Consider the following 143,221-nt stretch of genomic DNA (forward strand, 5'->3'; position numbering starts at 1 on the left):
GTGGTCAAATTCACTCTGTTGACATAACCTTGTTCCATCACCAGCTTTGTTTATATTGTGGTTTATTGGACTGGGGATATTTCGTCACTCTGGAAAAAAAAACATTTCTAGGCTTTTGTTTCCTTTGTCACAGTGTGTGACAAAGGAAACTTTATTTATGATGGGCTATGTAATGTTCCATCCGCAGATCACTCTATTTGAACTTATCCATTAAATCAATTATGAATTGTATCATTAATTGCATGAAAATGTACCTTATACCTTCATTCATTAGGCCATAGAGAGTATGGTTATTCTCCAATGCAGTTTTTGCTTTATGCAAATACTGTAGATAGCTCAGAGACAGGAAACGTAAGTGCGGAGAGGGGGAAGGGCATGCAACTCTGCAGTGATATGATAAACATACTATCCGGTCAGTTACTGGCACACCCCCTGCCCTAGTGTCACTCACCATGTAGAGAGCCCCCTTCTTCCTGTTGGAGGTGTCCACCTTCTCGTCGTCTGGGGTACCGGGGGCAAGGGTGGGTTTGGGTCCCAGAGCCTAAAGGGACAACATAAATGATTAGCAGTCATCCTCGCTCCTGCTATTGTTTCCTCATGTGTGTCCTCGGTGTATGGACAAAGTCAACGGTGCATACTTACGTGTGTGTGTGTGTGTGTGTGTGTGTGTGTGTGTGTGTGTGTGTGTGTGTGTGTGTGTGTGTGTGTGTGTGTGTGTGTGTGTGTGTGTGTGCGTGCGTGCACACACGCACACGCACACGCAAGCTGATCTGCGATAAATATGTATACATATTACACACACACACATCTCCCCCTCTCTCTCTCATTAGTTCTCTTGGGGCTTGTTTCTCTCTCATTTGGTGCCAGTGTTTACAATGCCACTATGGCAGAGAGTTGGCACACTGACTGGCACACCATAAAGGACAGCATTGTGTCCACACATTCCCACATTACTAGTACTTGAATGGCCCGGAAATGCATCAACAATGTATACGGCTCTGGCTCACAAATAATCACTTCTGGTGTAAATGCTCTAACGTGCAGTAGAAAGGCTAAGACAAAAGCAGAAAGAGCAAGAGCAAATGAGTGGTGTGTGTGTGTGTGTGTGTGTGTGTGTGTGTGTGTGTGTGTGTGTGTGTGTGTGTGTGACGTGTGTGTGTGTGTGTGTGTGTGTGTGTGTGTGTGTGTGTGTGTGTGTGTGTGTGTGTGTGTGTGTGTGTGTGTGTGTGTGTGTGTGTGTGTGTGTGTGTGTGTGTGTGTACATCATCACCTCTATGATCGCCTGTGGCTCTTCTCCATTGTCGACCATGTGCAGTTTGGCTCTTCCATTCCTCTCATTGTCTCTGATGTCAATGGCCACCTGGGAGGCCTTGAGCCTCTCGAAACGGTTACACTCATTGCCACACCACTGGTAGATGTCCTGCAGGAGAGACGAGTAAACAAAAAGATGTATGAGCAGAGAGAATAGCGGAAAGACACTGAGGATATTAAGTTGTGACTCAAATGTAATCGAAATCCATATCTCAACCAACATGTAGTCACTTGACAGGATTTTATTCATGTTTTACCCTTGTGAGGATCATTGCATAATCCCTCGTAACCCCACATAAATCTCTCTTTCTCTCTCTCTCTGTCTCATTCTTCCTGTCTCTCTCCCTCTACCTCTCTCACTCTCACTCTCACTCTCTCTCCTCTCTCTTTCACTGTCTCATTCTCCCATTCTCTCTCTCACTCACACCACACCACACCACACCACACCACACCACACCACACCACACACACCACACACACACTCACACTCACACTCACACTCACACTCTCACACACACACACACACACACACACACACACACACACACACACACACACACACACACACACACACACACACACACACACACACACACACAGCATATAAAGTTTACCTTTCCCAGGTCAACTATGAAGCAGTCTCCCTGGTTGAAGCTGCCCCAGGACAGGTCCACCTCCGTGGCCCTGATGGCCCTCCGTCCCTTGATGTGCAGGAGCCTCTTCACACTCATGTCATTGGTCACCACATGCTGGAAACCAGATGCCACTCCTCCTTTCTATGAAACAAGGATGGTTCAAGAAAAGATAATTGTCTTTTTCCATTCTGATGGGACAAGAAGGGAAGTCTATGAGGACTAACTATATTCACACCCAAAAGGGGTGGGGGGGATTTCAGGCTGCCATACGACATAAGATCTCCATGTGAATATGGCCCAGTGTAGAAATTAATTCACATCTCTACCATTTTAATCATTCTACATTAACTATAAGCCTACACACAGGGCACAAGTGCTGTTATAATAGGAGCCATGCATGGTAATGTAAACACTTAACACACCAGGGATTGGTTTGAGAGGGGATGTCTCAGCAAGTTATGATGCCAGGGGTTGAAAAAGTTCATGACACAAATGAGATGAAAAGTGTTGCACAACAGCGGTCCCACGCTGTACAACCACAAGGAACACAGGGCCATATAAACAGTAAAATCCTCAGTCTTAATTTAACTCTGGGAGTGTAAAGGTTTTTATGCTCCTAAAATTAAATTAACACTGTTTAGGAATCATCACTCATACAGGTACAAGCAGCAAAATGCAAGTATGTGAGGTCTGCACAAATACTGTGCCACAACAAAATAACAATAACAATAGCAATGGATTTTACTCTGCCGGTATCACACTACTAGCTAATAGCACCCATTAATATTTTATAAATCAGAAATTATAGCACCACTACATTTTAGAATGAAATGGAGTAAAGAGAGTTGTAGTATGCAAACTCTATGTACAGTATATATTTTTTAGGATCTATCTCTATATGCACTAAGGTAATAAAAAGCACATGTTGATGGGACCAATGTCCATTTCATGATACACAGCAGCATGGAATGTTGATGTGACCTAGGGCTGGTAACGGTCTGCCCAGTTAATTGTCTGGGATGGTCAGGAGACATGTCAAAGGTCTCTACGATAGTTTGTTATGATTTGTAATCAATACCACATGTTTAGGACCCCAGATGAATACAAAGCTTCTTGTGTTGTGTAACAGGCTGAGTTAACTAATTTTGTGTGAGTGAGGTGTACCTAAATATAAATCCCTGTATGCTCTATGTTTGTTGGAGAACTCCCCGGACCGGTCCGTGAAAATAAACTGACATAGAGAAGGACTTCTTGACTCCTGTCTACATTTCTTTTATCAGTGCCATACCATGAAGGACTCGATTTATCAGAGTGCTAACATGATTTCAACAGAGGGAATCATGTCTGTTCTGCCATCCTTGGTGAGGCCATTGGACATAAGTATTTACAAAGCATGCAAATTAAATTTGGCAAACAAATACTGGCAGTGTTCCCTAGAAAGTCCTGCCCCGTGTAGGATCTTTCCATTTTCATCGACAACAACCTGGTGGCTCCTATTCCAACTGCCAAGAACCTGAGAGGGAGTGGTACTGGACAGCTGTCCTTCAAGGCACACTTCAAGGCATCACTCACTCCTGTAGTTTCACACTTTACAACATCAAGAAGTTCAGGCACTTCCTCTCCAAGGAGTCTACCCAGCTCCTTATCCAAACATGAGTCATGGCCAGGCATGACTATTTCAACTCCCACCTTGCTGGTCTGCCTGCATCCTTATACTCAAGCCCCTCCAAATGATCCAGAATGCCGCAGCACGCCTGGTCCTTCACCCTCTCAAAATGTAATGTCTCTCTCTCTCCCTCTTTTAGTGCTCACTTCACTGGCTTTCAGTTGTTGTCCTATCCAAATGCCCAAGTGATGACCTGCAATCGAGGGCATGGCACCCACTTATCTTCAGGACATGATGCACCCCTACAACCCTTCCCACACTTATATCCCTTCCTACACCCTGACCAATGCTCCAAGTGCTCCTAGACTATTCTACCTCCTACAGCAGACTCACTTTCCATTTTCCTCCAAAGTCTGAAAACTATCCTCTTCAGATTCTACAATAGCTCACCCCATAGCACTCGATTCCTTGTATCCATTCTCGGACCTATTTTTTGATTGATGCTAGTTATGCTATATGCAGATGTATGTTGGTTACATTTCACATACTGTATGTTACCACAAATGTATTTACAGATAGCATGTTATTTAGACAGATGACAGGTTTGATGTTTACCTAGTATTCTAGTTATTTTTTAGTTTATATTCAGCACTTAATTGTCTTGGTTTTTCTCTACTTGGATGACCATTTACCCTGTTGACTGGGGTTAATTCCATTTACTCTGATCTCGCACTTGTAAGTCACTCTGGTAAGAGTGTGTGATAAATTCCTATATTATGAATTGGAGGACACTAAACACTAACACTGAATCAACTTTGTGTATATATTTGAATGTATAACTTGTCATTTCTTCCTCTTCCAATGCAGGGCTTGTTATTTACCCAAAAGGATAAAGAATCTTGTTTGTATGTGGAGGAGTGGCCATACAGTGCTCAAAATGGAAACCACATCTCATGCTGTCTCAGTGCCTTTCTCCAGAGAAAGACAGTTAAACTTTTCCATGGCAGCGAGTGTTTATTTGAATGGAAAGAATGCCTCCAGACCATGAGGTCAGATTATGGCTCCCTCTCTGTGTAAAGAACACTGGAGAGGGAGAGAATCAGAGGTCGAAAGGAAGAGAGAGAATGATAGGATAGAAAGACAGAAGAAGACAAAAATAGAGAAAAAGAGGTTGTGTGTTTGTGCATGTGCGTATGTGCATGCATGTGCACACATGTGCCTGTGTCTGTGCACAAACAGAACAGAAAACAGAGTTTCCACAAAGCATCATTGCAGAGCAGTAAACAGGGATAATTACAGCCCAAACCAAGGAGGTCTGGAGGTCTTTATGGAAATGTGAAGCAGATGGTGAATGTTACCAAACTAGAATGTTACAAAACTTGTTTTTTTGTTGCAAAATGGCTGTACCGTTGAAGTACGGTAGCTGGCTAGCATGGTAACAGTATTTCAGTCAGTCAGTCAGTAAAATGAAGACATTGAAAAGGAAGTGTTTTGGCTTGGACCTGCGTGAACTTCAGACTACTAAGCTTCATTACTTGACAAAGTTCAGCACATGCTGTTAATCATTAAACCCTACGTATATGTTAATTTTTAGTGGGCCTTAAGTGGGCTTCTGAGATAGATTACAGCCTCCACAGTCCACACCCATTGGAACATTTGTTTCAGTAAGTCTATCTCACCGATCTCTGAATTGTATAAATAATTAAAACTTAGGACAAATTGAGAAAATAGCCAATCTACAAGCTCACAAAGTATCGCTTGTAGATTTGCTATTTTTAAAAATGTTTTCCTATGATGATGTCCCGAAAATAGGGACCCCAGGGTTCATGTAGTTAAAAATCTATATATGTATCTGTTCCATGCACATTGTTTATGCAACCCCATCCACCCCAGGATTGCACAATGAAGCTCACCTGGTACTTGATGCCTGATTTGAAGTGCCCCACGAAGGTAATGGATTCATTGTTCTGGACCTCCCTGAACTGCACTGGCCCACCGCCAAGAAAATCATCCAGCTGCATGGCAAATATGGCAGCTGCCCCACTCTCATCCTGAGAACACTCATCCCCTGGAGAACACAACAGAGAACAGAGCTGAGTCTTCCTGTGAGAATGTATTAAAAAACGACTCTACTCAGCACTGCACATGTGTTGTACATAAAAATAATGTAAGTTGCTTTCAAACTGTAGAGAGCATTGGTCCAAAATATACCCATTGGATGACTTTATCTTCACCCTTTGGAACAAGTTGGGTCATTAAACAGTAAATTGTAGCTGCACTGGTCTCAATGACCGGTCGCAAAGTATCTCTGCAATAAAAGCCCATGAGTCACCCTTAATGCACGTTGACACAGAGACCTTGAACAAAAGTCAACAGCAGCTAGGTTGGAGACACGTTAGATCCATCTACCCTACTGAGATGCCACAGAATGTTGACTAAATTGTTCCAGAATGTTCAGTGACTAACATCTGCCCCCGACAGAGGGATTAATTATGTCTGCGCCGTTTCCACAGTAACAACATTTGACAGACAGAGAACAGGGGCCTGTTCGCTTGGTGGCACCGGGGGAGCGGTACTGTAGACGGGAACAATATAAACATGTAGGGACTGATGCCTTTTTCTTGTGGCTTAACAATGCCTTCAGCAGGATTCCAGATGCGTGAAAGCGTGTACTGCCATAATTATGTCACTTTTAAATGAGAGGTTTCAGTGGAAGTGGAAGGAGAGGGGCTGTAAGAGGATCAAAGCTACAGAGAGTGAATTAAATTGGAATGGCAGTATGGTGAGAGAGGCCCAGGGCAAATGAGGACAAGGTGGCATGGAAAAAATTGTTTGCCTGGCCTGGGGAAATAATTTGTCTGATTGATTTAGTAAGGCTTGAGATCAGTGGTTCCCAACTCGTGATACTCGAGACCCAGAATACTGCTAGTTTTTATTCCAGACATCTAATCAGGGACCCATTTAGACGTGGGAATGGGATGCCAGGTGAAAGCAATTAGCTACCTGGTCAAAAAGTAAACCAGATCTGTCTGCAGGATAAGCTTTTCATTGCATTGTCTACAGATCTGAAGTGAGTGAACAGAAAAGTACAGATCACAGGAGAGGATATGGTGTTTCTTCATGGCAGACTGAGGATGTTTTTTTTTAACAAACATCTAACTTTACAACCTTTGTAGTAACACTTTCTTTTTTTTTCACTATGGATCATCATTAAAGAACAATATGTTTTGCATCTGCAAAACCCCTGTGGACATACGTTTTTAGTTAAGTTGGTGTGTGAGCATTCCTTTTGTCTTTGAAGATATGCTGACACACAGAAGAATTTCACACACCGTTGTAACTTTTCTAGCGGAAAGTTACAGCAACCTTAGTTAAGACAGAATCGAAATGTGATGCAAACTGCTAGCCACTTCCTAATCTGAAATGGGCATATGTGGCAAGGAAGTCAACTTCCACTTCTTGGTCTATCCGCATCGCTTGCAGTATGAGCAAATAAATACGGAAAAGATAAAACGATGAAGCAGAAGTTAGCTCCTTTCACCCCAGGTGAGATGCTGACTTCTGAACAAGAGGTGGCAGTCTATCAGGCCTATTTATCTATTTATCTATTCAACACACCAAAAAATCCGTTGGAGTACTTGCATCTGTGTTGTGAATGTGTACATGTCAAATGTCTTACCCAGCCACATGTGGATGTAGTGGGAAGGTGCTGGGGTGGTGTAGAGCAGTACGTATGCATCTCCGGTGTAGAAGTTGCCATACAGAGCCTTAGGAACCGGTTTCAAGTCCATGTTCTCAATACGCCACACCTGCAGACCTGGCTCCTTCCCAGCGCCCGCAAACTCCTTATGGGACACCATGGTGGCTCTGAGAGGCACGGAGGAGAGAGAGAGCGAGGGAGGGAGATAAATTAGGTGGTGTATACTATACACTATTCAAGTATTTTGTCATACTGTATCTAACCTGTGCAATTTTTGTTTACAAATCCTAAAAGGCAAACATTAATGTAATCATCATGTCAATCACACAATTAAATCATTAATCACAATTAACGACAATTAATCATTAATTAAAATGTCATGATCGTGACAGCCTTAAATGAAATATGGAGGGGGAAAAACTAGATGTAGAAAGATGGTGAGCAAACAGAGGGAGACAGGGAGAGAGAGAGGAAGTCGATACTACTACAAGAGGAACAGAGTGGGATATTCTAATGGATTTCCCATGCATCCCATATACAGATCTGTGCTGCAATTGTAATACTGTAATAAGATAAAGCGTAAAGAGAGAGATAAAAAATGAGATGATGTTAGATGGAATGCATGACATAAAAAGACATATTAACACCCCTAGCTGTAAGGAAGTTAACAGCGATAAGAGTCGTAAAGTTTTCTGGACAGGGCTTTTGTTGATGTGGTTGTAGTTACAGATAGGGGGTATAAATACATGTGTTATCTTGACATGGGGAATCCTACCATAGAAGGTAATGAGTGTGTAAGTAATGATTGTCACAACTACACAGGCTGGTTAATTCATTCATTATTTGTCACATACTGTTGCTGTCACATTTCTTATGATCCAAGTCTAAACATTATAACTGTCTTGTTTTACCCACAGAATCAGATTAATTACTTACTCAGATTAGTTAGGGTGATGTTAAGTTGAAGCTGTGCATCTCTAAATACTCGACATTAATTTAAACAGGACTGGACTTTCCATAATTTGCTATTGAATAAAACTTTCGTGGGCAGATTTAAAATCCGTTTTTGTCAGGCATGCACTCACAATTGGAGGAATTTTATATTCAATAAATGTATGGCTTTACCACATTACTTGGAGGTTTGAAATTGTCTTCTTGAGAATACTTAGTCCAATAATAGGTCTTTAATAATTATTTTTCTTATTTCTATTAGTGTATCGCTACATAGACTTTATTTAATAAATATGCCATTGATTGAAATTCTTTATTAGGAATAAACCCTTGAGATGTAGTATCTCCTTTTTGAGGGGGTCCAGTTATGTCCTATTAATAATAATAATAATAATAATAATAATAATAATAATAATAATACATACGCATGCGCTTTTCTAGGTACTCAAAGTCGCCTTATCCAATTTTTTGAATCAATACTGATATGGTAGTTTATGGCTTACGTGGGTGGCTTCCTTCCTTGAAACAATAAATGTAAGTTGGTATGTCAGTGTCTTCAATATTAATAACAATTGAATGGCATCAAGAATATGTGGATATGAGCTAATGCAAAAAAGAAAAAGAAAATATAAGCAGCATTTAATATGAATCTACATCATTTGTATGGCTGTCGAGGAAACCAAGAACTGTTTGTTGTTGATAATTGTAGGTGAGGTACTGCAGATTACACAGTTGAACACTGATACCACATTCTATAATCTACCTTAAATCCCTATTCCCTACATAATCACCACACGCTTACATAGTCACTTGGCACAGTCGATATTTGCAACTTGCACATGGCTGAATAATAGACCGCCGAAGTCTGACGTCATTTACACATCCTTTGTTTGTCTACCTGGTTCGCAGTTTTCCACCCCCGTTCTGAATCCCATAGACGTATTTAATATCGCGTCAAATAAGAACTGTGTTCCAAAAATAAACAAATGACCACGGCGGGTTGACTCTTATGGATATGAAGCATCAACTGACGGTGAGAAAACGCTAATGTTACTTCCGCCAAATTAGTTACATTTTCGCCAGAAACAGACTGTATCAAATATAAGTGACTGACTATCATAAACTATACAGAACCTCCTCCCTGACAATAACGCCGACACGCGGTGTTTATTTTTGGACCACAATTCTTATATGAGACGATTCTAAGATGACCCAATGTTATTCTCCATAGAGAAATTACTTCCGCAAACCTGGGGATGAACGAGTGACGTCAGGACTTCGGTGCTCTATTCACTATTGATACATGGGTAAACACAAATTAATCTAGACATCTAATCTAGACAATTAAGTACAGGTATTAGTAGTAAATCTAACTGTCTAACTGCCACAGTAACTTAGTATCACTGTCACTTAGGGCCAATGTGAAATGGCTGGGCGTTTAATTTCAAGTTCGTGACGAAAGGGGAGTCACAAACTTTTTTTTGGCTGGGGCCGGAGGACAAATGGCCCCTGCCCATGTATGACGAAATGGGACGTCACAAACTTTTTTTTGGCTGGGGCCGGAGGACAAATGACCCCTGCCCATGTATGGACGAAACAGATACAAAGCCTCATGTAAGCCCGACCCCTTGGGTCTGGCAACAAAAATAGGATCTATAGATTCCTATGAGAATCCGGTAAGAGTGTTTCGATGTTCCAAAAGAATCCTATAGGATTCTGAAAATTGCTTATAATTTCTGTCACCTCTATCATAATGTTATGAAATCCAATTAACATGTTCTCCCTACTGGAAATGCTATGTGGGCTATAGAATTAAAAAGCATTTGAGTTTGAGATTTTTTTTAAATTTAAACCAGTGGTTCTGGATGCCCATATATGGGCATATACTGATGACATCAGCGATCTCCATATATGGGCATAAAAGGGACAAGGACTGACAAATAGATACAGAGATCTCCATATATGGGCATATTGGTCGGATCAGCAGTGCAACATATGTGTGAGGGCCTCATAGCAGCAAACTCTACGTGAAGGCCACCAAAACATTGACACTGCTATTTTCATATCATCATATTCATTTGAAAGAGGTGACGCCTGAATATGTGACAGCACAAGTAGGCCTATAGCCCTACATTGTATTTTTAATTCACACGTTTAGGCCTACTCTTGAAATTGTAATTTGGCAAATGCAGCCTAGGTTCTGGGCAGGGCCAACCCATAAAACTAAAATTAATTACATTTGCCTCAGCTGTGGTTTTTGTAGCCGCATGAGTAGAAGAAGCAATTTGTTCAGCTCTAAATTTGTCTTTCAGCTTTGTGGTCGTCCTTGCAACACATAAATAATATCGAAACTGAAATCTGCGGAAAATAGAACAGAGAATGGAATAGAATAGAATAGACGTGCAAGTGCTCTGCTCTACAAGTCTATACTTTGAACTCGTTCGCTCTTCTTTTCTCCCTCCCATGGCTGTTACGTAATAAATCCAAACTAGTGTTGTCGCAATGATTCTCATGTCAGCAGTTACTATGTAGACATAAACAAATGTGTATTTTCCTCCACATCGTATTGTAAAACATTTTAAAGTATTATAAAGATAACGTTTCTTTGCCCTGTTTCCGCTATTCTATGCGAAAGAGCTGCATGCATGAATCAGCGTAATGAATGCAAGGCGGGCACAGCTGGAAATGAAATCATTTGACATTTCTTCAACTTTTACCCAGAATCGTCTATGTGCACAAAACATAGGACTATCAGATATCTTTTCCAACGTTTATTAAAACAAGGAGGTTGCGTATGGTAGGCTATTTGGTGAAGATGTATTTAAGAAATTGCTGCAAGCAAATTTTTCGAGATAAAGTACACTAAAACTGAAAAGTCCCCCAAAAAATGCGTTGAATAAACAGACGTAACTCACAGGTTTAGAAGATGCTTTGCAGAGTGGTGGAGACTGAAGAGTAGATCTGAGGTGGAAGATAGACGGCAGATGTGGAAGTGCTTTCAGGGCTTTGCTGCCTCAGCGTTGGCTGCACAGAGGGGGAGTGTTCAGTCTGTCTAATGGAGGAATATAGAATATTGATTGGTCGATTGTATCTTTGAAGATGCAGCTCTTACCAAGTCCCCAGACAGAAAACGAGAGGCAGAGAAAGAGGCAAAGTGGCTAATGGTTTCAAATATCACCTCATGTCATGCACATCTCAAGGCCAGTGGTGTAAAGTAATTAAGTACATTTACTCAAGTAGCCTACTGTACTTAAGTACAATTATTATGTATTATTTACTTTAGGCTATTTGAGTATTTCCAATTTTCAATAGCTTACTTGTAGACTAATTATACTCCACTCCATCTCAGAAGCAAACATTGTACTTTTTACTCTACTACAATTATTTCAAAACATTAGTTACTAGTTACTTTGCAGATATAAATTATTAGGCTATATTATAAAACATACATTAACCACTTTAGCCCTATTTTATACATAGGCTATTTGAAAATCTACAGATCTACAAGCTCACAACGTGATCTGCTATTTTCAAACATTTTTGTACTTTTACTTTTGGTAGCCTACTTTAAGTATATTTCGATGACAAAACTTTGGTACTTTTAATCAAGTAAGTGACTAAAAGTTAACAGCGAAATTAGATGCACACTGGTGAGAGAAAGTGACAGTGGTGGACAGTAACGGAGTAAATGTACTTGAGTACAGATTCTGAGGATCTGGGCCGTGCTTAGGGATCAGGAGGCCTTAGGCAAACCCCAGTATGAGGCCCCTGGGTCCGGAGTCGGGACCCATATCTGGGTTGCGGACCAATTTCTCCTACATTTTGTTTTTAATTATTTCAAAAGATGAATTTTTTTTTTACAAAAATGAAAAAAAATGTCATGAAACTCAAACGTTTTTCAAAATAATGTTATTATAAAAGAAAAGTAGCGAAAATATTCAATCGAGCTAAAAGTTTGGAATAGGATAGGATCTCACAGAATAGGAAAAAGGATACAGGTCAATAATGGAAGCAATGACAAAAAATACAATGTATTTTCATCCTTCCTCTTCCGTTTTTTTAGCACCGCTGTCGTGGTGTCGTTTCATCACCAAGTAGCTATTAAAAAAGAAAAGGTGATAGTGTAAGTGATACCTACGCAAACAGTTGTCCAAATTGAGGATTTGTTGTGTGTTCTGGAAAAGAAAAAAACAGTGTAAGTATAACATACACAATTCATATTTGTATATATATGTCACAGGGAAATTGGCATTCCAGGGAAATTGAAAGAGTCGAATCAGCGCTGTCCGAGTTGTGAACCGATAGGGGGAGAATAGATATTTTCATGGGTTACAGTCTATGGTTACTATCTAGTGTCCACGACGACACACATGTGTGCGTGTGTGCGTGTGCATGTGTGCGCATGCACACACGCACGCACGCATGTGCATGCGTGTGGCTTGCATTCATTGCCCTCTAGCGTTGGTTATACAGAATTGCCTGGGTGGGTGGTAAAAACAAGCGCTCCTTTTTCAATTTCCCTGGAATGCCAATTTCCCTGTAACATATATATATATATTGAACATAGCTCTATCACTCTATCATTGTTAAAGAGCTTTTGTTAAGTAACAGTAGCAGAAATATTGAAACATATCAATAACAGTGAACATAGTTACATAGCCAATCTGAAAATACTACAATTAACAAATGTCAAACAATGTAAAAACGTACCTTGTAGCTTTGCAAACGCCCAGGAAGGAAGAAGTTGCTCTACAGACAGTAAGACTGTTTGAGTGAACTACAAATTCCAGGTTCTTCTTCGCACACCTTTTAAAGGCTATGTGCAAGGTAGATGGCTGCTCCCATTGGTCGATTCAATCTATCTCTTTCTCTCTGCCAATGGTGGCCCCACCTCGGATTCAGGAGGAAACCCAGCGGAAAACTCGACACCCGTTCCGCTGGTTTTGGTGTCTGGTCGGACTGGCCAGACCTGAATGACCTCTGTGTGATGACCTCTGACCGAGGTCATTAAATACCAACCACTTCTACATACCATCTCAGAGCTGGGCTATAGGTGCAGACTATTTGTTTTTATATTTGGCAGCCTAGGACCTACCCACAGACTGGTTGTTAGAGGGTTCCAACAACTTGGGATGCCCAAAAAGGAGGCAAAAAGGCTGGCAAAGTATTGCTCTATTTCTGCTATAATTGGCAGCCGCCACATATGGCGGAGACGCTGTTACTTATACCCATAGAGTACTGAGTGACATGCTTATTGTATCATGAAGACGTATTCCATGATTTTGTGATGTAATCTTACTGCACCTTTAATATTTGTGTCCTTGTATACTTTCCTTTGTGTGGACATAAATAAATGGTTAAAATGTGTGTGTGTGTGTGTGTGTGTGTGTGTGTGTGTGTGTGTGTGTGTGTGTGTGTGTGTGTGTGTGTGTGTGTGTGTGTGTGTGTGTGTGTGTGTGTGTGTGTGTGTGTAGACAGACAGACAGACAGACAGACAGACAGACAGACAGACAGACAGACAGACAGACAGACAGACAGACAGACAGACAGACAGACAGACAGACAGACAGACTTCACATTGTAATTAGTTACATGCTAAAACCATACACAAAGTTTATTTTTATTTGTACATTCAAAACAGCCCTGAAAATCACCTTTCAGGAGGCCAAAAAAGGAGGTATACTATTTTTCCCGTTAGAGAGACGACCCCCCCCCCCTTTTTGTACTTATGAGCTTTATTATTATTTTTTTCCCTGCTTTTTTATTTTTTGTTTGTACATAGTGCAATCTTTTTCTGTATTTTTGTATTGATATTTGAACTGTGGTGCCACTATACAGGTATATGACTATGAATTGAATACCAAGGACCTCATTGGAAACAAGATCGCAAGCTCTTTTTTTAACGGACCTTTTAGACAAAGTATTTTAAATGTAACTGTGCTGTTTTACATTTTTGCCTAATAAAATATTCAACCAATCAATCAATCAATGACCTGCTACAACAAGTAAGACGCGCGAACGCGGGAAGCGAACGCAGCCCTATTTTTTTTGTTGTGTTTTTTAAATTGTTATGTTGTGTATTTACGGACTTGTAATCCGTGTTATTTCACCGTGATGGGGAGAGCGTAGAGAGAAAGTCACGTGACTACCTCCGCCTCGTATTGAAGTTAATGGGGGGGATATGGTTCTCCTATGCACAGAGTTGCGGAGTTCCTAGTCATCTATGCACGCAATCCGTGGTATTTCACCGTGTTTGGGGGGCGATCGGGTTGGTTTCATAGTAGATCTGTCAGCAGCCAATGAGAGCGCGAGTCACATGGGGGCTCGGCTGCACACAGGCAGTGCACACAGAGGCTCACACAGAGACACAGAGCCAGCACGGTTTGATAGTAAGCTGCACTTGGGCGGAGCCCAGCAGGACCCTAAGGTCAGAAAATGTATGGAATGTCCTTCCACAGGTCTTGAGAGCTGGAACGAAAAAAGGTCAGCCTCTGTGGAATCTTTTAGAGCCACTTACAAACATTACTGTTTAAAAAAGCATTTGTGGAATGTCTTAGATTTTTTGTTTTTTTGTTGTTTTTAAGCTGGAGGAGGCGGAGGAGGCGGAGGAGGAGTTCCCCCGCGGGACGAAAAAAGGTCAAAAACTAAAATGTATGGAATGCCCTTCCACAGGTCTTGAGAGTTTCAGCCTCTTAAATTATGTGTTTGATGGCCTGATTATGGCCTGATGATTCTGGTTTTACTTGGATCTAGGCTGGCATCTATCCACAAGTTTCCTAGGGCGTTGTGGGCATCACTTCCTGTCGATTTCATTGGATATCATTGGATTTCATTGGATCAAATCGACAGGAAGTGATGCCCACAACGCCCTAGGAAACTTGTGGATACACAACTGTCCATATAGGTCCAAATTAATCACATGCACAGAATTACTTCAAATGATTCTGAATATCCAGTTATAAATTGGTCATTGTAACCTACCTGGTGTATGTAATTCTATGAGCAACAAAAACACACTTGAAAGAGGATATCTCTGTGTTGGAAATTGGGATAATGCATCTCTCCAATATGCCTAATGCCTGTTGAAGTTTTGCTTAATTGTTCAACCACCATCGTTAAGACACTGAATAGATTTGACTGAGTTTTGCTTTGGCCTTTAGGTTGGCTGTTTTTTTTCTTCCCTAAAATGCAACTGGCCTAACTTCTGCTCTCATACTAGTCGTGTTTCTGGCTTTCCCCTCTGCTCGCCTCTTTGTTACATCTTTTATGGGTGTGTAGGAGTAAAAGTATTTAGTTCTGGTTCCTCAGTCATTTCTATGTTTTTATAGGCGTTTCTGAAGGCTTTGTATAACGTCTACAAGCAAGCACATCAGTGCATGCAGTGCAGGTGGTTTCAGAGAGTTACTGTACTTCTCTGAAACCAGAGTTACGAGGTCCTATAAATTCATTGTGAAAACAATACAGCAATTCATTGATATCAAAATTAAGAAATGTACTTCTACTTTTACTTTTACTTGTACTTGTACTAGTTTTTTACTACTACTTAAGTATATTTAAAAGCAATTACTTTTTTACTCTTACTTGAGTAAGATTTTGACTGAGTTTCTTTTACTTATAGTGGAGTAAATTTGACCAAGGAGTATCTGTACTCTTACTCAAGTACTGGGGTCGAGTACTTCATCCACCTCTGGAAAGTGAGTTTATAGCTCAATAGTAGGATAGTCTAGTCTATAGTTCAAAAACTATTTGGACACCCATGCTGAGAACCATTTTCAGTGTGTGTTTGTGTTTTCAGCCCGGACAGCTGAACTATCTAATAGAAGAGATGCAAAACATAGAGTACAGTAATATCTAATTACTCAGACCAAACACATAATTTAAATGGCTAATAGTAGCATGGGCCCAACATCACTCTTTGTTGAATTTACAGCTTGACGCACACCTTATTATACACAGAGTAGAGTAATCCCTTACACAAACCTAAAGGCAAGCTTGTACAAGCTACGCCCTCTCTAACCTTTCCACCATGGGACTTGGAGAGATTGTTTGCATAGAACACGTACGTACTTGCAAGTTATGTGAATACAGTGTGCTGTCCTGATTATCACTGCCATCTCACTCACACACACACACACACACACACACACACACACACACACACACACACACACACACACACACACACACACACACACACACACACACACACACACACACACACACACACACACACACACAATTAGATGTGTTTATTCATGAAATACTTGTTGTAGGTATAGAAGTCTATGGAATTGCTAAGTTGTTTCATTGCAATACATATTGGTATTACACATACTGCAATACGTACCAAAGATACCTGTATCATACCTGCCATTCTACTTTAACATAATTTTTATCTAATCATTACATCCAGCATTATTATTTTATTATTTTCTCCACTGAGTATGTCGGTTGCGCCCAGGAAAAAAATGGACAAATATCAAATGCAAAACAGCTTATTCTGCTGTTGCTATTGACTCTTGTTTTTTTTAGCTTCCTACCCCAGGTACATGGAGTGGAGTACCAAGCGGGGCTCTGATAGGATCCCATTCTAACAGTCTGTTAGAATGACATCCTATGGGAGACAGAGAGCCCAGGAGGTCCTGGGCTGTTCCCCTCTCTGGGGAAAAACCTCCATAAAAACAGGGACTCAGGGCAGCAGTTGTATGGGAAAAAGGCCTGTCCCTTGGATAAGATGAGTGGAACAGCCATGGCCTAGAGATGTGTGTGTGTGTGTGTGTGTGTGTGTGTGTGTGTGTGTGTGTGTGTGTGTGTGTGTGTGTGTGTGTGTGTGTGTGTGTGTGTGTGTGTGTGTGTGTGTGTGTGTGTGTGTGTGTGTGTGCGCGCGTGTGCGCGTGTGTGTGTGTGTATATACATATGTATATATATACACACGTGTATATATATATATATATACACACACACAAGACAGACAGACAGACAGACAGACAGGCAGGCAGGCAGCCATTTAGATAGATAAAATGCTGTATACGCAGCAATTATTAATGTATTGAACTGTAGCCAGAAACAGACGGAATAAGATAGAATGAAACCAAATAAAATCGATACTGAAGCATAATAGAAACAGAGTATAGCCATAATGACTGAAAACTAATTTAACTATCTCACATCGTTGTTTTGCAAAAAGTTGTTTTGCATAATGTATATAAAAACTATATTATTATATTATTATTATATAAAAGAATAAGTAATAAAAGAATAAGTAAAAATCATGTCTAATTCATGGTGTTCACTGTTCACATGACCGAATAGCAGAGGTGGACGAAGTACTCGACCCCAGTACTTGAGTAAGAGTACAGATACTCCTCGGTCAAATTTACTCCACTATAAGTAAAAGTAGCTCAGTCAAAATGTTACTCAAGTAAGAGTAAAAAAGTCGTTGCTTTTAAATATACTTAAGTATTCCAAAGTACATGCTTTGAAAAATACTTAAAGTACAAGTAAAAGTACATTTCTTAATTTTTAGATCATTGAATTGCTGTAATGTTTTCACAATTAATGTATAGGACCTTGTAACTCTTGTTTCAGAGAAGTACTGTAACTCAGCACTGAAACCAGCTCTGCATGTACTGATGTGCTTGTAGAACCACTACGTTATACAAAGCCTGCAGAAACACCTATAAAAACATAGAAATGACTGAGGAACTAAATACTTTTACTCCTATACACCATACAAGATGTAACAAAGAGGCGAGCGGAGGGGGAAGCCAGAAACACGGCCAGTGTGAGAGCAGAAGTTAGGCCAATTGCATTTTAGGGAAGACAAGAAAACAGACAACCTAAAGGCCAAACCGCACCAAGGCAATTAGTCGCAACTCCTTGCAACAAAACCGTTTTAAGGTCAACCGCACCAATGCAACTCCTTGCAACTGCCATTGGGGTAATGGTTGCAAGTAGTTGCAAGTAGTTCCATGTTGCAAGGAGTTGCATGGCGAATCAATGGTGTGGATGTGGAGTGGGCATAAAAGTACTCAGTACTTTACAGCCTTCCTAGACATGTACTTGAGTAAAAGTAAAATATTTTTCTTGGAAATGTACTCAAGTAAGAATAATAAGTATCAAAAAAATCTAATACTCAAGTAAAGTACAGATCCTCAGAATCTGTACTCAAGTACAGTACTCAAGTACATTTACTCTGTTACTGTCCACCACTGCCGAATAGTAATTATACATGTACATAGTAACGTCAGGGGGGAGGGCAGGGGGCCATGTGGGTAGTAGGGGTGGGGTGTGTGAGGTGCTCATGTGATGGATACAGACAGGTGTTTAGAGGTCTAACAGCCTGGGGGGAAAAGCTAATACAGAAACTCACAGAGCTGATTCTGATGTTGTGATCCATTCTGCCTGATGGCAGAGGGTCAAACAGTCTGTGTGAGGAGAGGGAGCGGTCCTTCACCATGGAAGAGGCCCTATACACAGCACCTCTGGAAGATGTCCTGGATAGAGGGGAGAGAGACCTCTATGACTATTTTGTCCGTCCTCACTATTTGTTGCAGGGTCTTGCGTTCAGATGCCTTGCAGTTTTCAAACCATGGTTTGATGTTTACCTGGCATCTTAGTTACATTGTAGCACTTAATTTCCATGGCACTTCTTTTATGTGACCATTTACCCTGTCATTTGTTGACTAGGGATCATGCCATTTACTCTGATCTTGCCCTTTGTAAGTCGCTATGGATCAGAGCATCTGCTAAATGCATAAATTGTATTGTAAATTGTAAACACATAGGAGAAAGTAGCCTAAGTCCAAAACAGAACTCAAATGATGTTCTAAGCGTGCAGACAATCCAAGCTGTAGGGCAGGAAACTCTTTGCCCACTGATCTGAAACTCAAGACTGATGGCAATGTTTTAACAAAGGACTCAATTATGGTTGAACTCAAAACAACAGTGCTCACATGAATAGATTTTTGACTGGCTTATTGCGATGAGAGAGTGCGGCCTAGCCAAGACCAACTCGGGACTCCTGAATCGCTGCCCTCCACACCCTCCTGTCTAGCATCAGGGTCTTGAGCTCTGCAGTGTTGTTAGCTCCACTATCGTGCTGCGAGACACACTACTTATGTAGCGTGTCTGTCTACATAAGTGGTGCGCCTCTTTACCCTCCTATAACTGTGCCTTGGCTTGGCTCCCAGTCCCACAGTGTCAGTTTGCTCGCCAACAGTTCCAGGTAACTGACGCAGTGCACAGCCCATATGGATTAAATTCAATCGGCTAGAATCATATATTACATTATAGACCAAATCTAGCCCGGCAAATTTTGGTCTATACATAAACCAGACATTGAATATCCGACTATGGCTCACTGGGATGGGAGGCCTCGGTAGAGGTCAACGTTTCTGATGTGGTCCTAAAACCTTTATTAGCATGGTTGACTGGACTGAAAAGCCATGTTTGAACTGTGAACCAGTCTTCATCAGGGCATATACTGTACAAATGGCAAACAGGTGAGGCCTCGCCTCACCCATTTACAATGTAGCAGCAATAAACCATAGATCACTCAGTATTTCCCCTCTACTCCTTTATTGGACTAGTCTACTTTAAAATATCTCTTCTCTGGTTGTTGAAAAGAGCAGAACTAAATACAGTAGAAAAACACAGAAGTAGTAATGTGTTGGATACTGATAAGCAGATAAGATACTGGATACCCTCCAGCTCACAGCACAAACGGAAGTTAACATCACCATGTCATTGTGTGAAGCTTCTAAAAAACAACTTTACACAAAGCCTTTACCAAATGTCATCTGCCTCATATACAGTAGTATCCATTTTGAAGTTGAAACATCAAACACACATAGATGACATAAGATATCATCTGGTTATCACATTTATTTTGTTTATTTTTTCTTCAGTTCATCACGCATCACAAATACATGTCTTTATTTATGACCTCACACACACACACCTAAATTACTGGACATGTGAGAATCTAATTCCATCAACGACTACCTAATGCAAACCCTATGCTTAAAATTGTCCCCTGAAAAGTGATGCCCAGTAAAACATCCTCTTTCCAGGATATTATGCGTCATCATCTTCTTGTCGGGATCCCTGGCTTGGACATCTCACAGTGTGCATATGTGCATGCACATGCATGTGACATACATGTTAACACATTTCAACTAAAAATATATCCAGTGGAGGGCTGGCTGTGCAGCAGAAAGCAGAGTATAAGTAGACTGGGGAAACATCTGTGGTGCAGAAGGTGTGCTACATCCGGCTGGCTTGGTAGGAAGCCAAAATATCTATTTGGTCACAGCTGTGTCATTGTAGATTGACTGGAGCTGTCTGAGAGGTAAACATAGTGTCTGATGGTGCACGCATCAAATAGGATGTGGCCTCCATACAGCCATTGAACTGGGCTTCCTGGGAGCCAAAGGGATGCGTCTGGAGAACACTTTCTCCAGGAACAATTATGTCTCACTTTTGGTTGGTCCTTCACCATTCAAGACCTCACACAGGGACCTTGGGAAGTTATGCGCGGGTTCAATCGATCAGATCAGCATCCGACAGCTTCAGCTCATGCATGCAATTGCATGCCCAAAATAGGAATGCCAGGTTGGAAGTGGTTTTAAACCATGACATGTTCACTGTTTCCAAATAAATAAATAAACTTTATCCACAGAACATGGTCCCTGGCATTTGAAACCAGGGACCCTAAAGTTTGGAACTTTTGAAACTGCAATTAAGGAAACCCTAATTAAATATTTTCATCATAACATGATTCAAAACATATTTTCACTCTATTGCACAAATATTAAATGGTTTGTTGGAAAGTTGGCCCGGTTGCTTCCCCCCCCCTCTCCAGCACATTGTGCTTTAAAAAATAAATAAAACAGAAACTGCCCGTGCCAGTGAGGTAGCGTCATAAACTCTGCCAGCATAAGCCCTCTGAAGTAACGCATTTTGCTCAGTTGAAGCTCACCGTATCTGGGGCCCGATTGAGAGAAAGGGGTGACATCATTCACACCAACACAACAGGGTGAGGAATGCCAGTCTTCTGCCACTCTGGAACCCAGTGATACTGACCCAGAGGGGACAATACAGCTAGCACACAATGGATCCAACTTTAATCACTACAGGCTCACAGTGTGAAAACCAGGGGCATCAGCAGGCTATATTCACAGGAGAAAATGAGGCGGAAAGCTTTAGTTCAGTTACATTTGACATGGTACATGATAAGAGAAGTTGTAAAACTAACAAAATGAAAGGTACAACCAAGTGCCTTACAGTTTTGAATAGGAACTAGCCTACTTCTCATGCATACCTATTAGCTATGCACCCAAGTAAATAATACCTGGTAAGAAATACTACAATATCCAGTATGACATACTGAGATTTGCCGTATGTGTCTCCATTTACAAACCTAAGAACAAACTCTGCCGCAAGCATTCTCAGCCACTATAACATAGTTGTTGAACTTGAAAAGCAGCAAAGAATCAGAGGTAAATTATATATTATTATATATTCTTCTCAGGCATCCCTTTAAATACAGCAATGTGGTTGCACCAGATCCATCTAACCCAATCTGGGAACCCATTCTAAAAAAACAAATGCAGCATGCAAACAAGGCAGGCTAGGCAAGGCAAATTTATTTCTATAGCACATTTCAACAAGGCAACTCAAGTGCTTTTCACAGACGTTAAGCATTAAGACATTGAAATACAGAGCATTAAGAAGAAACACATGATAAAAAGATATTTCAATTGAAAAATACAAAGTACTAAGTAAAAAAAAATCACAAAAGATAACCAATACTACTTCAAGCCAGGGGAACAATACTGTATCTCTCCTCCAGGCAGAGGGCAAACTCACTACTGTGAGCTGTCATAGAAACTGTTGCTGGGATGCAGGCGTGAAACCTTTTCCATACAAAAGGTCAGTTTAACAAGGGAAAGGTTGGCACTCATGAGCTGAAGCTTGGCGATTGTAGAGTGGAATGGGAGGAGATAACAATGAACTTGTCAAACATTAAAGGTTGTTCTCCATTTGTGTGTTTAAACAACTTTCAACTTCAAAATCTCCTGGCATATCCTGTATGTGCAGTATGTGCACATACTGTACAGCCAAACTGTTCAACCAAACTGTTCATTTATGGCTCTCATCAGCGTTGAACTGGTACTGATTGGCGTGGAGCTGTGAAAGGATATAGGTTTTCCACTGAGGCTATGTCATAGGCAGTGTTAGGGCCCCATGGGTGCATGTCCAGTGATACGACCTCAGAGTGACCATTGTCATTGCACTCAGTTGGAGATAACATGGCTCCATGATGACTATGACCTACCTCTCCATATCACAGAGACATGACACCTCAGCAACACCCTTCAGAAAGAAGATACATTTGGTGTATTGACAATAAGGCACCCATAGGTCTAGATTTCTACGTGACATACTGCAGGCTGCGAAAGTAAACCACATCCTCTATACTGATGAAAGCATGCACACACCCACACGCACACACACCACAAAAGAGAAGATGGAGGTCTTGTGAAATAAATTTCATTCGGCTGTTTCTCTTTCACTCATATGGATGTACATTGCTTTGGCTTCCTGTCTCCTGTTTTTTGTCATGTGTTTGTGTGTTTGTGTGTGTGTATGCATGCTTGTATTACTATAATTGTGAAGGCCAAATGTCCCTACAAGTATAGTCAAATTTGAGAAATAGATATTGAGAGGATAATTTTCCTGGTCCTCAAAAGATACATTGTTGTTTTATGGTTAAAGCTGGTAAAATGATATTTTTTGGTTAAAACCAGAAACGTTTTAGTTAGAAAAGTCTATTATATCTGATAGTGATCATTGCAATAGTGTTTGTTCAGTTACAGGGGTCTCTCCAGCTCTTTACCCTTTTATCCATAATTTTATAATATTCCAATTCCAATTTTGTCTGCTAATTTATTTATTTAATCACTTCCAAATTAACTTGTTTATCCTGTATCATGTATGAGATTTCTCTCCTGATTAGATGAAATGGTATCCCGAACTGAACATTTATTTTCCGTTTACTACAGAGCTGTTACTGAACAAACACACATAGCCACGTTTACAATCAGAATACAGAGCTATTGAACACATAATGTTAACAAATAGAACTTATACCACCTAGGCTTACAATTAGGAAAATATTCAAGTTGCGGTTAGGATTGGATTTGGCATAAAGTGGTTCGTTTTAGGGGTTGCCATTAGGATTAGTTAATAACAGATCTACAAGCTTCCAATGCGTCATGATCCATCCATGAGTGAAAGAGAAACAGCTGAATGAAAAGGACAAGACTTCTAACATGCTACATTTTCCAAAACAGAAACACTGAGTGAAGTGTTTGACATTCGTCATGGAGGGATTCCCCCTCCCTCCTACACCTACAGGACAAAGTTAAGCAGTCTAGTCGGTTGCTAACAGCAAAGTATGCAGGGTAGACACAAGAGGGAGGAATTGTGAATGGGCCTTTGTCTCAAGTGTCAACAGAAAATACACACACAATTTACTACGACCACTAAAGCCACCTCTGCGCACAAGTGAGCTTGTAGGTAGCCAGGCATACACAAATACAAAAATACAAACACAGACATAATGTGTTTTCAGTATGTAGCTGACACATAGTTTTGTATTGTGTCTGTCTGTTCCAGACTGTTCACTACAGGTTTTGCAGACAAAACAGAGCCTTGCTCTAAAACACTGGATGGGATATTGTATAATCAGAATGTGACCAAATTTCATCCACGACCATAAACTGATCCAACTGAACATATCTGACTGTGAGAATAAAGAGATGAATTAAACCGTTAGTACTAATTTGTGAGAGAATTGTTCATTGCATCACAGTTAATAAGGCTACAGCAACATTGCATGATGCTGCACCACATCCTTTCTCTCCTTCCATTATTCTCTCCTTCCATCTTTATTTCCCAGTTTAAGCATGGATTTACTGTCAGCTAGCTAAGGGATGTTTTCAAGCCGGGTGCATCCATATGAATTACTAAGAGCTCAGTGCAGATATGAAATAAATAAATCCATATCATATTACACTATCAAAATTGTATCAGTAGCTGCAATGTAAAATGTTGGCGGAGATATAGAGAAGACAATCTAGCCATATACCCTTGTTGAAAATCACATGCTCACATGTTCACTCTCCCTAGCTACAGAAATGTCCTCTATGGTGTCTTTATCACCACAACACCATCCATTTTTAGAATTAGCACAAGATGCTAAATGAATGCATGAAAGCATTTAAGAACCACTGATCTAGACTGTTGTGGTTATGTTAACCAGGCATGGATAAAAGCAAAATAAAATCTCACGACTGATAAAAATGTTTGTTTCCAGGCCATTTCCTAATATGCAATTTGTGAAACAGCATGAAAGGAACACACACGCACACGCTCGTTGTGTTTCATAAACAATTAGCACAATATGTATAATTATGATGTTTTGGTAGCTATACAACCAACCAGTTGAAGAAATTGCAGATTGATGCTAAAGTCAGCCATATTAGCCCTGACAAAAAAAGGTCATTTAAAACAAAATGCCAGACGCCAGAGGGTTAACCTTTGCTTTTAAGAGATATCTGAGATCATTAGGATTTTCTGGAGGATTGAACCACTTGTTTGACCAGTTTGACCACTTCAAGTACTCTTTAAGCTGACAAAAAAAGGTAATTTAAAACAAAATGCCAGACGCCAGAGGGTTAACCTTTGCTTTTAAGAAATATCTGAGATCATTAGGATTTTCTGGAGGATTGAACCACTTGTTTGACCAGTTTGACCACTTCAAGTACTCTTTAAGCTTAAAATGTTGAATAACCGGAAATAGACAATCTACAAGCTTACAACACATGCAGTGCAATGCGTGGTAAGCTTGTAGATAGTCTATTTTCGGTGCATGACATGCTTCCATAGAAGACATGCTGACTTCTATGGAATCCAAATGACTGAAATCAGTCGTGGCGACTGAGAACTTGAATCCATGTCCATCCTCAGTGTGTCAAAATCCAACTGAGTCAGCTTGGCTGTCATAATAGATTCCACTTGACCTCATCTAGAGCTTTGACCACAAATTCCTTTTCTCAGATTGGAAAAATACCGGTTGCTCTGGTAACACAACTCCCACAGTCCCCAACAGACCAGGCAACATGAAAAACCCACATTGGTTCTGAATCATCCTCCAACCATCCTCTGGAGAATAAGTACAGTAGTAACCATGATGGACCAAACAACACAACAAATACAAACATTGTTATAAAAACAAATTTTATTCTATTAAAAAAACATTAACTTAGCTTAAAATCATGTACATTACTTACAAATATATAAAAACAAAACAACATAAAATGCTACAAAATGCTAACGACTAGGTCATTCATAGACTGATAGTGAGTCTGAGTGACAGGTAATGCAACCAAACCCTGACAGATAACAATGTTTGGACTCCTCTTTGGGAGGACCCCCTGACTCCCCGCTTGGGGGTTGTGGTCAGTGCATGCAATCATACAGAGATATTCACTTTTAAGTAATGAATGGTTATTATTAAAGATGGGTCTTACATTCAGTCATCAAATCAATTTCTGTAGGCCTACTTTAAGCGGTTTAATGGGTGAAATTGTACCTATCATTGTCCAATGCTAGTACAGCAAGCCTGATAAAAGTATCAAACTCACACAAAAAGCTTTGTTGTAAACCCTTTCCAGTGAAAGTGTATAATGTTTATTTTGCAATGTTGACATCGACATTGACAATGCAATGTTGGCAGCCCTGCAAAAAGTGTATTTTGGACGTGAGGTGGGGGGCTCTGAGTGTGGGGGGCTCGAACAAACAAGGTTTGGTTTGAAAGAAAACAGATCTTCAGTTCAGATCCATTTCCACAGAGCCAGGTGTCCAGGTCAACACAAGCAGTAAATACCTTTAACATAAATACCTTGCCCTCAAATCTCATGAACCTTCCCACAACTGCTTATGGAGAGAGGATAATGTTTAGCATATTTTAGTTAATTTAAATGTTCATATCTCAGAATTATTCTTGCCCTTGATAGTCCACGGTCATAGTAAGTGTGTGAACGCATGCCCTTGTGTAATTTATAAATAGTATTTTTGTGTTAAACTTTGGGGCATATTTCTTACAAAGATGACTACTCAATGTATACATTTCCTTATAACTTGTATGCCTAATTAAGAGGAGGCAATATCAATAATAGTCTTTGATTGTGTTTATTGCACAATCTGTCTTCACAGTCTTCATATGCAGATCTATTGTGATAATAATACCAACATTCTCTCTCTGTCTGTCTGTCTGGCAGGGCTGCCAACATTGCATTGCATTTTCAACATTGCAAATTAAACATTATACACTTTCACTGGAAAGGGTTTACAACAAAGCTTTTTGTGTGAGTTTGATACTTTTATCTTTATCTACTTTTTTTGCTGTACTAGCATTGGACAATGATAGGTACAATTTCACCCATTAAACCACTTAAAGTAGGCCTACAGAAATTGATTTGATAACTGAATGTAAGACCCATCTTTAATAATAACCATTCATTACTTAAAAGTGAATATCTCTGTATGATATACAGACAGACAGACACAGACACACACACGAGAAAGACTACTACTATGTAAACAGCTTGAGTGGACACAGTATTTGATGGTCCTTTGGTAGTAAAGTAAGTCCTTTTGCACACCTACATAGGACAGATGGTACCTTGGTACAGCTTCATGTCTCCTTGAGGTTCTTCTGAAATTGAAACAAATGTACAGCAGTGAGACAGGAAGTTGTACGTCGTTTCCACCAATGCTCTCCTCTGCTGTAATCAGCATACAATCATTACATATGGCTGTGGTCCATGCAAAATGACATTTCTCAGCAAATACCTTGAAAGCAACCAGTATCCTTTCCCCTAAAAACTATCTTCTAAAGCCATTACTATCAATCACAATATATTTGTAAAGCTGCTGCACTACACTGAGAGGGGTTATCACTGGGTGTACCCAGTCTCTGATCTTATGGCCCACACCCGTTGAAGTCTATAAGAACAACATGAGTTAATGATATATATATATATATATATATATATATATATATATATATATATATATATATATATATATATATATATATATATATATATATATATATATATATATATATATATATATATATATATATATATATATATATATATATATATATATATATGTGATATGAACAGTTTCGGCTCAGTTTCTTTGGTGCTGTTTTTGTCCTGTAGCCTAGAGTCAAGATGTGCTTGAATCTTAAAAATAACCACTTTATTCTTCCATTTTCAGGTTTGGGTTCAGGATATGTGTAATAAACTGTTAAAAATAAACTCCATGGGACATTATTTCAGCCTGTTACCTGGCAGAATCTTAAGATACACACTTCAAGGATGAAGAAAAAACAGGTGGCGGAAAAAAAATCACCCTATGCGCATGGACCCCACTTTCCATCTAGACTAATGTATCTATGTAGGACTCCAAATCTGGGCACAGTTTCAGTCCTATCACAGACACAGCCCCATTGAATTCCATTATAAAATGAAAGTAAAATATTTCATAAAGTATAAAACATATTTTGGTGCTGATCGATCCAGCAGTTTTGCAAGGCTAGCCTCCGCTGTAAAAGCCGCGGGTAGTCCCACCTAAAAGGTCTTCTAGCCTCATTGTGATCATCTTACCTGTAGTGTGAGGTTGTCTGTGGTTTGTGACTGCCCTGTGGAGCTCCACAGAGATGCGTTCTCCTGCATGGCCAGGGTGTGGTTAACAAACCTCAGCATCCCCGCCAGAGAGCCCACATCCACCTCAGACCCCTTCTCCCCCTCGCGTGATCTTCGCCCTAACACAGCCTCACGCTCAGGGTTCCATTCCTCTTCCTCCTCCTGGTCGTCCGGTTTCTCCACCATGTAGGTGAGGGGGTTGAAGGAGGAGTCGGTGGTCACGCTGGCGTCCAGGGCGCTTAGCCCCTGCCAGCCGTTGTCCGCCGTGTGTGGGAAGGGTGAGATGGAGAGGGACGAGGACTCCCAGGGCTGCTGGTCCAGGGATTCCCTCAGGGTGGCCTTCAGGTTCTCTGGGAGATCCAGGGAGGAGTCAGTGCTGCTGGACTGCAGCCACCCAAGAGAGCGACGGGCCTGGCTTGACGGCTGAGGGCCGAGGTCGGAGAGGAGAGGAGGCTGGAGGTGCACGCAAGCGGTCGGCGAGGGGAGAGGTCGCTGGCCGAGAGAGCGCGTCGGAGAGCGGAGGTGTGTCGAGGGGAAGTGTGTGGTGGGGGACGGGCTGGATCCAGGGGAGCGAGTTGGCGAGTGGGCAGGGGAGCGGGCGTGCGAGTGCTGGGCAGGGAATGAGTTTGTGTGCACATACGGGGGCAGAGGGGTGGTGGGAAGGGTGGAGTTGTGACGGTCTGAGGCTCTCTCCAGACTGGAGATCCTGGCCTGGAGACGGGTCACCTCAGACTCCTGCAGGGAGAGATAAACATTGCAAAAAAAGCAATATATAGAGCACTGCAATCAGGTAAAACAGACAACTAGGAACTTAAAAAGCTATGTGGATGTTCTCTTAATTCAGTGCATAGCAGAGTCCTTGTCATGTCTGTCTGTCTATCAGTCCCTCCTGGTACACACAACACCTCTGACCACTTTCTTAACTCACTGAGGAAGGCTTGACGCTATTAATTAAAAAGTACCAGAAGGTTTGTTTTTTTAACTGGCAGTCTTGACTTAGGGGGTGAGATGGTCCAGTTGAGGGGGCGTCGCCCCCTCACACTCCCCTGTGATGCCGGGCCTGAATTAGTGGGTTGTTAAAATCATACAGTGGGCTTTGAATTGGTTTCATGGGCCACAGGGTCATGAAACCTTATAAGGTAACAGGATGTACTGTGCAAGTATGAAAACAGCCACAAAAATTCTAAGGGTTTCCCCCTTTATGCTCCTACTAATCAAAGGACACCTGGTGGTCAGAAGCTGCTACTGCAGTCATGGCTACCTGGCTTTGTGGTGTCACTTTCTCTCTCTTTTCACAGTCTCATTTTCAAGTTTCCGTGAGAGAAACTTTCTACATCTTGCTTACATTTTTTACAGTATTTTATTGCTAAATCCTGTTCCTTCCATTATGTCTCAATGATCCATCTGTACCAAAACTGTCTGCTGTAGCAACCAATTTTCCGTTCAGGGATCATTCAAGCGCCTGGAAATGTGTCTTGCAGTAGTAAAAATGCATATCATCACTGTCAGGCAGAAACTTTATTTATCTCCATAGTCCATGTTTTTTCATAAATGATTGCCCTAACCCTAACCCTATTTCATACTTGGTCGTATGACAGTGTTGCGCAAAAGTACCGAAAAGAGACAATCTACAAGCTCAGCCATTGCTACAGTACGTATTGTAAACTTGTCAGAAGATCTGCTATTTTTGGAAAAAGAAATGTCATCTAAAATGACATGCCCATAATTGAAAATTGAGAGATTATATTGCACCTGTTTGGGTGAGACAACTGACATTATTGCTTCCTTTATTGGTTTGCAGAATTAATTGCAGAATTTTCAGAATACATTACCAACCATAACCACGCTCAATTCAAACCCAATATAAGGAACGTTTACAAAACATAAATGACAATATTTTGTTTTAGATATTTCTTAGTAGCTATTATTACATTACATTACATTACAGTCATTATGTGGTTTGCACTGTCTTGTCCTGTCTTGCACCAGTCCTGTTGTAAACTGCGCTCCACTGCATCAAACCAAATTCCTAACATGTCTACATGTCATGGCAATAAAGTCTTCTGATTCTGATTCTGATTCATTTAGCAGACGCTTTTATCCAAAGCGACTTACAATAAGTGCATTCAACATAGGTAGGGAACGAAAACTACTAATCACCAGAAGTCTTAAGTGCATTTTCTGCTAAAACAAGCAACCAAGAGTATACCTAGCGCTAAGGTAAAAGTGCAATATATCAGCTACCTATTTCCTTAAACAGATGAGACAAAATAGCTAAATCAAATGAGCAGGAGCTAAAACAAATAATTGTATCGACTACACAAGATCCAATAAAACAATACAACAATAAAACAAGCGTTCGTACAACTAGTTAACAACAAGTAGGTCAGGCAAAGAGGAAGGGTAGTGTTTCCTGAAGAGGAAATGTACATAATACCCTGAAATGCATAGTTAGAAGACTAACTATGCAGAAGTTACATTAGTAGATTTAGGTTCCAATCCCTTCCAGACAGTTCCTGCGTCATTGTGGATACTCCCTATGTTCTTGACCTAAACAGTACTCCTATTTCACAATACGAGGCATTTACAGTGGCAAAACCATATCCAGTGTTTTATCAGAACTGTACCTTGATGAGCAGGGTCTCATTGGCCGTCTCCAGGACTTTCTCTGTGCCATGCAGCTGGCTCTGGAGATGAGACAGCTGGGCTCTGCTCTGATCAAACTGGGCCCGACACATCTCTAGCTGGGCCTGGAGATGACCATTCTGGGTCCTGGCCTGCTCATACAGAGTCACGCTCTGCTCCAGCTGACTTCTGGTCTGAAGGAGCTGGGCTTGGCTCTGATCCAGCTCTGTTTGGAGTTCAGCGACCTGGGCCTTGGAATGGTCTAACTGCTTCAGGTTCTGGTCTAGGTGGCTCATGGTCTGGTCGACTTGGGCCTGGAGCTGCGTGGCGTGGGTTTTAGCCTGATCGCATTGGGCCTTGGCCTGGTCCAGCTGGGTCTGGCTCTGCTGGAGCTTTGCGGTGAGCTGCTCCTGGGAGGAGCGCATGGTGGAGGAGATCTGCTCGGAGACTTTCAGCAGCTGGCCTCGGGTCTGCTGTAGAGACGCCAGCTGGGGGAAGGAGGAGGGGGGGGGCATGGGTGGTAGAGAAGGAAAAGGTCTGTTCAAAAAGCAAGACCAGCCTTTCAGGAGAGGTCCAGCAAAGAGGGATTGGATCTGTCATTCCACCGACCAGTAAATGACATGCATGGTGCACATGGTACACTACCCTGGTATTGTGTGATAAACCACTTAAGCCCTATATAGACTTTGTTATATATATGATATGAACAGTTTCGGCTCAGTTTCTTTGGTACAAATAGCGAAAATAGCTGAGCTTACGTCACAATGTGAGCTTGTAGATATCAATATTCCACCATTTGGAAATAGTAGGCTATAAGGAAAGAAGAGGAAGAAATAAGATTGGAATTGGAAGTGAATGGGGAATGAAAATAAAGCAAAGAAAAAAAAGAGAAAGAGGGAAGTTAAAATATTAGTCAGGGCCAAGAAAATAGGGAAGTAAAGGGTGCCAGAAGCTGGTATAATATGACTGTAATTTCTTATTCTTTGTATATTCATCTCTAGCCAGTGTTTTTTGCTACGATGTGGCAAGTTAAAACCCTTGAAAAGTAGTCATGACTCTGCACTAATCATCACACACACACACAGAAATTTCATTCTTATTAATGTAAATATAATCCTGACCTGAGTGCCTCATTGCGGCTGCAGAGTTCCCAATGATCTAACTAATAATTTAACTAGGCTATTGTATCAGACAGACCGCTGACAATGTCGCAGTGGCGCAGCCAGAACGCTAGTATAGGCTGGGCCTAGGCAGGAGCGGGTGGGCATGTGCAAAGATTTGCGGTTGTTGGGCGGTTATTGGGCGGTTATTGGGCGGTTATTGGGCGTTTTTGAGCGTTTTTTTGTTACTTTATTTCGGTTTTAGGGTTAGGGTTGGGTTAGGGTTATGTTATTTAAGTCATATTTTTGCCTGATTTTACAGATTTTTTTATCAAAAAAATAATTATAAAAAATAAAAAAAAATTGCTAAATCGATTGGGTTGGCAGGCTTTCTATGTGGGTGGGCCACGGCCCACCCATGGCTGCTCCCCTGCAATGTCGTCAGATGGAGGAGGGGTGCTCTCGCTAAACTGTGTTCTTTAGGCCATTCAATCAACAAAACAAAAACATGTTTCGATTATTGAACCAACTGATGCACATCTCCCTCTTTATGTAGCGCCGGCAGTTGTGACCCCATAGCCTGAGAGGACGTTCGGGTGAATGTGTTGCACTGACTGATTCAGTCACCCAGTCAGTGACGACGCTCTTACGCCCGATTGTGGACACCCCATTGGCATAAAGGACAGCCAATGAGGAGAAAGCGTTGAAAAGGTTACTACAAGCGCATCGACTGAATATAGACCAGCTTGCTTCACAAGCTGGTAATAAAAAGAGACAAGGCATCATCATCATCATCATAGTAGTAAAAAACACTGTCTGATAACATGGCTAGAGATGAATATACAAATAAAGAGAGTAAACTTAACAGAAACTTTAGTCAGGTTTTACAGGTGAACTGTAGTCAATGCTGAAATGAGATCAGCAGTAGGGAACACAGGTTCAAGTAATATACAACACAGTTTCTTCCTCATCTATTGCATTGATGTTTGATTTTGTCTGCCTTGCCCAGGGAATAAAATAAAATAAAATAGATCCAATCCCAGCATTGGTCCTTTGTGACTCCTGACCCCCCTGGGAACAGCCATGTCTAGTGTGTACATGCAGTCATCATACCTCCTTACTGTGTTGCTCTCTCTCCAGCTCCAACTCCTGCTGGAGGGAGGTGACGCTGCCCTGCAGCCTGGCCTCTCCCTGCCGCCAGCGGGCCTCCTTCACAGCCAACTCCTCCTGCACGACACGCAACTGACGCTCCTAGCAGGATGGAGAGAAGGCATCGGGTTTACATGACAATAAGAAACTACTGGTAACGTAAGCCAAAGCATTCTCTGTGTGTGTGATGTATGACTGAGAGAGTGCTTTAGACTAGGGAATTATAGAATAATGTAATTAATATGTGGATGAAGTGTGCAGAGTTGATTTGATTTGATAAATAAGTTAGTTTAAAATAAAATAAAACATTTTTATTTGGGTCTATTTTAGACCAAATGGCTTGTATTCCAAGAGGCCATAGGTAGTGTCCATTAATATAGTGAGAAATTATATATTATATGTACTGTATCTATAGATTGTTTTCAATGTATTGCAAATAATAAATTGCCAATATAATCCCTATCTTTCCCCTGCTTCCCCAGTAACCTTGTCACCTATCAACAGTACAGTCTCTGTTCATAGGATATTGTTGAATCAATAGATCTCTCATATCAGGATGTGGTGTATACAGTAGTTGATATAAGGTTCATATTATATTGTTGACACTATCAGGACGTGTGGTGTATATGTCACAGGGTGAATGGAGAACCAGGTAGATTGAAGACAGAGCGCTCGTTTTTAGGCACGGGGCTTCGGGGCGAGGCGGGGCTTTTCGAGATAGGGTTTATTAGCGAGGCTCGCGAGGAGGAGGAGGAGAAGGAGGACTCGGCACTGCGAGGCGGGGGTTTATTACGTGAGGCGAGGAGGAGCTCCTCCTCGCGAAATAAACCGTCCTCCTTCTGAGAAGGAGGACGGTTTATTTCGCGAGGAGGAGCTCCTCCTCGCGAAATAAACCGTCCTCCTCCTCCGAGGAGGAGAAGGAGAACGCGGAGAGGCGGGGCTGTCTTTTGTTGTTCCCCCCCACATAGCAACCAGGAAGCTACGCTAGGGGAACGCTGAACACGCGTGCACACGCTTGTCCACGACGGAGGCGCGCCGACAAGTGGAGCTTGAGCATAGAGGTATAATATAACTAGAGGGCGGATTGCCCCGCCCCCAGCTATCATTTCAATGAATGTGCTCAGTGGCGTTTTGAAGCACCCGGAAACCTGCCGGAAGTAGAATTATTGGTTTGATTTTGTACCCCCATAGAGTTATGAGCATGCGCACTAGTGTCCTTTTTGCGTTCTACGGCAGCCCGTGTGTCAAGGATTGAACGCGAGATATTTATTAAATACACTCGAGATGCCTATGTATATGTAAATGCATATGTGTTTATGTATAATATGTTTACATATTTATATCTATATATACAAATATCTCTCAGTATGTTTTGCTCGCGCATGTATTTCTCCCCGCCTGCAGTTCCAGCTTTGGCCACTGGGGTGGCAGCTTCAATGTTTCTCAGCAACTCTGGGGGCTTGAGCTTGAGACCGAGGAAGCGCGCCCTCGCGCCTCCAGGCGCGAGTGCCCGCGCTGACCGGCCGATGCTCCACTTGTCGACTCAGCGCCGTTTGAGTTGTAAACCGATAGGGACAGAATAGTTCTTTTCATGGATCACTGTGTGTGTGTGTGTGTGTGTGTGTGTGTGTGTGTGTGTGTGTGTGTGTGTGTGTGTGTGTGTGTGTGTGTGTGTGTGTGTCAGGGAGAAAGTAAAACAAAAGCCAGAACACAATAAAAGTATCTTAACAGTCCTGCTTTCAATAAACCAAAAAAAGCATGAGCGCGTGTGTGTGCGCTTGTGTGTGTGTGTGTGTGTGTGTGTGTGTGTGTGTGTGTGTGTGTGTGACTGTGTGTGTGTGGTCGCAGCCATATGTTTGTGCACAAGCCTGGCTTGTGGCTCCCTCTAGTGTTGCTTCTACAGAATTGCTGGGTGGGTGGTAAAAACGAACGCGCCTTCTTCAATCTACCTGGTTCTCCATTCACCCTGTAACATATACAGTAGTTGATATAACTGTGCATTGGCCACTACCTTCTCCTTGACCAGTTGTTGACTTGTATCCAGGTCTTCAGCCAAAGTCTCACTGTGAAACTGGGCTTCCTGCAGCTCCTCAGACACAAACTGAAGCTTCTCCTGACACACATGCAGCTGCTGGCTCAACTCCTGAGACTGAAACACATGTACCACGCACACGTTTTATGATTTGTTAGCTATTATTTTTGTATGTTCTTATATTTTGGCCGCTGTATGTAATAAGTGTTGTATAAACCAGTGGTTTTCAAAAAAAATTCATGCCAAGGACCCCTAAATAGATATACATTTGGCCGCGACCCCCATCTGAAAATGTTTTGTGCCAGGGACCCACAGAAGCAAAGATTTGAGTTAAAAATGTTCGCTTTAAAAAATACGTATATTCAAAGATATGCACACATTTTCAAGATTTTTCAAAAATAGCAGATCTACAAGCTCATAGCGCGGCACTCGGTGCAGCGCTATGAGCTTGTATATCTGCTATTTTTGAATAGCCAAAGTGGTTAAAACGATTGTGACGCTATGTTAACTAATTTAGCTGGGGACCCCCTGGTACTTCCCCAAGGACCACTGGTGGTCCCCGGACCACTGGTTGAAAACCACTGGTATAAACAACCAGCTTGACTTGGTCTGAATTGTGTGGACGTATCTCCTAACCTTCAGGTTCTTGTCTCTTAGCTCAGCCTCTCTGGCCTCCAGATTCTTCTGTAGACACTCCACCTTCCTCTCCATCTCCTGCTTATGGTCTTTGATGGCCACGTCCAGCTGGCCCAGCTGAGACAGAGAGAAAAGAGGTGGTGTGGAAGAGGATGGTGAGGTGAGGACACCATGTGGAGAGAAGGGAGGAAAAGGTATTTAGCCATTTAGTTATATGCACAGTTTGTGAATATACAAGAGTGTGTGTGTGTGCATTGTACCAGCTTGGCTCTCTCTTGTAGCTCTCCCTGTCTTTCCTTGAGGGCATTGTCCATGTCTAAGACCTCATGGGTCCTTTCCTCCAACTCCCTCTTGCTCTCCCTAGACACACACACACACACACACACACACACACACACACACACACACACACACACACACACACACACACACACACACACACACACACACACACACACACACACACACACACACACACACACACACGTGAATTGCTGACTATAGTGAAACAGTCAAAATGCATTAACTGGCACAAGTAGAGAGGATTTAACAGAGCCCCTCTGCTGTTCATCTGGTGGATACAGCAGTGTGTGGATGGTCTTATTGGTCAAAGCACCTAACACTCAAGAGGGGAATGTTCAGGTCACAGTGTGACCAAAACAGATTAAATGCTTATTGCACTTATACAACTAGTACTTTGTTGTAACTCTGTAGAGTAGACTGTAGACTCATGCTGATGCTCTAGACTGGCGTCTGAGTAGACAGCTGACATGTTCCTAAGCTGCTGGCTGTGTGCCCTGATAGAAAGTCAAAGACAATCCATAACAGGAACTAATAGATAAACTAAAAACGGATTCATAAGTTATATGAGAAATACACCGTAGGTGGTTCTGTTCCACTTAGTTAATCTAACACTGAGGTTTTTGCTGTGTAGAACTCCCCCCTCAGGTGCTTGTTGTACTGTACTTGTACCACAGTGTGACAGTGTTTATGTCTGTGCCAGCATGTTTTGAAACACAAAGACGTTTTGACATGAGAGATGGCAAGGCATTTTATGAAAGAATTCAAGACAAGTCCCCACAAAATTGTAACAAATATAGCACATGATAGAAATGAAAATAAATTATCTGACCATTATAAACGTAGTATATATTATATTATTCCCATCTTGCCAACTCCCCCAATGCCAAAATAAATACAATTAAAAACAAAAAAAAACAAAAGATCAGGAGAAATTGGATGCTTGGCATTGATTTGATCTTCACAAACAGGTAAAACATTAGTTCACAGATACAGTTTCCATTTTGTACATTATGATAACCCATTAACATTCTCTGGCATACTACAGGACAGTCTGGACTAAGTGTAGAACTTGCCGTTAAATGGGTCGCTGAACAATTATCACAATTTAGTATATGTATGCATTTATACTACATGTATGATATACAAGCTTGACCTGTAAGACCACGGACGCCCCTGAGGATATTTGATGTAAATATATAACACGTGCATAGTTTTTTTATGATAAAGAATACTTTAAGAATAGTGTTGAAGTGAGTTTCTCTTCACTGACGCTGAGCCTCTTGTCTTTTTTTCAGTGTCGCCGTGTCCTCACCTAAGCTCCACAGTTAGCTTCTCGAGCGAGGCTTGCCGCTCGTCGGAAGTGACTTGGGTCCTCTGCAGGACGTCCCTCAGTTCCTGGAGGTGTTCCAGAGTGCCAGACAGCTCAATGCGCACTGCCTGCAGTTGCCCATCCAGAACCTGAACCTGCTGGATGGAGTTGCGTCTCTCAGCTTCACTCCGGTGGAGCTTCTCCTCGAGATCTTCCACTTGGGGGGAGGGACAGAGACAGGGAGGGAGAGACAGAGAGAGAGAGAGAGAGAGACAGAGAGAGAGAGAAAGACAGAGTGTGAGCGAGAGAGAGAGACTTTAATCACTTGATTTAAAGCAAGACTGGTGGTGCTTGGCTTGTGCATCAGAGTTCTCTTCTAAACACTTTTCGCTAACTTCACTCCTCCCCGCGTCCTCCTCGTACCTATGCCCTTCTTCTTGTCCAGCAGGCTCTGCGTGTGCTGCAGGCTCCGCTCCATGCAGCTGATCTGAGAGGCTTTGGTGCCCGTCTCGTTCCTGAGACGATGCAGCTCCGACTCCATAGACGACAACTCGCCACGACACTCTGTCAACTCTGATGTCAGCTTGCTGCAGAGGGCACCAAAAGACGTACGTATGACAGAGAACAACAATGCATGTCTGAAATCACTTCAGGTGAAACATGCCGCACAATATGCATACCACTCTGTAGCGTGACAGTACAGGTACAGTATGTGTGACACACACATACACGCACAATATAATCCATGACCACTGGGATATAATACTATACGCCACACTATCTCCAATCCCCACCTAAGACTGAACATGGCTCCCATTGTAGTCTCCCTAGTAGAGAAATGTTGCTGCACAAAGAGAAACCCTGGAGAAGTATTACCTACAGACACAGTGGAATAGGCTAAGAAAACATGCCCTTTAATGGCTTCCCTCACGCAATTTTAAATAAACTATAGTAACACTAAGCCAGGGGTCCTTAAGAATGAAGTATAGCTGCCGCAAACACAGGCTCACTAGTAGTAAATCTGAGAACAAACAGCTGCAAATTTATACACCGCTGTATGGAGTGGAGGGATGGGCTAGTTGAGGAGACACAGGGACCTAAGAACACACATGTGCTAAAACCACACAAAGTGGCGTGCCAGTCATAAGATTGTCTCACGGCCCAGCCCCACAGGGCATCACAGCTTTTAATTGCCTGGGTCACAGGCTGGGAAGTTATATAACATTAAATAGTCATGCAGTGTCCATTAAAAGCCCCTTCCACTCTGTGATGAAATGGTTTCAATAGCACATGGTCAGAAAGCAGGCAATTACAATTTATACTATTCGTTGCTGTCCGGCAGAAACCAGTCCAAAACTCAATTTTGACGCTTTTGCATTTTTTCCCCATAAATCAGTGCTATTGAACACCCTTTACGTATGTGTGTTGCTAAAAAAATATTGATTCAATGAAAAGTATTAAAAAGCTATTCTGACAAAACCAGCTAACTCCATTGGATCCTCAAACTTTCTGCTAAACCAGCTAACTACACCAAAGGGGGTGGAGTTAGCTGGTTTTGCTGACTCCAGGCTCCACACCCTTTTGACCTCATTGTGAGCTTGGAGGTGAAAAATAACATTTTGGAGTTAGCTGGTTCCTGCCAGACAGCAGAGATATTCTGTATCCAGGTGGCACAGTGCTGTTTAAGTATCCGCCCATCACTGATTCCTCCATTGAAGCCGCCAGGAAATTGTGCTCTTTGTCGCTGGAGTAGTAACTCCTGCCGGTTGTTTGGTGCACCTTTTGAGCAGGAAGTGGACGTGTGGGATATATTGTTCCTCCACACACCTTACACTCCAGGACGCTACAGGTGAAACTGATCACTGTCACATGAAAAGAATATCTACACTGTCCCCGGGATAACTGTGGGGCTTAGCAATTACAAGGATCATGTAGTGTAATTGTTTTTTAAATTGAAATGCACTTTTCTGTAATGCACCTGTTTTATGGGCTGCCTGAATTTATTATTTCGTTTTCTTTTTCTTTTAAAGAAAGAAGAGGGAGATTGTTAACTTATGTTGCTCCTCTATTGTAGACCTTACGGTACTACCCACAGTCCCACACAGGGATATACGCATGCGCAGTGAGCACTGTGGTACACATGTGAAATATGGAGGGAACGGTGTTGTTGTTTGTCCCACTGCCTGTTCACTGGAATAAACTGAGTTATAAGAAATAAACGTTGTGTTTATTAAGTCGAAGTCAACATGTAGTTCATTGTTCAAAGGGAATTGACAAAATTATAATAATTGGCATAACTGACAAAATTGTGGAGGACTTGAGAAACCAGTTAAACGATCTACAAATTCAACTGTTTTGTAAACTAATACGGTAAAAACCTTGATGGTAAATGCTGATGCTAAAGCAAAAAATTGCAAATTGGCATTTAGCAGACGCTCTTTATCCAGAGCGACTTACAGTAACTTATTGTGTCTCCTGTCGCCACCTTTCATTACTACAGTAAAATCAATCACCAATACTAAGCACATCAGAAGCCTACAATTCCCTCCACATTGTGTCTACTCTACCGATATCCCTGCGCGCACAGTTGATACTTACGTGACGGACTCAGAGAGCTGTTCGGTCAGCCGTCTCTTCTCCTGAACGTCCCGGTCATTCTCCTGGGCCTCCGTCTCCCTCCTCCTTACCCCCTCCTCCAGGGAGGTCCGCGCACGCTCCAGTTCCTGCTCAAAAGCTGACACCTTCAAAAGAGAAAAACCACACCACTTGTTCACAGACACGTGAAATGAAAGTTTGAAACATATCTAGGTAAAACAACAATACAATATTTAAGCACTGTCACTTGCAGAGACACATCAGCAGCACACATCATGACAGAAATTAAAATCCTAACAGGGTTGTTCTCCGTGCTTACTTCGCCTGCTGTGTTCAGCACACTGAATTGTTGTGATTTCATGGAGAAATTATTTGTATGTCTGAGAGGAAACGTCTGCAATTGTCACATATCAGAGATCCTGATGACGAGAAACATCTTATTTCCAATGCACGTTCTTTGCGTTTCAATCAATGCATAATATAAATAATTAGTGTTACACAATCATCAAACAGTGAAATGCAAACCTCAATAGAGCCTCATTTGTGAGTTCATCAGTCTCCTATCCAAAGCAGATCTTTATAGACAGGTCAGAGAACCTGGCCCCAAGCCACTGTTCTTGCATTGGCCCGAGCCAGTGAATGGAGATTATTGTGCTTTGTTTTTTTGTAAATGGGGCACTTCAGAAATAAAGTGCAACCAGCAGCCAAAAATACCACCCTCCCATATAATTGAAATCACAAGCTACAATTACTCCAGCCCACTATGCAGAACATCACTAAACATTTCTCTTTATTTTTGTTTATTGGTTAATCATGTGTCTTTGCTTATTTGAGAATGATTGACCTTGATCTGACTAATGGACCCCAATCAGATATACACTCTCACTGTGCTCATTGGGGTGCTAAGCTCTGGGCTAAGGTCTTAGTGGGTAGAGAGGCAGTCTGGCAATCAGGTCACCGGTTCACCTCTCGCCCCGGTCTATGTGCTGACGTCTAACTGCTCCCCCGACAAGAACTCATCGTAACCATCTGAGCAGGCATCAGTTGGATGAACCTGAAACTGAATTTTCCCCCGCAGGACTTTAAGGGGCCGTGTCCTGAGCGCAGCAGCGTAAGTTTTGAATTGTTTACAATGTGTGTTTGTGTACAGTATAGGCCTGTCCCCGACTAAGGATTTGTTTAGTCGAATCTAATTGGCGACTAATTGCCAATAGTCGACTGGCAGTCGACTAATGCAAAAAACATAAAAAATAACAATAATAATATATATATTATAATTTTTTGGGGGGGCCAAAATAAATGTTATTTCCAAGTCTACACAGTTTGTTTTGTGTCTCCAGCAGAGTTTCTAGTGTCTCTATCTCTCTCTGGAAGAGGTTGCACATGAACTCTGCAGCCACACTGAGGCGCTCAACACAAACAATACCAATACAAAGATGAGGAATAAGAAGAATAAAGTGGAAGTTACGTGTGGTTGCAGGTGTAGACTTGGCCAAAAAAACAATTTAAAACATTTTTGGCCCTTAAAAAAATAAATAATAATAACCAGTCGACTATTCGACTTAGTCGAGGTCAGGCCTAGTACAGTATGTGTGTGTGTGTGTGTGTGTATTTCTGTTCTCAGACCTGTCTTTGAAGGAGGCTCTGACTCTCCTCCAGCTCAGCGATGCGGGTGCTGCTCTCCGTCAGCATGCTCTGCTGCTCCTGCAGGGACACCTGTAGCTGCAGGTTCTGCTCACTGGAGCTCTGACACACCAGGCTGGCCCCACACAGCTTCTCCTTCAGAGAGGACATCTGGAGAAACAGTGTCACAGAAAGAGAGCGGATGGAGGGTTTGAACAGAGGAGGAAAACATGCCGCACCCTGAAAGTGGAAAGAATCATAGGTGTAAGTAGAAAGTGCATGTGATTGTCCAGTTCTGCACCTTATTTCTCTGTTGTTGCAGCTCAATGTCATAGTTGTGTTTAATTTCTTCCATCTGCTTCAGGTAGGAGCTCAGCTCTTCCCGACATGCTGACAGTGATGCCTCCAAATCACACACCTGACAAAAAAAATTAATAAATCACACCCAGTGTGAAGTGGGCGGTGTGGTCATCACAGTGGTCATCACAGTGATGGAAGCTCACTTAAAAAAAAATATGATTTTTTGAAGTGCATAGTCCTATTTATAGGTTATTAATGTCATCATGTGTCTCGCTAGCCAATCACAGTGCTGAATAGAGTCAGTCAATAGAGTCAGCCAATCACAGTACAGCTAGGGGTGTACTAATGAGCCAATCACAGTACAGAGAATGAGGTGTCCCAACCCCACTTATAGGGGCGGCTACACCGCCCAACAAAAAACAAGAGTAAGAAAGTATAATATATTAATGCAGCTGCATCCGACTTATACTACGGTCACATACCGTTTAAGGTAGAGGAGAGTCAATTCACTTATCTGGGAGTAACAGTTACGCGCAAGTTTAAAGATCTTTTTCCAAAAAACGTTTGTCACGACTGCAGCAGTGGTCGCCTCTCACGATGTCCCTTGCTGGTCGCATAAACTCAATCAAAATGAACGTTCTTCCTAAATTAACTCATCTTTTCCAATGTATTCCAGTGTTCATTCCGAAGTCATTTTTTACATCTCTAGACTCCACTATTTCATCATATATCTGGCAGAATAAGAGACGTGAGTAGGATATTACTGAAAAGGGTAAAGAGGGACGGAAGCATGGGGCTCCCCGACTTTCGCCATTACTACTGGGCTGCCAATATTCGCTGTCTTGGCTTTTGGAATCATTTCTACTGTCAGCCTAATTGCCCAGAGTGGACATCTCTAGAGCTAGAGTCGTGTAGGAATCTGTCGCTTCTGGCTCTCCTCGGTGCACCGCTTGACCGTCCGTTGCCTGACTCTATAGTCAACCTGGTTGTGCGTCATACGCTGAGAGTGTGGGCCCAGTTCAGAAGAACCTATAATTATAGAGACCTCTCCCTGGTGAGTCCTGTTGCCTCTAACCATCTTTTTGTCCCATCACTGGACTTGCCTTTTAACAACTGGCAGGGGAAGGGTATTAAATGGTTTAAGGATTTATTTGTAGATGGGTATTTTGCCTCCTTTGATCAACTTTCAAGAAAATACAACCTACCAAGGTCACACTTCTACAGATATTTGCAGGCCAGACATTACGTGTGCTCTGTGTTACCTCCCTTCCCCGAAGAGCCCAACATTAATCCTATCGATCAATTCCTCTTTTTTGACCCGATGGCCAAAGGCTATATCAACACTATATGACATAATTTCCAATTTGAGGCCTGTGCCCATGGTCAAGATAAAAGCTGACTGGGAACACGATTTGATGATCACGCTGTCCGCTGAAAATTGGGACTTTTTTCCTCCATACATAAGTCCTCACTCTGTGCAAGGCATTGTTTAATTCAGTTTAAAATAGTTCACAGAGCTCACATGTCTAAGGCCAAACTTGCAAGTATATACCCTGACACAACCCCTACCTGCGACAAGTGCAAGAATACTGATGCAACCCTCATTCACCAATACTGGATGTGTGCGCAATTGCAACCATTTTTGGAGGGTGTCTTTAATACCCTATCTACTATTTTACAGCGAACATTGAACATTGTCCTGTCTGTCTGTCTGTCTGTCTGTCTGTCTCTCTCTCTCACACACATGAAGTAAGACACAGACACAAGACAGACATGTGTGCAGATTCTATAAGCAAAAAGAACAATGTTCCTATCAAGATAATATTTCACCGGAAGGAAAAAATTAATTAGTTGCTCCACTGGGCCCTCTACAGATCTGGTCAATGGAATTTTTCTATTGACCAGATTTTTCTAGCCAAAAGGTGTATTTTAGACGTGAGGTGGGGGGCTCCGAGTTTGGGGGGCTCCAGCAAACAAGAACAGACAACAATGATGAGAGTAATAAGCCAAACCCTCTGACCTAAGTGTCATCTGATAACAAGGCGTTTGAAAGAAAACAGAACTTCAGTTCAGATCGCTCCAGCTGTTCAAGTCAACATAAATACCTTCACATAGTGGCCATTTTGCTCTACATCATACTACATGGGCAACTGGGAACCCGGGGGCCACATGCGGTCCCCACCTTCACTTAATGCTTCAGGTTAATGTCAGAATACTGATATATTATTGATTTCAGCTGTTACAATTGCAAAAATGAACCGCTTTAATTACTTCAGTCGTAGTAGCTTAATGACTGGTATTAAAATTCTAAAATTGTCTTTTTTTATGTCCAATGTATTTGTATTTAAGTTCATAAAGTTAACATAAGTATAAGTAAATGCATTTGAAATTAAATACAAATTTTACTTTTCAGGATTCCAATTCAAAATTTGCAAAAAATAATAATCAGAATTCCAATTCAAAAATAGCAAAAATAGCAGATCTACAAGCTTGTAGATCTGCTATTTGTAATACTTTTGTGTGACATAGAATGTATATGCCAATGTGTGGCATATACTGTCATGACAGTATATGCTATGTGGCCCTCTGGAGTGAGTGTGGAAATATAGTGGCCCTCTCCATCAGGAGCTTGGCTAGTGGCCACGCCCCCCAGGCCCCCAGCCTGTTACAATTTATGAAGAAGATGCTATGTATGTACAGTATACTCGCCCCTGGGCCTTGTATTAAAACCTAATAAAAAGATCTTGAAAAGAAAAGAAAGTATAATATATGATCTGATCAAAGGTTATTTTCTGGCTTTTTGTGTGGTTAGCTGAGGAGTTCCATCACTCCATGGGGTGCTGCCCATGGAGTGATGGAATTCCTCAGCTAACATATTGCTAATAAACTGCAAAGAGGCCATGCACCAGAATTCTATTTGGGGATCATCAGTCAAGAACACTTCCCATATTACATGGTTTGAGTACCAAGTACCATCCAAATCAGAAGCCACACCCCTCTGACTAAATATTATATTAGCCTGTAACAACCGTTACAGACACCAAGAGGCCTTGTTTGCACAGAATGTTTGTGTAGTTCTCTTTCTACAAGTATGACTACCTGTAACCATTGTTAACTACTTGAACCCTGGCATCCCAATTTCTGGGGCCAACATTATCTGAAAAAAGCCAAGCTTATAACGCGTTACAACATGACATGCTGTATAGTGTGTGTATGTATACACTATATATACATACACACACACTATATATACATACACACACTGTTTATAGCAACCGTTGTTTCTTCCATTGCCATATACAAAACAATGTTGTGCGTTGTGCAGTCGTGCTGGAAGACAGAACTTTCAGCACGACTGTTGGGACCATGATCTGATGTACTGATGTGTCTAGATAGACTGGTAGTGTTTTATACTGACCTTGGTGGCAGACTCTACTGACTGCTCTTTGAAACTCTGGAGTACCTCCTTGCTGTGTCTTGCTTCAGCCTCCCGCTCCTTTCAAGAAAAACAAACAACATTCAAGGGATGTATGGTATTAATAAAATGTATGACCGTGTTTTAAATACGATTGCTTCAATCCTGCAAAGTTCAGACTTTTTAGATACTAGTGAATTTGCTCATTGTTGCCTGCCTTTCACAAGGCTGCCTGCAGAGGTCACCAGCACTGCAAATTCCTCACATTTCCTCACATTTCTTGGCTAAGAAGGTCAGAGGCAGGGGCAGGGTTTAACAATCTATCAATAATCTATCAACAGTATTCTAGAATTGCTGTCATTTTCTAAGATTATATGTTTTAAAAATAGCCCTTCTCACGATGCATAGTGTTATTATAGGTACCGGTAATATGTATTCTTTGTTTAATACTTAGGTGGACCTCCAGTACATCTTTTCAGCTGCTCGACAAGACCTTTTCAAAACATGGATAGTGCTGTCTATCATGGCAATATTTGATCACGTTACTTATGATCATAGTACATGGAATAACATAAATTACAAGCTCAGCAAACTCACTTTCTGCTGTAGCATCTAAGACCTGCTTTTGGCCATGTATTGTTATGTATGTATTGTTTTGTGTTTGTGGCTACAGACTAAGCACTGTTAAAAAAAAACGAACACAGTAATGATCAGAGAGTGATATGAGACACCGAAACATTATCAGATTCAGTGTTTACTCCTTCTGACACTACCAAAATCAAGGATATGCCATGCTGATGGGTGGTTTCAATTACGCTTAATAAGTTCTGTAATGATTTCAAGTGGATTCATAGTCTTAAAATCAGCAAAGCATCTTGAAGTCAGCACAGTGTAATCCTTTGCACACCTAAATAAAATCTTTGTAACAGGTGCGTTCGTGGAGTATACACACGTACAGATAAGAGAATTAACTAGAAAATGTGCTCCTCGGAGCACAAGTCTCCGCCAGCAGACCCGTACTATTTTAATCAAATGAAATCACTTACCCTATCTTTAACCATAGTTCTCTAGGAATGTTCTAATTCTTACTTAAAATAGAACATGTTACTATATCATAGCAATTATATTATCATAACAATAACTAATGAGATAGAGTAGGGTAAAAGATATGTTCGATGTTCTTTACAGACTCTTGTACTTTTTCTTCCAGAGATTGTAGCAATCTTTGCTGTGTCATGTTGTCAGCATTTGTGGCTCGTCTTCGTTTTTTGTCATTTAGGGATTCTTTGTCTCTGTTTAGTGTTCTTTCTCTCTGTTTCTTAGCTTTGGCCTTCTGCGCCTTTGCTTCTTCATCAGGTTTCAGATGATGATTTGCTGCTTCTTCAGTTTGCGTAATGGGAGTTAGTTGCATTGTGTGATCTCAGCCTCTCCTGTCTAAGCTATTTATATATTTATATTACATATTGTGATGTCACGTGAAACTGACCAATGTTAGGTGTTCTCAGAGGGACACACACACGCACGGACGGGTGATTTGTACTGGAAGGTACTGTTCCAATCAAGACTGATTGATCCTGTCTTACCTCACTTCAAAAACATAATGGCTTTTTGAAGTGACACACCTATTTATAGGATTTATTTCGTCATGCGTCCCTCTAGCCAATCAAAAGCATTGGTGTCAACATATTGTCACGTGTCACGTGGAGCTTGACCAATGTTAGCTTGGCTAAGGGGGGGGGGACACACAGCGGGACGAAGCGAAAACATGCTCTCCGCCTCCGGCGGAGACAAAAATCCACACAACACTGTTTTCACTTGCTCAATTAAGAAGGACTCAATTTGGTGAAGGACCTTCTTCAGGCATCATAAGTGACAGTTTAGATAGTTTAGACTAGAGGACAATAGTTGTATAGATTCTGTTTGTGAACAAAATAACTCAAGAATGTAAAATAAGCGATCACTGCCTTTGATTGCCTTCAAAATGTATAATTGTGAAAGTCAGGATAATGGAGGGGGGGGGGGAATGGACGTATGTTTCCCTCAAAAGCACTCTGATCTTCTTTCAGTGAGATTTGAGTGTTCCAATGTTTCATATTCAATGCAACCAAAACAAAACAAGAAAAATAACTAAATAAAAACATTCTAAGTCCTACAGATAAATCTGAACGGATCTTGCCATCTGAGCCATGCAATGTCAATGTGGAGCAAATGTTTCATCATTAATCTTTAATCTACGGAGCAACTATTGAAGATATCTCACCAATATTTGGGGTTACATCATGGCAGTGTAACTACAGTAACTACCCAACAGAAAAAAACTCTACCAAAGTTTAATTGTGCTTTAAGTCAGGTCCATGGAGGCTGTTCTAACCTGTGTGAGCTGCTCCAGGCAAGTCTGTAGAAGGAGGAAATCATTCTGTGCCACTTCTCTCTCCCTCTGGGTTGAATTGAGCTGTTGCTCTAGCTCAAATACCCGAGATTGGGACTCCTCCACAGACAACTGCAGCTGGAGGGAAGACAACATATTTGTTGTGATATTGTGACAATTCTATCACTGAAAAAACTCCTATCTCTGACATAATTGGTGCCGTTGAGATTGGAGGGTGTACAATTTATATTTACCCTCAAGGTACATACAGTATTTAAGCGTTTTTCCAACAACACCATCCCTTATTAGCACCGATGTGAACCCTGGTTCATAGGTTTAAATAAGGTGGTCACACACACACACACACACACACACACACACACACACACACACACACACACACACACACACACACACACACACACACACACACACACACACACACACACACACACACACACACACACACACACACACACACACACACACACACACACACACACACAGAGAGAGAGAGAGAACGTACCACTTCTGTTCTGTGCTGCAGCTCTGTGCACTGCTGAGAGTAGGATTTCTTACACTTGTCCAGTGCCTGCTGGTACTCTCTCTGCTTCTTGCTCATCATTGACTGGTAATGCTGCAGACTACTGGTCTGCTCCTAGAAGACACAAGGCGTGATGAACAGACAATAGGTCATAACAGACAAGTAAATCTTGTATAAAATGTACCTGTATGAATGTGTCTATGTCTTATATGTAAGTCTGTGTGTGTGTGTGTGTGTGTGTGTGTGTGTGTGTGTGTGTGTGTGTGTGTGTGTGTGTGTGTGTGTGTGTGTCTGTGTGTGTGTACCAGTAGCTGTTTGTCCAGTTCTGTATTCTTCAGTGCAGCCTGACTGTACGCTGATGTCTTCTCCTGTAACTGCTTCTCCAGCGCCGCTACACGTGCACTCTTCCTCTTCACCTGGAGAGCCATGCACACACATACACAGACTTTGATTGCACATGGCAGTTTTCAGACGAGAGTAGAACACATCCCAAGGAAACAGATTTATCACAGGTTGATATTTCAAATAATAAACTGTTCTTAAAATCAACTTCATTCATTAAATCAGGCTGCTTGGTTAAAACCAAACACCTAAAATAATTTGAATGAAGGAAGAGTTGAGGAGAAGAGAATGGCTGGGGATAGCGGCTGCATTATACATGTTTCTAACAACTGTTTCTCCCTCACCTCCTTCTCTGTGTTGGCGGCCTGGCTAACCTTTCCCATCAGCTCGGTGTGGAGGTTCTGGTAGTGGGAGGCTCTCTGGTCCATGGAGCTGTGCAGGGCGGAGATCTCCTCCTGGGCCCGACTCAGACGCTCCTGGAGCCGCTGGGCCAAGCCATTCTGTCTGCACCGCTCCGACTCAATGGACTGCAGCGCAGACAGCAGCAGCTGGTAGCGCTCGCCTGCAGACGGGGGCCACGGTGAGGGGTAGAGATGTGGAGGAGTGGTAAGAGCGAGTGGAGAGGAAGATGGCGAGACAGGGAAGGAAGGATACAAGTGTGAATTTATTTTTTCCTGGTTTCCCTACATAATAATAGTATGATATGTAATGCAGCAACGATCTGTGCGTGTTTTCACAGAGTTTTATTTTATTATATGAGCAGGATTAAGAGTTATTTATTAAACCCACAAAATGAACACCCAAATGAAAGTACCTATTTGGTCTGGCAGTGTTACCTGGCTTAGACATGGCTAGATGTGTAGTTCTGCAACAGTCCACTGGAGGCATGAGGCAGGGTCTGGCACATAATGGCCCCTCAGGACCCTGCAATACAAAACGACTAAATCATGTGTGCTTACAAAGGCATGAAATGAAATGTGTGAGTGCTACAATTGAGGGTATGTGTGCATGTGTTTGTTCACATCTCCCCTCCCACCTCCTTTAGATGCAGCAGGGCCAAAATGGCTTCCAGGCTGGCCAGCTCTGCTTGGCTTTGCTGGGACTCTCTGTGGCTCTGTGCCACCCTCTGTTCCTGGGTCTGGCTCAGAGCCCGCAGCTCATCCAGCTCTTTACGCAGAGAGGCCAGCTCCCTGCCCTCCGCAGACCGCTCATCAAGCTCCCTCTCCACGCGGGAGGCCCGCCGCCTGGCCTCCTCCAGACGGGCCTCGAGGTCGGTTCTATCCGCAGTCAAAGTCTTAGCCTGTCTTACATCCTCCTTCAGCTGGCTAAGTGAGGCAACAAGAGACTATACAGTTATATATGAGAGTGACCCAATCAGAGCAAGTGTATCTGAAAAGATGTAATAAGTGATGAATGAAATCTATACTTTATGTGTCCACAAATAGTATAAGCAGATATATTTTTTATATACACAAAGACTGATTTAATCTTCTTTGATCCTCAAGTGTATTGGGGAATGGGGCTGCGGGGAAATAAAAAAAAACATGGAATACCTAATGACTTGGCTCTGTTCTGCCTGCTGCCTCTCCAATGCAGCACACTTGCTCTCCAACTCCTCTCTCTCTCTGTCACACTCAATCAGACTCTCCTTTAGTTTGCCCTCGCTCTCCGCCACCTACAAAATATATTGTCAGAGCAACATTATCTCCACCACTGCTGAACTCACATTCAGAAGAACTGAAGAGAAGCATGCTATGAGCGTACCTTCTTAAGCTTAACAGATACAGTGGCCTTGTATTCTTTGTAAGCTTCTTTGAGTTTCTCTGCATTTTCAAGGGCTTGGTTCCTTTGCTGCTCAGCCCTGTAAGAGATGAATTGGTACAGCCATTATGATGTTATTGGCTATATTCACATGGCGGACATTTTGTTCTAATGACATAACCTTACCGACATTGTCAACCAGTCAGTGTTCCACCCGGGCACCAGGGTAAAAATTTCTCATTGGAAGAGTAAGGAGACCATACAGTATATAGGAACAAATCTACCATGCTGATTGGTTTCATTCAAGTAAGTTTGTAGTTTTAAAGTAACAGACAGAAATGTTAGCATGTTCAGTGATTTCATGCAGCTAAACACACCCCATTAACAGAACCTTGGTAAGTCAGATTGCAGCAACCAAAGTGGAGGATGCATATCTAACCGTTTTCCCACTGCTGTCCTGTTGTCCAGTTCATCTTTGAGAGCACTCAGCTCCTCAGTCAGTCTGGTCGCCTCAGTGTCGCTCTGGGCTGCGGCCTCCTGGCCCTGCTCTGCTCTCAGCCCTGCTGCCCTGGGACCACCACACAACACACACCACAATCACAGTCTTTCTCTAGAATAAAGATATATCAAGTCCATTAACTGGAACTCTGTAGCTTCTGGAAGGAGACGCATGTTTAGAAGATTTACAACAGCAGTTTGTCAGCTGACAATAATAACAGCAAGTGTGGTTGCGAGGTTACCTAAGTTGTCTGGCCAGAGACTCCAGCTCTGCCTCCAGGTTGAGGATCTGTTCACTCATGACAGCCACATTATTGCTTCGGACCCCTATGCTGGAGCCCAGGACGTGGAGCTGGACAGACACAGATGTACATCTGATCATCTCATCCAAGCATCAAGTTTACATCACAGCTTTTTATGATACAAAAACACAGTTTGGGTCAGATGTGTGTGTGTGTGTGTGTGTGTGTGTGTGTGTGAGACATATTGTACCTGGCTCTTGGATGAGGACAGTCGGTACTGTGTGCCCTCTAGGTCACTGATGAGCTGTTTATTCTGCATGGTCAGACAGGCGTTCTCCTGACGCAGGCAACCCACTTTGTTTCTGACAGGGCCTGAATCCATCTCCAAAGACCTGGCCTTGCGTGATGCAGAACGGTGGAAGGATGGATGGCTAGAGGGGACCTGCAGGAAAGAGATGGGAAAGAAAAAGGAAAAGATGATGAAATAAATGAGGCTGTGTGATTGTAAACAGGGATGTCATTATGTGACCTGAAAAGAGACAAACATTTACTAGTAAAGTGTCCCAGTTGACAAAGACAATAACTTTTTTATACAAAGTATAAGATTGTTGTGATATTAAGTAAGAACTTCAATCTACCGTAAATTTCGGACTATAAGCCGCGACTCTTTTCCCATTTTTCGACCCTGCGGCTTATATAACGGTGCGGCTTATCTATGGATTTTTACAGCTAACGGCCACTAGGGGACCTCCTAAATCTATGGATTTTACACCCGCGGCTTATAGTCCAGTGCGGCTTATATATGTACAAATCATTCAATTTAGCTGCTGCGGCTTATACTCAGGTGCGGCTTATAGTGCGAAATTTACGGTACTTTCACCACTGAATACATCCATAGCAATAATCCAATAATCGTCATCAGGTCCCCCAGCAAAGTAGGTGGCCGTGAACAGGGAAGCAGACGTGTTATGACCCATCTACTGTACACTTTTACATCTACGATCTCACCATAGATTTGGAGGAAGGAGAACTAAGACTGGCGGCAGCTGCACGCCTCTCAGACGTTCCACTGACAGACTTCTCCACACTGTAGCTGCCAGAATGGGACAAAGGGCCATCTGGTTTCTGCAGGTCATCTAAAGTGAGACGACCGGGGAACCCAATGGGTGTACTCTGGTAGGGAGGCTCAGGCTGGTCATGCCCTCTTGATTGACTGCATAAGAGGTCAAGATAAATTAGACATGGAGATCGATGGAAGTGAGTAATTGTATCAGCAAGCACCATTAACAATTTGACAAATAACAGTTTACATTACAGCATTGTTTAAATGTATGTAATTTATTGATACACATTGATACTCCAAGCTTACATAACTTACAGTACATTGTGTACTTACGTACCTAATGTAGAGTAAGTACATATGTGTATTAATAGCCCTGGTCCAGAGCGTTAGAGAGTAGAACTGGCTAACGCTGTGGACCAGGGCTATATTAAGGAATGCTATTTACAACACTTCCAATCAAATATGCATAGATACTCTTCCACCCAAACCACTAGGATACATTCAATTATCTGTACAATCACAGCAAAATAAGTGCATCTGAAGCATAGAAGCCATGTTCTGGGAATAAGTGTACAGTTATACAATTGTTTACATGGAACAACTGCATTATGATTGCACTATATTACAGCGTATATAGATAATTAAAAGGATACTAATGAATACTTAAATGTATAGCGTACTTGCAAATAATACCCTTCTTGACATCTGTCCATTTGAAGCTTTTCGTTGCCTCGTTCAAGTGTAACAAATGCATTAGTACATATCAAAGTACACATAACAACTGCAGTAGCGTATTATAGTTACTAGTAAAATGTATCTGCTGGGTTCTTCATTGCAATTGCAACAACACAGCTGTCCATTTTGAAGCTCTTCAAGCTTCAAAGCTTCAGAGATTCAAGTAGACTATGAGTATGTACTCAATTGTATAATGCTTCACTTATTCCCAAATGTGAACATGGCTTTTAGATTCATCAGATTATGTATCCAGTCAGTGTTTTACTGCACATAAATTGTACTTACTTGGGCAAGTACAGTAGAGTATAAATGTGTTGTTACATTTTATAACTCAATGAATACACTGTAGGCTACCTAATGGCATAGTCACAACAATGTTGTTGGAAGGCAAAGTGTTTCATGATTGTAGGCTCTCTCTTGAAGAGCTGTCAAAGTCACGCATGACTCTCACCCAGTGAGGTGTAAAGTAACTAAGTACATTTACTCAAATACTGTACTTAAGTACAATTTTGAGGTATTTTTTTACTTTACTGGAGTACTTCCAATTGTCAGTACTTTTACTTCTACTCCACTATATCTCAGAGGCAAATGTACTTTTACTCCACTACAATTATTTAAAAACATAAATTACTAGTTACTTTGCAGATTTAGATTATTATTACAAAACATACATTACCCACTTCACCTCTATATACATTTCGGCTATTTTCAAAAGATTTGTATACATTCTACACATTTGAAAACTTTGAAAACGTCTGCATAATAAGTACTTAAACTTTGTACTTTTGATTCCAATACTTTTGTACTTTTTACTCAAGTACATTTTGAATACCGGACTTTTACTTGTAGTAGTGTATCTACAATGCAGTATTGATACTTTTACTTAAGTAAAACATTTGAGTACTTTTTCCCACCACTGCTCTCACCTCAGTTGCTCTCCGACACTCTGTAGACTGAGCTCGGTAAATCGAAGCCGGTTCCTTAAAGTGGCCACATCATCTTCGTTAAGATTCTCCTCGTTTTCAAACATTAGTAGAGGACAACTTCTCCTATCAACTGTGTCTTAACGGTCACTTTCCTGCTAGCAAGTTCAACACGTACAAACCTAACTTTAGCAAACGTGTATACGTGCAGGCTGACATGAGGAATAGGGAAAACAAACGGAATACATTCCCAAGAGACAACTTATAATCAGAAAACATAATAAAATAGCCACCTAGCTGTAAACAAAGCGCCGTATCAACAGGTTGGTATATTTGGAAGGTACCAAATGGCCCGAGCCGCCCGACTAAGGCCAAGTAAACGTAAGAGGCATGCTTTAGAACAATTTACTTGCAACGTTCGTGGTGTCATAAAAACATTAAACCAACGGTAACTTTATCAATCTATTCAGTTATTTATCCACGCTAGCCTCACTGCCACAGTTGTATCTTCGTTCGTATCCCTTCCTACGTCAACAACGTGCTTTCTGATTGGACAATGGATCACGTCTGTAAGGTGATTGGTGCAGAGGTTTGTGATGTTTGTGATGCCCAAGGGCCGCGAATAGTGGCGCGTTCTCATGAACTGTCAACTATACAATCAACTGCAGGTCAGATTACTGTGTAGTGTAGACAGTGGTTCCCAAACTGGGGGTCGGGACCCCTAGGGGGATCCCCAAATTATTTGGGGGAACATAAGAGAAGATTTTTACGGCGTGGCTCTATAGAAGTGATTCTCAACCTTTTGAGGACTTTTAAAGGACCCCACTTTGATATGCATGATTAGACCATGGATGGACCCCCATTTGATAGCATTTTAAATATCTGGAACCCCAACTTACACTGTGAATTCTCAGTGTTCATTTAACTCTGACAGTATACAATTAGAACCAAATGCTGTTACAAAACCCAGAAAGATAGTTACAGTAGCTTTGGGCAAAAGAAAATACTCTTCACTGTGCCTGTCCTTCATTACAGTATCTACACTGTTAAAGAGACAGAAACCAACTGTAGTCAGGCTTGATTACTGAGGAATTGTTTGAATATAATAGGTTTTGTGCATAAAAAGCTAAATACCTTGTATAATCAACAGATTCAGGACAAAACCTTCAAAATATGTTTTTTTATTCATCATTTAACAAAACAGTTTAGGAAGCAATATGTCAACCTATATGGTAATGTATAAAATGTAACACAACTCTAGGAAACATAGTAGACTTTACATGTTTATTCTTTGGCCATAGAAGCCTGCTCAAAGCCAGTAACAAACAATATCTAGCTTCTAACACTGGCAAGATATAAAGGAGAAAAGCTTCAATGTACTGTATGACAACTTTAAAATAAAGAGGTATCCGTGTCAAAAAGGCCCATCCCCTTCACCTCAATGACATTTTCTTCCCAGTAATCAAAACAAAGAAACATCTCCAAAAAGAGATAGTGATTGAATTATTACCTTTTGCATTGTAGTAAAGCACAACATGGGGGGGGGATCCAGTGATTTTGATTGTTTACTGACTCAACATAATAATGGACCAAGACTGACTTTGCTCTAATAAAAAGCAGCTAGTTTGCAGAGAAATCATGGTCTAAATAAATGCTACAGTATTCCGACACAATCGTTGAAAAATTATTTCAATCAATGCCTATTTTCCATACTACACATGCTGGTGTATGTTATACAGTGAAGTTTTTGAGTAATTATCCTGAGTCTGTTCAAGGTGAGCTTGGCAGTAAAAGCAAACTTTAAATCTAAGTGCACAGTTTTAGGATGAAAAATAATAAATAGCACCTCCAATACAGAAAACTGAACGCCTGAGTCAGATATCCATGTAAAGTATTAATAGTCAATGTTGCTGCACTCTTTTTCAAGCTAAACAGAGCTATAATGACAGAAATATATGTATACATTGTTTTAAAGTATTTTTAAGGGCTGATTTGCATAGGCAGCTCAAAAGAAAAACAACAGTACAGGTCCATGACAATTTTCTGATTAAGCTGCACTATACTTATTGGAGTAAAAAAAAACATGTTAACAGTCACTTTAACAATTTCGAATCATAACACTTTAAATGAGATTATATTTGTTCAAAACAAAGACAGACAAGTTACTTGTAAAACAAAACATACAAGAAAATACTTTAGACAAAGTTTATATATTTTTTACCATTTCAAATTAAGCACAAGTTTTGTTAAGTAAAGGTTTTACTCGGAAGCACATGCCCACGAAGAAAAAACTAAATCCCTCCCTCTGACTTTGGACACTTAAGCCAAATTTATACTTGGTTGTGCATTGCTTCTCGCACTGAAAATAGCTCATCTACAAGCTCGTCCGCCATTTTCAATGCGCAAAAAAAATACAACACTGGCACGCAACTAAGTATAAATCAGGTGTTATATGCAGAAGTAACACTGTTCATTAGACACCAATTTTCAGGATATGACACTAATGCTTGGTTTTGGGAGACCAACATCAGGAAATTATGTCATTTGCTAAAGATAAATAAAAACTATGGCCGCTGCTTTAAGTGAACCGGTGAGCTCAGACTAAGCGTCAACGGGTGACAACTTGACAATGTGGGTGACAATGTGCAATCTAGTAAAAAATTATGATCAGAAAAATATGCCTTTCTGTACTAGAGGCATATCAGAAAACAGAAATAGTATTGTTAATAATAGACATAGTAAATGTATATAAAGTAAACAGGTCTGCAGCAGCACAACATTATCTCTTGTTTTGCATTCTACTTGGAAAAAAGCACTTTCAACAAACACAATTGAAAGGCCAGGTCCACTCAAGGCAACAAGAGGCATTCACAGCAAGGACTAGAGAAGATGGGCACACTGATGTGAGAACATGTTAACCCATTTGGTATCATGTTAACAAAGTCGGTGATCTGAGCTTCCTTGATAAAGAATGTCCCATCTGTCTCTAGATTCAAACACCATTCATACTACCAGACCTGTGTTTACATTCTGCCAAAAACGGATGTCTGTCATTTTGTTTTATGTAAAACTGCTTGGGAACATGTAAGAAGAAAACAAAATGTCAGTCATGGAAATTAAAGTTTAGCGGGGCTTGAAATGTTACGCACTGTAACAGTTCACTAAAAGCCCACAGGTAAAAATCAGTCAAAGTCAAAACAAAGACAACATTCAAAAGATACTCTTTACCTTAGACTCCAATGCACTGTAATAACATTGAACTGCTTTAACCCAGGAGGCTTTACAGTAACCATCACTGGTGTAACTCATTCCCATGTAGACTGCACAAAAGTCAATCAATTAATGCTTTCAACAAGGGTAGAGGAAAAATGTCCCTAACAGATTCCTACACCTGTTATAAGAGCTGGTTACAAGTGACGATGATGATAAGAAAGCTAGGAGGCAGTGACTCCTTCCCATTCCACCAGGTACTGGACCTTTCCATCCAGGGTGACCCGGCGGGCCAGGACCCTGTACTTTTCACCACAGGCTAGGCGGCCTGCTGCCCCGAAATAGCTGCTGATGGAGGTCTTAAGGTGGGAGAGCTGCCTGTCAGGGTCAAGGGCATGCACTATGTTGGTGGAGTGGAGCCCAGTAAGGGGGCCCGGGGTGTCCGGGGCTGAGAGGTGAGGATTGTTGGGATCAGTGTGGCTGGGAGGGGGGATCTCAGGGTTGGAGTGCTGCAAGGCCCGTCGTGGCCTTCCACGTTTTTTCTTTATGGGGGGCGCAGCGATGGGCATGATGTGAGCTGTGGCACGTCTCTTACTGGGGCCGCAGAGGCTGAACAAGCATGGAAAAGGGACAATATAGTAGGTTAAATGTACGTCAAAAGTCTCAAAAGTCATTAAACAAAAAATTGATGTTGAAATAAAAAAAATGCTCAAATTTACATACACTAAATTTCTGAAAAATGCCTAAAAGCATAAAAAGGCCTAAATGTTGACAAACAAGTCTGTGCTAAATAAGCATACTTTACCTGGACTGCATTGAAATACTTGTTGAGGTAGTTTCTGTGGTGCTCAGGGCTCCTACTGACTCCGCATCTGAGTTACAAGATGACAGTACAGACCTGTCACTCCTGTTGCTGTGGAGTGGGAAGAACATTACATTAATGTATTTGCTTGAGCAAGTGCGCAGTCTCTCCAGCCAAGTTACTAGCACTGTAGTAGTTTCACTACTAGCCACAGTCACAAGGGTTATGATTACTTAGGAGTTATGCAATGTCTGCTCCATGTACTGCTGACTCACTTGCTAGAGGTGGAGAAATCCAGAGCGTGGGTTTCTACTGGCACAGGCTCCCTTACTTCCTATGGAAGAACATGGAAAGAAACAACATTTCCCAGTTGCTTTCCCTCCCACACTCCATACAGTCACACTATGCAAATACAGTCAGTATACCCACTTACAGTTGTAAACCCCCCCCCCCCCCCTCCGCACCACCATACACACACACACACACACACACACCTGGGAGAGGAGTTCACTGGAACGTCGTAGTTTAGCCAAAGTCTCCGGAGAATGTGCTCCTTGCTTTCTCTTTCTTCTTGTTGCTGTGCCGAAGCTGGAAGTTCTGAAATGAAGACAAACAAACAAACAAAAAGCAGTGACCTTCTTTTCAGTCAACTATACTGTAGTGCATTCAAATGGATCGCTGACATTTCTACCTGAAGAGCCACAGTTTCAACTAAGTGCGTGTCAATACCAAGAGATTAAAGCACAGTATCAAAACACTGCAAAGCGATTGCGAAACTATTGTAACGAGGCTGGCTGTGTGTGAACTCTGTGAACTCTGTCTGCAATGACATTGCATTATCATCAAATAAACACTAAACACTTGCTTACAGTTGAAAATTAGGCACATAGCGAACACTGGCATACTTAGTCCAAAAAAAAGAAAAGAAAACAAGGCCATGAACAGTCATATAATATTAGATATCTAACTCTAGATGACATATGGAGGAATTTGGTGGTCAAAAGTCAAGGTCGAGAGACTCAACTCACAACCCCCACAGCGCCCGAGAGAAATGGACTTGTTGGTGATAACGCCCCCATACACACACAATTATCTTTAACTGTGATGTATATATTATCATCTTGTCTGTACTAACCCAGGAAAATGTATTTCCCTTCTGGACGATAAAGGACATCTAAACTAATATATAAAATCAGAGATGTGGCATGCAGCTCAACTATGCACATACCTCAGTTCTCCTTATTACGACTTATCTTTCTCAAATTTCAGGCTTGGTTTCACAAAACAAGCCCTTATCACTCCCCAAAAGACGGGCACAACAGCAGCAAAGCCTTGAGAAGCCGATGACTTTGCACATTGATGAGTGTACCATCTGAGTTGGCCAGCCATAGTGAACGGAATAGGTTATCTCCAGTTTCCAAATTGCACATAATACATGACAATGACGTGCACATTAGGCTAGCTAACATTAGCTAGCAAGCTTCAGTACATAATGTAAACAGAGTGGCTGCAAGCGGGCGCATGTCACTTCCACCCAGCCAAAGTGAGGACAGCATAACCAACTAACCCATTCAATCCGTGTCATTTTCGATAGCTATATATATATATTGCAACATAAATTCATCAGAAAACTGTTGGGATTTAGAAAGCATTTTTAGAATTGGCCTCAGGTCTAAATGGATTAAAGCGATGGGGATGTGGCTTGCGAGATTTGCTGGCGCAAAAGACATACACAAGTCTTAGGTAGTGACTATGTACAATTTGATAAAGAAAGCTCCTGAGACCTGTCCTACCTGGTGTTAGGCAGGGATTTGGAGGACTTGTGTCCCTTCAAGGTGATCTTGTGCGAGCCCCTCCATGGCTCTCGGCTGGTGTGCCCCTCAGAACTCGGGGGAGCGGGGGGGTATCGGACCCTCAAGCCAAACAGATGCTTCTTCTTCTTTACCTCCTTCCCCGACATGAACCTGAATCAGAAAGAATTAACGTTATCACATCACACGATTACAGGGGTAAAACAATGGGAGAAATATTTTTTGCACCAGCTTTCAACATTGCAGTTACGGGATTTGTTAGAATAGGGAAGAGAGAATAGAGAGGAAGGGAACTGGTCAAGTAACAGGAAGGCATAGTCAAATCAAATGTACAAAGTCCAATAAACATGAGGTGAATGATTGAGAAATTAGCAATGGATAGGTGGCACTACGGAACGCAGAAATGCTTATCGAGCAAGTGGAAAACGTAACCAGCATTTACAAAAAGCAATAGCGGCTTGCGGATAAATAAATGAAAAAGAGAGCAAAGGAAAACGTTGCAGTATAAGCAGCGGGTACTGAGTCACCATCAGCTGTACAATACAAGTACAAATATAACAGATAGTGTTGGTACTGCAGTAATAGACGTGTACCAAGTGATATGCCTGATTGGCAGAATGTGTCTGCAATACAACATGGTGACAGGCCTCAGCCCTTGTTCGGCAGTCTGATGGTTGCCAGGTGAAAACTGTTCTGGACAGTTTTGGGAGAGGAAGGTGAAGAAAGAGATGGGAAATGACGGCCAGCAGGAAGAGAGGAAATTAGATCAGCGGGGAAAAGAGAAAAAGAGGAGGGCAAGTTGAGTGACAAGGGGTGAGAATAGCAGGAGGGGATAGGTAACTATTTTTACATTATCAAGTAATTGTCAACATAATACCAATGGTTTGAAATAAAATAAAAAAACAACTCACAAGTTGCTATTGTTGGTTAGTGCTTTAAGAACACGTTCATATCGCACTGGTATTGGAGTGTCAGCAAGCTGTAGAGAGGAGACAGCATACAGGAGATGGCTAAATATGCCAAATATTTGAGAAGTTAACTGTATTGCTTCGAAGCTGTAACAAACTTACATGTTATCACACTGAAAATAAATGAAAGAATAATAGAAATAAAAAAGCAGAATTCCAGGCCTACAATACAGGCTGACCACATTATAATCTAATAGGATGTGTACAGGGTTTCAAAAGTCACTATCACGGTCTCAAATTGCATCTGCAAAAGGATTTTCCAGTACGGATTCCAATTCAATGAACACCTCCTCAGATATAACAATGCTACAGCATGTAGCATTGCATGTTTGGTGATAATGACTTACACAGAATTAACAATTTCATGCAACACTTCATTCCAATTCAAACATAGTTCTCCAACACCTGCCTGATCCCTGAAAGTGGTAGTCAGATGTTCAACAATGAATGGATTTTAGTTGCTACTAGAAGCCTGACCTCTCCCAGCTGCAGCAGGTCCCAGTTATCCTTGATGTAGTTCATGAGTTCTGTCTCAGAGTCAAAGTATTTCTTCTTGTGGATGACACTCAGGTTGTACAAACTCAGGTGGACCACATCCTCCCTGTACAAAGATTGAATTAGTGCCAAATATTGTAGCAAACAAAGTGTCATAAACTTGAAGTGTTTATATTTAATAGGCCCAGCACTCACCAACTAAGAGGCAATCGGCTGAGGTACTCTGGTCCACAGTTGCAAACTGAACAAATAAACAGATAGAACCTGAGGACATAAGTAGGAAATATGTTAACCCTTCACAATATTCCTTTCGTAGTTATTCTAGCATATTTTCTAAAGCCAATACATATTTAAGGCATATTAACAACTTTAACCTTGGTGTCCCGATTTTGGGCATGAAAATGTTAAAATGGTTAAGGGGATTTATTTATTTTCTTGGGAAGAGGGGTTGTGCCTATGAGAAAAGAAACTGGTGTGAAGGTATGGTATCTGTACCTGTCTCCATAGAACAAGGGCATTTGTAGGCACTGGAGACATTCCTCATGAAACCACTGCTGACACCTGCTGCACTGCAGCATCTTCTGAAACCACCTACAGGTAGACAGAGAGAGCGTAAGGGTTTTGGTGTGTGGAAATTCAAATGTTTCCCATATGATTAGTGTCTACATGCATATACATAAATGTCTTCATGCAAAGGTGTGATCACATTATTGAGCGTGTACAGGGGGACAGGTATTTTACTCACTCTCCTACCACCCCGCAGTAGCAGTAGCACTCCTGCATATTAGTCTTGTGACCCTGATCCCAGTCCAGCTCCTCCAGGGAGTATGGCAGAGACAACTGCCACTCCTGCTGCTGCTGACGGACTTCGGTCCTCGGTGTACGGCCCCTCTAGAAACCACACACACACACACACTATATTTTAACAAGAGGTAACCCCATTAATCGGTTTAGCCAGAGGCACTCGCTTTGATCCCCAATGATAAAATGGCCTGCTTGAGTCATTTTAGCAACACACAGAGTTTCAATTGATAAAATCTATTAAAAGGTGATTCCACAGATGAATAAAATGAGTGCATTGGTTTGCCACCAAACTCCCAACATGTTTTGCAGCAATGTGTGCCGACAGTCAAAGCTTTCTTTGAGTTTGATTAAGATTCTGCCTGGAATCATCCTTCAACAGCATACATTCTGAAGATCAATCTGTTAGGGATGCACACGAATATGAACATTTAAAAATATTTGTCTCCAAATTTGATTTTCATATTTTATTTGCTGTTTGATAATAAATTTAGGAGTAGAAGAGGCTCAAATTATTTCTGAGGATTAGAGCAAACTGCAAGAACTGCAGAAAGCACTGCAATGTGTCAGACACACTTTCACATGAGAGAGCAATACACAGTGACAGCATTATGAAACATTACCAAGGTCAAATGTACATCCAACTGTCCATTACTAGTTCACACAGTGGGGCCACATCATTGTGTTGACAAGCGTGCATGTGAAACCACTGAGTGTTAATTTTGTCGACTAAGACTAAGGATTTGATATTTAGTCGACTAATCCATTTCAGAAGACTAAAATAGGACTTTTTTCGGAGGGTATATGATAATTATTCCCTGCACGACATGCGCGATACGCTATTGTGTTTTCAATGGATGAAATGGTTATTAGACTGTATACGCTTTTTTCCAAAATAATCTGCACTGTATACGGCGTATACAGCATAACATGGTAGAACACACCACTGTGTGAAACCACAGTGCTACTGCTAATCACAAACATGGATACATGGAATACATTGCCTGGTCCCATAAAACGTAGCCTCGATCTCCAGGCTTTTATGGTTTCGTTTTGCTAAAAAATAAAAGCCTGGCCCAGCGTGTCGGTGTACTCGGTATGAGGAAGTGTTTCATTTCCCAACCAACCAGAGTGCAGTGGGCGTCGCTCGTAATGTTGTCTTAACGGGGCGGGGGTTGACGGACAGATCAGTGAACCAATGGGATCAGGCGCAATCTCTCGCCGGCTCTATACACCCGCCCCTCTATACACGAAATCAGGAGCGTTGGGGCAGCCTACAAAAAACGTTACCACTCAAATTGAAAAATTCTAGGAGGAGACAATACAAGATCTCAACTGTCACAACGCTTTAACCACAGATGAATGGACATTGGACAGCACTCGCTACTTAGTTTATTGCCAGCTAACTGATCATAATGATGAAGCATTATGAAGCATTACTCTGAACTGCCTATTTTGTTCTATTCCATTAACAGTATTCTGTTAAGGTAGGGTAAGTGATTTGCAATTATTCAAATAATTGCGAAATGGGTCTATGTTCTGATAGTGCTCGTTACTATAGAGTGTCCTGTCCATATAAGGAGTCTCCATGTCTCTCCAGCTCTTTATAAAAACAGAAAATGCATTTTCGTTTCAGTTTCAGTTTCATTTCCAATTTTATCCAATCAGGATAGAGAACTCAATCAGGATATAGATTAAACAAGTGAAATTGGAAGTGATGACACTAAGGAATGAGCATGAAAAATTGGAACTGGAACACTATAAAAATTAAGCTTAAAAATGGGTACTTTCTCCTGATTGGCTGAGATTTTGACACCTACCAGAAAATGTATTTTCTGTTTATTAAAGAGCTGGAGAGACGGGGAGACTCCTGTTACTGAAAAAACACTCTATAGCAATGATTACTATCAGAATATAGTGCTTTAACCTTTTAACAAAATACTTTTTGTTTTAACCCAAAAATATCACTTACCCTACCTTTAACTGGAATGGATGGATAAATAATACAAATTCAGGTTGGTAGTTTATCCATACCTTAGGTACAGCAGCAAGCTCACACTTCCTGCAGAGCCACTTGTCATCTGAGTCAATGACGGTGGCATCAATGATGGGGGAGTGACAGAGCTGATGATAGCCTAAAGAAAACAAGTACAGTTTACCATTGAAACTGTGCAATGGAGTCAGGACCCTGAATGTGGTCGCAACATGTTCTGACTGTGTTGAAAAAAAAAAATAATCCTCAGTGATAGGCTACATTACCTTGGCCACACTTATCACAAATGACAATCTCATTGGGTTCCTCTGAAGTCTCATCCTGGCATATGGAGCAGACTATGTCATCGTCTTCATCCTCATCATCACCCTCATCACCTGAAACAAACATGAAGATTTTTTTGAAAACTAAAATACATTATGTTAAAATTCTTAAATTGTACTGATAGATGATGGAAGGGTTCCCCCTTGTGATCCTTCCGTTTGTTTTCCCCTCCAAGGGTATTTTCTTGGAGTTTTTCCCTTGCTCAAATGAGGTCTAGAATGGACACAGGGTGTCATTCATTTCCTTTGTTGCATTTGAACCTGTAAAAACCTCTACACACCGCGTCAGGAGATCAGTCGGGTCAGAAAAGAATATTGAAAAGTAAATGTGTGCCCGGTGCACGCCGAGTAGACACCACACACAGTCGGCTGATGGTGCTGTTATGAGCCAGCCTGAGGAAATAAGTAGACACACACACACACACACACACACACACACGCACACTTTCTGCCTAGCTCTTGACATTAAACCTGCATGTTCCTACGTCTCTTTTTCTCACTCTGTCTCTCACATACGTACAGACACACAAACCAGAGTGTTCGGCCCCCCTCTCCGCCCATCCACTGTTATCGACGGGTGACGCCGACTGAGATGGCGGGTTGGGTAAGCAACGCCTCACTACCACTGAGGAGGGTCATTTTGCAGATAATGCCATGGATGGCCCACTATATCCACAATGATGTAATTGGTGCAGTACCAAAGCCAGCCTTTCTGTGGACCGTTAACTGTCAAGGCAAAGGAAGAGAGATAACTCTGGGCTGAGAAAGGCAGATAGAGGACAGCAGAGAACCACTCACTCAACCCGAAATAAAGCCAACAGAAAACAATGAATGAATGAAAGATGGCAAGCATGCTGCACTGCAGATTAAAAAACGTTTAGAAAAAGTAATCACAGGGTTTCCACTTTTCTTTTAAATCTATACACCATCAGCAGCATTAAACTTGAAGTCAATTTAATGTAGAAAACACTTTTTTTAATACAAAAAACGTTGTTTGTTGTTCTTCCCTCTGGTAGTTGGCATAGATGTTTTGTGTGCCAATTTTCCCGTGGGGAAATGTTTTGTTGTTACACCGACAGATCTGTGGATGATTTGTTGTCATGTTCTTATTTTACTAAGGGGGTTTTCAAGGATATTTATGTGGCTTTCTACTTTTCCTTATGTATTCATTTGGCCTTTTGGGAGATTTTTTTCCCCCACTACTGGCAATAAAATCACCAGGACATGTTGCGATTAAGAACTATCAAGAGATAACACTTTTATTTGTATAGCAATCATATATTGTATAAATAGTACTTACGTTTCTAAATTGATAATTGCTATGACACAAGGTGCGAATGCATGCCATATCTGGTTATGCAATACCCGTTGGACTTGTTGCCGTTGTACCCGAGTGCGGTACCCATTATCAAAGTACTCAGAATCTAGTTCATACCATCCAGCACAGGGATCTCCATAAATGAATAAAATAATAATATAACTACAAATGGCACAGCCAGTGGCACAAACATGGTGCAAAGCTTGGCTGATCTGTGAAACCGATGGGTTGGGTTTGCCAATAAGGGAAGCCGGTGCCTGTGGACACAGACAGACAGACCCACAGACAGACAGTTTGGACAACTGCTGGTCTGACCAAATTCCCACTCTGTACAACACGTCATCCCTGGGTCATAAGCGACACACATGGCCAAGTCAATTGGTCAGACGATGCCTGAGTTATGTTCAGGACAGATACTAGGTATACTCTTGGTTGCTTGTTTTTGCAGAAAATGCACTTAAGACTTCTGGTGATTAGTAGTTTTCGTTCCCTTCCTATGTTGAATGCACTTATTGTAAGTCGCTTTGGATAAAAGCGTCTGCTAAATGACTGTAATGTAATATAATACACACACAGAGACAGAGATTCCGTTAATGTATAGATATAAGACGATGGGAGCAGGGGAGGTTGATGGTACTTGCCTGTCTCGATATCCTTCCAGAGAACCCATGACTTAGACTGGTCTTCAAAAACCACAAAGCAGCGCTGTTTGTCACTATCAATCTGGAAAGGAGAACAAAAACATGCAGATTCTGAAACAGTTAGCTCCCCATGAACTGTTTATTGGATAAACATTGTGGACTAGTAACACAACATCATTTCTTCATTCTTCAAATAACTTGATTGGATTAAAAAACACCAAAACTTCACATCAGGCTTCTTTTACCCTAACCAGCCAGTTCACATTTTCTGAAACAAATCATCATAAAGCCGACTACTGTCTTCCAGGCTTGCGTGCCCTGGGAAGACTTACTGGGAACATCTCTGTCTCCACCTACCTTGGTGATAGTACCCAGGTAGAACAGACCGTCCGACCACCGGGCCAAGACATCTTGTCCCTCTTCGAAACTGTCAGACAACATGGTCTCGTCTCCATACTCTTCCCTGGCAGAGAAGCCAGTAGGGGACAGGGGCGCCGTGTGCGGCTGCCGCTGTGGGTGGGCTCTTTGATGGACAGATAAGGGGTCCACAGTTTCTCTGGATGTATGAAATGATAAAGTTGTTTTAATTAACTCAATTTAAACCACATGTAGAGGCTATGCTTTTTTCTCCCATCTTTCTAAGTCACTTAGATTGATAATATCGCCTCATGCTTGGCTTCATGTGGCATTTTTGAATAACTGAAATCAATGTGCAACATTTTCCTGTACTATAATGGTATTAAAATTGACCAAGTACAGTATATGTTACAGAATCATTATGTGGCTACAATTAGGCCATTCATATAATATCTTACAGTTGAAATACAGACCCAGGCACCACAGTTTACTATCATCCCCATAACATTTTGATGCATTCATGTAATATCTTACAGTTGAAATACAGACCCAGGCACCACAGTTTACTATCATCCCCATAACATTTTGATGGTCTAAGTACAGCTGATTTATCATGTAGCTGACACTTTTGTAATGAAATGACAACCACATTAAATAAGCCCCTCATTGCCATGCACATTTAGAGAATGAAACTCATTGTTGTTTGGGGGGAGATTAGGAGGAACAATTAGGAGCTCCAGTGACATCTGTCTGTCGTGGTGGCGTTGCAAGTGAACTTAATTAGGTTGCACAGAACACGTTCTATATGAAGTGTGTAAATCAAAACATGACGCTATTGTTTGACAAAAGCACGGGAATAATGCCTTTTTCCTGCACTGTCCATGAGTCACAGTGCTTCCCTTTGTTCGTACGCTGGTTGAACATGGTCAAGAAGATTATGGCCACACACAAGAAACGTAATGATGGACTAACTTTGAAAAAAAAATGTTATAAGCTAAAAAATATATATAGATATTTAATGTGTGGAATAATCCAAACGTGGTACGGCTAGAGTTAGTCATTATCATGCAAAGTACAACTGTCAGACAGGATTTGACCAAAGACCCCCGAGAACCCACACCTCCCAAAAGGAGAGAAAAACATGGTGATGGAGATGATGACAACAATAATAACGTTACCTCATTCGGTCACTTCAGCTGCCACAAAACGAATGGTGCAATAAAACAGCAGAATAGAACCTAGCGCCACTATGTCGGCCCCGAACCGTCCACGGGGTCCAGAGTCACTTTGAACGTGCAATGCAACAATACGCGACCCTCACGCGCGCTTCAAAAAATAACAAACGGATCATTTTCTCCTTGCGTGTTGTTCGCCATTTTGGTTTCCCGCTGATGATCCGCGAGGTGCATTGTGGGGATCGTAGTAGAACGACGGCATCTCTAGCCAAGATCTACAAGCTCATGCCAACTCGCCTGTTTTCACAAGGAGACTCCTGTTCTACCATTTCTCCAGTTTTTCTCCTGTTTTGGGAGAATACTGGAAATTACATCTACTCTGTTAAAAATGTCCTCCTGTTATCTGACGGTCTGAGGTTGGCAGGTATGCTGAAGCAGTTTGACAGGTACATGCAGGGCCGGATTACCCATAGGCCGTTGGGGGCGAGTGCCCTGGGGCACCAGCCAATGGGTGCACCCCAAAAAAAAAAAAAAAAAAAAAAAAAAAAAGGGGGGGGGTTTAAATAAGAATTAAATAACATAACCATAACATAACCCTAACCCAAAAACCGAAAATAAAGTAACAAAATCCGCAAATTTTTCGCGCGAGTGCACAATTTCGGCGCCCGCGCGGGCGCGCGGTGGGCACCTCAACTTCAGTTCGCCCTGGGGCACCACATAGTGCTAATCCGGCCCTGGGTACATGGGTGTGTTTGTGGTGTAGTGTATCTTGTAGACCAGGCCCATTGCAAGTTGCTGTACTCTGTCCTCTCTTAGAAGTACTCACATTTTGTACTCAAGTAAAAGTACCAATACCACCATGTAAAAATAGTCTGCTCTGTTATAAATAAAAGTCAGGTATTCAAAATTGACTTGAGTAAAAGTACAAAAGTATTTGCATTAAAATATATTAGTACTGAAAGTAAAAGTACTCATTTTGCAGAATGTCCCATTTCACAAGTGAGTGGGCTCACTCACTCACACCTTCTAAAATTTAAATTTTTATCCCGCGATTTTGTAACCCTATTTTTTACACCCAGTGCCAATTGTCTATGTAATCCTGGGCACTACCTTCCCTCTGCCAACCTAGGGAGGCCAGGGCCGAGCTCATGCCTCCTTCAATGCATGAGAGCCAACTGACCTTCTTGTCACCTGACAGGGGAGAGTTTCCCTGGTTGGACGTAGCGCGTGGAAGGAACACGTTATTCCAACCAGTTCCCTTCCCCTCCATCAGGCGCCCCGGCTGGCCAGGGGGAGGCGGTATAGTGACCAGGATTACTGCATGTTTTTGTGAGGGTACCTACCCTAGGAGACACGGGGAGAACATACAAACTCCACACAGAAAGGCCCTTTCGCCAACCCCACCTAGGGTATGGGCACACCTTCTAACAAAGCCTCTCTCTCTCTCTCTCTCAAACCTTCTAACAAAGTCTCTCTCTCTCACACACACACACACACACACACACACACACTGCATCTCTCACTGCCCCTCTCTCTCTCTCTCTCACTGCCCCTCTCTCTCTCTCTCTCTCTCTCTCTCTCTCTCTCTCTCACACACATACTGCCTCTCTCACTGCCTCTCTCACTGTCTCTCTCTCTCTCTCTCTCTCTCTCTCTCTCTCTCTCTCATTAGTGGTTATTATTAAATTTGGCTCTTTTATTGCTACTTTTAACTTGGATCCGATGAGTTAGGCCTGATAAAAGTGTCAAACTCCCAAAATCCACCAGAATACTGGAAATTACATCTACTCTGTTAAAAATGTCCTCCAGGTATGCTGAAGCAGTGAAGAAGTTTGACAGGTACCTCGGTACATGGGTGTGTTTGTGGTGTAGTGTATCTTGTAGACCAGGCCCATTGCAAGTTGCTGTACTCTGTCCTCTCTTAGAAGTACTCACATTTTGTACTCAAGTAAAGGTACCAATACCACCATGTAGAAATAGTCTGCTCTGTTATAAATAAAAGTCAGGTATTCAAAATGGACTTGAGTAAAAGTACAAAAGTATTTGCATTAAAATATATTCAAGTACTGAAAGTAAAAGTACTCATTTTGCAGAATGTCCCATTTCACAAGTTTCCAAAAAGGCATATAAAAATGCTTTGAAAATAGCATTGTGAGCATGTAGATCGGCTATGAAGTGGTTAATGCATGTTTTGTAATAATAATCCAAATCTACAAAGTAACTAGTAACTAAAGTTGTCAAATAATTGTAGTGCAGTAAAAAGTACAATATGTTCCTCTGAGATGTATTGGAGTAGAAGTAAAAGTATTAAATTGGAAACACTCCAGTAAAGTAAAACATCCTCAAGTGTACTACAGTACTTGAGTAAATAAATGTACTTAGTTACTTTACAGTGGTGTACAGTGTACAGTACACCACTGTCTTCAAGCTTACTTACCAACGCACTCACTGGTTGTGAGCTTGTAGATCGGCTATTTTCAGCTCGCGCATCACTGTAGTGCAACTTGTCTGCACCCATGGAACAACCAACGAAAGATATTGAGTTTTATATTCATTGAAACGTATCAACTTGACGGCCACTTGTCGGCGCTAGAATGTCATTTATGCTTTTTAACTTCATTGTGATGTGGTCACATCCGATCCGAGTAATAATCACTTTCAAATATAATGAAATTGTCACAGCTAAAAGCTCACTATGGTAGCAGGATTTTTAGGATTAAACAAGAAATCAATTCATCAAATGTAATCAAACTCCTATTTCCAAACGGCTGCAATGAAGACAATTGATGGGGTTTGAGGCAGACAGAGCAGGGGAGGCATTATTTATTTATCTTCTCATAATTGTAGTCAGCTGAACACATTGCGCCTGCGCTCTAGAGCCTGTGTTTAGCAGTGAGTAGCGTTGCCATATTTTGTGATAGAAATAAGAAACCAGGGGCCAGTTGCACCACCACCTCACACACTAAGTTCAAACTTAGCCTAGTTATAGCTTAAACACATTCAATCCGGGAAAGTATCTCTGTCATTTTAGATTTCTTTGGCTATTCAAAAATAGCAGATATACTGAGCTTGTATAGTATATCTGCAATTTTTTGAATAGCCAAAGAAATCTAAAAATGACACAGATACTTTCCCGGCTAAATGGGTTAAATGGCTTTTTTAAAAGCCATTTAAGCTATAACTAGGCTAAGTTTGAACTTAGTGTGAGGTGGTGCAACTGGCCCCAGAGGTCTAGGAAAACAAGCCCAAAAGAAGCAACCACAGGCGCTTATAATAAGCGGACATGGCAACGCTGGCAGTGAGGTATGTGTTGCTTGTGATCCTCCGCTACAAGTCACCAACAACACGAGAGAAAGTGACATGCCAGCGTTGTCTGCGGGTCATAATACACAACCCGCCCGGGAAACGGGGACAACGTTACACTCTGTCGACCGTTTGTTTTTTGTAATCAAAGGTTAGAAGAACCTGCACGGAGCCGCATTCTTCTGGGACGGCGATCGACGTGTATTTTTGGATGAAATCTCGCAGCAGCCAGCCAGGGGGTCCACACACACTGAGATGATCTATTTCTGTGATGGCGAAGGGTCTGCTTCCACGGGCCTGGGTGAAGAAGTCCTTCTATTTCCAGGTAACAAACATTGCATGTTTTTGTTGACTCTCTGTTTATGTAGCGCCATATAAATGGACAGAAGAACACACACACACACACACACACACACACACACACACACACACACACACACACACACACACCACACACTGCGAATCTGAAAGGGTGTCGTTGTCTCTTGTCTTCAGATTGACTGACAGCTGCTGACAGTGCGTCAAGATCCAGTTACTATAACGTTACTAACGTGGCCGTTTCTTTGTGGTCAGTGCGTTCTGTGTTCAGAGATGTAGCCTATTGGATTACTTTGAAAACCACAGATCCGAAATTGCAGTATTACACTAAATAGTTTGACTACTAATCTCTAGGTTAAACTGTGTGTGTGTGTGTGTGTGTGTGTGTGTGTGTGTGTGTGTGTGTGTGTGTGTTGCTCTCACGTGTACCAGCTGAGTATAAAAAACAGATGGCAAATTAATAAATTAGGGCATGTAATTAATCATGGAGACACTTTGAAAGACTCAAGTAGGCATAGAAATCCATCACAGGAACCCAATGGCTAGTGGCTGCATGGCTCCCTGATTAGTAGGCCTGTTGGGTCATCAAGGACTCCTAAAGTTTTCCATGTTAGCAGCATCATCAGATCCACCGTTTACCACATCTATTATCATCATTGCTGGATGGATAATAGCAGTGATGGTAGAAGTACTCACATGTTTTACTTAAGTAAAAGTATCAATACTGCAATTCAAAATTGACTTGAGTAAAAGTACAAAATGTACTTGAAGTACCAAAAGTAGAGAAAGTACTCATTATGCAGAATGTCCCATTTCACAAGTTTTCAAATGTGTAGAATCTTTTGAAATACCTCAAAATACCTAAAAACTTAAGTCCAGTACTTGAGTAAATCTACTTAGTTACCTTACACCCCTGGATAATAGGGCTCAAGCCACTCTTTGGCACTGGTAGCATACAGTCAGAACTACTCCAAACACAGTAAGGAGAAGTTGGAAGTGAGATCCCTGACCCTGAGTAGTTAAAAGTGAATTTGTAGTGAGACGAAGGGAATGGACTCAATAGAGGGCTGCATTTGAACTTGAGATGTACTGTATTTAATACAGTACAATCAAATCCCAAATTCGGAGACAAGACTAGTAGTAATAATGTCAACCGAGTTGTTGCGCTTGATCAGATATGTGGAATGTTGAAAGAGAGAGTGAGAGACAGAATGATGAAATTCTATTTGGCTTTTGCACAACAACTCCTTACTTTACACAAGCCACTGTTTTCTCAGCAATGCTATGACCAACTACTGTATTATCCTCATGAAACATAAAGATACAGTATACTGTAGGCAAAAGGACAACCTTCACGCTTACAACTGTTGGAGAGTGACTCTTCTTCTCTGTGGTTGGTGGGTGCCGAAGTCTAGATTCAAGTATCCTACTAATTAACCCATTAAACCTGAGGTGATTCTTAAAAATGTTTTCTAAATCCTAACAGTTATTTAAAAAAAAAAAAAAAAATGTTTTCACGATTTTTCAAAAATAGCAGATCTACAAGCTCATAGCGCGGCACTCAAAGAAATCTAAAGTGACACAGATGCGTTCCAGGTCTTAATGGGTTAAAACCATATGAAAAATAAGGAACCAAAAATGTTAGTCTGTATAAGTCTTCTTTTCGGCCGGGGCACAGGCATTCTAAGACACTATTGGCCAAACCACCTGAGGCATCTCATTTCATAGAAGAAAATGTGTTCAAGTTAACTTCCACATGTTTAAGACTTAAACAGTAGACAGAACACCTGTTTAAGACAAGACCTTGAACAATGAAAGAGCTCCTGTTCACAAAGGAGGATAACTGTGTTTCCAGATGATTTGACTTTTTAATGAACAGAATGTCACAGGCATTTATATCTGCACCTGTGATAGCCTATCTAATTACATGCACAGTACACAATGTCACACAGATATTTATTTATTACGTTTTATAGCAATATGTTATAATATATACTATATATTATTATGAAAAAACAATATTCTTAGTTAAGTGATTTGTTGATAGGAGAGATGTGCCCCACACACACACACACACACACACACACACACACACACACACACACACACACACACACACGTTTGAATTATTTTATTTGGATCTGCACAAAAAGCGCAATACATGATAGATCCAAACACTGATCAGAAGAAGGTTACATTACGGTCCAGATACCAGATACAACTGCTGCACATGCTTACACACATAGGAAAAAAGATAACGCATTGATGACATACTACTATATACAGAAATTTGACAGATGATTTCTTTTTAAAGCTACTCAAGGATAAATGAAACATCGTCTTCTCCAGATGGACTGCCCATGATAGCTGAGACAGAACAGTATTTGGCCAACTCTTTTGCATTTGTTTTTTGCAATCCTCCCAATTACAGGCCACGGAGCACAAGTTTGTGAATGTGGCCCAGACTCCCAACACAAGGACAATAAGTTGACAGTTATATCCCAAGGCCATAATACATTCCTTTTGCTTTTTTGGGGCGAAATCTTAAACTTAAACACACACACACACACACACACACACACACACACACACACACACACACACACACACACACACACACACACACACACACACACACACACACACTGCTCTCTAAAAAAAAATAGAGAGCAAGACAAGCCAGCAAGTTAGTTACACCCTCAACAAATATGAAATATTAATAAGTAATAGAGTTAATTAACTCTTACCCAGGGCATGTCTCCTGCTTAGGTTATCTGAGGTTATCTCCAGGTGGGTGATCATAAGCCAAGCCTTTCCGCGTAATTTGTCCACATTGGTATTGTTTGTGTTGTGTAATTGTTTATATTTGATATTATTTAATCATGGCAAGGTGGTTTATCGTGTTGCTATATTTAGAATGGGCAGTAGATTACATTTTATCACCACAAACTTAAGCACATCTGGATGGCTATCCTAAGTAGTATACCCAGCAGCCTAAGTGTCTGTTGGCTGGTTAGGAATAGGGAATGCTCTCCCGTCCCGTCCCATAATCGTGGGCCCGGCTAATGAATGGCTACCACCGTACAGGCCTTAAGGCCTATATCTTTAATAAAAAGAAAAGAAAATGTATTCAAAGAGTAAAGAACCATTTACACATTACATTCAAATCACATAAAACAACAACTCTTTGGTTTTATATAATCTCCCATTTCCACAACTCCCTTCCGCACCACCACCCCTCCCCACCTTTAGGCCTGTATCGTAGCCTATAATAGCCGGACACTGATCTGACAAATAAATGAACTGAAACTTCTAAACTGAGGTCCACAAGCCATCACAGCAACAGAAACTGCATGAATGTAGTACAGTGCCTCAGGGAAGGGAATTGGCTCTCATCGTACCTGTTTTACCTGAATGGTAACCTCTGGGGTACATGGTGTGGAGCCTGAGTTGGGGCATTAATGTTCTGGAAGACATGCTCCTGACTTAAATAATACCTGTAGGTTGTTCCTTCCTGACGAGAGGTAGGTTTGCTGTGCCTTGGTTTAACCACTTTCAACCTGGTGTGTCCCTATTTTGGACATGTCGTCCAAACTTTTGAAAAGGGCAAAAAGAGCAGGTCTTCGAGATCAAAATCTGGCACGATGCAGCACATTGTGAGCTTGTAGATCTCCTATTTTCGCTATGCATTGTAGGACAAAGTACATAGGGCTTAAGTTAGCCATGGTTCACATGACGCTCGGCTTAAGTCAGCCATTATTTCACTTTTTTGACAACATTGGGATCAGCAGTTATGCAGCCGATGTGTCCCAATTTTAACCACTTTCAATCTGGCGTCCCTAAAAAGATTTACAACCTCACAACGCATCATGATGTGATGCGTTGGCTATTTTGGACAAAGTTTCAATAGGACATAAAATATGTAATTGCTGGGCTAGACTCTCAAAACGGGACCCCCAGATCTGGCACCGGTCGGGCTCTACTAAAGTGGTTAAACAAAACAGCAGCTAATAAGTGTTACAAACCATGATGGAGTCACTCACATATGTTGGGCTTTTATCTGGCTGTGCGATCTCTGTATGCCTATTTACAGCCTACACACACACACACACACACACACACACACACACACACACACACACACACACACACACACACACACACACACACACACACACACACACACACACACACACACACACACACACACACACACACACACACACACACACACACACACACACACACACACACACACACACACACACACACACACACACACACACACACACACACTAAAGGGGTCAGATCTGATAGCAGTGTGTGACAGCTTTGTGCTCTGATATCTATAGCTAGTGGGCCTTCTGGGAGGGGTGGAGCCTTATCTGTATGTCCATCTCTCTGGGATTCTGAAGAGAACACTGGAAGGTTAAGCTTAATTACACTCTATTGCAGTTTCCCAAACACTGTGTCGGCACCCATTTCTGCGTCATAGGACAATTTTTATGGGTCGTGAGCATCCCATGTTTGAACAGGTTTCCTACAATTAATTTTGTATTATTACTTCAAAAGATTTTCAGACATTTTCATTTTTCAAAAAATTGCCTACATTTTTTTAAAGTGAAAATAGCCAATCTATGAGCTCACAATGTGTTACGATGCAACTTGTGAGTTTATTGGCTATTTTCACTATTTTAGAAATAGGGTTTCATAATGTATTTTTGTGAGTTTGCGACACCAAATGTATCTTTTGAGTCACATGCTGAAAAGTCTGGGAACCCCTGCTCTATTGTACAATGGTGTTGCTTACCAAAAATAACAGATTTTCAGTCTAAAGGTCCTTACACACCGGGGCGAATTCTTCATGCAAATAAATACGTTTTTTTTAAAAACCTTATAAAGTCAATGCAAGCGTCCACATCAGTTTCGCGAAGCGAAAAAGCGGCTTTTAATTATTCGGAACGAGTCCGAATTTTGCGTATATTCGCATATTCGCCGGTGTGTAAGGACCTTAACAATGCAGAGCCGATGGCTCACCTCGTAGAACGCATACGCTCAGTCCTTGAGTGGCTGGCCCGGGTTCGAATTCAACCTGAGGCTCTTTGCTGCATGTCCTTCCCCATCTCTCTCTCCTTGTTTCCTGTTTCTCTCTCACTGTAACTAGGTGAATAAAGCATGAAAATGCCCCAAAAAAATTCTAAAACAAAAAAAAATGCATAGCTTGAAAATATGTTAGATTTTTTAGTCATACTACTGAGTATAATAGGCTTCATGCAGCTGTACAGTAGAGTCGTCTGTCCTGCTGTGTACCCCAAACCAGCTCTAATTCAAATATAAAGAACTGAAGAATTTGGCTGGTGCCTAGACTAAAGGCCAGTCCACACCAATGATTTGCGACTTAACTCCTTGCAACCATTATCCCCGATGGCATTTGCAAGGAGTTGCATTGGTGTAGACTGGCCCTAAGGACACTCGCCTTTGAACCATGTATACCCTAATTGGCCTCGACTCCGATCCTGCCAGAGATCTTACTCCTCCTATTCTTTATTCACACACACACACACACACACACACACACACACACACACACACACACACACACACACACACACACACACACACACATATACAGTATATACTGTAACGAGACGTTGGGGTGGAGTTGTCCCCTTTAAAGCCAAAAACAGGAGACACCTGATTACGGAGCATTATGACAACAGTGTAACACATCAAAGTCAAAAGCATTTTTGTCCCGTCGCTTTCATATACCAGTGGGATTTAGTAACAGGCAACAGCAGCTGTTGGGCCGAAGTACTGCAGATAAGTTGTGCCAAGGGATTTGTCATTGTCAACTTACACATTAACGTAGCACGTGCCTGTGTTTGTAATGATCCACACTTTACCTCCCAGTCCCGTCAGTGCCAGACACGTGACATCTGAATCCTGTGACAAAGATTACTGTAATTTAATTTCTTTTTACCAGCTCTCTACCGTCTTGAATCACATGTCATGTCAGTCTGAATAGAATCTCCTTGGTTTACCTCAAAACTCCGCTCCTAAATAAAAGGGCCATTGTTGACTAGTAGCTGTTCAGTCACTACATTGTTATGGGACTCCCCCCCCCCCCCCCCGCTGTACTGCATGTGATCAGGGTTGATGAAGTTAATTCCTTATGCCATTAATAAATAAAATGAATGTGTGTATACAGTGAATGTATATGTAATGTATGTAAGAAATGCCTTTGTGCACCCGATAAATAGCACATGGGATTTATCTTGTCTTTCACAAATTCATGGTACAGAAACTTGTGGTTTGTGGTCCATCCTTTTTTTAAATTGTGCTTGGTTTTGCAGGCTCGTATCTCCTTTGTACGGGTAAAGTACCTGTTCTTGACGTGGCTGACCGTTTTAGTTGGAAGCTGGGTGCTCTATGTCCAGTACTCAACCTACACAGAACTCTGCAGGGGACATGAGTGCAAGAACACCATAGTGAGTGATTTCTCATCTCAAGCCTCATTTATACTAAATTTGCTTAACTCTGTTTGCTACATATTCATGCTTTTATTCTGGATTTATTTAGATGAATGTGATAAAAGAGTATTACTTTTCTGTCACTAATGTCTATTAGGACAGTCTACTAATATTCTCAGCTACCATAATTTAAAGCCCAGTCCACACCAATGCAACTAGTCGCAACTTGAATCCAGTTGCAAGAAATTGCAGCGGTCTGGACTGACCAGTTGCAGACCAGCGTCATTTGGGGATAATGGTTACAAGGAGTTGCAGTTGCAAGGAGTTGCATTATGGTGGACTGGCCTTTATTTAAGTTCTTATTAAATAACATAATACTCATGAAAAAGTAATGAAAATGGCTTTATTGCTGCAGGTAATAATTGTGACATGGTCTCACAAAACATGGCATATTGCACAGTAGCGTTTGATTTGAATTGTACAGCAGCTTATTGAAACTGCAAGGTGCTGAAAAAAGATGATTTGGCCCTGAAATTTCTTCTTGCACTAAAACATGACTTTTGGAAACCTGTAGAATCCTGCTAGAATCTGTAATCAGAATATTAATTGAATGAAATAACAGAAGCCACAAACTAACCAAGACCCCCCCCCCCCCCTGTGTATCTCTTAAAGTGTGACAAGTACAGAAAAGGAATCATCGATGGGTCAGCCTGTAGCAGCCTATGTGATAAAGAGGTTATGTACATGAGCCGGTGCCTTTCCACTTCGCCTAACAACCAGGTGGGAATATGCTTTGAAATTAGCTTAATTATTTTCATGTATACAAAGTTGGTTTATTTTGAACCTGTTGAAATGTAAAATAACTATTACACAGCAAATATCCAACAAGGTCAACAAGGTGTACATGGCTGTACAGGCTTTTAAAATGGTGTCCTTCGTTGTGGGGAGTGTGCTTGGAGTTCGCCCATCGGGCTTCCTGGATTATTGTTTGGATTTTTGCTGGCTGAGGTTGCTTATTCTGAGGTTTTCACTTCCCAGGTGTACACAGGAAGCTGGGGAGACTCTGACGGTATCATCCGCTGTCAAATCGGAGAGGTTCTGCACGAGCTGGGAGAAGAGTTGGAGCCACGGAGAGAAGTGCCCATTTTCGACAAGCCCACCAGAGGCACATCTGTGGAAAAGTTCAGAGAAATGGTCTTCAATCACCTCAAGGTTTGGAATAGAGATTAAAGAGCCCCCTTTCAGAAATATTCAGACACAACCAAATGTATGTTTTGTGACACATATGAAAAAATATGTGTGGAGTATGTAGTATTACTGTGTGCACTAATGGAATCACTGCATTGCAGAGGCATTGTGTTCTGCCTTTGTTACATATTTCTATTCTACCTAAGTGATGACAATGCATGTGTGAGCTAAATAAGTGCTGGTTACATCTTCTTTTTTTTTGCTTGCTTGCTCTCTGACGTTTCTGTGATGAAATCTGATCACCGAATCAAAGTTGCAATGAACTTACATGTAGCAATACTAGAATCATTATGCACATCTGATCAGTTTCGTAGAAATCAGTGGTGTCGTGGTGATTTTTTTACTGGCAGGACGGTATTTTAATGACGTCACGTATTTTACCTTAAATTAGGAAAGTTTGTATAGGAAATGATTTTTAGCTTAGTTTTAGTCTTTTTAAATGAATACAAATTCAGGGAATGCCATGAATTATAGAGCTGAAACTAAAAGTTTGCTTTGAACGAGTGTCTTTCTCTTCTTTGGCGGTGGCTGAGGCATTGCTGCGTGTAGATAGGACACTGACAGCAGCAGCTACTGAAGCCAACATGCTGTGTTGCTTGCTTACCGTGTAGCCTATAGATGGGAGGTGTGAGGAATCTGAGGAAACACTCACTTGTAAACCTGTTATACAAAGTAGCCATTTGGGTACTTGGCGCAGGGGGGGGGGGCACGTTCTAGCGTGCCCCCCCCCCCCCCCCGCGTGCACTGTACCGTGCCGTAACTTGCGCGTGAAACAATTACTGGCCACACGCCGTCCTACCCCGTGTGGCCTCCTCGACACCACTGGTAGAAATACCTTTGAGTCAGTGGATCTTTGTGTTGAACACAGTGTGTGGAAATATTAATCCATAATGTATCAGGCCACACTACGTAATACAATCCGTTTCTAGAAGGAGTGGCTGACCTGTTACAGTACAAATACAGAGTAGCAGATTGAGTGACACAGTCGAAATTCCTTCTTGAAACCTTATCTGTTGGAAAGTAGTATAAAACTGAAGGAAGGTATTGAGTTTTCCCTCACCTCTGTTTCTCTTTCTCCATCCATGCATCCATCCTCAGTCCAAACTGGGAGAGCAGGCTAACCTGGCCAGCCTAGTCAGCCAGATCCTGTCTGTGGCTGACGGTAACAAGGATGGACGGGTGTCACTGCCAGAAGCCCGCTCTGCCTGGGCACTCCTCCAGATGGATGAGGTATAATAATAGTACATTGAAGTGATTTAACAAGTAGATAATTACTTCAACAACTTGCTACTTGCAAGAAAATGTTACACAGTTATGCAAATAACTGTACTTGCATTTACAGAGGATCTTACGCAAGACTTGTTACTCCAGAGAAAGTAGAAGTGCAAGAAGGAAATTGGAAATGCAGAATTCATTCTGACTCCGTGGTCTCACAGATTTGTATGCCTTTTTCTTTGTCATTATTTGAGGTGTTACTGGGCCTGTTGCTCCAGGACCGGGGACACGCTCCACGACTTCTAGGGTACTGTGGGGACTTATACATGACAGAACGTGTTCCATATGGGCCCTTGTATGGCCTGGCCTTGCCCTGGCCCCTGGTGTCCTGGGTCCCCAGTGGAGTGCAGCGCAGCATGGACCAGTGGTTCACCCCGTCCTGGCCCCGCAAAGCCAAGATCTCTATGGGTTTGCTGGAACTGGTGGAGGACATTTTCCACGGCACCTATGGCAGCTTCCTCATCTGTGATGTCGCAGCCGCGCACTTCGGCTACACTGAACATCATGAGCTCCGGCTCACAGACACACGAATAGTCATTGCAGAGGACGAGTTCAGGCGTGCAATGCGGGCACTGAAATGTGAGACAGACGCGGACTGTGTGTATGGAGTCGACTGTAAGACGTCGTGCAACATGGCAGAGAAACGATGCCGGGAGGAGCCGGCACTGCCGAACCTGGCCAAGGCATGTGGTACACTGAAGGACTACCTCCTGCGGGGGGTGCCATCAGGGCTGAGCGAGGAGCTAGAGAGGCAGTTGTATGCCTGCATGGCCCTGAAGGGCAACGCTGGCCAGATGAATATGGAGCATTCGCTCATCCTGAACAACCTCAAAGCTCTGCTGTGGAAACAGATCTCTCACACCAAGGACTCATAAGGCAAGCGAGATCGAAGATATTTATGTTCATGCTCGCTAGTTATCTACGAGAGGTGTAAATTATGAAGATCCTGTTGTACAGTTGAAAAATACAAGCCGACACTTAGATAAAGCAATTTGTCGATTATTTGGTTTTAGCAGAAAGTTGACAGACTGGCAGACAGATCCTACCTCCTCTGCCTGAAATTGGGTCACTCCCCACAAAGCTTTGGGATTAGGACATACATATGTCATGTGTGCAGTGAGATATTCACACTCAAAGATGAACTAAATAATTGCATGTTTTTTTTGGGGGGGAGGGTAGAAGAGGGCAGGGAATAACAATAATAGGTAATAGGAATCACATTCAGAACCATTGATACATCCATATCATCTTAACACATTTTCTACCACACTGGATCAGAGAAACGATATGATGAACAAAGTGATTATACTAAGTTCAATGGTAGGAAACTAAACTGCTGTTTTGACCTAGTCATGCTGTTGCAGTAAGTCTGAGATTCATGTCATTATATGGGCTTTGTTCCCTCACAAGAGTTTATTCCATGAAGGAACATGGAAGTTGATAGACTTAAAAGTGATTGTAGCTGTATGAACTAGTGCTGGGTGATGAGACGTAAAAGTAATGTAACAAGATTTGTGGGCCAATGGTCCATGTCAATCAATATTTAAAACGGTGCAATTCAGCTGATCCATGTCAATCAATATTTACAACTGTGTAATTCAGCTTAATGTTATGTATATATTTACAGAAATCGGATTAAACGTAAACAAGAAATATAGATTAAAATCTCTAATAGAAATGGCCACTGATAGACTCAACAATAGATTAGAAGCCAAGAAGGAAGGAGACTCGCAAATTGGTGAAATCAAGGCTAAATAAAGGGGAAGTAGCAGAGACAGTGATTGGGGAACATTATTCACTTTCACTGCATAGAAAAATACACCCGAAATGGTAATATTGTATTTGTGTTGAATTTGTAACATTTGTAACATAAAATTGTGTAGAACTCAGTATATCACCCAGCACTGGACCACTTTGAGAGATAATTACATCATAGTTAAAGTATGGTGAAAGTGAAGCCGTTTTGAAGCTTCATATTGGATCATCACAATGATTCATGTGAATGTTTTGATTTTCAGTATTCCATAGGGATCGTATCTTTAGTCAGTATAATTGACTGTGCTGGATATTTCACAACCTCAACTTGACGTTGACAATGCTGCACCAAGAGTGAAACGAGAAATACAGTATATAAAACTATTTCTTAAAGTTGCTGAAGAATGACAATGAAAAAAAGTCACATTTGTATTATTTCACTAACTTCAATTTATCTATGGTGCCATGAAAAAAAATATGCTGAAAATAGACTTGGATGAATGTTTACCACTGAAGGTACATTTGAGTCTGCAGAAGTTTGGACAGAATTATTTTCTATGAGGGGGTGAGCTTCTGTCCACAATTAAGGAAATGTTGGATGACAACTGATTTAATTGATCAATCCAGACACTTATGCATACCAAGGTCTTTAACCACTCTAAATGTTACTTAGGTAGTCACACTAACAAGAGAGGGATGAATGTGTCAGAAAATAGATTTCACCTATAAAGCATGTCACAGAAAATGGATGGTCATGACCAATGTGGCTGTTGAAGTTTGCAATATTGTGAACGTGTTTACTATTTTGTTAAAACCAGCATGATTTTGCACAATAAAATCCAACTAATGTCTTTTCAATGATTCATATTTCCTAATGAAAACCTGAATGAATGCGTGTGCCAATAAGTCATAGGCAGTCATTTTTCAAAAATCTACGAGCTCACGACGCAACATGAGCTACAGTTAGATTTTAATATTGGTGAAAATAAAGTTTAACTACATTTTCCTTAATATATTTTAGATTTGCTTATAAGCTTAATGTGGGCCAAATAACATTTTTACTTTTACTCATATGTAAAAATAAGGATTAAAGATTTTTTTAAAGGTCAAAATCCAAACTTGGTAGGGTAAGTGATATTATTTTGTTAAAAGGTTAAAGCACTATATTCTGATAGTAATCATTGCTATAGTGTTAGTTCAGTAACAGGAGTCTCCCTGTCTCTCCAGCTCTTTAAACAGAAAATACATTTTCCGGTAGGTGTCAATCTCAGCCGATCAGGATAAAGTACCCATTTTTATATTGTTCCAGTTCCAATTTTGCCTGCTCATTTCTTAGTGTCCTTGCTTAATCTATATCCTGATTGGATAAAACTGTTTTATAAAGAGCCTGAGACAAGGAGACTCCTTTTACTGAACAAACACTCTAGCAATAGCATCAGAATATAGAGCCATTTAACACTTATTTTAACCAAAGAAAATCACTTACCCTACCTTTAAGTACATTATACAGAATGCTTCAGAGAGAAATTCAATCATGAATTAGGAGACAAAATATTTGCATTTGAGATAAATTTATTTGTCTGATGTGTGCGTGTCTGTGGTTTTGGAGCAGCATCACTATCCGTCCCCTTCCTCTTGTTCTTGCGCTCGTAAGAAGCTGGCCTTTTTCTGGGCAACGCGGTCTTTCCTCTGTGCCAAGGATAACTTGGCACGGTTCCACCTGCCACGGGAAGAGGAAAAACAATGAGTCCATTAACATTCAGTAGAGCAGAGGAAGGAGATGCCAATTCATTCTGCATTTTGATGCCCTCCCAGTCCCCATTATTCACTTCTTTTAACATGCACTTTGGAGGAACTGTTATTTTTCCTCTGTATTAATATTTAATGCAGGAATCTGGTCCAGTCAGTATTGAACCCATAAAGCCCTGATTCTACAAATGCCTTTTAAATCCTAACAGTTTATTTATATATAGATGAGATAGAGAGCCAAGAATGTAAAACCATATTCCCAAAGAAATCACACCATGCAATATAGTCTCTTATGTACAAACACCTTCCAAGACATGTTTGATTTTGTTTTAACCAAGTCTATGGAGCTCAGAAACCCACCTCTTCTTTTTGACGTCTTTTTGGGGTTTCTTTTCGTGTACAGGATTCTCTCTGATTTGAGAGTGTGCTTTTTTGTACATCCCTTCTACCTGAAAAAGATCAAATGAACACGGTTATTAAATACGGTGCAAAGATATCATGCAGCACTGGATCCCCACAGCATCATGCTTCTCTCAGCCCCGTCTTGAAAGGACAGTAAACATCAACCAATGCAAATGAAGGACCAACTACATTTTGCTCAGCATGCTTTGTATAATCATTAAGAGGCAGATTAACCAACAACACATACACTGTTGTGAGTGACAAACTGACAACTCAACACTGGGTTATGTGGGCTACATTTGAAAAACCATGCCAAAGATGTCCATTTTCACAGGTGAAAGGTGTCTTACAGAGTCTGGTGTGACGCCGCTTTTGATGAAACGTGAAAACTGCTTCTTGTAGGCCTCCTCGTCCTCCTCCATCAGGTACGACATGTAGTCAGAGATGTTCATGCCCATGATGTGTTTGCGATGCAGGTCTGCATTGAACTCTTTGCTCTCTGCATCATAACCAGGGAAACGCTTGAGGCTGAAATAAAGGACAGGAGTCAATATTTGTTTATACTGTATGTTTTGCGATTATTTCTAACGACTGAAACTATTCTCCTGCCATGCTTTGGTTCATGCAGCTTCTCTCAGCCCCGTCTTGAAAGGACAGTAAACATCAGCCAATGCAAATGAAGGACCAACTACATTTTGCTCAGTGTGCTTCGTATCATCATCAAGAAGTATAGAACCAGCACCACAGTATTGTCATTAATAACGGGGTGATTACAATGCTTCACCGTGTTCAGTTCAAGGCATTTTCTGATTAGAATTAAATGAGACCAGTTTCATAAGTGGAAAAGTGTATTAGTAAAAGCATTTATTAGTATAATATAGGCTACTATTAGTATTAGTGTGTGTGCGTCTGTCTGAATACTTAGAAATTCCATGCATCAAAAAACACATTTTTAAGACCCAACTAAGAAAATGTTGAAGTCTGTGCAAGTAGAATATGTTACCATATCAGTGGCTTACTTGGAAACCAAAGAATTTAAGGTATGCTTTCGGAAATGGTGGGCAGTAATGTCAAGTAAACCATTAGTCAAAGTCAATGGCCCAGACCACCAATATGATTCTTTAAACTTTTCACTGACCTGTGAGGGATAGCAAGCCCCCCATCAACAGCTCCCTTCAGTGCTCCAAACACCTTGTTGCCTGTACTGGTTCTGGCTAGGCCTGCATCCAGGAAGCAGGTAAAGGCACCCGGCTGTCCATCAATGCTCTCCACATTGAATTCATCACCTGTCACCTCCACCTGGCCCTCGTACACCTGATCTAGGCCAAACTTATTGAGCAGCTGATGAGAAATAAAGAGAAAACAAAACAAAAAAAGTGTAAGGATCCCAGCAAAAGAAACTGGTTACAGAACCTCAGGTGACTTTACTTACTGAAGGGAGAATTCAAAAGGAGTTAATGTTGTGTGCCTATTGTATTAAAATCACATAATTGGCATAACACCTCACAGCCTCCTTTTGGCAGCCCAAATCACTGGTTTGAAAAATCTGCTTAACATTCAAAACTATCCGAAAGCAACATCTGCTGTGCTCCATCAGCGCAAAACCAGTAGCCTAATACTGGGCATGGGGTGGCTGATCAAAGGCACCGAACTGCTGACATCAGCAAATGTCACTTGTGTGGTGTGCTTGTGCGTATATGCGTGTCATCTCTTACCCTCCGAGCCAGCAGCAAGCCAGTACAGTATGCTGCAGCGTAGTTTGTTAGGCCTACAGGAATCCCATATTTGGGCAGTTCGTGAGAGTACGCCGCAGACACTATGTGGTCTCCCTCAATCTTGGCATAGGCAACCTGAAATGGACACAAAAAGGGTTGGGTATGATTGTACGGTGAACACTTTACACCAAAACACGTTATTTTGCAAACAAATCAGCTCAGGCTGCTAGGCCTGTTATCCTATACATAGGAAACTTTCACAGGAAGTCACAACAGTTGGCAAAACTGCCTATTAGCTGAGCATACAATGACGTTCAGTACCAACTAAGACATGAATTACTTAGGCCACTGGTTTGGTGTTTCAACCACAGCAGTCACTGACCTGGCAGCAGATATCTCTGTTGGAGAACCTAACGATGATGCGGTACTTGGGTGTGTTGTACTTGTTCTTCTCCTGAATGACCAGGCGCTTCCGGGCGAAGTAGTCCGTCTTCCCCTCTGTCAAAATGGTAACATTAAGTTATTTCAGTACCGTCTTAACAATTAAGAAAATAACATAAAAAAAAGGTGCCACAATGTGTATGCAGTTTCTAAAACATGAATTGGGTCATTCATTTACCTCTCCTCCTCCTGAACTTCACCTGGTACCTCTTGAAATATTGCTTGCTCTTCACCACTTTAACAAACCCCTGCAGACACACAAGCATATCACGTTAGAAATCTGTCCACTACAGTCTTTAAAGGTGGGCAAGTTATATTTTTGTAGGTTAAAACAAAATGTTAAAAAGTGAAAGCACTATATTCTGATTGACAGTGATCATTCATTGCCATCGAGCTTGAGGACACTATACAAAGTAATAGGGTGACAGAAAAGAACAAGGCGGCCGTGTCCATTGAGTTCAAGGGATAAGTGGCGCCATGTTCTATTCGGTTCCTCAAGCTAATGGGAGTGTTTGTTCAGCAACTCTCCTGTTCTTTAGTTAAGAGAAAATACATTTTCAGGTGGGTTGCCAATTTCAGGCAACCACACAAGAGTAACCATATAGTGTTCCAGTTCCAATTTTGTCTGCTCACTTATTTGTCATAACTTCCAATTGAACTTGTTTTATCATGCATCTCGTGTGAATTTCCATCAAATTGGTATCCCGAAATGAGAATGCATTTTCCAGCTGGAGAGACAGGGAAGACACGTCACCTGGTACTGAACAAACCCTATACTATTTTTCGAAAATAGCAGATATACAAGCCTGCGTTGTGAGCTTGTAGATTTTCGTTATGCATTTGAAAATAGCTACGTCTTAACTGGTCAAAAACTAGCCAAAACAGAAATAACATCCGATATCAAACCTAAGACACTTGCTCAATCTGCAGTTTACAGGCATAGTGGTCAGCATCAGCAGTGTCATGTAATCTTGTTGTAGTGTTTTTTATTAAAAGATCATATAATCATCATTTATCTCTGAACAGGCAGACATGACGGCCATTTGCGCCACGCTGGAAGTTTTCGCAGAACCGGCTAAAAGTAATGCAGCCAGGATCCGACACCATCTGACCACCAAACCACTATTAACGTGCATGTGCATTTGAAGTACTTGTTTTACACACCATGTTGACTTGTTTTAAAAGTATATTGATCTTATTTACTTACCATTTTCTAAGGTATATCGGGTCCTCCTGCGTCGACAGGATTTCAATGCGGAAGCCGCTGACGTGACCAAGCGATATTTGAGCGATTCCGTCAGCTGTTAAAAGACCATTTCCTGTCTCTTTAGCGCCCGCTACTGCACGGGCTGACCTGAAGCTACAAAAATCAATAGGGGGCAGCAGTGTATTACTAAAAGAATTCATTAGTATTTAGTCTAATATACTATTTGTGTGTGTGTGTGTGTGTGTGTGTGTGTGTGTGTGTGTGTGTGTGTGTGTGTGTGTGTGTGTGTGTGTGTGTGTGTGTGTGTGTGTGTGTGTGTGTGTGTGTGTGTGTGTGTGTGTTAGTTATTTGCGTTTTTTTGGTGTTTTATTTACACAAGAGACTGAGGTATACTCTGTCATAATTTACACACTTTATGTATATTTGATATTTCTATAATTATAAAAGCTATATTTTTATTATATAAAACATAACTGCACCTTGTGGTTAGCTTGCACCAAAACATCACTTCACCAACTCTTTATTATACCAGTAAACTTGTAATGTGACAATAAAATGTAAAGATAAGTTGAGTTGGAAATAACATGCAACAAACTGCATAATACGTACCTATTTACTGTCATTCGGTCCCATATATGGGCACGCCCATACACTGTATGAGCATAGTGGTCAGCAGCTCTTCTGGACAACTAGATCTCCATATGCCTATGGCCGACGCCGGGCATGACACTCCCTGAAATTTGAAGTTGGTCGGTCGGACGGTTCTCGAGATACGTGAACTACAGACACACGACACGGACAGACCATTTCTAGTAGGATTATTATTGTCTCTGCCAGGCCCGGATGGCTTGATGGAGAGACACTGATAACAAACTATCATTACACCTGGGTAAAACTGAATCAATTCTCCTTGGGTCCAAAATAAACCTCTGCAATGCCGACGGCTTCACAGTGAAAGTGAGTGACAAATGTGATCACAAGAAAAGACAACAAAAGTCATCAAAAAGGTCAACCAAAGAACAAGATTTTTGTACAGGATCTTCTCTCTGGTCAGTAAGAATACATTGAGGAGGACTCTAGCAGGAGCACTCATCCAATGTCACTTTGATTACGCATGCACCTCATGGTACCATAGCACCACAAAGGCCTTAAAAACAAGGCTTCAGACATCTCAAAACAAACTGGTCAGGCTACTGCTTGGCCTTACTACATCTGCAACTCATTTAACCCTTGCTCACTTTGCTAGGGTGGGAGCCGAGGGCTCAGGGTAGCTATAGGACAGATTACAGCAACTTGCAATGAGCCTGGTCTACAAGATACACTACACCACAAAGACACCCATGTACCTGTCAAACTACTTCAAAAACGTCAACGACGTCCACAATCACAACACCAGAGGGAGCTCCACAAATCACGTTCAACTCAGATTTGGCTCTAACAAGGGATTACATTCATTCTACTGCTATGCCACAGAAATATGGAATGCCCTATACAGTACCAACAGTTAAAAACATGTGAATCCTTACTGTCCTTCAAAACCACTCTAAAAGGCCTGGACTGCTGGCGTAGCGGTTCCTTGGATCGTGACCCCATATATGCCACGGCCATTTGTGCCAGACCACATTTTTCGCCATTTAGCTTTTTCTTCAAAACACACTATTTGCTAACGCTCCAAAAAATGTTGTCCAAAACTCACACAAATTGGTGCACATTAACAGGTGATCAGATTTTTCACATTCCATTCCAATTGGCTATGACTGCCTGCAACGTTTGCGGGCCCTGGGTCGGCAGACCCACCCAGGGCCTGGCGGAGACCTGTGCTCAGATGAGTGCACTTATCTAGTTATTACTATTGTTGTTATTGTTGTTGTTTTTGTGGAGGCAGCTCGGACTTTGCATTCTTCTTAAACGTAAAACGAATGGGTTCATAAGCTCTGAGAAGGTGTGTGAAATCACGCCAAGAGATTAGATCTCTATCTATCTATTTAATAACAAAAAAGTATTTAGTTGGTTTAATAGTTAGTTAGTTATTCATTAATTCATTAATTTAGGGAAAATCTGTTTTGAGAGATTAATCTCTTTCTAACAGCCAAGATACTTATCATTCAGCTGGGTTGTGAAATTTCACAATTCAAAAGACTGCTGAGGGCTGTGGTGAAATAGGGAAGAAAGGTGAAATAATGAAGAAATATCTTAACATTGGGTGGAGAAGTCAGGAACTTGGTGAATCTTTTCAGAGCATGAATCAGATATTTTGTCATGCCTACTCTATAATTTCTTTAGCACACCATCAGAACATGAGTCATAATTAGGCTAGATTGAATGTTTCCCCAGAAGTCCCACACATAATATCACCAGGTTTGGATCTCACTTTATGCATAACTTAACATGCATAAGATTTTTGTTCAGTAGACGTCAGATTATACCCTGAAAGTTAAAAAATAATATAAATTATTTGAAAAGTTATGTTCAAAATGTGATACTCAATCTTAAAAGGGCCAGATTAAAACACGTAGTATCTATTTATTTAATGTATAATTTCAAGGCATCTTCACTCCGCGAACAATTTCTGGATAGTAAATTATTTAGATATTGAATGATTACATTCAATAACATTTTTATTCTGAAATATAGGCTACATGTATAGTATATAACACTTGAGGATAATAGGCCTAAGACTTCAAAAGAGAACTTAATCTTTAATAATCTTGCTTCAAAGTCTTCTGTGACAATAAGCTAGATATGGAAATAACTTCCTTTTAATTAATATTTTTAGTAGTATATTTAATAATGGTGGGTGAGCCCTCCTCTCACTATTAAATCATAGTTTTTGGCAGTATAGGATACAAGGATGGTAGTCATGAACTGTTCTTGAACCTTCAGAAAATCTGTTGTCATTGTATCTTTTGACCACACCTAACCAGCAAATTGGTCATTATTATTATCACAGCAAGGCATTTGACAATGATTAGTAAGCCTCCTTAATGCTTCATATTCACTTTTTCCCAAACTAGGCAGATGCTGTCTATAGACACCACTGAGCCGCCCTATATGAAACATCCTCTGCTGTGATTAATACAATAGATTTGGTCATTCACAGAGTTCACCATAGACCACAAGGGTCATGAAGGAGGATGGGAATAAAAGCATATTAAGAAGAATCAGGATGCACTGATTACATACGGTTGTTATGTGTTGCTGTTGATATAATGAGAAATATACCAACAAAATCATAATCATTTGGTCTTATTAGCCACAGTAGAACAGAATCTCATGCTTTTCCAATGTTGTATCTATAATCTACCACTGTGAGTGTGAGTGGTGCCCATCTATTTAAGTGCATTGTCATGTTACATCAGTTTTTCAGTTATCCATGAGTTTGTATATATTTTTTCACAATTCTCACTCTATATTGTTGACTATGATAAGAGTTAATGAAAATATTGGTTAGATATTTCAATCAATTAAATGTTACTGAATATCCAGTAATAACTAAATAAAGATTAGAAAGAAGAATAAAGACAGACAGACAGACAGACAGACAGACAGACAGACAGACAGACAGACAGACAGACAGACAGACAGACAGACAGACAGACAGACAGACAGACAGACAGACAGACAGACAGACAGAGAGACAGACAGACAGACAGACAGACAGACAGACAGACAGACAGACAGACAGACAGACAGACAGACAGACAGACAGACAGACAGAGAGACAGACAGACAGACAGACAGACAGACAGACAGAGAGACAGACAGACAGACAGACAGACAGACAGACAGACAGACAGACAGACAGACAGACAGACAGACAGACAGATTCATTCATTCATTCATTCATTCATTCATTCATTCATTCATTTATTGATTATCACCCAGGCATTCGTCATTGGACAGGCTTATTAGCCATGCCAGAGGTTGGATAACAAGGGCAACAGTGATTATCATCACATACCATATATATTCACAAAGACGATGAGAAAATAGCATGTGTCAAAACGTTTAATTAATATATTAACATACAGTACTCTTGAACGAGGAACTGCCTTGGCATATGTAAAAACCCAGCTGGGGTAATTACAGTCAGTGGTACATTGTAACGGCAAAATAATCCCATCTGGGGGGCCCCGGTGGCGGTGGCTCAATTGGTGTGTTTCAGGTGTATCGACCATGTGACTACAACATCCCCTGTTCAATTCTGGCTGTAAAACTCACTCAATGCCACTCCTTTTGACCTTGCTTTTCTCTCCCTACACAGTCCTCTCGGAAATAAAGCTGATATTTGTAAACATACATAATAAAATGTGCATACTTCAGTTTAAGTTCAGGGAATTTGTAGACAAAACTGTCTACGGGAAGAAAAGAAATGTGGTGAAAGATTGCTTTACAAAAAGTTAACTGTCAAAATGAAGGTTGATCAGCTTATCAGTAAATACTATAAAAAGGAACCAGAGTCTTCTGCTTTCCTGGCCATGTGAGACAGATAAGATTCTCCCCTGTCATTCTCAGTGCAGATGGTCTAAGCTTTAGATAGGAAAGTTCAAGTCACTCAAGTGACCAACTTGATGCTATGCTTCTGATTTCACAATAAAGTAAAGCTACCCTCCCGGTCCCGGTCCTAAGTTGTCCCTGTGCAGTAGTGGTCTGCAGGTCACACACTTATTCTATTTCTCTTGTGCTACTTTTTTAATATATGTAGCATATTCTTTCATTTGCCAAGTATATTTGCACTTTTGGATGCATTGAATGCATGTTATTTCCTAACGTATGCCACTGCAGTACTGTACGTACGTACAGTATATCGTCAGAAGGCAACAACCGAATTGGAGAAACAGAGCAAATTTAGGCCTAAATATCACACATTCAGAGACACATTATAAGACCATGAAACAAGAACCAAGAGATCCAGAAGGACGGGGTGAGAGGTACTTTTTAAAGAGATGGGGTTTCAGATTACTGTGAAAGATCTCTGCTGCTCTGACTGCAGTAGAGATCAACAGCAGTACCAAATCAGTTTAACTTAAACCAAAATGTGTTGTGTTGGCTTTGACACCAGACAAAAATACATGCAAGACAGCAGACATGCTGCTTAGACGTAATTTCCTTGTGAAAGCCAAGAGTGTATCTCACTCCTACAGCTGTGCAGTTAAGACATATACACCCCATATACTCATATAGGCAGACGGAAGTTTTCAGAGTAAATACGAAATGAGATTCAGACCACAGATTTCATCAGAAAAGGGAAACTTGCACTAGTATAGAGATGTACAGTATGCAGAAAGCCCCAGTGACTTTAAGATGAAAAATGACAGCTACATTCACAACATATAAAAGCAACAATATATTCCGAACATTAGCCATGGCTGTTTGGCTTCACAGTGAGCAAGTGAACGTGTTACTAGGTGTCAGTAAGACCAAAGGAAAAGTTCCTGTTAGCCTACAATCATGAACACCTAACACAGGAATTATTTAATTAGTAGGCTTATGTGTAGATAATTAGTCATCTGCATGCTCTCTCTCTGACCACAACATCTATATCAACCAATGACAGGAAAGTTTAGGACCTGAATACAGTTGTTGAACTCTAACCTTTCAAATGACCAACTCAACCCCGACAAATACCAAAAGACACAATGACCAGGAAGCGGTGAGTAGGTCCCTGCATGTCCGCAGGCCACTGCCTGCAATGGGGTCCCTAGTATTTGGGTTGAATTTACAACCAGAAATGGGCCGGTTGGCTAACAAGGGCACTTGTTGATCACAGTGATGGATGGTGGATTCTGTCAGAATGATTTGTGGACTGTTTATGGCACATGCTCAGAGATCTGTTGAGTGTAACTAATGGTAATTTGGGTTTTAACACTTTTGTGGTAGTTTCTTAGAAATCACACAAAGCTGACATTTTTGCTATTCTCAAAATAGCAGAACTGATGTAAGTTTCCTTTAAATTTCACAGATAACCAAATACCCAAAGAACCCAACCAAATAGGAAATTATTATAATTAGGTATAGATAGATAGATTGATAGATAGATAGATAGTAAATAGTAAGGGACTGACATGCAGCTAATGGTCCGGCCGGCCAGGAATCAAACCGGGGACTTACTGTCAGACATTAGAGCCTATATAGGTGCCCTAACCACTCAGCTATTGGGTTTCCCCCTGGATTCTGTTTTTCTTTATATATAGGCTATAGTCAATTCAGAAAGCACACACAAATCTGATTTAAGAAGAAAAATCATATCAGATCAAAGACAAGTTCAGAATGAACAACCAGACCACAGCAAAAAACAATTTTAAAGATCCAGCCCCTATGTTCTTGCCATAATCTCTGATTTACTGAGTAGAGATGGCATGATTTTAGATGACAACGAGGTTGGTTAAACAAGATGTTATAAACCCCCTGTATGACAAAGTGTCTTGCGGTCAGTTGGGGGTGGGGGTGGGGGGGTCGCTGTCCAGTAAATCATGCATTGTGTTCACACTCCGTTCCTATCTGGTGGCTGCAGTTGGTCCCTCTGAGCAGTCAGTCAGATTTGGCTGGCTGGTTGGTATGGAGGTATGGAGAGCGAGAGAGAAAGAAAGAGAGAGAGAGATGGATGGATAAAGAGAGATTGAAAGAGAGTGGAAGAGAGAGATAGAGATAGCGTGCGTGCGTGCGTGCGTGCGTGCGTGCGTGCGTGCGTGCGTGCGTGCGTGCGTGCGTGCGTGCGTGCGTTGGGAGGGCAGAGAGGAAGGGGAGGGGGTGTCAACACACTCTTACATGAGAGTGTCTGTGTTTTGCTTGTTTTGTTCTTCTGTTCTTGTGAAGACCGTTTAGCTGAATCAATGAAATTGATAGAGATATTTATTTCTTTATTGATCCGGCAAGGGAAATTCAGGTGCCAGAGACACCACAGCAGTTTAAGTTACAGATACAGGGTATTTAGAAGTATTAATACAGTACATCCATAGGAAGAGTTACATCACTAAAAGACACCAACAATTATTCAAAAAGTATACAAACATATCACCCTATACAATCATCCTACCTGATGTAGAACAAGAATGATACCATCACTAATTAACAAAAAGTAGAATCAGACACATGGTACTGTAGCTACAGCTCTTATATTTTTAAGGTTGAGGATTGCACTTTCACATGTATGTGGTAATAAAGCTCATGCATTGGTTATACTTGGTCATAGGGTCGAGGAGTCGCTCTGTCTGCATCAGTGTTATCGTCTGAGCATCAGAAAATAACCTGACAGCTAGGTCTATAACTTAGAGGTGTTCATTTCTATTTTAAATCACATTCTCACTATGAGAATGAGGAGTTATAAATACAGCCTGAGTATTGGCTAGTGTGTGTGTGTGTGTGTGTGTGTGTGTGTGTGTGTGTGTGTGTGTGTGTGTGTGTGTGTGTGTGTGTGTGTGTGTGTGTGTGTGTGTGTGTGTGTGTGTGTGTGTGTGTGTGTGTGTGTGTGTGTGTGTGTGTGTGTGTGTGTGTGTGTGTGTGTGTGTGCGCGCGCGTGTGGTTAGGGTTGAAGTCCCTTCCGCTTTGCTTCCTTTTCTCTATTTTATACTGTAGGCTACGTTGCCATATCTATCTTGAAGCCTTTCTGTCCATTTGACAAACATGTAATCTCACAGTCACACAGAGTGCATCAATTGTGATATTCAACAATAACAACAAATCAAAGCTGAGAGCAAACCGTCTCTGAGTATGGACCCAGGTATTGACTCTAAATTGGCAGCATTGTGTTCTAATGGTGTTGCCGAACCCAACCCGTTTTCTGCAAATAGGTATAGAAATCTAAAGGCCAGTCCACACCAATGATTTGCGACGCAACTCCTTGCAACATGCAACTCCTTGCAACTCCTTGCAACTACTTGCATTGCAAGTCTTGCAACCATTATCCCAAATGGCAGTTGCAAAGAGTTGCATTGGTGTGGATTGGCCTTAAGAATTGTGAGCATTTTAAGTTCAATAAAGTCAATCTGGTGGGAGATTTTTTAATGGGCAGATTGATTCAGAGTAGCTGTTGATCATGAAATACACTATGCTACTCTTCTTCAATGGATCGATATGAATAGTCATCGATCAAGGGAAGTGAAACTGATATAATGCAACCAGTCAACCATCTAGATGAATGTTCAGAAGTTATGTATTACAATCAATAATTGACCTTCTTGACCTCAACCATTAAACACCAAATTGAAACAAATAGATATTGTACACTGTAGAGATCTATATGAAATTTCACAGCTTTGTGTTGTGATTTGATGATCACAGACTGTCACTGTAGGCAACCGAATCATTGTGGCACAGAGTGACACATATAGGCCTATAATGATTATTGTTGTCACCTGAGGCAATACCATATTAAAGCTCCAGGAGATGCAACAAACAAACAAACAAACAAACAAATTGGTGGACTGCATTCAGAACGGCAGAGATGGCCCTGTTGACTAGGTCTATATAGAATGAGCCTTCATGTCAGGCCTTCAGCTGCTGTGACAGGCTGCACACTACTGCCATTGGCCTATTCCGTTTAATATAATGAAATACTCCTACTACTACAACTAATAATAATAATAAATAATAATAGATGGTGCAACATCCCTTACATTTCTTGTAAGGCAACAATTGCCTCACAACAAATTGCTGGGCCATTCATTACCAAGGAAAAGTATGGCCATCGGTGATAACATCCTATTATATTAATTGATATTGGATAGAAAACATTATCAGCTATCCTAAATGTTATTGTCAGGAACATTTTATAAATCACATGGAAGTTCTTGTGATGATGAAAGTCGCCAACTGATTACACCATGCTAAAAGAGAAATATCAGTCAGAACAGACATTTTCTGTCAGAGTTCTCAGTTTCAGAACCTTGCCAAATAATATACTCTGCAATGGACGAAATGATTTAGCCTGGACAGATATAAGCCTATTAGGCTATTATAGCCTATTGGGCCTAATGTTTAGGTTGAGTTATAAAAAGTAATTCTCAATATTAACAGTCTCACTTCTCATGCTGTCCATGTGATAATTTGGGTTCTTCAAACTAATTTCCTGGACGTCAGATTTTAGTCTGTGTGTGTGCCTGTGCGCGCGTGGGTGTGTGTGGATGCGTGTGTGTGTGCGCGCGTGTGTGTTGGGGGGGTAGAGAGGAAGGGGAGGGGGTGTCGACATCTATCTTGCAGGAGTGACTATGCTGCTTCTCTCTCTAAAACTGAATGTCAGACAGCAGCAGATTAAAAGTTCAGCAGCTGTACATTGTGACTGCATGGATGATGACTTCTCTCCTATACTGAAGAAGTGACTGCTGTGAGTATCGAACATGTGTTTCATCTTTGCCTTCGTTATCTCAACCTACGGGTTATATACGTGCAGGTGCATCAAACAAACTTTTTTCTCATGCTGCATGGCTAAAAAAATCGATAACGCTTTGCTTTCACCCAACCTTGAACATTCAAACAGCCACAAAGATTTGAGGCTTTCTGATTTCGGAGGGACTGTTTTTTAGGTTTTAAAACCCCCTATCGAGGCTGGATAGGGGAGAGCTTTGAGGATGTAAAACAATAGCGCTAAAGTTATTGGGGGTATAAGACAAGGCAGTATGACTGTTGTAAGGGATACCTCGGGTCCCCATCAGCAGGCTGTTGTGCAGACAGGCCGCTCAGCGTGCCGTTCGCGTGTCATTAACTGGATACTGTCACCAGAGATCACTTTACCTTGCTGAAACAAATAGGTCATTATCCAGGAGAGCTTGCTCTCCTGGATAATGACACACAACCAACTCCTGAAATCATTTTGATCATGTCTCCTACGCATTTTTATCGCATGGCGTTTAAAATAAACAATGTCTGATTGAATTTAGTCTAATTCATGTTTTAAATCTCAGCTATAGGCTATATTCTAACAGCTGCTATGCGCAAAATCCAATCTCGGTTAAATAACTAGGGCTGTTATTATAGGCATATCTCCTAAACAGTAGACTTCCTTTAACAAGTTAGCCTATATCACTTCCAGAAAGTCGTTTTTTGAAACACTATCTGTTTCCACTCTTTACAGGGTATCTTTACAGGGTATAACCCCGGAGACCCTTCAGGGGACCAGTGGTCTCTCTTTGGCCACCTGCCCGGTGACACCTGTTAAACGATACGGTTGCGTTGCGCATGCGTAATCGTCTGCCAGAAATCCTAAAGCTTGGATCGTCTATCAACCAATGGTGTTGAAATCAGTCCAGAGATAAAGTCAGTCAGGCCAGTGTGTGGAGCGAGAGGATTTCATCACAAACAGTGACTTGACGACCACGGAGGTAAACTATGCCGAGGTCTTTCTTGGTGAAGAGTAAACGGGCCCACAGCTACCATCAGCCTCGGTACCTGGATGATGACTGTGTCAGGCTGGACGCTCTTCTGGCTCATGTATGCGCAGGTAAGTGTTCATTCTTAACGTTATTGTTGCAGGGGTCATCATCATTGTGTCCGTGGCAAGACTTGACCGTGTCCATGGCAAATGTTTTTTTTTTTTCATCATAAGACCCAATTTCTGAATGTCAGTCTCCAGGTTTTCTTCAGAATAAATAATGACACTGATTTACTGGCACATTAGGAGTCCACTAAGACAGTGGTTCTCTAACTTTTTCACTTCCACCGACCCCCATAACTCTGAGAGTGCACAAATGGAACCATTTGTGCACTCTCAAAGTTACAGACCTGTTAGGTCATTTAAGGCTATAGCTCTTTATGTGTATCTATTGTCCGTTCCTTTGTATGTCCATGGCAAAAATATAATTTTACAAAAATGTCAACCACAAGCCAGCATGGCAATGATCCATAGGCGTGCGTAATTGTTAAAACAATATTATGTCAAAGTCTGTGATTTAACATGCATGGTGCGTAAATTCGTCAGCAGTATATGATTCTTGTTATTATTCTACCACTCAAATGTTGTTTTCGTAGTCCGTACACAAAATCATCAGTGTTAATTGGACTCTCTACAAATGGAGCCTATATTTTCAGAGGGATTTTTCTGTGTGATTTTAAAAATCACACAGTAATGTGACACATTGTAAACGTGGTATATGCATCTCGTTAAGCAGAGAGCGGTGGTCATGGGGAGGATTTGAGGAGGGGGTCTCCGCGGACAGCTGAGCTGTCCTCCAGCTCTCCTCTCGGCCTGGAGGGCAGCGTGTGTGACCGCTCCATGGACTATGATGACTTCTGGCGTCCTCCGTCTCCCTCCTCGTCACCAGGTCTGTTGTCATTTTGTCAATGATTATTTTCCATCCTTATTTTGATATATTGTTTTGCTGTAATTGCTCCAAGCCTATACAGGCCTACTACTAATGGTCAAGACTTAAGGAATAGCCTATAACAGTGTTCTCACATTTTCATGCCAAGGACCCCCACATTGAGTAAGTAGGCCTATATATTTGGCCTATAGATAGAAGAGATTTGTATTGTTAAAATGTTCCTAAATGATTCAAAAATATTTCAAGATTTTCCAAAAACGTTCAAAATAGCAGATCAACAAATGGCATTAAGTTGTGAGCTTGTAGATCGGCTATTTTCGAAAAATACGAAGTATAGGCATATAGGATTGAGGATAAACTGATTCTGATGCTATATTAGCCTATAACTAATTTTGATGGGGACCCCCTCCGAAACCCCAGCTCAAGGACCCCCACATTGAGAACCAGTGACAACTTAAACCTTAATACATTAATCTGTATTGTGGTGGTGGGGAAAGCTTGCAGACAATAGCAGATCGACAAGCTCACAAGGCATCACGCTGCGACGCATTGTCTTGTGAGCTTGTCGACAAAAACAGAAAATACACTATAGCAGTGGTTCTCAACTAGTGGTCCGGGGACCACCAGTGGTCCGAGGACCGGGGTACCAGGGGGTCCCCAGCTTAATTAGTATAGCGGCACAATCGTTTCAACCACTTAGCTTTGGCTATTCAAAACCAGCAGATATACGAGCTCATAGCGCGGCACCGAGTGCCATATGAGCTTGTAGATCTGCTATTTTTGAAAAATCTTGAAAATGTGTGCATATCTTTTTTTTTAAGCGAACATTTTTAACTCAAATCTTTGCTTTTGGGGGTCCCTGGCACAAAACATTTTCAGATGGGGGTCCGCTGCCAAATGTATATCAATTTAGGGGTCCTTGGCATGAACAAGGTTGAAAACCACTGCACTATATGATTAGGCCACCGTTTACCCATGATGTGGGGTTTAAGTGGTTAACTCAGATTAAACTATTTTTTTTCCAGATTCAGAGAAATGTTTCACTCCGGGGACAGACGAAGGTCACCATCGCAGCGTTCCATTCCGTCCGTACGCGTGGACATCATACCCAGGCTCTGAGCTCAGACATCTGGTCCAGAGAACATATCACCATCATCATCACCCGGCCGCCGTGCGGGATCCACTGGATCCCGACTCACCGGTGAGCGGCTATGGAGAGGAGAGCGGCACCGACTCTCACCTTTACGCACAGCGGGGCCTCGGTGCCAGATTCTACCAGGATTATTCCCCGACGGCCCGCCACGAAATCTACAGCGCGAGGGACGAAGATGAGCTGTATCTGGATCGCAAACACAACAACAAGCCCACCACCAGCTCTGAAGCCACGAAGTCAGAGATCAGCTGTTCTAAACTTCAGCCAAATGGAGCCTACAAGTGTATCAAATGTTGCAAGGTATAGCCTATACGTCTTTGTGGTATTTTCTAAAAGGGGTTCCCAAATCTTTTAGCTCGAGACCCATGAGAAACTTGTGAAAATAGCAGATCTACAAGCTCACAAAGTGTAGCTTGATTGGCTATTTTCAAACATTTGTTTCATTTAAATCCTTTGGAAAAATCATTGAATTCGTTTTGAAATAATAATAATTAAAAATGAAAACTAGGAAACAAAAAAATAAAGGTATATTTATTTACCCAGAAAAATGTGTCTGCGACCTACAAATGGGTCCCGACCCACTGTTTGGGAAACAGTGTTTTTATATGAAAAAAAAGAAAGAAAAAAGTAATAATATATATTTAATAAACGTAGCAGTGGTTGATGGCGATGATGATGACACTTGAGTTGCATGACTAACACACGTTTTGATTCCCCAGGTATTCTCAACGCCCCACGGATTGGAGGTTCACGTGAGACGCTCGCATAGCGGGACACGGCCCTTCGAATGCGAGATCTGTGGAAAAACCTTTGGACACGCAGTGAGCCTGGAGCAGCACAAGGCAGTTCATTCTCAGGTATACGAGGCCTCCACGCACAATTTTCATAATATATATATGAGTCATCATTAACAGTGGCGTAAAGTAACGAAGTAGCCTATACTCAAGTGCTACTGTAGGCTTAAGAACACATTTGAGGAATCTTTACTTGGAGTATTTGAAAATGTCAGTATACCTCTACTCGACTACATCTCAGAGACAAATATTGTACGTTTAGCCTACTCCACTACAATCATTTGAAAACTTTAGTTACTTTGCAGATATAAATTATTATATTATAAAACATACATTAACCACTTCAGCCCTATTTTATAGGCTATTTGAAAATAGCTGATCTACAAGCTCACACGCAATGCGTTGTTGTGAGCATGTAGCCTAGATCTGCATTTTCAAACATTTTAGTACTTTTACTTTTGGTATATATATATATATTTTTTTTTACTGGATTTTTAATACTGGACTTTAATTTTTACTTAGCCTACTTACTTAAAGTAAAACATTTGAGTAGCCTACTTTTTCCACCACTGATTATTAACAATTATATAGCCTAACCGAACGGGCGAGCGTAATAATGTGTGCACAAAGGTGACTGAAATAACAAAACTAAATTGATTCACATGTAAACATAAAAATGCTGTTTTCTGTTGTCACCCCCACACAGGAGAGAAGCTTCAACTGCAAAATCTGCGGTAAAACCTTCAAGCGCTCCTCCACTCTGTCTACACACCTGCTCATCCACTCCGACACGCGGCCTTACCCCTGTCAGTACTGTGGCAAGAGGTTCCACCAGAAGTCAGACATGAAGAAACACACTTTTATTCACACAGGTGAGAGATTATGGCTGCATATACGGTGTCATTTCAAAACGTATAAACTAAAAACAACCAGTGGTGGTAAGTAAAAGTCCGGCATTAAAAATGTACTTGAGTAAAAGTACAAAAGTATTGGCATCATTTGTGAGCTTGTAGATCGGCTATTTTCAAATGACCAAAATGTATAGGGCTGAAGTGGGTAATGTATGTTTTGTCATAATAATCAACATTTAAGAGATGTAGAGGAGAAGTAAAATTACAGAAGATTGGAAATACTCCAGTAAAGTAAAAATACCACAACATGTACTTATGTAGGCAGGCTGCAGTACTTGAGTAAATGCAGTTTACTTAACTTTACACCACTACCAGTGACATCCTGTTCCCAGCAGCGTGTAAGGCCTACAACTCGACCCAAATCTACCCAGTAAGGGCCCATTTGGTTCCCTTTGTAGGCCTACTGTATACCCTGCAAGTTAAATGAACACCGAGGACTTAACTGTTGATTGTTTTGACGTTTCATTAACCGTTAAGGTTCCTTCCATGTGATTTGCAACACAGGTGAGAAGCCACACAAATGCCAGGTTTGTGGGAAGGCCTTCAGCCAGAGCTCCAACCTGATCACACACAGCCGCAAACACACCGGCTTCAAGCCGTTCGGCTGTGACCTCTGTGGCAAGGGCTTCCAGCGCAAGGTTGACCTGAGGAGACACAAGGAGACGCAACATGGACTCAAAGTGGTGTGTTGAAGGAAGAGAAACGCTTTGTTTGTACTCGAGACGCACTTTTTGGATGCACTGAATGCAGAAATTGTATTATGTTTGTCGTAGTAGCCTATATATAGGCCTATACTCCATTTCTACTGCTGTCAGTCAGGTGGTCTTTTTGGCTAAGGTATTTGGTTGATTTGGAGACATATAGGCCTACGAATTTATTTAGGCTAGTCTATTGAAATTATTCTAACCATATTGTTGTCTTTATATGAAATGTTATTTATAATTAATTTTCGTTAAACAAGTGGGTATTGATGCCATTTTCAAAACGAGTAGGCCCAGGCAAAGCAGTGATTTTAAAAAGAACATGTCATTTAGCGGTAGCCAAGCATGTCCATTACGTTTTTAAAATAATCACTTCTGAATATGACCCTTTGAAAATACACATTTAAAAAAAGAAGAAAATAAATAAAGGAAAAAGGGGGACGGAATACCCCGAATATCTTTTTTGTCAACAAATGTGGCTTGCAAAATGGCTCGTTTTTTTCTCCTCCACTGCATTGTGAGCTTGTAGATCGGCTATTTTCACTACTTCTTAAATATTTGTCTTGGAATTTATTTGATTTTTATTTATTTATTCATGAAATTCTTTTGAAAAATCATTGAATTTTTTTTTATTCATGATTTTCTTTCTTTCAACTGTATGTTTTGACATTTACTCGTGACCCATACAAATTGGTCCGCGACCCAAAGATGGGTCCCGAGTCCCGACCCACTGTTTGGGAAACAATGAGCTAGGCTACAAACATTGCGACACTCACTGCAGTTAAACATCAATGTGTGCATTGTAAAAATGAGAAGCTGTAAGCAATCAATCACGTCTTGGGCTAAATGACAGCCTGGTCGAAATAAAACCCGATTTAAAGTTATCTCCCGGATTTAAAAAAAAATCCCTATAGCGAGAGCCACCTGGTCAAAACCAAATATTTTCGCCCGCCAACAAATGAAGTTATGATACCATAAACCCCATAAACCTTCAAGTGAAGGAAGTGCAGAGAAAATAGCATCACTTTTATTACTCCACCAGTTCTTTATAGCATTGATCCTCGTGGCCACATGACGTTGCCTCAGTGGGTGTGATTTATTTGCTTGAGCTTTAAATCATCTAGGATCTGATTTAGACCCATCCACATTGTATTGTGTGTACATAATGTTTTACAATCCATAACTTATTACTTGATCACCTACAGTAGGCTACATCAGGTTGCTAATATGCACCTGTCAATTTAAAGAGATGTCTGTCTCTTCAAATAATGTCTGTAGGCCTATAATGATGAGATAAATGGGAATTAGATTCTTGGTGTATCTAAATAGAATTTCAAATGACAATGTCCAGAAACAGTCCGCCTATGCGAAAATGTTGATCAAATATAAGCTGTGTAAGCATAAAATGAAAAATACATTCAAAGAAACTTTCAATCCACAAAAATACCTGACCTTTGTTCAGAATTAGAACGAGAATCACAGACAACAGCAGCCATCTCTAAAGCCCAGTCCACACCAATAATTTGCAATGCAATGAGTTGCAACTTGCAGTTGCAATACTTGCAACCACTTGCAACAGAAGCCCAAAACTGCTGCAACCTGCAACGGGGCAATTCAGATCGCTGCAATTTCTCTCTGCAACATATTGCAACGTTTTTGTTGCGTCACGGATCATTGGTGTGGACTAGGCTGACAGATTATTTTTACACTAATGTGATGGTGCATAGTTATTGTCACTTGCAAAATATGCAAACAGAACATGAGAACCTTTGACGTTTATTTACATATATTTTATTCAGACATACTGTAGATCCTGATATATGTGCATGACTGAGCAAGAAAGGGTGTGTCTGTTTGTGTATGCGTTAGAGAAAGCTGGGGTTTTGATCTGCTGGACCAGGGTCAGTAGTAGTGGAGCAACAGTTAATCAAACTAATGGATTGTAAAAAAATATCGATAATTGAATAAAATAATCGATTTGTTATCGATCCTTATTTTGGGCCCGTCATCAAGTGAAACGTTTTGAAAAACTTCAAAAACTTACAAAAATTGTGGAAATAGATCTCAAAATGCAACACGTTAGCTTGTAGATTGGCTAATTTCACTATTTTTGCATGACACTGTTATGCAACGAAGTATAAACAACGCTTAATCGAGTCGTTCACACAGAAAAAAGTTATAAAAGAACGCACTTCTTGATTATTCAATTCGTAACAAAAAAAAAATCTGTCAGTAGATCAGAAAATAGTGTGCATCTGTATGTGTATGTGTCAGAGAGCTGAGGTTTTGATCTGCTGGACCAGGGTCAGTAGATCTTGCTGCTGCAGTTTGAATTCCTGCATAAGGGTGTTGAGGTACTCCACTGATGCTGGGCTCTCCAGGGCCTCACGGACCACCAGCGACACCTCAGACAACCTAAAACAAACGCACACACAACTGTAACATAGCCTATACACCACATACTAAGTATTAAGAGCCTAATGGCACCCCAAAACTACAAACAAGAAGAAAAGAAAATAGAAAACAATTCCTCTACACACATTTCTTGCTGCATGTGTGTGTGTGTGTGTGTGTGTGTGTGTGTGTGTGTGTGTGTGTGTGTGTATGCTTCTCGCATACACACAAGTACTTAAACGTATTTTTCCATACAATGTTAATTTTCAGTTATGGGTAGTGACTATTTCTAGCAGTGACTTCCAGCTCGTAGTACTGCATGGAGGCATCTCTTCCGACTGGCGTGGTTACCTTGCCTCTCCCCCCCAGCTCTACCTCTCCAGTCTACCTGTTTATAGGTGTACTGTTGGCTAATCTCCGGTTCACCCCAGGGTCTAGAGTTGCAGGAGGGGGGCATCCATTATTCAGTTGGCCACAACAATAGAGGCCAGACCAACTCCACAGCTGCCAGGCAGCAGATAGATAAGACAGCACGCCAAATTATTCATGACAGAGGGATGAAGGACGCACAGGTTAGGGCAGTTGATTTGGGAGACTAAAGAAATCATACAGTGCAAATGGGACATGTGACTCGATGAGGAAAAAGGACGATGAGGGGGCAGTTGCCAATCTGATCAAAGCCAGTTGAAATAAAAGGATAGGATAGTCGTTCCATTTCACCTGAAATGACCATTTTGTTTGTTAGGCAGATGTGCATTTGAATGGCTTGGCTTCCCTGTGAATCTCTGACATTATATTGATGAAGTCAGTTTTGCTCAAATATGGAGATGGGGACATACATACTGCCCTCCAAGTACGGCTTTAGACTGGCCATAGGATGGAGGGACGGGTGGATCTGAGATTATAAAAACTACAAAAAAGAAAAGGACAATGTTGTCGTTGACCGATTTGAAAAATATTCAGGGATTTACTTGGCAGAAGTCAGACGTTTGACGCTGATCAGTGTAGTGGTTTGTAAGATTAGCCACGGACAGACACACATAGACTAGCCACGATTTTGAGGGATATACATACATTATGAACATGCGCTGTTCCCCTTAGGCACCACGCCTTAAGAAAATGTCTAAAGAGTATGAAGTATGAATTAGCCTTCAGTGCAAGAATTCAAACCTATAGAGGTATAACATGCAGTATTCTTGTGTCCTTCCTTAATGTTCATGTGAAACAGAAATGTTCTGGATGAGCAGATGGAAATATTTGTTCTTGAAATTTCCCATTTCTTGACCCAAACCATAACAGGCTGTCGTGAAAACAAACAGATACAATTTTAAGTGATTAATCTGCGGTATTTTACTCAACCTATCTTACTGTTCAGAGATCTGTTGTGGCATTAGCAGGATAATGAACACAAAAAACTTTGGATGTTAGTTTCTCTATACAAACTTCTTAATCTTCCCATGTCGGCGATATTGAATAGACAAAATTTGGAAAGCTTTGCTTTATACAAATCTAACCTCTTTTTTTAAGAGTTGAGAAATTCCTCAATGCAAATAAGCAGCATGTTCAAATACATTCCTTGAAGTAGACTAGTCCGTCCACTCCAAATTGTTATAAATCAGAGTTTAAATGGTCCGTTCATTGTTGTCATCATCTCACGTTGCCATCAGGTGGAATGTTTCCCAGGACATTTTATAGTCTGTGTATTTAGATTGTCTGTGTATGTGTGTATTTAGCTTTGAACGTGTACAGGACATGGGCCTGTGTATGTGCTACTCCATCACGGATATAGAGGGAGCAATCAGATGGAGATAAGGCCAGGAGTTGTCTGTGTGTACTCAGACAGGAGCAGCACGGAACTGTCCGTAAATTGTGTACACACACACACACACACACACACACACACACACACACACACACACACACACACACACACACACACACACAAATTCACGCACACACACAGCCCCACACACACAGACACAGCCATATGGCACGGGCCATACAACATTATATCACGTAGCTTTCCCTGCCACAGAACTCCAGGGAGGGTGAGTTTCGACATACAGTAACACACATACAGTACTTGATGTAATAAAAGTAAATGTTTATGATGTTTATGATGACTAAGGGGTTGTTAGAGGGAAAACAATGTCCCAACATCAGAAATTACACTGAGACAAAGTTGCCCACATAGAACAGGTCTAGGCTATGCGACTCATTGATTCGTCAGGGAGAACAAAGTGTTGTTGCTTTGATTTGTGAGTTTTCATAACCAGCTGTATGAAGTCATGAGAAATTATTGCTTTTCCCCTCAGATCTAAAACAGAGCATTGCTACACATGTCAGGACCATCCATTGATCTACTCTACACTGATTGTATTTATCAACCAACCCCAATGCTAACAGTTAACAGTTAACAACCACCACTAAATAACTGGCCTTTAACCTTAACCTACCCTTATTTCTAACCCTATGAGTTATTTATAAGAGTGGCATTACAGAATTTCAGGATTTTCTATCTTTCACATGCACATACAAACATGCAACACATGCACATGTACAACTGCAGAGTGCAGATCCAGTCGGAAAAATCACTTTACTCCAGTTGTGGTGTTAAGTTTAAAGATTGGGTGTTCCTCCATGCAGGACCCCCCCTCTCCCGTTCTCTTGCTTAGGGAACAGGCTGTGCAGCTGTTATCTTATGGAACCATAACACACACATGCACACCTAAAACCAAAAGAACACACATGCCAGTGAGATTTTCCATGCTGTAGTGTGTGCGTGTGCGTGTGTGTGTGTGTCTGTCACTGTGGCAGACATTTAACAGAAAGTTCCAGCCTGAGCACAAATACAAATAAATAATAATAAAAAAAGCACAGAGGAATTTACTGTGTACATACAAACATACACACACATACACATTAAAATGGAGAAGCACCAGTGCAACACACACGCGCACACACACACACACACACACACACACACACACACGCACACACACACACACACACATACATACCCACACAAAACTTACAAATGGAGAAGCACCAGCGCTATCAGTGTCCATTCTGGGGTTTGGTGGATTATGTTGGTGTTGGTAAACCTAGAGAAAACAAGAAATGATTTGAATAAATCATATGCCACTGGCTTCTCTGCCTTTTCTATACGGTATGTGAAGACAAGTAGAGGAAATAATGTTGACTGAAATTTGCTGTGTTTACACACACATTTTAAATTGTTTATGCCTTACATAAACAGCAAAGACTCCAAAATTACAATACATTTACGTGGTGACCTATTGACAAATATGACTAAAGAAGGTTAGGCCTGGCTGAGAAGTGACAAGCATTATGATTAATTGTTGTGTAGTTTTCCTCCATGGAGTGCTCTGAGGCTGGAGTAGTGTTTACAAGACGCCATTGTACAACTTAGGAAGGGGAAAGAAGGCCGAACGAACTCTTCGAGAGTCAGAAAATAGTGGCAGAAAATGGGCATTTAGTAAAATATCTCCACTTTACCACAAGATTAACACAGATCTCATTATCCCCACTTCCTCCAGTGACTATGGAAATGAAGTGATTTCCCCTAGAAATGCTCTGAACAGTCTGTTCGAGCGTGTGTCAGGTTCTTGATCCGACCAGAGCTTTTTAGAGGACTTTTCGAGCCCAACCGATGCCAGATTTTTGAGTCCGATGCCGGTTTTGGAGAATCCTAGATCACAATTACCGATATTTTGACCGATATATTGTCAGAAGATTTTAAGTTTCCAAAACAATTTGAAAAACCTTTGTATAAACTTGATATTTTTTTTTAAAGCAAGCAAACAAATACAAATAAACATAATTCATGTTTTGATCGATAAATGCAAAAGATAAAATAAAAGATATGTCGGGCAGAAACCTTGTATCTCCATATTTCAACTTTTAATGGTTTTTCATAAATGAATACCCTACTTTACAAGAGTGTTGCACTAAAGTAGTGAAAATAGCAGATCTACGAGTTCACAACACGTCAGGATACGAAAAGTTGTGAGCTTGTAGATGGGCTATTTTCACCTTTATTTTTATTTTTTTAATAATAATTTAGAAAACGTTTTGGACAATATATATGGTTCTGTATCAGTATATCAGTTAGTTTTAGCAGATTCCGTCACTTTTCCTGTGGTGTATTTATCAGCCTCCGCAAAAACAGGCAATCAAAGACAATTGTAGTACACAAGTTATGTTAACATAATATGTTAACATAACTTGTACTACAATTGTCTTTGATTTATGTGCAGCATAAGGACAAAGAGTAAAGGGTATAAGAAGTAGGAATTTAAATAATTCCAAAAAGGTAGCACATCCAACATTTCAACGTGTAAGCGTTCGTTTATTGGTGTGTGACAATACAAAAAGTGGAAATGTGAGTACTTTGTCCTCCAGGCATTGATTGAAATTTTGGATGTGCTACCTTTTGGGGATTTTTTTAATTCCTACTTTTTAATATGTATACTGGATTTTGTGCACTCCACTGAGAAAACCCATCGTTGATGCACAACCTCTTTTTCTTATTTAAAGAGTAAAGGGTATTAAGATTGGTTCAGTTTGAATTTAGGTTAGTGGCTCAGGAGGTAACTGCTCCCCATTAGCAGGTTGGTGCCTTGCATAGCTCCTTTTGCTGTTGGTGTGTGAATGTACAGTGACAAAAATATCCCAAAAGGAGTGGGGACTAAATTATTATTATTATTATTACAAAATTACATTTTCTGGTTGACTCCAACTTTAGTAAATGCAGACAATTGATCATTTAGCTTGACAACACCTGAATAACTTTTTATTATCATTATTCTTTCTTTATTTCGTTTTCCTGAACAGATGGTACTACAGCACTACAGTAGCAAAGACAGAGGCAAAGTTTTGGCACTATAGAGATGTTTGTTCTACTACAGCATATCAATAGGAATCTGGTAAGCGCTAAATTCACACAACCGTTTGATACTGACAGTATATAAACTAGGAAAAGAGAGCAATCACTAAATCTGATGAGGTCCTACCAACCGTCGGAAGCCTCTCTGTCAATAGAGTGGTGATGAATGGCTCTCCAACAGGACTGTGTACATTATATAACCCTTTTAGTTTACACCTCAGGGTCCATTTCAGTGGGACCAGCGAGCAGCGAAAAGAGAATTCCTGGAAGTAGGCTTCTTACTGGATGCGTTACTGTGCTGCTATTAAATCACTGCCATGGGAAGTCAACTGCATTCTGCCAATTACCACTTCCTGCTGATGGCAACTGCGCCAGCCAATCACAATCTGCAAAGGTCTATGGCAGGAAGTATGTTCAATTTTGGTACAAGCTTTTGATTTGTGTCAGTTTATTAAATCGGTAACTCCACATAGAGAATTACCAAATACTAGTTAACTACTAGCTACCATGTAGCACTATTCCCTTCTATAACAATAATTCTCTAATTGCCAGACCCAGGGGGTCAGGCCTACATGAGGCTTTGTCGGTCCCTCTTTCGTCCATATATGGACGAAAACGGTTCAACGTTTTCGTCCATATATGGTGCATATATGGTGCTTACATGTCCCTCTTTTTGATTGGCCAAGCTTAGCGTGACATAGTGCTCTGTCGGCCATTAGGGGTCTGGCAGTACCAGGTCCCCTGGTTCCCTTGTTTTCAAAACAAAAACTTTACAGTTGAAAGACCCTGAGAGGCACTAAAGAAATGAGTGTGAATCTTGGTACAGTAGGTCTGAAAGGAGGTGTTGTACTCACCTAAAGGTCCTGACCAGGTTGTTGAGATCCCTGGTGATGTCATTTATGGTGAGACGCATCGGGCCCACAACGTTTATGAGACTGAGAAGTATCACAGATAGACAGGTCAGTGATACGTAGATCCAGTCCAAGTAAAACAAAATCAATTTTGTTTGCGTTAATAATATCGAGGTCCAACTAGAATCAATAAATTGAGGGGTCACCCACAGACAAATCAAATTAGCAAATGAAACCAAAGGAATGCTGTCCCATCCCATTCATACCTTTAGTAGTCTCGCATAGCCAGACAACTATTCCACAATCTCCGAATGCTATATAGAGTCTGGAACTACACCCGAAATCCGAGAGGAAACTGGCACTTCCGTTCACGAAAATATATTTTAAAATATCTTTAAATTTAATTTTTCAATTTCCATTTTTGCTAAGCATCAAGCTATATATGCTTACATTATTTTGATTTATATTAGGATAAATGTGCGTAACTGTAAAGACGAAACGGAAGTGATGAGGAGGCTTCACATCCGGTTTATATCTTAATCATGATCAGAGCTTCCGAGTCCCAGACTGTATGACCGGAAACATTTGAAAATTGTGGGAGGCAACAGTCTGGCCACGCGAGACTATACCTTTAGTCACAATGACAGCAGATGAGAGATAAATGGTTCAGACACAACTAACAAACAAATGTGGCAGTTGTATCATATCAGTTTTATAGCTACTTGCTACAGCTATCAGGTTTTTTAATGTTACATCAAGAAACTGTGCATGTGAATGAAAGTATCAGCTTCCTTTGTACATGCAGAAATGTTACATAACGTAATGTTGTAATCATGTAAACACTTCTTTGACAAATGAACAAAGGAACATGCACGAATGTGCACACACACCTTCTAGTGAGCTTCTCCACAGTGATGTGTCTCTGCATAAGGTGCTGGGCATTGGAGTCAACGAGAGGAAAAACTGGTTCACTCCAGCTCTGCTGCAGAGAAAAGAAGACACACAGATAAAGTAAAGCCCATTATGTAGATGAAGATGCTGCCAATCAATTCTCTACACTCTACTACAGGATGTTTACAGCGCCCCCGAGTGGCCAGTGGCACATGCCACAAACCAATGTTCACATCCCCCTTCATTCGTCTCTCGACATCCACCCTCCTTCCTCACATCCCCCCATGCTTTGAGAAAGAGGGGGGCATTTCTAACCCTTTATTAGATAGTGATAGTGGAGAGAGATGAAATGTCAGGATAGATAGGGTAGGGCATGCAAAGGGCTTCGGGTCAGACTCTAACCGGGTCGGCTGCACAACAAGGACTGAGCCTTAATGGTACGTGCTCTACCAAGTGATCCACTGGGGCTGATGTTGAAATAATTTCTATTTTAAATAAAGTGTGTTTAGATTTCAGTAATTCTCCAGCACCTCTCACCTGAGTGTTTTCTGCAGGCTGTTTGCTCTCCTCAGGCAGCACCCTGTTGCCCTTGAAGAACTCTGTGACCCTCAGCTGCATCTCCTGGGTCTGCTCCCGCAGCCTGTCATAGTCTGGAGCTGGAGCCCACGGCCTCTCCCGCTGCCCTGGTAGCCCTCCCTCTACCACCTCCTCCTCATCCTCCAAGTCATCTTCATCCAACTCCTCCTCCTTCTCTTCCTTTCCTTCTCTGCTGTCCGCAGGGGGCGGGCCCTGGAGGGGGCCGGAACCGCACAGGAATGTCAGCGTCTCCTCGGTCCTCCATTCCAGCAGCGTTCTTTTCAGGCCTTCTAGGAGGTTCTGCCGGAAGGTGTCGGGCTCAGCAGCTCGGGCTGAGTGGTGTTTGAGGAGGTTGCGTAGCCCTGCGGCTCCTCTCTGGCTCATACCCACCTGGGTGATGTCGAGCCCTGGTCCGGCTGTGCTGGTGTCGCCCTGAGTAGCGGGGAGTGGTTGAGGTGGAGCAGAGGGTTCCAAATTAATTCTGTTTTCTGTTGAGTCTGTAAACGCAGACGGGACAACTGCAGTTGTGTGTTCTTCCTGCAGTTTACCTTGCTTCAGAGCTGGATCTCTGTCTGGAGGAGCACTGTCGGTGGTTGCCTCTGTTTTAGTGCTCAAATGAAGCTTAGCTACTGCCTCTTCCACAGAATGCCCCTCAAGCGGACCTCGCTGCTCGCAGACCACCTGCTGCACAGCGGGCTGATCCACCCCTATAGTATTAAGTTGTTTGTGTCTTGCCATGTCAGCACCTGGTTCTGTTTTAGAAGCAATACACTCTTTACTCTTCTGCTTAGTTACATTTTTATTTGGCGTCTCAGTCTCTCTTCCTCGATGCTGGGTCTCCTTTTCATCCTTCTCTCCCTCCACATTCTCCTGCCTCGCCCTTCTCCCACGCTCTCTTTGCTCTCCCTCATCTGTGCGTTTGGGCAGTTCACCCCAGTGCACTCTGGGTCCCTTTCGCTGGGACACCACACTGGAGACGAACTCCGGTTCCTGTTCTCCGTCGCTGCTGTCGCTGTGGCCTGGGCCGGCTGCAGGGGCTTGATGCTCTAGAGGTGAAGGGGTCTCGATGTCCTCGTCACGGAGGCACCTCGCTGAAAGTCTCACCTCCTCACCTGAGCTACCACTGAACACAGGAAAGGAGGTACATTTTTGTTTTTAGTGCCCATTATGTATACCTTGTGCACAACAGTGACACTCAATTAAGATTTTTCATGTCGTCACGATACAATTATCAATTGAAATCAATTATCTTCTTCGAGCGACACCATAGCTCAACTGGAAATCTATTAAGTATTAGAAGTATAAATTAGGTTTACAGTAAGTAATTTGTTATATCAAAGACATCAACGCAGCAAGATACAGGATCATGTCCAATGCTTGACATGGAACACCTTTATTTAAGATACATAATAAATCTTAAAAAGTGTTATATAAGACACACAAACTCTTTATATTTGATGGAATCTAATCATGGATTAAATAAAACAATAATACATACCCATCTCCTTTCTCCATCAAAGAGATTCGTGGAGGGCTGTTGGTGGGATTGAAAATACAGACAAGATGATGATTACAACATGGATGATGGTCTTAAAATATTAGGGTCAACATTCCTTTTTTAATTAATTTGATCAACTTCCCTCTGGCAGGCATTCACAGAGGTTTGTCATCCTAATTCTTGAAATTGTGCCATTTCTCAAGCGATGATCAATGCAATGATGATCAAAAATGCACTATAAGCGTCATGTCACGTCCTTGTGTCTTACCATGCTTTGATTGTGTGGTCATTGCATCTCGTCTGTTGGTCCTTATGACATACTTTTACATTTCTATTATATTGTAGCACATTCGATTGCATTCTACTGTCACATCAGTGTTTCATGTTGTATGGTTCATTGTATGGTGTATGTTTACCTGTCATGCTGCCTGAGCCACAGGGGTGTCTTTGGTATTTGCAGCTCAAACTCTTTGGATGCTTTGTAGCAGAAGTTACTGCAGAAGCACTGAACAGCAGGAAGGCAAAATTAAATGTTAATATCTTACACACTTGTTAAATGAACAGAGGGTTTTGTAGTCTACACAGAACTTACCTTGCGTTCACTGATGTCATATACTTTATTGGTCTTGGTGCTAATTTTGAACTGCTGAGTGCGGATCTATGAAATAAATAGCAGAAATTAATTACAGTTAAACATACAAAGCGTAGTCATGATAGAGAAAGATTTAGGGCTCTCACCTTCCCTAGTTTATTCTGACATATAGGATAGCCACACAGTTTAATGATGGATCTCTCCTCTATGGCATCTTTGTAATTGGCTGCAGTTATGAACTTAGCCTGCAAAAGGAGGAGAAAGGAAATGGGTGAAAAACAGTAAAAAGAAAAACAGTAAACTTTTATACTGTACTATGCTATACGGGTGGATAAGATGATCTAATGGTTTGAGTGACCACATCTCTCTTACTATGTTTTAATATATGGAAGTAAATAAGTAAATAAAATAAAAATAACCGATATACAAGCTCACAAGGCATCGCCATGAGATGCGTTATTAACTTGTAGATTGGCTATTTTCACTATTATTACACACTACACTATACAACGTACAATAGGGCATCATAGTTAATCAATTTGTTGAAATATATATACAAAATTAGAAAAACTAAATTTAAACCCTGCTTATCGATTAATCGAAAAAGTTATCGATAGAATAATCGCTAAGAAAATAATCTATATTTGCAGTCCTATTTGACTGTACTTACACAGTCGATGAGAAAGTCTTCAGTCACACTGTCCTCGTATAGGAGACGTTCCACCACCTGAACAGCCCTCTGCTCCAACTCCAGCTTCCCCCTCAGTGCTTCCTTTACGGCCTCTCTTCTGTCATTGGACAAAGACATTACACAAACAAATAGAATCATATATGAGGGGCCTGGGCAATTGGTGGAGAATAATATAAATAATACTAACAAACTACCACCACACACACACACACACACACACACACACACACACACACACACAAACAGACCTTCTTGCTTCTTCTTCAGCGTTCAGTGCTTCTTTTTTTGCTTTGTCACCTGGAAAAATGATAAAAATAGATTAAATACACTGACAGACATAGATGGATAGCCTTATGTGTGTGTGTGTGTGTGTGTGTGTGTGTGTGTGTGTGTGTGTGTGTGTGTGTGTGTGTGTGTGTGTGTGTGATACATATGTGGTTGTTGAAGTAAGTTTACATGTGTTTAGTGCTGCTTTGAATGCCATCGCATACAGAGAATGTGGTCTGTGATTCTTGTACATTTGACTAAATACATGTTCTGTGAGAATTTTCAAATGGATATGATATATGACAAGAGCTGACCCCAGAAAGTAGCTCATAACATGTCTATGGTGGATTTTGGCAGATACAAAGAGGATAATCCAAGCTTTCCGTACAGCTTCAATGTTGTTTAGTTTAACGTTGTTTAATACAATCAGATAGGACTTTTCTGTTTGGATGAATGGGCTGTCAAGGTCAAGGGTTGGTATTGCGACTCTAGATGCCTGATAGCAAAAGAGTTTCTTGCAGCTTAGCCCTGAAACATGACTGACAGACGAGCGTCATGTGAACCATGGCTACGTGCAGCTGTGTGTGTGCGTGTGCGTGTGTGTGTGTCTCTCCATATGTGGTTGTTGAAGTAAGTTTACATGCGTTTAGTGCTGCTTTGAATGCCATCGCATACAGAGAAGTGGCTTTAGATCAAGACTCTCATAGATGTATGCATTTATATCTAATGTCAAAATCGATTAAAAAAAAAATACATCTACGAGAGTCTTGATCTAAGGCCAACAGAGAATGGGGTCTGTGTGATTCTTGTGGAAATATTTTACTAAATACACGAGCTGACCCCAAGTCGCAGCAATTCATTGTTGAGTGTTATCCATTTTAGGGTTAGGGCATATAGGGCCATCCAAAGAACACTATCACCTGTATGGACATAATATTATTATGTACAGACTACACGTCAGCCGGCCTACAACAGGTGTTCTATCAACACGAACAGTGAACAAGCATTGACTCAGTAATAGTTTGACTTTTCAAAATACTTCCTAGTTTAAAACGGACCTTTTTTAGAGGTTTTTGAGGAGCGACTGCTCTGTCTTCTCTCATCACTGTCCTCCATGCTGCTTCTGTTTGACCACAGAGAATCAGTGTTGCCAGATCCAGTGAGAGAAATAAGCAACCAGGTCTAGGACAACAAGCCAAAAAGAAGCAAAGTACCAAAAAATCCTAAAGAGGCCACATGAGCACTTTAAACCTATTATTATGCATCGACTATTTGAAAATAGCCGATCTACAAGCTCAGAATGCATCGCGATGTGACGCGTTGTGAGCTTTGTAGATCTGCTATTTTCAAAAACTAAATGTGGAATATTTGGAATATTCTTTATAACAACACAAATGTTCCCTGGCACAAAACATTTATGAAAATATTTGAGAACCTCTGGTTTAAATAATAATTTTAAAAAACGGAAACAAACCTAAATAAGCAACTATACTTTTAGCCAAGCCAAAAAAAAAAAGACAGAAAAAGAAGCCCAGAGTCGCTTATAATAAGCCGACATGGCAACACTAAAGTTGACCTCTGAACTATGACGTTTTTGAGTCTACGGCAAGTCATTGGGACCAGATTAGGTCAGCCATACGCAAAACACTTCCTGGCTTCACACACACAATCATGCATGTTCACGCCACAGCCTCTCTGACATCATGTAAGTAAACATAATGATATATTCAAAACGTTCCTCATCAGCAATATTAACACTTTTCTTTTGCGTTGGACCATAAAATAAATATCGTGGTACTGGTAGGTTTTATGCTATGCTAACACACCAATACATTGTCTTGAGATCAGCCCAGTCTCATTACATTTGAGACAGTTGTCATTATGTATTATCCTTGGATCAAGACTTATCAGATATGTATTTTATCGATTTTGAAATTTGTATATCTATGATATTAAAATCTCAATAATAAATACATCTATGATAGTCTTGATCCAAGGCTACATATGTATGATTTTTAACAATAAAGTGTTTAACAACTGAATAAACCAGTAATGATCTCTTAACTGGATCTGCACCAGTCTGTTAGCTTTGGCCTCCACACGTCAAATATTTTACATGTAGCATGAACATTAATAGGCTGTCTGACTGTGTGTTGTGTTGTCTTGTCTATTATATTAATAATAATATACCCTTTTTCTTCCTTAGACTAATCCTCACGGTTTATGTTTGAAAGGAGACCACCAATCCCTTAAAGACCATATCTGTAAAGCAGTGATGGCACTGCCACTCGAGCAGCTCAGTGATGTCGTCCAGAGATGTGTGAGTCACAATGGCCCCTCAGGCAACTATAGACAGAGTTCATTAGACCATTCTTTAATTGGCACAGAATGTCAGCCACCCCTCCTTACTCTGTCTGTCTGTCTGTCTGTCTGTCTGTCTGTCTGTCTGTCTGTCTGTCTGTCTGTCTAGCCATTCTCATCACCGTAAACATAGTCCTCTGCCTAGTGTTTTTAAGACAGAGCATCTCACCCAGTTTTTGCCCTCTCTTTCATAAAGCAAACAGTCCAAAGTGATGACTACACCACTGAGGATTATGATGTCTTTATGATTGCTGGACGGACTTGCATAGAGGAGGGAGACTGTGCTCAGGTCCTTAGTATTGTTGTGGATGACAAAAATAAGGTAAGGAAGAGGGTGTGTGTTTACAGTATGAATGTGCCCACACATATTTTTTGTGATATTTTATGTGAATTGGTTCCCAGATTGGCTGCCCACTAATCCAAATTGTTGGTGGAAAACCCATGTGTAATTCTTGTTTTCATGCCATGTACTGTATATGGAAATATATTGCATTCGTTATGACTGCTTATCTGTGTATTTGTTTTTCTGCCTGTTATTTTTCCAATATATCTTTGTTCACCCCATGAAACAGTGTAATATGTAGTCCCTTCATCCTTCTCAGGCCATAGTGAGATGTATGGGTTGGAACCTACTGCCTCCTCTGATCCCAGTTCTTATAAAGAAGGAGGACAAGAATCTTCCTCACTGCCTGGCCATTTTCAAACACTTGATCACGGTCTGCTTCTCACTCCCACATTCAACGCATTGACGCCATATTTACTTGAAAATATAACAAATTGGGCTTTATTATTTTTGCAGATTACATAGATAGGACTGCTATACTTTTGCCATTTCTCTCCCATTTGTTGCCATTTTACATCTGATATGCATTTCTTGTGTTTAAATTAAAATGGCACAAGTCAAAGAAATAAAAGTTGTTGTGTATTTGGTCAGGTCTGTAGTCCCAAGGAGCTGCTGGTTGGCTTATTGGAGCAGCTGGATGAGGCCAACCCGGACACCATAACAGACACCATTGTCCTCCTATGGAAACCACTACAAGACGGTAAAGAAGATATTTCACTTTACACATACTTATACCCATCTACACACATACCTGGACATCACTATGGGCTACATGGCTCGGAACGTTTTGTTCCCAAGGATACTTACTCTTACTTTTATACACATACGTCAACATAAACACACACTGAAACAGTGATTTTTTTGCTTCACCTCGGTATACTGTTTTGGAGAAGCCTTGGAAGCCACAAAATATGAACTCACTGTCCCAGAAATGTCTTTTTCACCTCCATCTTTCGGCTCATTCCTCACATCTACCGCCCGATTTATGCATTGTGGTACACTGCACACAAAATAGCCGATCTGCAAGCTCACAACAAGTCGCAAACGCAAATCGTTGTGAACTTGTAGATCGGCTATTTTCGGAACACGACACTGTCATGTAACAAACTGAGCTTACTGTTTCTACTTGCTTCTTCTACCCCTCGCCCTCACTCCTACAACACTCCCTGGATATATCTCTGTCTCTCTCTCTCTCTGTGTGTCTCTCTTCTCTCTCCCTTCCGTTCACAGTGCTGGGGCGTCTGGGCAGCCGTAAGACCTCGTCTCTGGGCATGGTTCTGTCCACCCTGCTGGAGCAGGTGGCCAAGCTGCCGGTCCCCAAGACCAAAGAGCAGGAAAAAGATGATAACTTCTCCCTGTGCCGCTGCTGCACTGTCCTCCGGGGTTTCATCATCCCCCTTGTCCACGAGGCCAGGCAGAACATCCTTAAATTCCGTAACGACACGCCAGACATGGCTGTGGACAGGCTTCTGCAAGAGGACGAGCTGAAGACAGAACTGTTGAAGTTGTAAGTGGGATTTTCTTTGCTCCACATCTCAGGATTGTTCGGTTTGTTATAGGTTATTAAATCTATGCCTTTTCTGTCTTTCTATACTTCAGCTGTATGAAGAGTCTGTGTGAGCCTCTCTTGGGCGTTGTGCTGACGGATGCAGACACCCTGGCTGTGTCTCCCATCAGGGACTTCGCTGAAGAGATATTGGTAGGACATATTAAAGAGCCCAATAAAAAAATATTGTTTGAGTTGATGTGTAATATGCACAGAAGTGCTACACAATATTTACTAACCAGCATGACAGCAGTTGCAGGTATGTTTGCTGCACTGGATTTGTGACTGTGCTATCCTTTTTTTCTGGTGTGTGGCAATGCATGTATGTGTCTGTGTGTGCGGATAACTGTTTTCTATAGTTCAGTCTAACACAAATTGGGGAGCCGCTCCATAACCTGGTGTTCCACCCTGTGCTGAAGAGGAAAGCGGTGCCAGGGTTTCTGGAAGAGGAGGTGCTCTACCCCAAAGAGTCGTTAGCCAGCCTGGCTTATCTTCTGTTTGTCAATCACCTTGCTGCCTTCCCTTCTGTGTTCAGGTAAATTCATCTTATTCTTGTTTTGTGGTTTTGCTAGATTATGCTAACCATATTAACCCCGGCGTCCGTATTTTGGGAAGAAAATCAATAGTAGCAGATCTACAACAAGCTCACAAAGCGTTGCATGATCAGCTATTTTCTCTATTCGTCATACAACAAAGTGGTTAAAATAAAGTTTTGACTTTCATGACCTCCAAATAATTGTTGCCCACTTTGGGCTAGAAATGCAGTTTTAAAGCTTGCACACACATTAGATTGGCTCGGACTTCCCACGACTAAGTGAGGGAGAGAAGTCGCATGGAGAGAGGTGGCTCTCATTAGTTTATCATTTAACTTTTCTCACACTGATTCTATTCGCTTGTTTTTTTTTGTATTTACCCAAAAAGAGTGACGTTTGACGTCTGTTGTGAAAATATGTTTAAGAAACGCGCTCAGATGAACATAAAGTCAAGTCATGTCTCGACAACAGCCTGAAGACAGAGGCGAAGCACAGCACATATTAGCAGAGAACTGTTTTACCAGCATTTGTGCACCTTGCCTTCATTGCTCATGCACACTTTATGACTAGCTAATAAAGGAATTGATTATGTATTTGTATAATCTTATTATTGACTCTGCTTGTTTTCAGCCCTGTGTTTCTCCTACGGTGTAATATGGAACATATCAACCTGCTTTTGTCCAGGTAACTGCTGTACATGACTCAGTATTCCAAACCCATTTTCCTAGCTGGATTTCCCAAAAGCATCTTAACATTGTAGTAAAAATGACTATTTTAAGTTGTTATAGTGTAAAAGTCCCGTATTAGCTGTAAGTTGATTTATTTTATGCCTTCTGTGGTGCCTGGTGGCGCAGCCAGGTTGTGCACTGATCACAGGTTCCTTCCGATTCACAGGTTTGAATCAAACTCACATCATGTGTTGCATTTCTCTCTGCCCTCGTTTTATTGTCTCTCAACACGCTTCTATCTACTGTAACTTGAAAGCAACAAAATGTATTTACAAATAAATTTGTGATGCCTCTTAAAATAATCCAGTTTGGTATGTTAATTGGTATGCCGACAGCTAAAATATATATTACCTAATAGGCTCTGTGCATTACTGTAGTTCTGGGTTTCCAGAAGGTGGCGTGCCCATTTCCTTTACTGGTACAGTTTGACTGGCTCGACAGCAGTTTTACTGTTGAGCCAATGAAACAAACCAGCTCAGTGGCTTTGTGGTTAGAGTGTCCACCCTGACTGAGATTGGCAGGTAAGGGTTTGATCCCTGGCCGGGTCATACCAAAGGCTACAAAAATGGGACCCAATGCCTCGCTGCGTGGCTCTCAGCATCAAGGGTTGGATGGGGGGTAAGTCCCTGCGACATACTAGCATCATGTACGCTACAGAAACAGGAGATAGGCTCTGACCACATAACCTGACGCTTCCAGATCCAAAGAAGCTTTCGTCACATTTGTTTCTTGAGAAACTAGTTACTCAATACCGCCCCCATCTGGCAGAGTCAGGTTACTGACCACATGGCTTACTTACAATCAAACAAAGCTATGGGAAGATGAAGTGGAACAGGAAACAGGGATGTCACCTTCTGGAAACACTGGACTACAAAGCACAGAGCCTATAGATTGTATTTACAGCATTGTAGACATAATACGCCCAACCTATTGTAACAGTGTTTTCTGTTGTTAGAACTGAGGAAACATGGATTCAGAAAGGATTGGTAAGTCTCACCTTACTTAGTTAATTTCTTACCTACTTAGTCCTATTAATGCATGGGTGCAAATAAGTCCATAAGCCTGTCTACAGAATGCTCCTTTTTAATGTTTTACTTCCTATATGTTGAAAGTGTATGTTTCTTTGTCACCAGGAGTTGTATCAGAAGAGTCTGATGAGGGCCGAGGATGCCAGTCTCTCGGTAAACCTACTGAACATCAAAACCTTCATCAGTGTCCCACAGGTACAGTACACACAAATATACACAGACAATTTGATTTGTGTCCATTTCAATATGCATATAGTATTGTTTTAATGATATGCTCTTTAACTGTAACAGCTACAATCTGGGACTTATTTAAATGAATACAAATATTATTATATCTGTATGGTAGAGTATGTTAATAGAATATAACAGGCAGCCTTAGTGGCTCACCTTGTAAGAGTGAATACCACACAAATAAGGCTATAGTCCTTCCCAGTTTGAATCTCACCCGAGGGTCTTTGCTCCATGTCATTTATTTTCCTTCCTTTTCTCTCTCACCTTACCTGTCACTCTTTCATTGTTACTATTGCAATCAAAGCAGAAAGAGGCTTTAATACAATATATCTTGCACAACTTGGAGGTGGTCTCTCCACTCTTCCTTAGGCAAGTTTCAACACTGGTGTTGGGTAGGACACCTACTGGCTGATAATGTCAACATCTCTCCGTCAGGAGAGGGAGACGATGGACATAAAATGTACAGATTGTAGATTGCTTTAAAATGCTGTCCATTTTTCTGTATTCAATTATAAAATGTGTATATTACTGTTTTACTGTGAAAAAATGTTTACCAAAACAAAGGTTTTGGTAAACATAACCAGATGTTCAACCATTGCACATACTGAAATTGTGGCTTGGCATGTGTTTTCTTTTATTTTCAGAACTTGGTTAACGTCATGACGCTCTGTCCAGCACACCATTTGGTAAGTGTTTCAAATGTTTCCTTATCCTTATTTAGCGTATCCTTATCCTGCTGTTACGCTAAATATAATTCCCTCTGGATACAAACACTGAATATGTATAGATAAAACTATCGGTTGGGATTATTGGGATTTTAATAAAAGAAAATCCCCCAATATATTGACATATAAACATCAAAATGATAATAGAAGTCAACAAACCCTTAATATAGTTTGCTAAGAACCAAACATATGATTGCAAAATGTTGACTTTTTCTTCTGTTGATGTTAGAGAACTAAAGGTCTACAGGTGTTACAGCTGAGCATTGATAAGTTTGACACTGAGGCCAAGTACAAATTTTTACAGTAAGTATCCTATTTCTCACTTGAAAGTCTCACTCTCCACACTCTCTGCCGCGCTCCATACAAATGCCTATTGGTTGTCTTGTTTCAGGTCTATGCTTAAGATCAGCAACCACTCAGGAGTGGAGGGATACATCATCAAAAACATCAAAAACCAGATAGACTATTCCCTGAAGGTAAGACCAATGTGCAAAGGCAGAGTAATGTATGAAGTACAACATCAGATCTGCTACTATTGGGGAAATATGGGTGTGTTATGTGAGAAGAAAAAAGCCTCAGACATGCAGTGGGATCTTCTGTTTTTCTCTCTCCATCTCATTCTTTTTTTGTGTGTTGCACCTCTGTCTGTCTGTCTGTCTCTCCTCAGCCAGGAAACGGTAACGAGTGGTTCCAGGGGACACATCTACTCCCCCTTTTGCGCCAGGTACTGCGTCTCCCTGACGGCCCAGAGACGGACCTCTTGCAGTACATGGACAGGTCAGTCAGTATACATACATAGTTTGTAGGGACTTGGTAGCATAGTAAAGCTATTTTTTTTTAAGTACTGTTGCTACTGTATGTCTGTTTTTCTTGTTCTTCACAGAGTAATGGAATCTCTGAACCTCCTGCGCTATTTGGTCATCAGAGACAAAGAGTCAGAGAACCAGGTACCTTTAGTCATGCTCTCTCTGACAACAATCTACAGCTGGTTCTGCATTGGGACATGAATTTTGATTTGTCCATGATGTCAGGACAGGACACGTGTGTGTGTGTGTGTGTGTGTGTGTGTGTGTGTGTGTGTGTGTGTGTGTGTGTGTGTGTGTGTGTGTGTGTGTGTGTGTGTGTGTGTGTGTGTGTGTGTGTGTGTGTGTGTGTGTGTGTGTGTGTGTGTGTGTGTGTGTGTGTGTGTGTGTGTGTGTGTGTGTGTGTGTGTGTGTGTGTGTGTGCGCGCGCGTGTGTGCATGGTATCCAGTGTTTATCAACCACTGGATGAGAAACACTGGCTTAGATACTATAGTATATAAATGACATACCGTAGATGCTATATCAATTATATGGTCACATTCGTCATATGTCTGCTCTTCTCATGCTTCTAGACAGGCATTTGGACAGAGCTGTGTAAGATCGAGGAGAACTTCCTGAAGCCCCTGCGTGTTGGTGTGAACATGTCCAGAGCTCACTATGAGATGGAGCTCAGAAGCACCATGGACAACAAGAAGACCAAAGATATAGGTACAAAATCCTACAATGCGAAATCATGAGTTTTGATTTTATTGAGTGTAAGAGTTAAATTAAATTAACACACAGGATTTTACACTAACCTCTATGTATTCTTACTGCACACAACTAGTCTTCTAAATGCACATATGAATTCCTTCCACAGGGAGTTCAGCACTTTCTGTAACTGTTGGCGAGGAGAAATTGGCAAATATGACTAAAGGCTCACAGATACAGGTAATTAGTGATGTTCTAAATGTTATTTTTTTGTTTTCATTTATTTACAAATGGACACATTATCTGCAAATACATGATTGTCTTTCTACCACATTAAAGCAAAACACATCATGATTTACTACTTTGTTACTCGTTACAGGCTCTGCACTCTGCCCTGGACACGTTCGACATGATGGAGAGTGTTTTGGCGCGGATAGAAGAACTGTCCTTAGGATCTTAGGAAGCAACAGAGTTTGCGTTTTCAGTTATGTTACTTAAACATATTGATATTATTTACAATATGTATGTATGGGTTCCTTACATTTGAGACTTTGGAGAGGATGCCTGTTGTATGTTTTTTTTCTCTCTTTTTCTACAACTCATAAAGGACTTTTTTGTCACATTCTGTTGATTTGCAATTTTGTTGGAACTTGTCTCATAGGCAAACATCTAAACCATTACAATTCCATGGAGGGCATGATTTAAAAACAAAGTAACTTTTAATCACCTTGAACTCTAGTATCCCTATTCTGGGGGCGAATATTCAGATCTACAACCTCACAAAGCCCAGATCTACAAGCTGCTATTTTCGGCAAAGATATTTATTTAGACCTAAACTCCACTGCTACCATTTCACTGTGCCACTGCTGTTAACTACTGTTAACAGCCACTGTTGTTTATGATGTGGGAATAAATACTTCCACTCATTCTGGTTTATTGGAATTTTATAAAAAAAAAGATAAAGGATTTCAGTCCTTAGCGTAACATGAATGGATGCGAATCATAGAGACAGATTATGGTGTGTATTGTAACACACACTGGCCTGGACCGCTGGCGTAGTGGTCAGGCACCTACGCCTGACAGCGCGTCGCGGGTTGGAGTCCTGATCTCGACGGCCTTTGCTGCATGTCATCCCCCATCATATTTGTGAATTCTACATTTCTACTATACGATGGGGGAAGCAAATTCTGGGGATGAACACATTCTGGTCATACTGGTTGAAGAAAACATGGGTTTACTGTATATAATATAATGACAGTTCTCTCTAATACCTATTTACAGTCAGATTAAAAACATCAACCCAGTACAGACACCTTTGACCCTTGTGTGTTTAGTGTGAGAGGTGGCAGTGGTTTCCTAATGGATGAAGAAGAGACAGCAGATGTGCTGGTGGAGGAGGGCGTGGCATGAGGTGGGGCTTCGGAACATTGAGCAGGCTGTGCAGGGGGTGGTTGTGAGGTGGAGGCAGTGGTGATTGGGGGTCTCGATGGTGCCTTCTTGCCCTGTGTCTTAACCTAAAGTCCACCAAAGAATACCTGATGGATTTTATTTAGCATCAAAATGTGTATTGTACACATTAATATAGGACATGAGACATAACTGTACCTGGATATAGAAGCGCACTTCTTTATTTTAATGAACTATTTATATAGCACCTATACAATAAAAAATCCCACCCTGTGTGAAGTGGGCGGTGTCTTGCTAGCTAATCACAATACTGAATCGATCAATCATGTACAAAAGATAAATACATTTATTGAAACACTCTTTATGATGGTTTTTTTTAAGTTATGGTTGCTTATATAGGGCTATGCACATGTGTCATGCAGGGGCGTGCTGGGACCAAAATTCAGCTCTGGGATTTTCCGAACCGGCCCACCGTTTTGTCGGGGGGGGGGGGGCTGATTTGGTTTTGTCAACGGGGGGGGGGGGGGCGTAAATTACACCACTGCTGAAAAACGTCCCAGCCCAACAGTAACGTAACTAATAATTGGGCCGCGCGACCCGGAAATAACCGTAATAATCCTAAAACGGGAGCTAAAAAAAGTTTTATAAAAACTTTTTGGAATTTTCCCGAATTTCCCAGTGGCCAGCACGTCCCTGGTGTCATGTGACACTGGCCAATCACAGTCCTGAATAGATTGTGATTGGCCAATCACAGCGCAGGATAATTGTACAAATTTCCAAACCTCACTTTCAGGGGTGGTTTCACTGCCCGAGATATTTGTACATTTTTCCAAATCTCACTTATAGGGGCGGTTTCACCCATAGACATATATAGGTAGACGCCTCCTTCGGCTCTGAGGCATGTGTATCTTGGGCGCCATTTTAGCGTAGGAGAGCTTCCCTGAAGCTTCCGCGTGTGTCACAGAAGGGGGCGTTCGGTAGGCCAATCAGAGGCAGGTGGGGGCGGGACAACTAGATTCTGACAGGTCTTAGAAAAGACGCACTGTGATTGGCCTGTAGTCAACGCGCTGTGAGCGCTGTGGTTGGCCAGTAGTCACTTTGAGTGTCCGTTTGCCTACGCGAAAATGGCGGCCGCGATACAAGTTGCTCCAACGAACTGCAGAGGCCAATGAGGTATCTAGGTTTCTATATCTATGGTTTCACCGCCCAAAAATCACACCCAGTGTGAAGTGGGCGGTGTGGTCACAGTTGTCATCACAGTGATGGAAGTTCACTTAAAGAAAAGTAATATTGTGGACCAACCATTGTACACCCCTAACTTTAAAAAAAACATAAAAGTGCATAGTCCTATTTATAGGGCTATGCACATGTGTCATGTTTCACTAGCCAATCACAGTCCTGAATAGACTGTGATTGGCCAATCACGGTGCAGGGTTAGGGGGGTACACTGGTGGCCAATCACAGCGCAGGATTGGGGGGTGCAAATATCCAAACCTCACATATAGGGGCGGTTTCACCGCCCAAAAAACTGATAACTGATAAAAAGTAATTAAGCAAAACACAAAACTATACTGTGGGTATGACCGGTCAAAAATGGTCCAGCCCTATGGAGGATAATTTCACCCTAAAAAATATATATAAAGTAAATAGTAAAAACATAATTTTTACTTTACAACTAGGGATAATCAGAACATTAGGAATTAAAAGGAAAATGGAAAAACAAATGTCATCTATAATGAATTTGAAAATAGCCAAAATGGAAACAAAAAAACTATAGTAGCTAAAATAGCAAAATATTGTATTTTTCGCTTGCTCCGTTTTCCATTTGCTTCCATGTTAATTCTTTTTTTTTAATCTATTACGTAAATCATTCAGGAGGCATGGCAAAACCTTTAATCAAAGCAAGCAGGTTGAGGTGCAGAGACACTTAGGGGCACTGGAAATTGTAGTATTACTGTACACATTGGACATTACAATGTTGTCTGTACTTGTCTGCTAGTAAAGCTTTAACATTTTACATTTTAATTAAATAAATAATATAAAATAAAATAAATGGTGCATTTATATAGCGATTTTATCCAAAGCGATTTACATTCACCTATTCACACACACATTCATACACCGATGGCGGAGGAAACCATGCAAGGCACCAACCTGCTCATCGGGAGCAATTAGGGATTCAGCGTCTTGCTCATGGACACTTCGACACTAACTCTGGGGGAGCCCGGGATCGAACTGGGAACCTTGCGGTTGCCATCCGGCTGCTCTACCGGCCACTCTACCCCTGAGCCACTGCCTCCCCCATTGCCTTCGTTCCAATGGACGTCAGTGCCAGCCTCCACATCTGGGCAAGTCTGACACGGGACTCCGTATTTGGGCATGGCTGACGAGTGACATCATGGTGATGATGTGAGTGTGGAGGGAGCTAATCTTAAAATCAGACCCCATATAGCTGGTAGCAGTGCAGTGAGCAACCTGTCCTTGGCACTAGTGCAGCTTTGAGTACAGATTCTTCTCTTATGACTTTGCAAACATAAAATCAGTGCAGGAAGATGAAACTGAAGGAGATTCAGAGGACAGCCCACCAGGCGTGGAGTCCTGCAACTCACCATCCCATCTACCTGGCATTAGGCACGTCAGCTCACCAGCTTGATGCCTCCTTCAACACCACTGCTGCACTTGAGATATTTGAGGTGGATTTTTCTGATCCCTCTCTGGACATGAAGCTCAAAGGATCATTACCAATCTCAAACAGGCTGCACAGTATCATATGGGCTGATTTTGAAATGGGAGCAGACGGTTCTGGAGGAAGACTGGTGGGTGGCAGTGAGAACGGCACGTTAACGGTATATAACCCAGAAGCCATAATATCTTCTGGAGTAGAGGCAGTCGTGGGACAGTCTGACAAACACACGGGTCCCATCAGAGCACTTGACTTCAATCCCTTTAAGAGCAATCTCCTTGCATCAGGAGCCAATGATTCAGAAATATACATCTGGGATCTCAACCATTTTAACAACCCAAGTATGCCAGGAGCAAAGACACAGCCTGCGGCAGATATCAGTGTTGTGTCCTGGAACAGGCAGGTTCAGCCCATCTTGGCCTCCGCTGACCGCAGTGGCAAGACGGTTGTCTGGGACCTAAGAAAGAATGAGCCCATCATCAAGATCAGTGACCACAGCAATAGGATGCACTGTTCAGGAATGATGTGGCACCCCGATGTGGCAACACAGTTGGTGTTGGCCTCTGAAGATGACCGACTGCCGGTGATGCAGATGTGGGATCTGCGCTTTGCCACATCCCCCCTCAAAGTCTTTGAGAACCACACAAGGGGAATTCTGTCCATATCCTGGAGCCAAGCGGACTCGGAACTCCTTCTCAGTAGCGCTAAAGACAACCGCATCCTCTGCTGGAATCCGAATACTGGGGATGTCATTTATGAACTGCCGACTTCCAACCAGTGGTGTTTCGATGTTCAGTGGTGCCCCAGGAACCCAGCTCTGCTGTCGGCAGCTTCGTTAGACGGGAGGATCAGTGTATACTCTGTGATGGGAGGCAGCTTGGAGGCTCAGCAGCTAAGTACTTCTGATAAGTTATCATCCTCATTAGACTCAATGGACCCCTTTGGGACAGGACGGGTGCTCCATCCCCTACAAGTTCCGCAATGTGCAGGGCAGACCACCATTATTCACCCTCTACAAAAGCCACCTAAGTGGGTCCGCAGGCCAGTGGGGGCTTCATTTGCTTTCGGTGGAAAGTTGATCATGTTTGCGAACCCCAAGCTGGCCCCAGCACAGCGCCCCCACCCCGTCCCCAAACAGGTATTTGTTAGCCAGGTGACCACGGAGACAGAGTTCCTCCAGCGCTCCATGGAGCTGCAGACGACACTGCAGTCGGGCTCCTTCATCAGCTACTGTCAGGCTAAGATTCAAAATGCATCGACAGAGGCCGATCGGGACATATGGAAGTTCCTTCTGGTCAAATTTGAAAATGAAACCCGCATTAAATTCCTAAGACTTTTGGGTTTCAACAAAGATGAATTGGATAGAAAGATTTCAAAATGCCTGGGAAAGAATTTACAGCCCAATAGACATGGAGTGGATGCTAAAGATTTGGCTGAAAAGATGCAGGAGGCCAGTGCTACAGGCGACATCAGGACATCTGGTTCTGCCTCACAGTTAGACTTGTTCAATAACATCCCAAAGGAGAGTCCCAACTTCCAGATCCCTGTCTCACCTGATACTGATGGCCTGATCAGCCAGGCTCTGCTGGTGGCCAACTTTGAGGGAGCTGTGGAACTATGTCTGAATGAAAGTCGCTACGCTGAGGCCATCTTGCTGTCGATCAGCGGGGGAGAGGCGCTTCTGAAGAGGACCCAACAGAGATACCTGAACGAGCAGCGGAACAGCATCTCCATGCTTATATCATCAGTGGTGACGCAGAACTGGAAACACATTGTGCAGAGCTGTGAGTTGGACAATTGGAAAGAGGCCCTTGCAGCTCTCCTGACCTATGCTCACGAAGAAGAATTTGCATACCTGTGTGATACTCTTGGAGCGCGTTTAGAGGGTGAGGGGACAGAGCAGCGGTGCATACAGGCATGTCTTTGTTACATCTGCTCTGGGAATGTCGAGAAGCTGGTGGAGTGCTGCACTCTGCAGAAGGACTGCTCTACCCCCCTCAGCCTAGAGGATCTAGTGGAGAAGGTGATGGTCCTGCGCAAATCGTATGAGCACCTTCACAACATTGAAGTGACAGTACAGAGCTCCATCTTGGCAGAAAAACTAACTTATTATGCTGGTATACTGGCTGCAGAGGGAAGCCTGGCAACTGCCATGGCCTACTTGCCTGAGAACTCAGACCAGCCTGGGATCATGATGCTGAAAGACAGGCTGTTCCATGCTCAGGGAGGGGCACCTGTCAGACAACAGACCCCCGTCCCCTACAACAATGTCGACGTGTCTCCAGCCCAGCCCACTCCTGTTGCTCAGCCCCCCACACAAATAGTACAAAACCAGCCCGCTCCTCCTTCCCAGATAGCTCCTGTTCGGCAACCTCCTATGCCACCAGTATTTACTCCACAATCTGCTCCTGCCAACACTGGGCCTGGCCTGCCTCCTTCCTCCAATGTACTCCCCCCTAGTGCACCACACCATGGCTTACAGCTTCCCTACCCCCAACATCCCACAACGGGTCCAGGAGTCCCTCAACAGTCATTCCATCCCCAGCCAGTGGGCGGATCCACATTTTTCCCTCTGCCAGATGCTTCTATACCATCCACCAATGTATTAGGACCCTCACTGCAGTCTCCATCCTGCGCCCCCATGCCTAGCCCTGGGGTACCACCAATAGACTTCATACCCTCTACATCCTTGCCGTCAAGCCCCATGGCTCCAAGCTCCCAGCCTAGAGCCTCTGTCCCCATGTACCCTCTGGCAGTGCACAACCAGGGCCCCGCACCACCTTCCATGGCAGCTGGTCCATACCCATCCCTTGGTCCAGGATATCCACATGGAGGACCTGGGGCTTCTGCTGGCAATCCCTACCCTGCTCCTGCTTTCCTTCCACCTCCCTCAGGGCACTTTCCTTGGCCGAGTTCCCACTGTGATGATCAACAAGGTGTGCCCAGTGAAATGGAGGTCGGTGATAACTACTCACCACCTGCCCCCATTACTGCCCCTGTGAGGCCCCTCCCAGGAGAGGCTCCTCAGCCATATGACCCCACCCAGGTTACTCCAGGGGCCCCTCAAGAGCCCAATGTACAGCTCCTCCAGCAGCTGCCAGCAGAGATGGTAGAGCAGAAGGAGATCCCTGCTGAACACGTGGTGCTTAGAACTACCTTCGACAGCCTTGTGCAGCGGTGCCAGCTAGCAGCAGCGAATCCACAAACAAGAAGGAAGCTGGATGATGCACCCAAGCGCCTGGGCTATCTGTACGACAAGCTGAGAGAGCAGTCGCTTTCACCGCAAGTCCTTGGTGGACTGCATGAAATCATACGCTGTGTGGCCAGCCAGGACTACCAGCGGGGTTTGGAGGTCCACACCCAGGTGGTCAGCAGCAGCAACTTCAGTGAGATCTCCGGCTTCATGCCCATCCTTAAAATAGTCATGACCACCGCCAACAAGCTGGGTGTCTAAAGCGTGATTTATACTTTGTCATACGATGGTGTTGCTTGCACATGCACACAAAAAACATTTCAAATACAATAATGTTATGTACTCTACACACTCTTGTTTTTAGGCTATTTTATTTACCTTTATTTTACCAGGAAGTCCCATTGAGATCAGAAATCTCTTTACAAGAGATCTGGCCATAGCAGCCATATAGAAATAGAACACAGATCATAAAACAATAAAAATCACCATATATAAAAATAAATCCACAATAAACATTAAAGAAAGCTATTCGAACATAGTGGCCTCCTTCACTACATCCTTTATGAAGCCCTTAAATGCATCAATGGATATGATCTCTTTTCGATTTTTTTTTGTGTCTATTTGTATTGTATTTAATTGTACCATTGTGGTTTTCAGAATTTAATTCAATGGTGGTTGTCACCATTGAATTAATGGTGAAATAATACATTGTCTTTTAGCACATTCGAATGAGTGTCTTTGTGCGGCTTAGAGGAACTTTCCTTATGTATTGACGTTATATTCTGTATGTATGGGTTCCTTACATTTGAGATTTTGAAAGAGATGTCTGTTTTTTCTTTCTTACAAACTCAAAGGACTTGTGTGTAAATTCTGTTGATTTGTAATTTTGTTGGAACTGGAACTTACAGTCAAACATCTAAACGATTACAATTCAATGGAGGGCGTAACAAAAAAATACAAATAAAGTTTAAAATCACAGTAGGTACAAATTTTGTAAACTACTGCTACCATTTCACAGTGGCACTGCTTTAAGGACCGCACCCAGTATGATATTCAAGAATTCAACTAGGACATATTTTGTTAGCCCATTTTGGGCGGGAACCCCTTTTTGTAACTACTGTACCTTTCAGGACGGGAACCCCCTTCAACATAGATTTTTTGTAATTTTTGAATAAATATTTTAAGTTTTTCAGAAAACTTAGGTCAGGATTTAGAAGGCGTTTTTAGAATCGACCTCAGGTCTAAATGGGTTAACAGCCAATCATTACTGTTGTTTGTGATGTTAGAATTAAATATCTCCACTCATTCTGGTTCATTGGAATTTTATTTAAAAAAACAGCATTTACAAACAGCATAAATAAACAACACGAGTGAGATTGAGAACAATACACAGTTTCAAGTTAGAGGCTGTTCCATTTAATTGGAACAGACAGTCTCATACAAGTAATGATGAAGATGATGAAACAAAATTCTGGCATACCTTATAAACACCATGTCACAAACTGTGGTTGTACCTGAGCAGGTTAAGCAGACCATTTTTGCTCTTATCACAAATTCTCCTTGAGTATTTAGAACAGTGAAATGGCCGGCATGTGAATAAGGTAAATAATAGAGGGAGCTGCTGTCTTCACAAGGCGTTTTAAGGGAGTCCCATGTAAGGCGATAAATGAACATCATGTAAACAGCTTTCCGTACTTAATTCGTGACAGCGGCCCTCAAGGTCAGTGGATGAGATCTTTCCACCATGGTTTTGCTGCCAATGTTACAACTTTTAAAATAAAACGATCTGTTAAAACATGTTGATGCTTAATGATGAACGTCTGGTCAGGTTTTCTTAAGATTTCTGTCCAGTTGATGTGATACAGCTGGTTGCTGTCAGAATGACCACAGAAGTACGAACAAAAAATGCCACCGTTGCCTGCAACTGTGGGTGATAATTATTGCTGCATTGCATTCAATGTGGTTTTATAAGTTCTTCAGTGCTAGGTGTGTAATAATCTACACATACCATGGTTATAGTGTTGAGTCCGGCTCATGTGCCATCTTCCTCTCTCCAATGTGATATACTCAATTAGACTAAACATGCATCACATGCCATACGTTTCTAAACAGTGGGACCTGTACAGTCACACCCTGTATTCTCAGATGAGATTAAATTATCACTTAAAATGTTTGTTAATAATAGTCAGTGGGTAATTTGGTCACATTAAAACAGGGAGCTAGGTGAGGATAAAACTGCTGTTTTAAAGTTTGTTTTAAAATGAACAATTTAATAGTTTCTCTTAAGGTGGATTATGCAACCTTCCATTTCGATCCTCCCTCCAAGCTGCATTGTAGGTCTATAAACAATGGTGGGGCCTGTTCCGCTGGGAGCCTTGTGGCATTTTTGTGCGCCTGCTTGAAATCACCTGCAGCATGGTTGCCATTTGAGAGGCCACAAAGAGGAACAGTGTCCCCATTGTTAGCAGGAACATCATCTAATATACTCCCTTTTTACCTGAGGTTTTTAACTTTGAGTTGAAGGTTTAAGGATAGGTCTTTGAACAGTGGGTGCTGCAGGCTGAAGGATTAGGATAGGTCTTTGAACAGTGGGTGCTGCAGGGCCTGTGGAGCTGTGATCCTGGTAGCAGGGTTGAGGTCCAACAGTCGGTCCAGCAGAGTGTATGCGTCATCAGGCACTCTGTCCCAGCCTCTCGTGTCCTCACATTCTATATCGGCAGGGTGAATGGAGGTTTCTGACTCCAGGTGCTGATGAACAGGCTTGCCTTTGGCTTCATCCTCGGGTTGATGATGATGATGTTGTTGTTGTGTTAAACTTGCATCAGTCTTCAAGTCTTCTAGGACCTTGTTGAGATTATGTTGGGGAGTAGAGTCTCTGTTATTTTGGGAGCGTGGCGTGACTTCATCATCTGGCGACGGTCTCCGTCCTCTCAGCGTCTCGCACAGTGTCCTCAGGTCTTGGCGAGGAAGTTCCCGGCTACACACCACCGCCTTACCTGTGTGGGAGATTACACCCAAAGGGTTTTCAGCCATTCACAGGCAAGGCATGTAATAACAAATATTAATGTTGCAATGTGCTTCGACTTAGGGATGCACGATTAATCGGTCATCATATCAGTAGCGGCAATAGTGACCTTAAAGCATAAGGACACTTTGGTAGAGGTTTGGGTCGTGCCATAATGCAACCAGTCCAATAGGCGAGGTATATTGCTCTGTTGCACCGTTGATTAGAAATTAATAATCAAAAAGCTGACAAGTTGGGTTGGCCAATCAGGGAAGCCGATGCCTACACCACCCAAACACACAGAGATTTGGTGCGTCCTCCACAACAGATGTAAGGTACAGTACATCCTACTGGAAATATCGGTATCTGTATTGTCAATTTGACCATACAATTAACTGGTAATCTGATATCGGCCAAAATTTCGACCGTGCATCCCTACTTCAACTACTACAATATTTGCATTACAGCCTATCTGTATTGTTTTCTCACTGTGTGTGTGTTGCTACAGTGACAACATATGGTGATCTTCTTTGTCAGGATAAATTACAATAGACAGGAAACGGGTGATTCTGGAATACATTTGAATAATAAGCACCAAATTTCTTAGCTGCCTGGATGGTTTCTCGGGAGCCTCGTATGGTCATTATCTGAGTGAGAGCTATCATGTCATCGCTGGCTTTGAAGAACGGGTAGCGGCCGCTAAGGAGGGACAGCAGGATGACTCCAGCTGACCACATGTCTATAGCTGCAATGAGGAGACACAGAGAATGAGTAAAACAGTGATTCTCAAACTTTTTCATTTCAAGGACCCCATGTGTGATATGCTTTAGGCCATGCATTTGATACCATCTTTATCTCTGGGATCCAAATCTACACTGTAAAATCCTCAGTGTTCATTTGCTACGTGTCACTCCCTCTCTCTCTCCCCCTGCATCCTGTAACTCTACACTGCACAATCCAAATAGAGGCAGAAAAGCCCCAAAACATATCTTTAAAATGATTTACTCCGCAAGTGTACAAATTAGGGATGTGTGTTGATATGTGTTGTTTGAGTTACCAACCTGTCCCCTGGTTGGGCCACTTGGTGAGGACCTCTGGTGCTCTAAAGCCTGGGGTTCCAGCCCTGGGAGCAACCTGCTGCTTCCTGGTGAAGGACAGGGTGGGAGTCAAAGAAGAAGAATATCATAAGAACACACAAGCCAGGAACCAGTGGGAGATAAGCCAGATGGTCAAGAAGGAAACCAAAGTAGGACGTACTATTAGTCCGCTTTCTAATAGAGGAGAGAACTGAAAAATCTGCACAAACCGCACACTATGTTTATGTGATTATCATGCGTCTCATTTTCTCATAAAGGACAAAAGGGAATACAAAACAACAACTTAACTAGCCTGCTGCAGAATTGGTGTAAACAAACCTGTAACAGAATGTTATGCCTATTTATTAACTACTGCCTGTAAGTGACCATGCCAATGGAAGATTGGAAGATGGATCATGTCCATATTTTTTTTTTAACCTTGACATGCAGCTGTTGCAGACGCGGTCCGTTGAGTAACAGTTGCAAGTTAGGCCCAGGCTGATGCCAGCAGTCTTCTGGGGTTTCTGACTGCTAGTCTGGCTCTTGGCAGGCAGGGGGCGCCGGCTGGCTGATGCAAACCTCCGTTGGGCTGGGTCCTCTGTTCTGCCTGGCTTCACCAACTAAGCAAGAACAAGAAACCAATCAAAAAGATTTTTGGAATCAAGTGTCTCTAAAAATATCGAATCACGTGGATCTCGGGATCCAAAGTAACGGCGTGGCTCAAATATGGATCTGGGACTTAATGTGGCCAGCCTGTGATATCAGTCAACTATGACATATGATGACTCCAAATATGGGCAAGGTTTCAGCCCGAAACCTGTATGAGCGTGTTACAATAAAGGACTTGAACTTGAAGTGATATTCGTTGGCAGGCTTGTTAAATCTACACAATAAAAAACAAAATAAGTCCTCTGGATTGTCATTAGGTTGTGCCTTGTATTGAGTGCAGCCTGTGTTGCTCTTGCTCTTCAGCGCGTGCATGTGTGCAGAGTGACACCAAATTGTAGTACGAACAGAGAACCGCGTACGCTTCTGATGCCTGCAGACCCTCACGTCTACACTGGTGCATAAATTATAATCAGGCCTTAAAGGTAGGGTAAGTGATATTTTTTGGTTAAAACAAAAAGTATTTTGTTAAAAGGTTAAAGCACTATATTCTGATAGTAATCATTGCTATAGAGTGTTTGTTCACTAACAGGAGTCTCCCCGTCTCTCCAGCTCTTTAATAAACAGAAAATACATTTTCCGGTAGGTGTCAAAATCTCAGCCAATCAGGAGAAAGTACCCATTTTTAAGCTTCATTTTTATAGTGTTCTAGTTCCAATTTTGCCTGCTCATTTCTTAGTGTCATCACTTCCAATTTCACTTGTTTAATCTATATCCTGATTGAGTTCTCTATCCTGATTGGATCAAATTGGAAATGAAACTGAAACGAAAATGCATTTTCTGTTTTATAAAGAGCTGGAGAGACAAGGAGACTCCTTTTACTGAACAAACACTCTATAGCAATGAGTACTATCACAATATAGAGCTATTTAACACTTATTTTAACCAAAGAAAATCACTTACCCTACCTTTAAGTCAGAGCACCCACTTTGTCAATGTAACTGCATTTTCAGTTTTGCTGTTTTTTTGGGTGGTGTAATTTCTATAAAATAAAAAGGATAATAAATATGATATATTTAAAAATGGTATCTGTGGTATAGCTACATATTCCAAGAGAAATGGTAATTATCTACATAAACATGGTAGATTATGTAAAAAGTAAATGATCCAATAGAACATAGATTGCAATATTTACAGAAAGGTTTTGTTGATAGTGAAAATACTTTAAAATGGTTATGAAGTTGCTTACCTCTACCTTCATGGCAGCTGGTTTAGTGGTGGAGGGAGCTCGAATGCAGCTGTTGAGGTTTCTCTCTCCAAACACAGGCCGCGGGGCATCACATAATGCTTTCAAATCCTACACAAATAAAACATGGATGGATGAGATTCAGAGACAGAATGTAGCGTGTGAACACTTTTACTCCAATATTTGTAAATTCTACAATACAATTGGGGAGGCAAAAATTCTGTTTATACTGGTTGCGGAAAACATAAGTTTTACTGTATATAATGTAATGACAGTTATCTGTAATACCAACGTAGCTATATACAGTAAGATTAACTGGATCAACCGAGTGCAGACACCTTTGTGTGTTTAGTGCGAGAGGTGGCAGTGACAGACGTTCTCTTAATCAGTGGTTTTCCCGTGGTTGAAGGAGAGACAGCAGATGTGCTGGTGGAGGAGGGCGTGGAATGAAGTGGGGCTTTGGAACATTGAGCGGGCTGTGCAGGGGGTGGTTGTGAGGTGGAGGTGGTGGCAGTGGTGATTGGGGGTCTCGATGGTGCCTTCTTGCCCTGTGCCGTGTCTTGTTTCCCAGTGGTACCGCCACCCTTCGGGGAGCTCCTCTGTTTCACCACCTTCAGCAGTTCGACCTGGGTGTCGGCAGTGCCCTGCGCCAACCCAAAGTCCACCAACGCATACCTGGACATACAAGTGCACTTCTTTATAATAATAAACTAGATTTAGTAAGGCTGCAACTAACGATTAATTCCATAATCGATGAATCGGTCGATTATTTTAACGATTAATCGATTAATCGGATTATCGCACTTATTTAGCAATTACCTTATAATTTTGATTTTAGGTTGTTTTAGCATGTTCTATCTAACAATAAAGACAATACAGATGAATAATTAATTAAAAAGTACAAAGTACAATTTTGCTCAGCTGCTGATTTTTTTCGATTATCGATTATCAAATTCGTAATTCGATTCGATTAATTTAGTAATCGATTTTTAATCGATTAGTTGTTGCAGCCTTACTTATATACAGTACATTATATAGCTCTGACAGGTCAAGAAGCTCTAAGGAGGATCATTTTATTTATCCAATTATTATTTTTATTTTTTTACTCTACTACTAGGGATAATCAGAACATTAGGAATTAAATGTTAAAAAGATACATTTGATATTGAAATGACTAATGGAAATTATAAAATGGAAAGTGAATTGTAAACAAGGAGGCATATCCCTCCCATCAATCAAAGAAAGCAGGGTGGACCTGAAATGGGCTGGGGTGCAGAGACACCTTATAGACACCAGAGAGAGTCTGACTAGTAAAGAGCACAGTGTAATGATGACCTGTGTGTATAATCTGTGCATCTCAAAGGTTTAACCAGTTACTCACGTCTGGTCCTGGCGGTTGTAGAGGAAGTTGTTGGGTTTGATGTCACGGTGGATGATGCCAAACTGGTGAGTGTGTTTCAAGGCCTTCAGCAGGTGGTACATGTACTGGCGCACTTCCTCAAAGCTCAGCAGCCCGATGACCTCCTGAAACACATTCGTTTGACATTCCAGTTTATCTACTCTAAAATCTACTTTTGGATTGGACCAACTTTATTCTAGTGGTCCTAAGCAATAAGCATGTATTAGCTAAAAAAAGATATTTGGTCAAACTCACCACTATGGCTTGGTGCTCCATGTAGGGCATGACAATCACCACATGATCCTCCTTCCTGAAGCAGTAAGTCACACCCATGACATTCTCTTTGCCTCTGTAAAAGAACGAATGAGACACCATGAGACCATAGTACAAACTCTATTTAAATTGCCTAATTTATACTACCGTACATCGCGTGATGGTGTCGCATGCTGAGAACTGACAAGAATGGCAGACCTACAACCTCACAACGTGCTGCATCCGTGATGCGTTTTGAGCGTGTAGGTCAGCTATTCTCTGCACGCAGAATCGTCAGTCCCCATAGAAACATTCACTCTTAGTAAATAAATAATAATAATAATATAAAATCAGTGTTTGCAGATAACACTGATACGTGTCTGTCTATATTAATATAATAGATAATAATAATAATACAATGATGGTAATAATAATTTCTTGAACTGTCGATCAACAAAAAAAAGGGGCAATGTAGAGAAGATTGCCTGAAGAAAGTCTATGACCAAGCTCGCAATAAATTTGGATTTTTGCATGCTTTTTTATTCAAAGTATCAATGATTAAAATACTTTATTTCTCACAAATAGTAAAGAGGCATGCTTTACCAAAATCAATGAAACCATAAATCATATGTATTGATCACAATCTCATGACAAAAAAGAAAAGAAAAAACATAATTAAGAATAAACAAATAAATAATAATAATGACATTAAATATGTGGTCATTTGGGACTCACCCAGCTACAGTGAGACACTGGAGCTCAGCAGCGATGCGTACAGGGTGGCTGGTAGGGATGAGATGCTTCAGGGCAAACCTCTCTCTCCTCCCATCCAGCATCTGAGCCTCACCCAGGTACACTGAACTGAAAGTACCTGGTATGACAGTAAGTCAAATGATCAATGCTTAGAAAAGTTAATGCATTCATCAATACATTAATATACATTCTTTCCTCACATAAAACTGCCAAAGTATTAAACGGCTGTATTTTTACCCAAAGTAAGCACTGGCCTTGTGGTTAGTGTCCACCCTGAGATTGGGAGGTTGGGGTTCGATCCCCGGCCGGTTCATACCAAAGAAGACTATAAAGAAATGGGACCCAATGCCTCCATACTTGGCACTCAGCAACGTTGCATAGGGGGTAAGTCCCTGTGACATACTAGCGTCATATCCATACTTGTACATCAAGCCGCTTCACGCTACACTGTAGCGTGGAGCCTATATATCGACTGTTTCTGTAGCGGCTACAGAAACAGTCGCTATATAGGCTCCTGCCCTATGGGCCACATGACTCTGCACGGCTTACTTACTTAGCAACGTGTTGCATAAGTAGCATAAGTACCGGTATGCGTTATGCAGAACACGTACCTTCTCCAATTTTGTCGATGATGCGGAAAACCTTAGCAAGCTGAGGTATAACTTCATAGAGGTACTCGATGTCCATCTCCACATCCCCTACAGGAACAGAGGGAAAGAAAGACAAGATGACACCATGCATGAATGTCTCTCTCTCTCGTCATCCACATCCTTTATACACATGCATGTAAAATGTGTGTCAAGAATCCAACTCACTTGATATTTTGTTTCTTCTTTGAACAGATTTTACCAGGCGCCCCTCTGTGATGATGCTGTCATTGCTAAGAGGTGGCAACTCCATGCTGAGAGACATGTGTATCTGAAGAGAAATTAAATCGTTAATGCTACTTGTCCATTCATCAACGCTGTCATTAATAGCACATTCATTATACCTGTAATAAGGCAGCCAACACTGATGCCCCTTTCCATGATTACTGTGCAGTTAACTTTTACTGGGTGATGAAGTTACATTCCACATCAACTTTCTGACCGTTTACCCAAAACATACTGAGTCTGACCTAAAGTATAAGTAAGGAACAGTGGTGGAAAAGGTACTCACATTTTATACTTTAGGAAAGTATCAATACCGCAATGTAGAAACACTCTGTTACAAGTAAAAGTCCGGTAATAAGAATTTGCTTGAGTAAAAGTACAAAAGTATTGGCATCAAAATATACTTAAAGTACCTAAAGTAAAAGTATCATTATGCAGAATGTCCCGTTTCACAATACGTCTAAAATGTATTTATTTTTTGTTGTTGTTGAAAATAGCAGATCTACAAGCACACAACACGTCGCATCGCTTGTTGATCGGCTATTTTCAAAATTCACAGTTTAAATAGGGCCGAAGTGGTTAATGTATGTTTTGTAATAATAATCCAAATCTACAAAGGAAGTAGTAACTAAAGTTATCAAATAATTGTAGTGGAGTAAAAGTACAATATTTGTCTCTGAGATGTAGTGGAGTAGAAGTAAAAGTATAGAAAATTGGAAATACTCCAGTAAAAAAAAGTAAAAGTACCTCAACATTGTACTTGAGTAAATGTACTTAGTTAATTTCCACCACTGGTAAGGTTCAAAAGAAACAATCCGACCAACGTTAGCGAGCTTTTCCCCAAAATTATCTTTTGTTACACATCTAATTGTTTATGCCTTTTCACCAGCAGAGCTAACAGACTAGCAACAGGCTAGTTAAGCTAGTCTAGTAAGATAAGACCACCTTGTCTCTGGGCGCAAAACAAATAAACTGAACTCACCGTCTCAACCTGTCTTTGATCGTTAAGTTGAACCGTTGCTCAGATGGACACTTCGCAAAAGTGCATGACATAAGGTTAAAAAGTATATAAGTAAAAGTCTCTGTAGTAGGAGAGGGTTCTGTGGGACTGGTTTGAGCGCTGCCTGCAGAGAGAACACTTGTCTGTAAGAGTAAACAACAAAGTCCGCGCTAAAAGTGACGTCAGAGACACACGCAGCGTTGCCATATATTGCGAGAGAAATAAGCAACTAGGTCTATGAAAACAAGCCCAAAAGAAGCGACTAGGCCACGCACTGACATGAGCATCTCTGGTACAGGGGGTCACACAATACTTATAGATCGGCGGGGGGGGGGGGTGTCCGTGGACAAATACATTTGGGGGGTCTATGATCTATGAAATCTATGATTTGAATGGCTCTGTGATTCGACTACATCAATTTGAACGTGAATGTTTCCACGTCCATATTGACCAAAACAGTTTTGGAACAAAGCCAGGCCAATCTGACGAAATTTGATATGTTTTGAGAAATCTGCAGACAAAACAAAAATACGTTTTAAATTAAAACACTGTTTTTAATAATTCATTTTTTTTCTCAGGTCATGAACAAAAACGAGCCATATAACATTTCTGGCACGATGTAGATCAACGTTTTATTGGTGCTCAGGCCCGGCTTCAGTTCAGCAGAACATTCGAACGTTGTTGGTTGACACGTGGTCTCTTGTGACGTATGTACTACAGGTGATTGAACGATCTTCAAAGGTTCTGGGTGACCTTGCTACGCTGACGGAACTCGCTCTCGCTGTAACCATGGTAACGCGTTATTTGGACCAGCGCGAGCGTCGCGTGTTGGTTGTCACGTGGTGTCTTGTGACTTAGCGGTAGCGGCGCCGGTGTGACGTTGCCGCGTTGACAGAAAGGAATCACCATTTCTGATTGGTGGAGCTCGCTGTAACCATGGTAGCGGCGACGGCCGCGCTTTGTTTAAGTTGGACCAGAGCGGATTTGGACTATAAAAGGCTGGCACAGACAAACAGCTGTCAGTGTGAAACTGGAAATTGTGTCTATAAGTCCTAGAGAGCAGAATAGTGTCATTAAGAGTTTTACCAACACTTGCTTAAGAGATGACCATGATGGTGGAAACAACTGACATGGAATCCTTCAGAATGGAGAACAGCACTGTCACTGCTCCTGGATCCAGCAAGGGGATCCTGAAGGCGTTGAAGCGTTTCTTTGGCAAATCAAAGAGTACAGCTCAGGATGACCCACAGATGGCTGAATATGCAGGAATGTTCACCTCAGAGGAGATTCAAAGCATCACTACACCACCTCCAGCTCTGGTCACAACTCTGGTCATAATGATTGAAATGCGAGAAGACATGATTAAAGACATGGAGAAAGAGAGGCTGACCACAGATGTCGTGATCTTCATGGAGGAAAAAGAAAAGTTGGATGAAGCAGAGAAAATATATGTTAATCTATGTACTGCGATTTCGATGAACAAAGCGCTGTATAGATGCACCGTTATTCATTATATTGAAAAATACTGAACTATAAATGGGCGGAAGAGGAGGACAGGTTCAAGGTTCAAAGGCAAAGGACAACCTGGAGAGGGGTAGTGAGATCTGTGACGGTGCAGACTTAAAGAAGCTTCAAAAAGCAGGAAAACATTCTGCATTCTCACATGAACAAGCCAAGGCCATCTCCCACCAGCAATCAGTAGCTCGAGTGTGCCTGACCTAAAGGCTTTGTGGAGATCCAGACCCCCACGATAATATAGTCTGAATATTGAGCTGGCCTTCAACTACCATGAGGATACTACCACGGGAGGTCGACAATCTATGAATTGCCAGTGCCACTATGATTAAACATTAATATTTGAGAATCGTAGCAATAAGGCTGAACTATGGTGACGTACTTGAATGTGCAGGTCGTATGACACCCACTGT

At 41.6% G+C, this 143,221-nt stretch overlaps 10 protein-coding genes across 14 annotated transcripts in view; 4 read left to right on the plus strand and 6 right to left on the minus strand.

The window, feature by feature from the left end:
* The window catches only part of scinlb (scinderin like b), a 20,690-nt gene extending 9,417 nt beyond the window's left edge, over window positions 1–11,273 (minus strand). Inside the window, exons 1-6 of the mRNA XM_080441011.1 lie at window positions 11,119–11,273; window positions 7,232–7,419; window positions 5,466–5,620; window positions 1,926–2,087; window positions 1,271–1,420; window positions 452–541 (exon numbers count right to left, since the gene is read on the minus strand). Coding sequence (XP_080297137.1) covers window positions 452–541; window positions 1,271–1,420; window positions 1,926–2,087; window positions 5,466–5,620; window positions 7,232–7,412 — 738 coding nt within the window. The 5' untranslated portion in view covers window positions 7,413–7,419; window positions 11,119–11,273. The remainder of the gene's footprint in view (window positions 1–451; window positions 542–1,270; window positions 1,421–1,925; window positions 2,088–5,465; window positions 5,621–7,231; window positions 7,420–11,118) is intronic.
* Window positions 11,274–25,709: 14,436 nt separating this feature from the next.
* On the minus strand, window positions 25,710–54,046 carry ccdc18 (coiled-coil domain containing 18). Of its 2 annotated transcripts, none has more exons than XM_080439429.1 (26): window positions 53,557–54,046; window positions 51,841–52,045; window positions 51,083–51,274; window positions 50,833–50,942; window positions 50,532–50,660; window positions 50,096–50,192; window positions 49,885–50,006; window positions 49,368–49,656; window positions 49,168–49,255; window positions 48,706–48,893; window positions 48,295–48,405; window positions 47,972–48,103; window positions 47,449–47,583; window positions 45,081–45,158; window positions 41,664–41,780; window positions 41,366–41,533; window positions 39,743–39,885; window positions 37,568–37,731; window positions 37,148–37,361; window positions 35,793–35,892; window positions 35,533–35,649; window positions 34,876–35,013; window positions 32,829–32,966; window positions 30,618–31,103; window positions 27,952–28,725; window positions 25,710–26,990 (listed from the first exon to the last, which is right to left on the minus strand). In XM_080439429.1, exons 1-26 carry the CDS (start codon window positions 53,658–53,660, stop codon window positions 26,970–26,972), a joined length of 4,560 nt encoding a protein of 1,519 aa, XP_080295555.1. In that variant the 5' UTR covers window positions 53,661–54,046; the 3' UTR covers window positions 25,710–26,969. The 2 variants fall into 2 exon arrangements, with proteins under 2 accessions (XP_080295555.1, XP_080295554.1); XM_080439428.1 differs by having other exon boundaries at window positions 48,676–48,893.
* Window positions 54,047–54,809: 763 nt separating this feature from the next.
* On the minus strand, window positions 54,810–67,646 carry mtf2 (metal response element binding transcription factor 2). Its single transcript, XM_080439430.1, has 15 exons — window positions 67,451–67,646; window positions 66,273–66,471; window positions 65,916–65,997; window positions 63,900–64,010; window positions 63,675–63,775; window positions 61,585–61,730; window positions 61,335–61,430; window positions 61,035–61,103; window positions 60,822–60,945; window positions 60,288–60,355; window positions 59,359–59,529; window positions 58,060–58,162; window positions 57,841–57,899; window positions 57,569–57,676; window positions 54,810–57,372 (listed from the first exon to the last, which is right to left on the minus strand). The coding sequence occupies exons 1-15, from the start codon at window positions 67,453–67,455 to the stop codon at window positions 56,988–56,990; spliced, it is 1,827 nt and encodes a 608-aa protein (XP_080295556.1). The 5' UTR covers window positions 67,456–67,646; the 3' UTR covers window positions 54,810–56,987.
* Window positions 67,647–70,743: 3,097 nt separating this feature from the next.
* On the plus strand, window positions 70,744–82,639 carry dipk1aa (divergent protein kinase domain 1Aa). Of its 2 annotated transcripts, XM_080439239.1 has the most exons (6): window positions 70,744–71,075; window positions 77,422–77,556; window positions 78,211–78,318; window positions 78,577–78,750; window positions 79,885–80,016; window positions 80,256–82,639. In XM_080439239.1, exons 1-6 carry the CDS (start codon window positions 71,022–71,024, stop codon window positions 80,934–80,936), a joined length of 1,284 nt encoding a protein of 427 aa, XP_080295365.1. In that variant the 5' UTR covers window positions 70,744–71,021; the 3' UTR covers window positions 80,937–82,639. The 2 variants fall into 2 exon arrangements, with proteins under 2 accessions (XP_080295365.1, XP_080295366.1); XM_080439240.1 differs by lacking the exons at window positions 77,422–77,556; window positions 78,211–78,318.
* A 731-nt stretch (window positions 82,640–83,370) lies between these two features.
* rpl5a (ribosomal protein L5a) lies at window positions 83,371–87,445 on the minus strand. The gene is made up of 8 exons (XM_080439431.1): window positions 87,331–87,445; window positions 86,302–86,371; window positions 86,065–86,180; window positions 85,683–85,817; window positions 85,106–85,308; window positions 84,318–84,495; window positions 83,926–84,014; window positions 83,371–83,536 (listed from the first exon to the last, which is right to left on the minus strand). The coding sequence occupies exons 1-8, from the start codon at window positions 87,331–87,333 to the stop codon at window positions 83,434–83,436; spliced, it is 897 nt and encodes a 298-aa protein (XP_080295557.1). The 5' UTR covers window positions 87,334–87,445; the 3' UTR covers window positions 83,371–83,433.
* Window positions 87,446–97,653: 10,208 nt separating this feature from the next.
* On the plus strand, window positions 97,654–102,288 carry gfi1aa (growth factor independent 1A transcription repressor a; the record flags this gene model as incomplete). The annotated part of the gene is made up of 6 exons (XM_080439858.1): window positions 97,654–97,765; window positions 98,433–98,585; window positions 99,611–100,038; window positions 100,458–100,595; window positions 101,239–101,404; window positions 101,948–102,288. 6 exons carry the CDS (start codon window positions 97,654–97,656, stop codon window positions 102,133–102,135), a joined length of 1,185 nt encoding a protein of 394 aa, XP_080295984.1. The 3' UTR covers window positions 102,136–102,288.
* Window positions 102,289–103,881: 1,593 nt separating this feature from the next.
* On the minus strand, window positions 103,882–115,937 carry rpap2 (RNA polymerase II associated protein 2). Of its 2 annotated transcripts, none has more exons than XM_080439458.1 (12): window positions 115,872–115,937; window positions 114,795–114,843; window positions 114,526–114,643; window positions 114,002–114,100; window positions 113,856–113,921; window positions 113,680–113,768; window positions 113,264–113,299; window positions 111,727–112,888; window positions 111,189–111,277; window positions 110,302–110,382; window positions 107,574–107,642; window positions 103,882–104,559 (listed from the first exon to the last, which is right to left on the minus strand). In XM_080439458.1, the coding sequence occupies exons 1-12, from the start codon at window positions 115,927–115,929 to the stop codon at window positions 104,415–104,417; spliced, it is 2,061 nt and encodes a 686-aa protein (XP_080295584.1). In that variant the 5' UTR covers window positions 115,930–115,937; the 3' UTR covers window positions 103,882–104,414. The 2 variants fall into 2 exon arrangements, with proteins under 2 accessions (XP_080295584.1, XP_080295583.1); XM_080439457.1 differs by having other exon boundaries at window positions 103,883–104,559; window positions 111,189–111,280.
* A 504-nt stretch (window positions 115,938–116,441) lies between these two features.
* glmna (glomulin, FKBP associated protein a) lies at window positions 116,442–124,424 on the plus strand. 2 transcript variants are annotated; one of them, XM_080439660.1, is made up of 20 exons: window positions 116,468–116,518; window positions 117,020–117,038; window positions 117,069–117,133; window positions 117,371–117,496; window positions 117,777–117,890; window positions 118,109–118,217; window positions 118,748–119,024; window positions 119,117–119,216; window positions 119,423–119,598; window positions 120,227–120,280; window positions 121,280–121,310; window positions 121,458–121,547; window positions 122,228–122,269; window positions 122,538–122,611; window positions 122,700–122,784; window positions 122,976–123,085; window positions 123,192–123,255; window positions 123,685–123,820; window positions 123,972–124,042; window positions 124,182–124,424. In XM_080439660.1, the coding sequence occupies exons 3-20, from the start codon at window positions 117,089–117,091 to the stop codon at window positions 124,260–124,262; spliced, it is 1,785 nt and encodes a 594-aa protein (XP_080295786.1). In that variant the 5' UTR covers window positions 116,468–116,518; window positions 117,020–117,038; window positions 117,069–117,088; the 3' UTR covers window positions 124,263–124,424. The 2 variants fall into 2 exon arrangements, with proteins under 2 accessions (XP_080295785.1, XP_080295786.1); XM_080439659.1 differs by having other exon boundaries at window positions 116,442–116,518; window positions 117,020–117,133.
* Window positions 124,425–127,761: 3,337 nt separating this feature from the next.
* LOC308093906 (protein transport protein Sec31A-like) lies at window positions 127,762–131,346 on the plus strand (the record flags this gene model as incomplete). The annotated part of the gene is made up of 1 exon (XM_080440302.1): window positions 127,762–131,346. One exon carries the CDS (start codon window positions 127,762–127,764, stop codon window positions 131,344–131,346), a length of 3,585 nt encoding a protein of 1,194 aa, XP_080296428.1.
* Window positions 131,347–132,390: 1,044 nt separating this feature from the next.
* Window positions 132,391–141,426, minus strand: cdc7 (cell division cycle 7 homolog). Its single transcript, XM_080441189.1, has 12 exons — window positions 141,276–141,426; window positions 140,237–140,339; window positions 140,033–140,119; window positions 139,404–139,539; window positions 138,672–138,765; window positions 138,399–138,541; window positions 137,356–137,692; window positions 137,021–137,128; window positions 135,604–135,785; window positions 135,151–135,233; window positions 134,685–134,834; window positions 132,391–134,081 (listed from the first exon to the last, which is right to left on the minus strand). Exons 2-12 carry the CDS (start codon window positions 140,331–140,333, stop codon window positions 133,654–133,656), a joined length of 1,845 nt encoding a protein of 614 aa, XP_080297315.1. The 5' UTR covers window positions 140,334–140,339; window positions 141,276–141,426; the 3' UTR covers window positions 132,391–133,653.
* Window positions 141,427–143,221: the final 1,795 nt, after the last annotated feature.

The sequence above is a fragment of the Gymnoscopelus braueri genome (genome assembly GCF_963280865.1).
Source record: "Gymnoscopelus braueri genome assembly, chromosome: 10".
NCBI classification, from domain to species: domain Eukaryota; kingdom Metazoa; phylum Chordata; class Actinopteri; order Myctophiformes; family Myctophidae; genus Gymnoscopelus; species Gymnoscopelus braueri.

Excerpts from the sequence above, each read along its gene's own strand:
- ccdc18 (XM_080439428.1), bottom strand. The coding sequence starts at position 53,660 with ATGTTTGAAAACGAGGAGAATCTTAACGAAGATGATGTGGCCACTTTA. Across the intron at positions 51,275-51,840 it reads CTCCTTCCTCCAAATCTATG|GTCCCCTCTAGCCATCCATC; the intron begins GTGAGATCGTAG and ends TCTTTCCTGCAG. Across the intron at positions 37,362-37,567 it reads GGACAAGAAGAAGGGCATAG|TGGAAGATCTCGAGGAGAAG; the intron begins GTACGAGGAGGA and ends CCTCCCCCCAAG.
- mtf2 (XM_080439430.1), bottom strand. Across the intron at positions 64,011-65,915 it reads CTGGAAGGATATCGAGACAG|GTGATGAGGGTGATGATGAG; the intron begins GCAAGTACCATC and ends TGTTTGTTTCAG. Across the intron at positions 58,163-59,358 it reads AAATCCCTGCCTAACACCAG|AACTTCCAGCTTCGGCACAG; the intron begins GTAGGACAGGTC and ends TCTTCATTTCAG.
- dipk1aa (XM_080439239.1), top strand. The coding sequence starts at position 71,022 with ATGGCGAAGGGTCTGCTTCCACGGGCCTGGGTGAAGAAGTCCTTCTAT. Across the intron at positions 71,076-77,421 it reads AGAAGTCCTTCTATTTCCAG|GCTCGTATCTCCTTTGTACG; the intron begins GTAACAAACATT and ends TTGGTTTTGCAG. Across the intron at positions 78,751-79,884 it reads TGGTCTTCAATCACCTCAAG|TCCAAACTGGGAGAGCAGGC; the intron begins GTTTGGAATAGA and ends ATCCATCCTCAG.
- rpl5a (XM_080439431.1), bottom strand. Across the intron at positions 85,818-86,064 it reads ACAGAGATATCTGCTGCCAG|GTTGCCTATGCCAAGATTGA; the intron begins GTCAGTGACTGC and ends TGTCCATTTCAG. Across the intron at positions 83,537-83,925 it reads AAAGACGTCAAAAAGAAGAG|GTGGAACCGTGCCAAGTTAT; the intron begins GTGGGTTTCTGA and ends TTCCCGTGGCAG.
- rpap2 (XM_080439457.1), bottom strand. The coding sequence starts at position 115,929 with ATGGAGGACAGTGATGAGAGAAGACAGAGCAGTCGCTCCTCAAAAACC. Across the intron at positions 114,644-114,794 it reads GCTGAAGAAGAAGCAAGAAG|AAGAGAGGCCGTAAAGGAAG; the intron begins GTCTGTTTGTGT and ends GTCCAATGACAG. Across the intron at positions 113,922-114,001 it reads GTCAGAATAAACTAGGGAAG|ATCCGCACTCAGCAGTTCAA; the intron begins GTGAGAGCCCTA and ends TTTATTTCATAG.
- glmna (XM_080439659.1), top strand. The coding sequence starts at position 117,089 with ATGGCACTGCCACTCGAGCAGCTCAGTGATGTCGTCCAGAGATGT. Across the intron at positions 120,281-121,279 it reads ATCAACCTGCTTTTGTCCAG|AACTGAGGAAACATGGATTC; the intron begins GTAACTGCTGTA and ends TTCTGTTGTTAG. Across the intron at positions 121,548-122,227 it reads CCTTCATCAGTGTCCCACAG|AACTTGGTTAACGTCATGAC; the intron begins GTACAGTACACA and ends TTTTATTTTCAG.
- cdc7 (XM_080441189.1), bottom strand. The coding sequence starts at position 140,333 with ATGTCTCTCAGCATGGAGTTGCCACCTCTTAGCAATGACAGCATCATC. Across the intron at positions 139,540-140,032 it reads CATCGACAAAATTGGAGAAG|GTACTTTCAGTTCAGTGTAC; the intron begins GTACGTGTTCTG and ends CTGTCATACCAG. Across the intron at positions 137,129-137,355 it reads CTCGCACTAAACACACAAAG|GATTTGAAAGCATTATGTGA; the intron begins GTGTCTGCACTC and ends TTATTTGTGTAG.